The sequence below is a fragment of the Sminthopsis crassicaudata genome, chromosome X (assembly GCF_048593235.1).
Source record: "Sminthopsis crassicaudata isolate SCR6 chromosome X, ASM4859323v1, whole genome shotgun sequence".
Taxonomy (NCBI): Eukaryota; Metazoa; Chordata; class Mammalia; order Dasyuromorphia; family Dasyuridae; genus Sminthopsis; species Sminthopsis crassicaudata.
Genome location: NC_133623.1, coordinates 34,361,382 through 34,505,560, shown reverse-complemented (window position 1 = coordinate 34,505,560; position 144,179 = coordinate 34,361,382). Strand labels below are relative to the sequence as shown.

General features: G+C 36.4%; 1 long non-coding RNA gene across 5 annotated transcripts; it reads left to right on the top strand.

Annotated features, from left to right (window-relative positions):
- The first annotated feature begins 59,064 nt into the window (after positions 1 to 59,064).
- On the top strand, positions 59,065 to 107,033 carry LOC141548375 (uncharacterized). Of its 5 annotated transcripts, none has more exons than XR_012483919.1 (6): positions 59,065 to 59,175; positions 59,789 to 59,938; positions 63,607 to 63,721; positions 79,586 to 79,765; positions 95,063 to 95,261; positions 104,787 to 107,033. It is a non-coding gene; the product is annotated as an uncharacterized LOC141548375 (long non-coding RNA). The 5 variants fall into 5 exon arrangements; XR_012483920.1 differs by lacking the exon at positions 59,065 to 59,175 and adding an exon at positions 71,055 to 71,178 and having other exon boundaries at positions 59,182 to 59,938; XR_012483918.1 differs by lacking the exon at positions 59,065 to 59,175 and having other exon boundaries at positions 59,182 to 59,938; positions 79,586 to 79,752.
- The last annotated feature ends 37,146 nt before the right edge of the window (positions 107,034 to 144,179 follow it).

The following is a 144,179-nucleotide window of genomic DNA, read 5'->3' as shown; positions in this document are numbered from 1 at the left end:
AATTCTCACTTCTTGCCACTTCAGAAATGTTTAGAGATTATTACAGAGACACAAAATCTGTTCAGAATTATGATAACTTTCAGCAGTTTTCAGTTATTCTGAAGATAAATATTCATGCAGAGGCACTATTTTCCTGAGAAAGGAGGTTTACTGATCAATATGAATTTAATTTTGAATTTATTTTGAAATTAATGAACTTAATTTAGGTCAACAAATTTAATTCAATTCAAGCTACATTTATTAAACACCAACTATATGCAAGGGAGGGTCAGAGGCACATAGTTACTACTGTTCATATTCACAGACTGATTTCATATTATCCCCCCCTTCTACACCCTGCACTCTGACTACCCTATACTGTTTGCTATTCCCACACACTGCAGTTCATTTCATATCTCCCTGTCTTGGCCCAGGCTTTTTCCCATGGTTGGAATGTTCTTTTACTTCACCACCAAGCCTCTAGCTCTTTTCAAAACACAAGCCTACATCAGATCTTCCCTGATCTCCTTTCCCTTCTTCTCCTCCAGCCCATACCCAGTTGTTAGCATTCAGCTACCCTCTTGAAATTATCTTGCATTCACTTTGTATATATTTACCTATGTACAAAATCTCTGGGAGGTACTTGTTTTGATCATCCCCATTTTATAAGGAAGGAAACTGAGGCTGAGAGAGGTTTAAGTGAGTTCCCCAGCATTACATGTGTAGTACATGGTCACATTTGAAACATGTATTCTTGATTTGAAATTTAACATGCTACCCATTATGATAGCTCTTCCTTAAAAGTAGCATGTTTCATTAAAAAAAGACAGAAAACCATTTTCCCTTAATAATTTAAATATTTCTCTATGTATAGGTAGATGACTAAACTGAATGACTTCTTAAAGTCAGTTCCAGCTCCAGAATTCTATGATCACATAGATATGACACACATGGGTAACCACATGACACATATAGGTAACCAGTCATTTGAAGAAGTTTCAAGGAGAACTAGACAAGAGAGTGTAGATGACTGTAAACTCTTCACTTTTGGAAGCACATGTCAAAGAACATGAGTTTTTTGTTAATTCAATTTTATTTTTCTAACAGTTCCAAATTCTTCCCCTTGCCCTCCTTTCTCACTCATTGAGAAGGCAAGAAAAATTAAAAAAAAAACCATAAATATATATACAATTCAAATTTCCACATTAGCCATGTTATAATTTTTAAAAAGTAAGAAAAATAAAGAAATAAAAGACATGCTTCAATCTGTATACTCAATCCATCAGTTCTGTTGCTGGAGATGGATAAGCAAGGTACACACCTTAACAGGTGAGTAAAATCATTTGGGTAGAAAACCAAACAGCTCAGGTCTGAGGGATGATCTTGAGAAATCATTTACCACCTTCTTACATCTGCCTTTCCTCCTTCTTCTTGACTGTCAGCTTCTCTATAATAAGTCTGACTCTAGCAACTACTTTGTTGAAGACAGCAGGATCTATATGGCATGCTGTTCTCAAGTGAAGATTGTTGAGAGCCAAATATTTGCTCAACACACTAATTGGTTTTTAAATTAATCACTTCATTCCAAAAATATTCATGGTGATGGAGAAAAAAAACATTTACCATGCTGGGAAGACCCTCAGCATGATGACAGCATTCACTACTACTAATTAGTCAATGAATTGGCCAAGATCATAGATCCAGAGTCTTTAAATGTGATTGACATCCTTCCAGTGGAAGGAATAACAATGTCATGTGTCATTTAAAAAACTGAAGAAAATTATGGACAATTAAAAAAGAAAGGAAGAAAAATAAAGCCAAAGCAAGTCAATTTGGGGAAACCTTAGAGGATCATAGGTTTCGACCTGCAAAGGAACTTAAAAGATCATTGAGTTCAGTCCCCTCATATAGACTTGCTCAGGGTCAAACAGCTAGATTGCATTTAAACTCAGTTCTTCCTGATTCATATTTCTTTTTCTTGGAACATGGCTAATAGAGAAATCTGTGTTGTATCCCTGTGCATATTTAGAATAAATTTTGTTTTTCTTGCCTTCCCAATGGGCAGGAAAGGATGGGGAGAGAGAAATTTAGAATTTAAAATAAAACTAATTTTAATAAGAATTGCTCCCAACAGAAAAAGACAAATTTCCATGAGGAAATGGATCAAGAGAGGCCAAATCTGGCCACAGTGAATAGCAAAAGCATTACTGGGCAAGGGTTCAACTTGTAGCAATGGACTGATAGATTGTTGCTCTAAAAGGTTAGATCTACTCACTGCATTGATCTGACTCCACATTGTAATACAACTAATTATAACAGATCATTCAATCCTTTCATGTAAATTTCCGATGGAAGTTTAGAATAAGGAGGAAGAAAAGAACACTTCAAACGCAGTGTGAAGACAAAAAACGGGTGAAGTGGAAACACGCAAATTCCATACAAGATGAAGAAAGAATTGTATTTTAATAGGTTTAACCAAACTAGTGTTTCCAAAGGCCAGATTCCAGTGCAAGGAACAGGCTTACAGACTGTCTTTAATTATTATTATTATTATTGTAACTTGATTAAAGCAGAAGGAAGGAAAGTATATTTCCTTTGTTAAGAAAAAAATATTTCTGTTCAGCAAAAGAGAAAAGAACAAAGTTTTTGTTAGTACATTATTCTTGACCCTTGTTTTCCTACCTCATTGAAATGATTTCTACACTAACAGTTGGAAATTAAGTTTCAGTAGCAGATTAATCTTTAGCTGTAAAGAATGTCATTAATACAAAAATACTAATAATGGTTTGTTATCAGAATAATAATTCCATTAACAGCTTTTTAATAAGGTTGAGCTAAAATATAAGTATGATTCTAATACAAATTTTTCTTCTCATTTAATTTCTCTCTACATTTAATAAAAAGTCACAACCTCAGTCTATAACTTCTGGTTTAAAAATAATAATAAAAATCCTCTTCTGTGATTTTCCACATCTATTTGTTGCAACAGAAGTAGAAGTAGCTCTGTTAATATTTGTGGAAGAAAAGGTCAAGAAAAGGTTCTGCTCCATAAAGCCTGGGTTTTAAGATGGTGCTTTCAGAATCCAATACCTGTTTCTAATCATTTATTACCTTATTCTTTGGCTCAAAGTGTGATGAGAAAAATTAAGACTGAAAATGTTTGGAGTCCCCACAAAACAAAGGAACTCAATCTGAGATCTCATTACTGTGACCATTTCCTCCATCAGGCCAAAGCATTCTCATCCTGCATCCTTTTTATTCAAGTCGTTCCATGAAGCCTTCACAGAGGTTTTCCTTAAAATGCTGGGGGCCCTCCTCTGGATGGACACCCTTCTGATGCATTTGCATTTTGTGAGCAACAATGGGCCACTCAGGCTGATCATTTGTTATCCCTCCCTCTGCCTCTGGACTAGGCTACCTCTTAGAATGTTAGTTAGAATGTAAGCTCCTTGTGGACAAGGGTTGGTTTTGCTTAAGTCTCCAATACTTGGCACATTCTAAGTCCTTAAGAACACTTTCTGATTGATTGATTTTCTGAATGTCACTTCCTTAATGAAATCAACCATCAGTTTTATATATAGTATAGAGTATATATATATATATATATATATATATATATATATATATATATATAATATGTATATATATGTATACATACATATACATGTATATATACATGTATATGTATACATACATATATATCTGTGTGTGCATGTATGTATATATATTGTAGCTTACTTAAAAATTGCAATGTATCTCTCAACTACCATATGTCTCACTAGCAACTGTTAAACTTATTTCTTAGAGACTGGAATTCTCAGATTCATAGCCATATAAGATCTCTTGTACCAAATACACACACACACACATTCATTATAAATCTCATTCATTCTCTCTCTCTCTCTCTCTCTCTCTCTCTCTCTCTCTCTCTCTCTCTCTCTCTCTCTCGTCTGGCCATCTAATTGCATCCCATAGATAATTTCATCCATTTATTTTTCTTCTTAATATGGATTCTTAGGCAAAAAACTAACACATAATCATGGGCCCTCAGGCAGAAGACTTGACAATGTTCTGGGCTTGATGCAATCAGCACAATATAATCCACATCCAGGAGCAACTGGAGAACCTCATTATCTCAAGGGAATCTTTCTTCCACTTCACCCTTGTGAAAGACATTCTCTAGGATAATACAACTCAATGGCACAATGAATAGAGTGCCTGGCCAGGAGTTAGGAAGACTAATATTTCTGAATTCTAATCTGGCCTTGGATACTTAATAGTTGACTTTGGATAAGTCACTTAACCTTGATGAGGTTTCCTCATCTGTAAAATGAATTGGAAAGGGAAATGACCCCCAAATGGGGTCACAAAGAGTTGGACAGAACTGAAAAACAACTGAAGAAAATAAAAACTCAGGAAAATAAAATGACAACAAGTATTCCTCCATATATTCAGAGGAACATTCTTCCCTAGGTTAGCACACATAGAAAATAAATGAGTTCCAGGATAAAGGCATGGGGGAGACACACTTGCAGGGAACATACATGCCTGGGAGAAATCCCCAGTAGGTGTTATTCTTCTGTTATTGCTGTTTTTTGCCCTGCTAAGATGCCAATATCATGCCATGTGAACTGCTTTCTCTACTGCCCTGGAGTTCAACATTCAGTTCCTTTTGCCACACCATTCTCTGCCCTCATTACCACTGAGTGGTCATCTAATTAACTACTATTGGTCTATGGTATTTTCCCCTATAGTAGAAGAGAATCAATCAGCTCTTTTAAATTAGAGAAGCAAGGAATATTTAGCTCTTTTGTGAGTTCTAGCCATTCAGCTGTACCTAGTCAGCTGCCTAGAGATATTTGTGGGTATTTAAGTGGTTACTGAAGTCTCTCTTTTAAAATGAACTCCTTGGTTGCTACTAATATTCCCTTATTCTAAATTCTTATCTAAATTATGGTCATAGTGTTCTTTTTCACTTATATCATATTCTGGTGTCTCCAAAAATATCCCAGAAATTTCAAAATTGCTAAAACTTGAGTTGTGGGCAGAGCCAAGAAGGCAGAGAGGACACATGCTTCTTTCTTATCTTCTCCCATGGACCCTCAACTAATTAGCAAATTCAGCCTCTGAATTAGTTCTGGACTGGCAGAATCCACAAACATTGGGAATCCAGCAAATTGCCGGCAAAAGATAATTTCAAAGATTTTCAGAAAAGGTCTGTTTTGGTTGGGCACAGAGGAAGGTAGTCAGGGACAGGCACACAGAGCACTGATGCCAGTGGAAACTGTGCAGACACAGACTAAAGGAGAAGTTAAGAGAGCTGCAAGAAGAAACAGATAGCAAAAGTATAACAGTGGGAGATTTCAACCTAGCTCTCTCAGAACTACATAAATCAAACCACAAAACAAATAAGAAAGAAGTTAAAGAGGTAAATAGAATACTAGAAAAGTTAAATATGATAGATCTTTGGAGAAAATTGAATGAAGACAGAAAGGAGTACACTTTTTTTCTCAGCAGTTCATGGAACCTATACAAAAATTGACCATATATTAGGAAATAAAGACCTCAAAATCAAATGCAGAAAGGCAGAAATAGTAAATGCATTTTTTTCAGATCATGATGCAATGAAAATTACATTCAATAAAAAGCTAGGGAAAATAGATCAAAAAGTAATTGGAAACTAAATAATCTCATCCTAAAGAATGAATGGGTGAAAGAACAAATAGACACAATTAATAATTTCATCCAAGAGTGTAAGGGTTAAAAAGCCTCTAGAAGCAAGGAATGCAGTTCAAGGCATGTGGGAGGACCTGAGTGATGAGAGGTTCTGAGGCACAGGTGAGTCCTACGTGGAGGTGGGGCATAGCCCCAAGAGGCGGTATCGGACTCCAGGTACCATGCCTCCCTCCTTAGTGCTCTCAAAGCCTAGCATGCCTCCCTCCTTCTTTTCGGGCCAATCCCATTATGCTAGGTTCCTAGAGGACTTCCCCCTTCCCCCATATCATCAGTGGGGTATAAATATGTGCTATCTCAGAATAAAGTTCTCTTTTGCTTCACCCCTACCTAATGGTGGTCTGTCTCTATGGGATCCGGGTTGGTGCCCGAAGATGGGTAAGTGTGACCTAGCCATGCTGGCAATGGCTGGGCATTAAGAGTAGCTCTAAGGGGAGCTACCAGGTTAGAGTAGTCCCTAGGGGTGTAACACAAGAGAACCACAATAATGAGACAACATACCAAAATTTGTGGGATGCAGCCAAAGCAGTAATAAAGGAAAGTTTTGTATCTTTAGGTGCTTACTTCCACAAAATATAGAAAAAGAACATCAATGAATTGTGCTTGCAACTAAAAAAGCTAGAAACAGAGTAAATTTTTTTTAAAAACCCAAATATCAAACTTGAAATTTTAAAAATAAAAGGAGAGATCAATAAAATTGAAAATAAAAAAACCTAGTGAATTAATAAATAAAATTAAGAGTTGGTTTTATGAAAAAACCAACAAAATAGATAAACCTTTAGTAAATTTGATTAGAAAAAGGAAAGAGAAAAATCAAACTGTTAGTCTTAAAACTGAAAAGGGAGACCTTTCCACCAATGAAGAGGACATTAGAGTAATAATTAGGAGTTACTTTGCCCAACTTTATGCCAATAAATTTGATAACCTAAGTGAAATGGAGGAATATCTACAAAAATATAGATTGCCCAGATTAACAGAGGAGGAAGTAAACTGCTTAAATAGTCCCATTTTAGAAAAAGAAATAGAACAAGCTATTAATTTACTCCCTAAGAAAAAATCCCCAAGACCAGATGGATTTACAGGTGAATTCTACCAAACATTTAAAAGATAATTAACTCCAATTCTATATAAATTCTTTGAAAACATGGGAATGAAGGACTCCTACCAAATTATTTTTTATGATACAGATATGGTACTGATACCTAAATCAGGTAGGATGAAACCAGAGAAAGAAAATTATAGAGCAAACTCCCTAATGAATATTAATGCAAAAATATTAAATAAAATATTAGCAAAGAGATTACAAGAAATCATTCCCCAGATAATACACTATGACCAAGTAGGAGTTATACCAGGGATACAGGGCTGATTCAATATTAGGAAAACTATTAGCATAATTTCACTATATCAATAACCAAATTAGTAAAAATCATATGATCATCTCAATAGATGTAGAAAAAGCATTTGATAAAATCCAACTCCCATTCCTGTTAAAAACATGAGAGAGTATAGGAACAAATGAACTTTTTCTTAAAATAGTCAGTAGCATCTACTTAAAACCATCAGTAAGCATCATACGTAATGGGGATAAATTGGAAATATTCAAAATAAGATCAGAGGTGAAACAAAAACAAGGTTGCCCACTATCACCATAACTATTCAATAGTGGATTAGAAATGCTAGCTTTGGCAATAAGTGGTGATAAAGAGATTAAAGGAATTAAACAAGGTAATGAGGAAACCAAATTATAACTCTTTGCAGATGATATGATGGTATACTTAAGAGAACCCCAGAGAATCAACTAAAGAGCTATTAGAAATAATCCACAACTTTAGCAAAGTTGCAGGATACAAAATAAATCCATATAAATCATCAGTATTTTTGTACATCACTAACAAAATACAACAGCAAGAGATACAAAGAGAAATTCCATTTAAAATAACTGTTGATAGCATAAAATATTGGGAATCTATCTGCCCAAGGGAAAAATATCAAGTACTCTTTGATAGGTCCAGCAAATATAATAAAGATGACAATACTGCTTAAACTAATCTATTTATTTAGTGCTCTACTAATCAAACTCCCAAGAAACTGTTTTAATGACCTAGAAAAAAACAACAAAATTAAGACAACTGGGAACTGAGTGTGGACCACAACATAGCATTTTCACTTTTTCTGTTATTGTTTACTTGCATTTTGCTTTGCTTTTAAGGTTATTTTTACCTTATTTCTAAATCTGGTTTTTCTTGTGCAGCAAGATAACTATATATGCATACATATATTGGATTTCACATATATTTTAACATATTTAACATGTATTGGACTACCTGCAATCTAGGGGAGGGATGGAGGAAAGGATGGGGAAAATTTGGAAAAGAGGGTTCTGCAAGAGTCAATGATGAAAAATTACCCATGCATATGTTTTGTAAATTTAAAAAAACTATAATAAAAAAGAGAAACTTGAGTTGTGATGATATTTATTTCAGTTATCATCATGTTCCTGCCTGGTTTGCAAATGATCTTGGCTATAAAGAATTGGAAGGCACTAACAACCTTGACTTCCCTTGCCTTCCAGTCTCCAATAAGTACTTTGAAAAGGTATAGAATGACATATGTATAACCATTATGGACATATTTTTTGCCTGATCATTTGTTACAAGAATTTTGTTTTCTTTTCCCCCTCAGTGTTAGGGGAGATAGAAGGGGTAGAAAATCAGTGCTTGTTAAATAAGAATAATGAAATTTCACTGAAAAAGAATAGAAATAAGAATCATTTAAACTGATGCGAAGTAAAGTGAGCAGAACCAGGAATAACAGGAACAGCAATATTGTACAATGTAGTAGTGGGAATGAGTTTTTTTCAGCTATTTTCAGTAATACAGTGATCCAAGACGATTCCTAAATTCTCATGATGAAAAATACTATCCACCTCCACTGAAAGAACTGACAGACTCTAAATGTAAATCAAATAATACTTTTTCAGTTTTCTTTTTCTTTTTTTTTTTTTTCTTGTTTGGTCTGTTCTTTTGCAACATCGTTAATATGGAAATCTATATTTGCATGATTGCATATGTATAACCTATATCAAATTGCTTGTTTTTTTGAGAGAGGAAAGAGGGAAGGGAAGGAAAAAGTGAATTTTAAAATCAAATTTTAAAAATGAATGTTACCAATTATTTACATGTAATTGAAAAAAATAAAATTAAAAAAGAAAAAGAATGGAAAAGTATATTAAAGTGTTAATATTAATAAAAAGAAGTCAAAGACGTGTATTCTAGTCCCATGAACTATGATGTGAAGCAAGTCTCTCTCTCTGTATCTCAGTTTCTCTTCCAAAAAACAAAGAGGCAGAGCCAAGAGCAATGAATGGCAGGTGGAAAAGGGAAAAATTAGAATAAAAGTCAGGAAAGGCATTCTAAAAAGTTCCAACATGAAATGGGATGGCTTTAGAAGCCTCCCTCCTCACTGGAGAGAGAGACAAGAAGCTGTCAAAGCAGCACCATCCCAACCACCATCTCTCCTTAGATCTGATGGAAAACCCAGGACCCTGAACTCAAAAGCCTTGACAATAAAAGTGGCCCCAACTTCAAGCCTAGCTTTCACAGCCATTTTAGAAAGAGGAAATCAGTATGGAGAAGGGGCGCCCCTTCTTTACCAATGGCAGGAATAAATACTAACTGCCTGAAGAAAGCAAAGAGGCACAGGAGCCCTGAGAATGGCAGTACTCCATTCCCCATCCCTAATCTGATTTCTATTTCATTCTTTGAGTCATTATCTAGGAAGTAATATCTAATGAAGAAAGGATCTAATTATCTAAAGACAAGAGGCTTAGGAATAGCCATGTTTTCAGCCCCGTATCCTAGGTCACCATCTCGGAAAGCAACCCCTGCAGATACACTCTTGCAAGTGCTACAGTCATCATTATTGAAGACCCATAAAGGAACGTTCTTGTCAATGAAGTCTTTGGCACTGTGAAATAGAAGGGGCATCATCATCTGCTTTGCCCCTGTACCTAAAGGTCCATGGGACCTTTCCATCTCATTTACAATTGATACTAATACTACTAATCAATACTTCTTTCTGTTCTTTTCTTTTTCTTTACTTTCTTCCCTTCTTCTCCCTCCCAGACTTTTCTTCTTCTCTCTCTTCTTTCCTCTCCCTTCTCCCCTTTCTTCTCTTTTCTTCTCCCTCATCACTTCTGTTAAAGCAGAGCTACCTTTCTAGCACAATTTGCTCCAACAGATGTCTGAGGCCCTTTCCAACTCTCAGATTTGGGGATTTTGTGCAAACATTGTAGTTGATAACTTCAAAGATCCCTTCCAACTGTAAAGTTTTATGATTCCACGTAAAGAAGAATATAAAACAACAGACCAGAAACAAATTGCTTCCAAAGCTAATAACAGTGTCTTCTCTACATTATTTCCAATCAAAGGAAACAAAAATTTAAAAGATTGCAATTCACTTACTCAAGAAATTACCTGAGAAATTATAAGTGAAAACTGAGCTGGGAACACAAGGGGCCTTAGTTTCTAGACACAGGTAGATACTGTTATGCTAACTGCCATGGTCAAGTGTAAACTGCTGTCTTCTGAAAGCAGGTGCCAGTAACATGACTGAGGGTGACTGGTTTACAATTGGGGATTATTCAAAACCCAGAACGAGAAAACTCCATACATTCCTCAGCCTTTTGGGAACTGAAATGTTGATACTACTACAAATTGAGCCCTTTCAGGAGGAGGATGCTTTCATAACAACTTTTCTTATGGCAGCTATACTCAAGGGGGCAGTTTCAATATTCTTCCTGACAAACTTCAAAGATGAAAGTTCTTCTTTCTCTTCCTTCTGGCAGAGAGAGTGGAGTAGGGCATGAGGGTGGTAAAAACATTTCACCTATTTGTAGCCAGGCTGTCCCACTCCTTTTGCTGTTTTCTCTCATCACCATATAATTTGCATTGTCTTCCATCATACTGAAGACAGTGATGGTGTTTTTAACCTTTCTTTGTGCAATATCCTTCAGGTTTAGCACAGTGCCTTGCCCACTACTAAAAGCTTGTTGACTGACTCCTGCACATGTTCAGTCCAAGCCCTGCAGAACAGACCCCTTTTGACACTTGTAGCACGAGGATGGCTATGGTGGGCAGCATGAAGCTATTCTAAGTGGTTCCCAGTAGTTTAGCCCTGATGCACACTTCTGGGGGATGTCCAGAGTTTTTTTTTCTGTTTCTAAACTCCAAGGACTCTTGACAGTTACTGTATTTCTTGAGAATAAAAAACTTGCTAAGAAATTTGCTAGACACAGCCAGGTGACACAGTGGGTAGAGTTCTGGGCCAGAAGTCAGAAGGGCCTGAGTCCAAATCTAACCTCAAACACTTTCTACCTATGTGACTTCACCATACCTAGCAAGTCACTTCACCATACTTGCCTCAGTTTCCTCATCTGTAAAATGAATTGGAGAAAGAAATGGCAGATCACTCCAATATCTCTCCCAAGAAAATCCCAAATAGGCTCACAAAGAGTTGGACATAGCTAACTGACTAAACAACAACCACTCCATCCTAAAATCAAGTTAAACTAATCAAGGTTAAAATTTAAAACCAATAAATGTGTCCTTGAATCCCCAAGGATATGTATCTATTCCCCAGCTTCTGGCTTCTATTACTTCTCCTGCAGGTTAACCCTTTAGTTACCATAATACTAGTCTCCATGCCACACTTGACCCAAATAAAAGCAAATTGAAAAGAGGTAAAATGAGGCTTGCTGTTAGGAAAATCTTTCTAAAAATTAGAACTATTTTAAAGTAGAAGGGACTATCATGGAAGGTAGTGACATGCCACTCATTGGAAACTGCCAATCAGAGTCTCAGTAACCATCTGTTGGAAACAACATAAATAGGCCATGTGTTCAGATAAGGCCCCATTCCAGTTGTTAGCAATTCCTCATGCTGTGCTTTCATGACATCTATTGTTTGTTAACTCTTCATGTGATAGTCTTATTTCCTTAACTCAATTCTGAGCTTTTTTTTTGTTTCCCCTTTATTCTTCCTCATCCCCTTTTTGTGCAGAGTAGAAGCTCAACAAATATTTGTTTTAAGAATGAATGACTCAATGTCACAACCATTGAGAAAAGATGGGTTATACTTTCCTTAAAGCATGTTTTAGAAATATGTCAAGACATTTTTTTAAATCCAAATAACATCTTTCCTGCCATAACTGAAGGGCATTTCCTATAATTTTAGCCATCTATTGTCATGGAGAACAGCCAATATATGGATCCTTCATAAAATTAGAGAGTGCTGTATGGTATAATAGGAAAAGTACTACTTGGATTGGGATCCCAGCTCCGCTACTTACCACCTATACGACTTGAAGCAGATCACTTACCCAGCATGGGCCTGGTTGAACTAGATCAGGAGTAGGGAACACTCAGCCTGTAGAAGGCCCCTGACATCATTTACTAAGGTAACTATAAGCGATGATGAGCTCAAAGCAAGGCATAACAACTTTCCACTGCTTGAGGTCATAATTTTGCATGGCCGTCAATGATGTTATAAATATCCAAATGACCCTTGGCAGGAAAAAGTTTCCCATCCCTAAAGTAGATGGTGCCTTGGAGTCTTTTCACCTTTAAATACTATGATCCTAGCTGGAATTATCTTTCAGGATTCATCTTCTAACTAGGTATTCTACCATGTAGTAGCAGGAAAGTTCAATAAGAGCACATTATTCTACCTTAGGAGTAATACAATTGTAAACAGATTTAACATCTGAAGGTTCTGTCACCTCCCCATCAGTTGGCACTTCTCATCTCAAATGGAGCAGCTTTGAATTCCATGGTGAAAATGTTGGATGTTTGGAACACCAAATGATCTGGCTCACAATAACACTCTGGGCTATCAGTTAGGCATGCAGAAATTAAAAAAAAGAAATTTAGTCACCTTATTATGATGATCAGGGGAGATGTTGCTTGCATTTCATTCTTAGATCTCTGAAGAACCAAAAGACTTGCGGGCTCACTTTTCTTTCTCACTGGATTGACTGCCATTTGTTACATTTGCAGATGCTGGATCACAATGTACTCTTGAGCCTAAATAGAGAAGATTAATAAGGTGGATTATAGATCATATCTATATTTTATTATTTATTCAATTTTAACTTATTATATTGACCCTATTTTTGTAAATGAGGCATTGTCCTGTTATTATCATTGTCCTGTGGCATCATCTGATTGATACATTAATCTTAATTGTGTGCCACCTCCTCTATTCAAAAACATTCAATGGCTCCACATTACCTCTAAAGACAATACATATTCTTTTTTTTTAAATACACATTTCTTTATGAATCATGTTGGGAGAGAAAAATTAGAACAAAAGGGAATAAAAGGGGAAAACCACAGAAAAAAAGAAAACAGAAAAAAGAAGTGAGCACAGCCTTTTGCCTTTAGTCTATATTTGTTTCTGTGTGTCAAATGCCTTTCTTGTAAACAACATATTTTAAGATTATATTTTTTAAAGTCACCCTGTGATTCACTTCAGTTTTATGGAAAAGTTCAGCCAATTCATATTAAGTTATGATGACAAGCTCTGTATTTCCCTCCATGCTATTTTCTCCCCAGTATACACTTCTATACTCTCTTTCCACCCAGTCCTTAGTAATGTTTCATTTTTTCTGACCCATCCCACCAACATCTTATCTTCCAACACTCTTCCCCCTTCTCTTTGTATTGTTTGTAATCCACCCCAACCATTACCTCATTTTCTATCACCCTCCCCCTTCTATTACCATTTTTCCCTAGCGTTTCTGCCCTTCTATCTATCCTGACCCTTCTTTTTCTTTCTGCTTTCTTTATAGAGCTAGATAAATTTCTAAACCCAACTGAATGATTTATTCCCTCTTAGAGCCAAAATAGCTGAGATCAAGCTTCAGGAAATGCTCATCTCCCTCCCTTCTTTCCCTTGATTATAACAGGTCTTTTGGGGGCAGCTAGGTGGCACAGTGGATAGAGCACCAGCCCTGAATTCAGGAGGACCCAAGTTCAAATCTGATCTCAGACACTTAACACTTCCTAGCTGTGTGACCCTGGGCAAGTCACTTAACCCCAGCCTCAGGGGAAAAAAAAGGAAATAAAGATTATAACAGGTCTTTTGTACCTCATCATGTAATCTAATTTGTCCCATTATACCTCCCTCTCATTTTGATATTATTCTATCAGAGTCCATTCACAGCCACACTCTCTGCCCACATGATTCCTCCCCAGTCTGTTCCAGTGGCAAGGGTTCTCAAGAGTTCCAGACATCATTTTTCCATCTAGGGATGTAAACAGTTTCACCTTTAAATTTTATTTATATATATATATATATAGATAGATATATAGATAGATATATATATATATATATTTCTCCCAGTGACCTTTATGCTTTTTTTGAGGCTTGTGTTTATAAATTAAATTTTCTGTTTAGTTCTGTTTTTTTTTTTTCAAAAGAAATGTTTGAAAATCTCTTACTTTGTTAAAGATTTATCGCCTCCCCTGAAAGATGATGCTGAATCCTGATGGGTTGCTAATTCTCTGTTGTAAAGCCAAGACCTTTGCCTTCCAGGATATAGTATACCAATCCTTTATTGTAGAAGTTGCCAGATCTTGAGTAATCCTCACTGTTATTCCTTAAATATTTGTATTGGTTTTGTCTGGCAGTTTGCAGCACTTTTTCCTTTGGAGTTTCACAATAATGTTCCTTGGAGTTTTCATTGTGGGAACTCTTTCCAAAGGCGATCTATGGATTCTTTCAATGAGTATTTCCCCCTCTATTTCTCTAGTATCAGGGTAGATTCCCTTGATGATCTCTTGAAAAATGCTGTCCAGGTTCTTCTTTTGGTCATGGCCTCCAGGAAGACCAATAATTTTTAAATTGTCTTTTTTAAATCTATTTTCCAGGTCGGCTATTTTTCTAATGAGATGTTTCACATTTTCTTCCATTTTTTTCATTCTTTTTAGTTTGATTGTTCACATCTCATAGTCATTAGCTTCTATTTGGCCTGTTCTTGTTTTTAATGTGTGATTTTCTTCACTTAGCTTTTACATCTCTTTTTTTATTTGACTAATTCTACTTTTCAAGGTGGTGTTTTCTTCAGTGGATTTTTTTTTTTTTTTTGCTTTTGGCCAACTGTATTTTTTAAGTAATTGTTTGGGCTTGAGACCAATTCATATCACTCTGAGATTTCCTCTGTGGACATTTTGTCCTCGTCTGAATTTGTGCTTTGGTTTGCTACAGTCAAGGTTCTTTTCTGTTTCTTGTTTTCTTTTCCTTTTTTTTTTCATTTGGCATTTCCTCTTTTTTTACTTTTATGACTGAGGTTTGCCCCTGGGGCAAATTTGGTCCTTTCCCAAGCTTCTTCCTCAGCTCTGAGCTTTGGCTTTGAGCACAGGGTTCCCTGGTGTTTGCAGGGGATAGCTTTGACTGCCCCTTTCAGGAAACAGCCTAGTTTCCCAGAGTTTGCCTTTTGAACTGGGACTGGAGTCTGCCCTACAGATCTGCTTTCCTGCTGATCTAGGATAGGGTTTCTCAGTTGCTGATTTGCTGTGATTAAGATCCTTTCACCAGCTTTTTGTCTGAGCTGGGCTGAACACCCTTTTCACCTAAGTGAGACTGCCATTTCTTGAAGTTTTTCCAATCTATAACTGAAGAGTGGTTTCATTCCATCAGACTGTGTTCAAAGGCTTAGTTGCATGTGGTTTAAGAGGGAAACTGGGAGAGCTAAGTAGTTTCTTGGCTTCACTCCGTCCCTGGAACTATTTAACAATACAAATTCTTTGGCCTCTTATGAAAGATTCTTCTCAAGTAGACTGTGGCCTCCCTTTCATTATTTCTGCCTTTAGGAACAACTAGCTCCTTTCTAAGCAAGGCTCAACTGCCTCCCCATGGAGAAACCTTTTCTGATTTTCCCAGATGCTACTGCATACCCGCATTTAAACTCCTCAGATAACTTATTGCTTTTTGTATATATCCTGCATTTATTCACCTATCAACATTTTACATCTGTCTAAAGAATATAAGCTACATGAGGACAAGAATAGTCTCATTCTTTTATTTATGTCCTTGAAATAGGACCTGACACATAGTTTGTACATAGTTCCACTCATTTCATTGATTTCCAGGCTTATTTCATACTAGTAACCCTTTTGGAGGAGAAAGGTGGTATCATGGAAAGTGTCAGCTTTCATTGCATTTCCTCATTTGTAAACAAGGGATAACATTGCATTGCATACTTCAAAGTGGCATTGAAATGTGAATTACTAGATGATACCCTCTACCTTCACTCCATTGCCTGTTGTTCTCTTCTCCCATTCAGTCTTCTCCTCTACTTAAAATGGATTCCTACTCTATTTTTTCTTACCGATATCCTTTACTTTCTCTAGGACACAGCTTATGTTTTATACCTTCCTTGATCCCTTCAGCTTCCCAAACTTGCTTAGATCACTATGATTTGATGATTTTGTACCTTGCACTGAAGAAATATTTGTATATTTTCTCCATTCCTTACCTTTTCCACACCCACCATAGATCATAAGCTCACAGAGGATATTTTCATCTTGGAATTCCCAGATCCTAGCAAGTACATGGCATGTGTTTGTTTATTGCATTAAATTCTTGGTTTTGTAATAAAGGAAAACAGACAGGTTTTCTGGAGAAGCAAGCTAATCCTTGGTCCAGAATTAAAAGAGAAATTGACTATATGGGTAATGAGATAAAGACATTGCCTAACATCATGAACCTCTTCAGCTATGCTTTGCAAAAAAGAAACAGCCAGGTTCAAATGGACATTTCTGATAAAAATGAACTTTCTATAGTAGTTTTATGCTCATAAAAGATAAATACAGATGGGAAAATATATGGATATTGTTTTTAAAAAGGAAACAAGAAGGTTCATTGGTTGATAAACTTTTTTCAGACTGAAAAAAACAGTTACAGGTATTTAAGCTGCTGGTATAGAGATGTACTTAGATGACCACAATCCCTGTAATTCACAAGAAAATGGAAAGGGGCTTTTTCATCAAAAGTATTTTAAACCAACTGTTAATATGGATTTTCTTGTCTGCCAAGATCCTTTCCTTACCAAGAGATTTGAAAAGCAGTCAGATAAAAAAATACTTTTGATGTCAAGATGCCCTGAAGCTTCAGGACCCAAGATGTTTAAAGAATTTTTGATTCTATACTGAAAGCTAGATTCTCATACATGATTAGAATAAATTGATAATAGTTAAGGATAGGGAAAAGGATAGCAATTTTTTGAGATGCTGTTTTTCTCTTTTTAAATCATTATTTAGAACAAGTACCATGGCACAGTGAGATGATACCTGGGGTCTAGAGTCAGAGGCTTTTAATTACTTGTCTTTGTCGTAGGCAATTGATATTTAGTTTTTCATCCATAAAATAAGGAGATTAGACAGAATTATCTCTATGGAGCTGTCCTTCTCTAAGTCATATGACCTGCTAAACTAGTTAATGTTTTAATAATGAGTTTTATTTTATGAGAAAGCAAGAGCATTACAATCCAGCCTCCTGCCTGATGGCAATCGATGCTAGTTGAAAGCAAAGTACTGAAGGGGAAATAAATAAAAAAAACATGCTGAGTGGTAAAATTCTGGACCCATTCTAGGATCTTTGATGATATCAATGCTCTATTCTCCAACTATTCTGGATAACATGGAATTTACTAGATCAGTTTTTCTGAAAGTAGGACATATCCGTACAGCAATGTTCAAAACATCCCTGGCTTAAAAGACTAAGCATTCACAAGAGTCTAGCTAAGTGAAAGCAGCTCTTATTATAGATGACAAGGGCAAAGTTATTGCCCTGGGCCATATCTGCCAATATATAGATTTTCTACAAAGCAACAGCAAGTCTCTTAAGATCTCACTGTCCTTGTGCTCTAAGAGCAATTGTAGAAATATCCTAATAATGGCTAGAGTAACCTGAAAGAGTCAAGAAAAGGGGAATCACTTAAACCTTCCAGTTAGTGGATAGACACCAAAATACAGCAATTGGCAGTGAGATATAAGTTAGAGACAACCAGAAGAATTAGAAAATGTCTCTTCTCCATGGTGTGGCAGCAGAGCCTTGCTCTGAAGGGATTTGGGTGTTCCCACAGGCAAAAGCAATAAAAAGAGGGTTACAGTTAAATGGAGGAGGAGCTTGCATTTCAGGCTAAAGGATCTGTATTATCTTCAGAGGCCATTTGGAGCCACTGCAAGTTTCTGAACAAGGAGAAGGTACCAGTGCATAAGGCAGATGACTCCGGCATCCATGGGAATGATGTATTGTAGAAGAGAGGAGCTAAAGACCCTTGAGACAATAACATAACACATTCCCCCTTCTGTCTTCGTAGCCAGGAATCTCAAAACTAAAGTCCAACCACAGTAATTAACTCATCTCAATAATCTCTATCTCTCGATTCTTAGATGTTTCCTATTCAGTTTTATTTTTTATTACACCTTTAAAGATTGTGTTTAATTTTTAAAACTGCCTCAAATCCTACTTGGATTTGTAGGTGGGGATACAGATATTTCTACTTCATCAATTTCATAATATACATAAGCACAGGCAGGTCTTCAACTATGTAACAACAATAACAGTATAATGAGTATATAATTCAGCAATTCTTCCAATAGTGGAAATGGAAGCCAAATCACACCTTCTTATCCTGTATGACTCTTCATGTCCTTCCAGAGGTCTTCCCAGGAGGGCTATCTTATATGCTGTCAAATCTCCGTCTTTATCTCTTCACACTGTGTGGATACCAATGATGCCCATGAGGTATCCATCTGTTTTCTCTCATTCTCACTACATGATTGACTGGCCCACTTCCTTTTCTGGCCATTAATCTCTTTGATGATGCATTTTATATGACTTTGCACACATACTGCCTTACTGTTAAGTACAATATTTTAAAGCTTAGTCATGCCTACCTACTATATGGCTCTCTGAAAACATACATTAACAAAATTTTAAACAAATTCATGATGAACTGAATATGCAACTTAAAGATTGGAAAATCAACAAATAATTCCAAGATAAGCAGGAAAGAGTTACAATTAGAAGAAAAATAGAATAAGTTGTAGTATATGAATATTATGGAATATTATTGTTCTGTAAGAAATGAGCAATAGGATGATTTAAGAGAGGTCTGGAGAGACTTACATCAACTGATGCTGAGTGAAATGAGTAGAATCAGAAGATCATTGTACACAGCAACAACAAGACTACATGATGATCAATTCTGATGGACGTGGCTCTTTTCAATAATGAGATGATTCAGACCAGTTTCAATTGTTCAGTGATGAAGAGACCATCTACACCCAGAGAGAAGCCTGGGGAATTGAAGATGGATCACAACATAGCATTCTCACTCTTTCTGTTATTGTTTGCTTGCATTTCTGTTTGTCTTCTTTTCTTTTCCTTTCTAGATCCGATTTTTCTTGTGCAACAAGTTAACTGTATAAATATGTATACATATACTGGATTTAACATATATTTTAACATATTTAACATGTAATGGACTACCTGCAATCTAGGGGAGAGGGTGGGGGGAGGAGGGGAAAAGTTAGAACAGAAGGTTTTGCAAGGGTCAATGTTGAAAAAATTACCCATGCATATGTTTTGTAAATAAAAAGCTATAATTAAAAAAAGAAAGAAATTGGAGGGATTTCAGGCATGGGGGACAGGTGACAAAAGTGTCCATATTTGGAAGATGGCATGTCTTATGTGAGAAACAGAAAGGAGGCTAGTGTTACTGGATTGCATAGTACAAGGTAGGGTCAGGGTTGGGGGGAAAGAAAAAAGGAAGCATATCTGAGAGATGTTACAAGGGCAAAAATAGACAAATTGGATGGAGGGGGAGAGAGTGAGAATGACAAGTTGAGAAAGACATCTAGGTTGGGAATCTGGGTAACTGGGAGGATAGTGCTTCCCTATGCTTTTCCCATCTTCTTTTTCCTATAATGCCATTTGTACTTCATCAAGTAACACAGGAAATATTGTGATAGAATCAAAATGTGATAGTTCCAACATCATTGGTGAAAAAAAATTGCTCCAGAAATGGTGAGAAGTCTTTGCTATTTTGTTGACCTCTTTTTATTTTCAGATGTTTTTATAATTATTCAGCTTAAAATTGGATCTTGTTTCCAGATTTCTCTAAACCTGCTTTCCTTTCTAGTATTTCTTGACATGTTTGAGTTAATACTAAAGATACATCACAGCAAAATAGACAGAGAAAGATACTTTCAGACAGAAAGACTGGGTTCAAGTCGTGTCTTTGAAAAATATTGGCTATTTAACCATGCCCTAACATTAAACTATAGAAGCCCTTAGACAACTCTTTACAGAAGAGATATAAGCACACGTTGATAAGGGAGTTTCCTCACCAATATAAAACTGAATCAATGGAGCCAGCAGTTAACACTGTAACAGATGTAGTACTGGACTTCAAGTCAAGAAAATCAAAGTTCATATGCCCCAAAAGTTATAAAACTGGTGTTAAGTGAAGGTAGCAGAATCAAGAGAACATTGTACACAGCAACAACAAAATTATACGATGATCAACTGTAATGAACATGACTCTTTTCAACAACGAGGTAATTCAGGACAATTCCAATAGACTTGAGATGGAGAGAGCCATCTATAACCAGAGAGAGGCCTGTGGGGACTCAGTATGGATCAAAAAATAATATTTTCACCTTCTTGTAGTCGTTTGCTTTTTTCTTTTCTTGTGTTTTCCACCTTTTGATCTGATTTTTTTTTGTATAGCATGACGAATACAGAAATATGTTTAGAAGAATTGCACATGTTTAACCTATATTGGATTGTTTGCTGTCTTGGGGAGGTGGAAAATGGAGAAAGATTTGGAACACAAAGCTTTTCAAAGGTGAATGTTGAAAATTATCTTTGCATGTATATAGAAAAAATTAAATACTATTAATTTTTAAAAGAATGTAATCCCCTTAAAAAAATCAGAGTTCAAATATGGCCTTAAAAGCTTAGTACCTGTGTGCTCCTGGGCAGGTCACTTAAATTCTGTCTGCTTCAGTTTCCTCATCCATAAAATGGAGATAATAAAAGCACCTAATTCCTAGGGTTGTGAGGATCAAATACTTTGTAAATCCTAAAGGGTTGTATGAATGCTAACTGCTATTATTAAATCATCAGTATTATCCAAAAAATGGAGAATCATGAGACTTAAAACATCAAGATCAATCATTTTCTGATCAATCAAATGTAGCATGCTTCATCTTTTATAAAGTTATGATAGTATCTATGGCTCTACATGGGGAGGGAATAAATATTTATTAAGCTCTTACCAACTGCAGCAGTATGATAAGCAGTTAATAATTATCATCTCTTTTGATCCTCACAGCAACCCAGAGAGACTGATGCTATAATTCTTTCTTTTTACAGATGAGGAAACTGAGGTAAATAAGTTAAGTGACTTGTCCAGAGTCATATGGCTACTGAATGTTTAAGGCTAGATTTGAGCTCTGCTGTTCCTGACTCCAGACCTACCTTGCCATACACTGTATCTCCTCCTTGCTGCACACACACACATATACATGCATACAAACACATGAATATGTATATATGTGTGCATATCACGAAATAGCATATGATATCCATAAAGCACTTCAAGATTTACAAGTTACTTTAAGTACAGTATATCATTTGATCTTCATGACAAGCCTCCTAAATAGCTGATACTGTTACTCTCATTTTATATATGAGAAAACTGAGGCTAAAACAGATTTTTTAGGGATCACATTACTACTAAGTATTTGAGGGAGAAACTGAACCCATCCTGCCCTGTCCTCTATTTGCTCTGCCACACTACCTCCAGTGATATTAAATTTCCACATAGCACAATCTTTAATTCTATAGCTCTTTACAGGGTAGCTGCATATTACTTTTTGAATTAAATCAGCTTTTAAAATCTAAATTATTAAGCATTTATTTTTCTCCCTTCCCTCACCCAGGGCAAAACAAAACAAAACAAAAAACCTTGTAACAAATATGCATGGTCAATTGATAATGTCCCAAGATGTGTAACTCATTGTTTATATTTGGTCCATTACCTCTTTGTCAGGAGGTAGGGAATATTCTTCCTCATCATCATCTGGAATCATGGTCAACCACAGTGTCAATCAGATGAAGCAACATATTTTTATTGCTCCAAATACTATATAAAGACTCTGAAGTAGTTTTAAATTAAGTAATCTCATTTACATAAATAATCATAGCCATGAATTCACAAGCATATAAATCAGAGGCACCTTAGAAATGAGCATACATTATTTTTCTAAATAAAGAAAGTGCTTTAGCCCCTCTGTATAAACAGAGGTGATAAGATTCTCTCTGCCTTACAATATCTTCCAAGAAGACTAGCCCTGGCTGAAGGAGAAAATCCTAAGACAGTCCCTGTAATTCAATATGGTACTTTGATGAAGCAATTATTCCAATAATGAAATGTGTTGGTCCCACATTTAAGTACTGAACTTATATTTGATTTTGAACTCAAATGAGAGAGAGAGACTACTAATAACTGAGGGGGGGGTGGAAATCAGGGAAAACTTCACGGTGCAGATGGCACCTGAGCTTAGCTTTGAAATGAACAGATTCTGAAAGATCAGGGGATTTTCCTAAATTTCAAGAAAGAATTTTCCCTCATACTATTCTAGTAAAAAATCAGACACCTGTGAACTAGATGATAAGACAACTAGATTCAAGAACTAAAAGAAAAACACAAAAGATTTTTCCACCAAAATACTTTCTTCTTCAATGACAGCAGAGCCAACATATCTGGATTCTAACCTCACAGAGTCCTTGAGGCATCAAATGAAGAAAATGAAATGCCGATGAAGAAAAAAAGAGGAGAAACTGAACCACATCAAGTATACCAGAAGGAGGTCTGTCTTGTGGTAACACAATTTTGAGGCCATAGTAAATAAAATAAAGTAAGAATTAATGATTAATACAAGGATTACTAGAAAAGGCTACATACTTATAGAGAGATACCAATAACACCACAAAGATGGTGTCATTTGTTTCCAAGTCATGCAAATATTTAATAGTTATCTGAAAGACAATGATAACAATTCTTTGAGATAATGAAATTGTTTTACATTGGTTAAACTTTTGTAGGAAATGGCCATAGTTTGTGTCAATTTCTCTTCCTGTATCCATCTCTCAATATTATCATAAGGGATAAGGAGTGATCCTGTGATTTCATCAGTTAAGGGAACTCCATGATGAGGAAATTCCCTCGAAATTCCCTCTGTTATTGTGAATCAGTACCTACTCTGCAACTTACTATCTGAAAGAGTTGCACAGACCAGGACTTCTTAAGCTTTTTCCACTCATGACCCCTTTTCATCTGAGAAATTTTTATATGACCCTGGATATACAGATATACAGATATAAAATATATATAAATCAAATATTTACTGATAATAAAACATAATTTCACACTCCCCCACATTCAGTTATCAGAGCCCAAACGGGGATAGGGACCCACCATTTAAGCACTTGGGGCCTAGAACATCAAGATAATGTTACTTATCCAGGATTAAACATGTTAGGTATACCCAGGGATCCATAATGATAAAGGTGAGACAATAGTCAAAATAGATGGATGCAGCTAATGGAGTCCTCAAGAGAAACTCTGAAAACATACATTAAAATTTTAAACAAATTCATGATGAACTGAATATGCAACTTAAAGATTGGAAAATCAACAAATAATTCCAAGATAAGCAAGAAAGAGGAAAGAGTTACAATTAGAAGAAAAATAGATACATTAGAAAACAAAAAGAATAGAAATGAGAAATCTAAAGACAGTTTCTTTAAAAAAACAACAATAACAACAAAAATCTATACAAAATTTAGCTAATCTGATTAAAGATAAAATGGAAATAAGTCAAATTACCAAAATAAAAAAAAATTGGACAAAGAGAAACTACAATAAAGAAAAAAATAAAAAGAATTGTCAGAATTTACTAGACACAATTCTATACCCACAAGAAACCCATGGACCTTCAGTCCATAATGATCTGATGATATGGAAAGCAGTCTAGGGTGTACTTAAAAAATGAAAAGGATAAAAATGAATATTGATGGGATGTAATAATATTTGGGGATTACATGTTTGGTATTGGATGATTTTGAAAAAAGGGATGATAATATAACAGGCTATTAGTACTTGAGCACAAAAAAAGACATTATCACAAAGAAACCAGCCTGTCTTGTAGAGAAACACACTGAAAAACTGGACACTGTCAACTTATGGTTAAAGACAAAACATTCCCTTCAAAGTAGAACGGGAGTACCAACATGTCCTCCTGGAGGGCTTTCCTGATGATTCCTCGTATTGTGAGAAATACTCATTTTTTTTTCTAGAATCTCCAGTAATAAGACTAGTGTGGATAGAGAATCTCTGCCCTTTGTCCCCATAAATATGGCGGGCTCAAGATTTATCTCTTATTATCTCCAAACACAGCATACCCTCTGGCCTTTTTCTCCCATTCCTCACCTATCCTGCCATGTTGGGTGCCAAAAAAGTTCCTGCAGTACACCAACCCATTAGGATTCTGGGGGTAATCCTGAGGGACTGTGGCTTCTAATACTATCATTCATGAGCTCCATCAAGTGTGTTTTCCTCACAATCCACTATGTGATACCAACTTTCCTAGATGGATAATTACTAGAGGGATATTTCCCAGCCATTGGGGGAATATACCTGGCAGTTCTCCCTCCCCTTGCCCAGTGGGTCACAGGTGCCTTCCTCACTAGGAGGCTGAGAGAGCATTAGTTTGAACCCTTTGTATGCACACTCAGTTCTAGTTCAGCCTCTACAGAATCGTCACTCTTTTGCCTTCTTGGCTAACCAGAAGACTTCTCATCACAGAGTAGCAACCCTGCATTAGAATGGCTGAAAGCAGCTTCTGAAGCTCCATGTACTCATAGGGCAGCAAGCAAGAAATGGGGTATCTAGTCTGTGGGTTATATATAACCCAGCAAGAAAGGCAAATCTAGCACACTCCAAGAACTGGACCCGCACTGGCCAATGGCAGTTCTTCCTCTTCCATGCCCCATCCCTTACTACAAAAGACAATTAAAAGGTCAGAGAGCTAGTAAGTATCAGAGCATGAACTCAAACTAAAGTTTTCTGAATCTACAGCTAGGGCTCTTTCCATTAGACACGCGTCAAAACTGGAAGGTTGACTGCATGCAAAAAAAAAGTGATTCCAAAAGACATAGTGTCTTTTGTTCACCTGCCTTGCAAGTTTTGATGACATGATCTAGAAAGTATTATTTTCCAGGATAGGGGAAAAGGAACCAGGAGCTGTGATTTCCTTGATACAGGGAACTCTCAGATGAGGAAACTTCCTCTGCCAATGCAGGTTGATAATGGGTCTGCAATTTATAGTCTCAGGGAGTTGCCTAGACCACAGAGAGGCCATATAAATTGCCCAGGGTCACACAGCCAGGACTTGAACCCACCTCTTCCTTCTTCCAAGGCCAGGTCCCTAAGCACCCCACAAGGTTGCCTCTCTTATTTTCCAACACCAACTTAAAATTCTCTACAGCATGAAAGAGATATCTAGCTCCCCAAAGAGAGAGCAACTTCTAGTTGTAACATAAGAAGACAAGATGATGGTACCCAATGCAGCAGAAGCTGGATTGGACTGGAGTCAAGTCCTGAAGGAAGTTTGTGCTTCACACACAATGGGAACTAAAGAAATCTGCCAGGTGTATCATCCCCCCCCCCCCCCCCCCAGCGTTCCATCCCACTCTCTCGGATCTCGAATAAGCAATGGTTGTTTTAATGACTCAATTAATCTCTTACCCATTTGGAGCAAACAGAGACTTTAACAGGAGAACCACCTGCCTTTTGACATGAGAATAAAAGCTTCTCCAAAGCTCCTGCTGCTTCTATTTCAGGCTCTAACAACCTGAGGAATGAGAAGGTCCGACCCTTTCAGTATGTGATTTGAGACCGTTAAGGCGTAAGCTTTCAACTAGGAAGCAAAGCTCAAGCTTTCTTGATGTTCAGACTAAATTACCACAAAGACCCTCCCCTACAGGGAGAGAGAGGGGGCGCATTTCTATGGGAACTGAATGCAGGAGGAAGAAACTTGTTCACTTCTGAACCATACCTCCCCTCCCTGCACGCCCCATATAATCACATTGTCACTCAGAGAACACCCGCTACTCAGCCTTTTCATGTGACTTCAGAACAATTTCTGCCCTTGGTGCGTTTTCTTTTTTTCCAGCATGTCATTAATACCTTTCACAGGGGTGATGGCGAGAGTGGGAAGGAATATTACAAGCAGACTTCCAGAAATTATAGACCTTGAGCACCAGGCCAATCAGTTTAAGTTTTTCATCCCAATATAACAATGTGTTTTTGTTCCTCCATGCTTTACTGCTCTTATCTAGTTTATAGCTACTCTAGGGATTTCTGTGGGGTGCTCTGACCCTTGCTGCCTTTATGGTAAAAAAAACAAGTGCCTAGCAAAATGCCTGGCATACAGTAGGAGTTTACTAAATACCTGTTGATTCCTAGAACTGGAAAGGGCTTTACATATCACAAAGAAGAGGAGTTCTTAATCTGGGGGTGCATGAACTTGTTTTTAAAATACTTTGATAATTGTGTTCCAGTAGAATTGGTTTCCTTTGATATTCTCTATATTTTATTTTATGCATTAAACAGATAATTCTGAGAAAGGCTCCACTGACTTCAGGACAGAGATAATAATGGGAAGGGCATGGCTCCTGATCTAGTAGAATAATCGCCATTCAAGTACTAAAAGAACTAGTTATTCCCTGCTTGAGGACAGAAAGAATCCAGAAAGAACAGACAGTCAACAAATTCCAAAGATACAGAGAGATTCAGAATGGAAAGGACACTGGATTTAACCAATAAAGGATCACTGATAACCATGGAATAATAGTAATAATAATAGCTAACATTTAGATAGTGCTTCCTAGGTGCCAGGCACTGTGTAATCCTCACAACAACCCTGGGAGGAATGTGCTATTATCAGCCTCATTTTCTGAATTTTGCCTTCATTTGGCTTCAGGGGAACATATTCTTGGAACACACTAAAAAAAAAAAAAAAAAAAATATATATATATATATATATATATATATATATATATAATATTGTTTGTCCATCTCAAAGGTTCTTAATCTGAAGTCCATGAACATAAAACACATATAACTATTTTAATAATATTGATTTCCTTTGTAATACTATCTATTTTATTTTATACATTTACAAACATTTCTCTAGGGCAGTGAGATGAAATAGTGTATAGAGCACTTGGAGTCATGAGGACCTGAGTTCAAATCCAGCTCAGACATTTACTAGTTGTGTGACTCTGGGCAAGTCACTTAACCCCATTGCCTCACAAACAAACAAACAAACAACAACAACAACAATTTCTCTGAGAAGTCTATAGGCTTCACCCTGCTGTCCAAGGGATACAGGACACTAAAAAAAAAGTTCCCTTTAGCAGAAAAGGGAAAATCTGAACTTGCCCTATTCATTTTTATTTTTTGAATCTCAGAGGGCAGATATGAGTCTCATTTGTCATGAATAGAATAGAATATGTTCTTTCTAATTCCCACAATCTGTAAGATGGTCATCCTCTTCCCACATCACAACCAATTAATTCTAAAAAAGAGACTATGCAATAACTGAAAACTTTTCACCGCAGTTAACCATCTGCAGAGAAAATTTAGATTAAAGGCTTTGCTAGTACTTAAAAGTAGAGCATTATGAATAGAAAAACAAAAGATGTTTTCCATGAAAACCCATTAAACAATTCTACTTTTTTGAAGGGTAGCAGTAACATACTTTTAGTGGAAAAATTAATGAAAAACATTATAAAGAAGTAATGTCATAATGTATTGTTTTCTTTCAACTAAGTCATTAGTGGTAACTCAGAAAACACTCTTAAGCCTGTTTCAACGTTCTTGGTGAGACCATTTTGAAAAATGCAAAGGATATTGATCCAGCAGTATCTCTACTGGGTCTGTATCCCAAAAAAAGATAATAAAAGGGGGAACAGGACCCACATATGCAAACACATTTGTGGCAGCTCTTTTTGTAGCGGCAAGGTACTGGAAACTGAGTGGATGCCTCAGTTGGAGAATATGGTACATGAAAATTATGGAAATATTAATGTTCTATAAGAAACTATCAGTGGGATGATTTTCAGAAAGGCCTGAAGAGACTTATAAGAACTGATGCTGAGTGAAGCCAGCAGATCCAAGAGTACATTGTACAATTCTGATGGACGGGGCTCTTTTCACCACCGAGGTGATTCAGGCCAACTGCAATAGACTTGTCATGGAGAGAGCCGTCTACACCCAAAGAGAGGACAGTGGGGACTGAATGTGGATCACAATATAACATTTTCATCTTTTTCTGTTGTTACTGTTTGCTTGTTTGTTTTCTCTTTCTCATTTTCCCCTTATGATCTGATTTTTCTCATGCACAATGATAAATGTGGAAATCAGTTTAGCAGAGTTGCACATGCTTAACCTATACTGGATTATTTGCTGTCTAAGGGAGAGGAGAGAGGGGAGGGAGAGAGAAAAATTTGAAACACAAGGTTTTGCAAGGGTGAATATTGAAAACTATCTTTACATGTATTTTGAAAAATAAAAAGCTATTATTTCAAAAAATAAGTTAAAAAAAGAAAAAGAAAAATCAAAAGGTTAAAAAAAAAACATCTTGGGAAGCTTTTTATAAGAAAAAAGCTCTCATAATATGGGCTATCAGTATCATTCCATTTTAAACACACATTTCTTAACTGTATCGTGAAAGCTTCTGCTTTTTATGCATGTGTGACCAACCACAGATAATCTGAATATTCTGGGAAGTGGGGGCTAGAGGAAGGGGGCATTTAAAGGCAGAGACATAGCTAGGGAGGGGTAGCCTTGGCTTAGTTCCAGGATGCCAACATACAGGAGGTATGCTTCCTCTGGGCTCTGGAAGGCTGAAGAATGCTATCAGTTTTTCTTTCAGTGTCACACTGATCCACACTTTACTATAACTTTACTTAGGTTGGCATCCCCCAGGCCCTTCCTTGAGGGCTTGCCTCTGGTTCAGCAGGGAGTAGATTCCCTCTTGTCAGAGGCCTTCAAACCAATTGCTGGTTAACTATATATTTGGGAATTTATAATGGTGTTTCCTTTCATGTATGGTTGGACTACATGGCCACTGCAGTTGCTTTCAGGTCTCAAATTCAGTAATTTTTTTTCCTCAGGCAATTGAAGTTAAGTGACTTGCTCAGGGTCACACAGCTAGGAGATTCTGTAAATTTATGATTCCCTTCAATCTCTGCTCTTAGGGTGATAACCCAGTCTCTTTTCCAAGACTGTATCCAGAGCTGGACTGCCTTCTGCATTACTGCTATAAACCTTCCATCCCATCAAATACAAAAATGTTTTTATCCCAGGTTAAAAAAAATTCCAAGTCACAGTTTTGCTAAAAGGTTAAACTTTGATTTGAATTATAAATGGACTCAGTCTCCTTGAGTAAATTATAACTAGGCCTTCATCTTTCTGGTATTTATACTTCTATTCAATGAGACACTAAGCTTTTGGACACTGTATTTGTCTGATTTCTTAGAATCTACACAGCACCTTCACAGGGTACTTCAAAAAACCTTCTCCTCCATGCCAATCCCATTACTCTCAACAGTTGTTCTAGAAGTGCATTGAAGGTGGGAAGGAAGAAGACCAGAACTAAGCATGTCTGCTTATACTAAGAGTTCTCATACAGCCTTCTCTGCCAGCCAGTTGTTTAAGTTTCCATTCCATCAACAGAAGCTGTTACTGAGCAATTCCCTGTCTATGACGTTGTACTTTTGCCACCTTGTGGAAGGGAAACGAGCTGATGGCATTTTCCTAAAGCTACCCATATTTCATCAGTCAGCTAGGGAGATTCCCATATAAATACCACAGAGTATCCAAATGACAATGGAATAGCAAATGTGGAATCAAGAGAGCCCTTGACCTGTGTGCCTTTGTGTGGCAGTGCTATCCTGGCATAGCATACTCAATAAATATGTACTTAGGTTGCTCCATTTTCCACATTAGGATCTTCACAGGCAGAGACAGGCCATTGATTTTACAGCTTGTGCTGAAGAGAAGTATCATAAATCTAGAGCTTGAAGGGACCTCTGAAGGTCATCTGACACAACTAACTTCCTCACTGTCCCGTTAATAGGGCTAAAATCAGATGATCTGCCTTAAGTTATACAGGTCAGATCTTCTAACTTCACATCTAGCATGCTTTCCCATTCACCCCAAATGCTGAATAAGGACAGCAAGAAAAGAAGACATTTGCATTTGCAAAGCAATTCATATAGAGTCAGTCATTTTGTGCTTTGCAATAACCCTGGGAAGTAGGTATGAAAGGTGTTATGATCCTCATTTTCCAGATTAGGAAACTGAGACAGAGAGAACTGAAGTACCTTAACAATAGCCATACAAGTGCTAAGAGTATAAACTAAGATTTTAATCCAAGGCTTTCTGATTCTACTAATCATTATTCTATCAGTGGATAGAATAATCCACTCTTGCAGGCAGTCAATCCAGAAGAATTCACTTGCATAGGCTGAAAATCACCATGAGCCAGAGGGAGATCTCCCAAGGTCAGACAGTGAGACCAGAACAGATTTCATGTTCAAACCCAGACCCCCTTACCTTCACTCCATTACATTTTCCATTAACCTACCTAATGGAGTAATAGGTACATAAATAGAACAGCTTTGTGAACACTTAGCATTCACTACAAAAATAACTCAAATTCTGGATGAAGTAAAGCAATGTCAGAATATATAAAACCGTAATTGTGTAAAATCAGTTTGAGGAGGGTAGGTGAAAGGCAAGGCAGGTGGGGCCAACTGGACATCTCTATTCCTTTTGTCTCTGGGGAGACTTCATCTGATTCATTTTGAACCTGAAAATATGGGAATCATATACTTGAAACCCTGTGTGGTCATATGCTCTTCTGAGGGGATCTGAGAACTCCTTTTAGTCTTATAATGTTATTTATAGCGTTTCTTTTCTGTAGAGATGCCTTACAGAGAGAAGTACAAAGGCTTCTTTCTCTTATTACAAATGCAGCATCTCTGTGGCTATTCTCTAAAGGCCAGGAGCCACACAACCAACTGCTTTGTTTCTTTTCCAAACAATCTGAGTTTCATTCTATGTTTTATATAGATATGTTAGATATAGACATTCTAACAAAGTGGTATGTCATAAAAGAACTTTAAGGAAGGGTATTCAACCAAAAGTTTTCCTTTTTTCACATAAAAGTTACCATATCTCAAATTAAGACTACAGCAATAATATATTTTCCTTAGTGAAGTTATTGTTGAAAATGAAAGATCATTTAAGATAAACTTTCATTTACCTCTTTTCAAGTAATACTTCCAACTCTCACAAAGCCCTTACTATAATCAATTACTATTAATTAGTACTAAGAAACTACTACTCTCTAATTTGGTTCATTTTATTCAAGAAGAGACAGTTCAAACAACACCAATGGAGATATCAAAGTATGTTAAAATATGATATCATAATGATTCAAAATAGAGTACAAGGCAATACTGAAGGGAAAAAGGGAAAGCAGCAGCTTGTTTATGCTCATCAATAACCGCAAAGTAGATGTAATATCAGGAAAAGTTTGCTAGAAATGAGGCCTAGATTTGAATCTCATCAGCGTGACTTGACTTTGGAGTCAGAGGAAAAAGGCTCCAATCCCAACTCTACTGTAATTTACTGTCTCAATTTGAGCAGGGAAATTAATCTGTCTGGGACTTAGCTTTGTCTGTTGTAAAATTGGGATAGGAGGCTAGACTAGATGGCTTCTAGTATTAAGTCTAGGAAGGAAAAACATACTAGCTGCTGTGGAATCACAGATATGTACTCTAAAGTTTTCTAAGTCTCATGTGATGTTGTATGTCATAGAAAGGTGAAGGGAGCTCCCATACCCACATCATCTTAGATCCCTGAGGCAACATCTGAGTCACAGAGTAGTTAGTGGAGGATCCAAGGAGATCATGGAGATGAAAATGCTTGGCATCATTGAAACTGTAAATATCAGCAAGTATTGAAGAAATGTCAATTGATCCAAGCAAGATTTATTGAGAGTCTGCTTCATGTAAACACTAGATTAGACTTTGAAGGATAGAAATGAAAATCATTCTTTTTGTCAAAAAGCATATATTTTTGTTAGAGAGATGAGACATACAGCTGAACAGCTTAAATAAAAATTAGACTAAGGGAAGTACCTCAAAGTAACAAAATGGGTTAAAATGGTTCAGAGAAAGGAGATGGAACTTTGAGCTCAGTGATTAATTGAAGGTTTCATTAACAAACTGGACATACCAAAACAAATAGGTTTTTCATCAACCATCAGAGGTGAGGGATGGCATACTAGGCATACTGTATGGGACAGAGACCATGAAAAAAGGCTCAGAGGTGACAACCAATAGGACATGCCTAGGAAATAATAAAAACTATTTGGTTTGGCCAGTGCACAAAGTATATCAAAGTGTGAAGCAGGTGTTAACGGCTGAGAATGTGGTGGGCAGACATAGTAGGGGGCACGGTAAGAAAAGTGGCTGAACCAAAAAGTTTCTCATGAGAACCCGAACTTAGCCTCACACACTAGATCAAAGTGACAAGCATGACCATAGAGTGATCTTGCCTATTTCTGTTCTTCTGCTCACCTGGGCATCACACTTGTGAGGTGCTTCTACAAATAATATCAGTTATCATTCCCCCCAAAAACGGACCCTGGAAGGTCCTTCTAAGCCCATTCCTATCATGGTATGGATCTTGTAACTCCCACTATTATATACATCCTAAACCCATTCCCATCATTATGTGCATCAGGTTATTACTGCATTCTTTTTGCTTCTGTATCACCTGCTTGCTTTGATATATAAACGCTGTTCCCCTGTCACTTTGGACCAAATGCTTTTTGAACATGAGTTCGATTTGGTCGGTTAACCTAAACTCTCCACAATTAAAAGATTAAAAACCAATCTCTGCCTTGCCTCAGTTTCTCTGGCATTGCATTACTTAGTAGGCAATCTAGAATTAGTGAATATTTCTGAATGGCAGCATGTACCTCATTTATTCAGGAAGATTAATCTGGCAACACCATACAGGAGATATTGGAGAAGGTAGGGAAGAGAGTAGGGAATAAAAGTCCAGGATCCTAGTACCATAATTTAAAAGAGGTATCAAGTACCTAGATTAGGATGGTAATGAAGAGAGTGCAAAGGAGGTAACAGACAAAACTACCTCCATTTCACATAGAAATCAGGAAACCAAATGTGAAAAATCTCAACATGCAAAAGGCTAATTATTTCATTTGTACCCTAACCATGTATAATTGTGCTGCCACTCTCCTAATCAGCTACCACATTCCAGATTTAACTTTGTAATGAGCTCTTATCAAAAATCAACATCTAACCCAAGATTTGTAAACTGCCCTCAAATTGCATTTAAGAATGCTAAGTAGAAACTCCTCTAAGGTTTTCAACATTGTGTAAATGCTTTAAAGATGCCAAATCTATAACTAGCAGAATGCAAAGAAAAGGATTGGGAGGCTTTCAAAGAAGAGATTCACTGCCTATATCCCGTACCATTCCCTCCACATACATACACACACACACACACACACACAAACACAGAGAGAGAGAGAGAGGGGGGGGGGCATTGTTGTTCATTAATATAGAAAGGCATCTGATGTGACTGAAAAGATGAAGGAATGGACATTTTCTCTAGTCCCACCAATTCTCAAAAAGAAAAAAAAAACAACTAAAGGATTTTATGAAATATAGTAGTTACAGCTGAATCTTAGGAAATTATAAAAAAATATACTAACAAGGTAAAATTTTTATGGATAAACTCTTTACAGCCCTCTTTCTGCCAATCAGCAGTCACTGAGTATCCATTAAACTCCTATGTGACAGCTAGCCAACTATGTGGCTCAGTGGCTTGAGTGCTGGGTCTAGTCAGGAAGATTCATGTTCCTCAACTACTGATAAGCTGTATGACCCTGGGAAAGTCACCTCACCCTGTCTGCTTCTGTGTGCTCATCTGTAAAATGAGCTAGAGAAAGAAATGGCAAATCACTGCATTAACTCTACCAAGAAAACTCTAGACGTTTGGCCAAGATGGTGGCCTGGAGGCAGACAGCTGCTTGAGCTCTGCATTTTCTCTCAGGACTTACTTCATGACAAGCCTTGGAGTTAATGCTTGACTGGAAAAGAAACCCACAAATAATCATTAACAGAAGATATCCTTGAAATTCTCCAGAAAAGGTCTGCGTTTGCTCAGGGGAGTGTCAAACAGACTGGGCACAGACTGAGGGCAGGCAGCCAGAACGAGACAGGCAGCTCACACAGCTAAGACCAGAGGGGGGAGGGGTACAATCTCTTCCGTTTCTGTGAAAAGACTTTTACCCCAGAGTGGATACTCCGTCTTGGCAGCAAGCCAGGAGCAGCAGAGAAGATGTAGTTACTGGAGGTGAAGAATAAAACCCTGGAAAGCTAGTGTCTCTCAGGACCCAGCCACCCCCACCCCCACCTGGAGTGACTCAGCATGTTCTTAGAGCCTCAGAACGCAGACACAGTGTAACCATCACTGTCCTGTTAGTGCCTCGCTGCTGTCTCCCTCAGTCTGTAGAGACAGCCTGGTAATACTATCCAGCCCCATCCCCCCCAGAAACAGACCAATTGTTTCTCTTGTCAATGTGTTTTCTTTGATTCTGATTACAGCTCTGACTAAATGAACAAAAAATTCAAAAGGGCTCTAACCACTGACAGCTTCTGTGTGGAGAGAGAGCAGACTTCAAATACTGAGGGCATTAAAAGCAGATTGTCTCCAGAGGAATCCCCTAAGGGGGATATGAGCTGCTCCTCAATACAAAAGAATCTCATAGAGGAAATCAAAAAGGCTCTCACAAGAGAGCTAGAAATGGGAAAAGGAAAGGGAAACCTGATGAGAGAGCCTGGAGAAATCATTCCATGCATTTAAAGACAGAGTGGATAAAGAAAACAAATCATTGAGAAATAAAATTAGTGAATTAGACAAGGTAAACAACTCCAAGGAAAACAGGATTAGTGAGCCCGAAAAAGAAAACAGCTCTCTAAAAAATAAAATGGATGAAATGGAAAAAAATTCCATAGAAGAAAAAACTCACTTAAAAACTCAATTGGACAATTACAAAAAGATATAAAAAAAAGTGAGTGAAGAAAATGCATCATTGAAAATTAGACTGGAACAAGTAGAAATGAATGACTCAAGGAGAAACCAAGAGGTAGTCAAGCAAAACCAGAGAAATGAAACAATTGAAAAGAATGTCAAGTACCTTACCAGAAAGACAACAGACCTGGAAAACAGATCCAGGAGAGACAATTTGAGAATAATCAGACTCCCTGAAAAGTGTGAGGAAAAAAAGAGCCTGGACACCATTTTCGAGGAAATTATCAAAGAGAACTGCCCAGACATTTTTGAAACAGAGGGTAAAATAGACATTGAAAAAATTCATCAATCACCTACTGAAAGGGACCCTAAAATCAAACCACCAAGAAATATACTGGCCAAGTTCAAGAACCATCAGATGAAGGAAAAAATACTGGAAGCTGCTAGAAAAAAGCAATTCAGTTATGGAGGAGCCACAATAAGAATAACCCAGGATCTAGCAGCGTCCACATTAAAAGAACGAAGGGCCTGGAACATGATATTCTGAAAGGCTAAGGAACCTGGAATGCAGCCAAGAATAACTTACCCAGCAAAAATGAGCATCATTTTCCAGGGAAGAAGATGGACATTTAACAAAATAAATGAATTCCATCTATTCTTGATGAAAAAATCAGACCTACACAAAATGTTTGATCTTCAAATACAGAATTCAAGAGATTTCTAAAAAGGTAAAAAGAAATCTTGAGAACTATATTTCTGCCATAAAGATACATAAAGAACACATGTATAATTTGTCCTTAGAAACTAGATGTGGAAAGGAAATTATATCATAAAAAAGGGTAAAGTGGTGGTACCATATCTCATGAAGAGGCAAAGGTAATCTATTATATCTGAGAGAAATAAAGAAGGTAGATGAACATAGTGTGCATCAATAGACATATTCGATTTGTGGTGAAACTTCTACTTCATTGAGAGGGAAGGAGTAAGCTTAAGGGGAAGGCAATACAGAAATTGTGAGAAAAAGGGGTAAAATAGGAAGAGGAACTTTAAGGTGGGGGAGGGATACTAAAAATGGAGGGCTGTGAAAAGCAAGCCATGTTCGCAAGTTTAATACTGGGTAGGGGGGAATTAGGGAAGGAAAGGAGGAAAGCATAAATAGGGGTTAACAGGATGAAGTAATATAGAATTAGTCATTCTAATTATAAATGTGAATGGGGTAAACTCCCTCATAAAGAGGAAGCAGTTAGCTGACTGGATTAAAAGTCAGAATCCTACTGTATGTTGTTTACAGGAAATACACCTGAAACAGGGTGATACATTCAAAACAAAAGTAAAAGGGTGGAGCAGAATATACTATGCTTCAGGCAAAGCCAAAAAAGCAGGGGTAGCCATCCTCATCTCAGATCAAGCAAAAACAAAAATTGATCTAATCAAAAGAGATAAGGAAGGGCATTATATCCTGCTAAAGGGTAGCATAGATAATGAAGTAGTATCAATATTAAACATATGTGCACCAAATGGTGCAGCATCTAAATTCTTAAAAGAGAAATTAAGAGAGAAGCAAGAAGAAATAGACAGCAAAACTATAATAGTGGGAGATCTCAACCTTGCACTCTCAGAATTAGATAAATCAAACCACAAATAAATAAGAAAGAAGTCAAAGAGGTAAATAGAATACTAGAAAAGTTTGATATGATAGATCTTTGCGAAAGCTAAATAGAGACAGAAAGGAGTATACTTTCTTCTCAGCAGTTCATGGAATCTATACAAAAATTGATCATATACTAGGATATAAAAACCTCAAAATCCAATGCAGTAAGGCAGAAATAGTAAATGCATCCTTTTCAGACCACAATGCAATTAAAATTACATTTAATAAAAAAATTATTATTTAATAAAATAGACCAAAAATAATAGGAAACTAAATAATCTTATACTAAAGAATGATTGGGTAAAATAGCAAATTATAGACATAATTAATAACTTCACTCAAGAAAATGACAATAATGAGACATCATACCAAAATGTGTGGGATACAGGCAAAGCAGTAATAAGGGGAAGTTTTATATCTCTAGAGGCCTACTTGCATAAAATAGAGAAAGAGAGGGTCAACGAATTGAGCTTACAACTAAAATTGCTAGAAAAGGACCAACACGAAACTTGAAATTCTAAAAATAAAAAGTGAGATTAATAAAATTGAAAGTAAAAAAAAAAAACTATTGAATTAATTAATAAAACTAAGAGTTGGTTCTATGAAAAAACCAACAAAATAGACAAACCCTTAGTAAATATGATTGAAAAAAGGAAAGAGAAAAAGCAAATTGTTAGTCTTGAAAATGAAAAGGGAGAACTCACCACTAATGAAGAGGAAATCAGAACAATAGTTGGGAGCTACTTTGCTCAACTTTATGCCAATAAATTCGATAACTTAAATGAAATGGAAGAATACCTTCAAAAATATAGCTTGCCAAGATTAACAGAGGAAGAAATAAGTAGTCTAAATAGTCCCATTTCAGAAAAAGAAATAGAACAAACTATTAACCACTTCCCTAAGAAAAATCCCCAAGAAAACTCTAAATGGGATTGTAAAGAGTTGGATATTACTGAAAACAATTGAACAACAACTATCTGTGACACTCATTGTGCTAGGCACTGAGGAGACAAGGGCAAAGGATAAAGCAATCACTACTCAAAATGAACTTGAATTCTAATAGGGAAGATAACAAGCATTATCAAGATATCTACTGAATAAATGGGAGGCTAATACATACACATACACACCAAGTTTAATACAAGTAAGCTAGGGAGGAAATGACTTTTGTAGAAGATGAGGCCTGAAATACAGGTTAAAAGGATAGTGGGACTCTGGGAGGTACAGGTAAGGAGACAGTGCAAAGCAGGCATGGGGCACAGCCAGGGCAAAGGCTTAGAGATAGTAGAGGCTGTATAAATATAGTATGGCAAAAAGAATAGTTTGCTTGGATTGCAAAGTGTAAGATGGAGGAAATGACTTTGGCAAAAGTAAAGAGAAAACTATCCCTATTTGCTGAAGATTTACTTAGAAAATCTTAGGAAATTAGAAAAGCAACCAATTGCTAAGATTAATAACTTCAATAAAGTTTCAGTTTACAAAATAAAATCACGAAAATCAACAGCATTTCTATATGGTAATAATAAAATACAGAAGGCAATAATAGAAAGGGAAGTCCCATTAAAAATAACCACATGCTTATAATAAAACTACAATATACATAAAATATCCAGGAGTCAATCTACCAAAGCACACTCGACAATATATATGTATCTATGTAGATAATCAATATCTACATAGATATGATTATAAAATTTTCCTTAAGGAATGGGGAAAAGCAACAAATAGCTGGAGGGATTTTCAGTTCTCACAGTTGGGCTGGATCAATGCAATGAAACTGATAATATTAACAAAGTTAATTTACAGATTTTCTGCTGTAACTAATCAAACTACCAATGGGATCTTTTGCAGTACTGGATAAAAATAAGATCAAAATCCATTTGAAAGAATAAAACAATTAGAATATCAAGGGAAATGATAAAAACAAAAGGCAGGAATGGAAGAGGAATGGTATTTCCAGACATCAAACTGTGTATAAAAGCTCCAATCAAAACTATATGCTACTGTTTTATACATAGAAAAATAGAGCAATAGAATAGACTATACAAGGAAGAATAAGAAATAATTGAACTTAATAATCTAGAGTTTGATAAACCCCCAACTATAAATTACTTAGGAAATTACCCACCTTTGACAAGAGCTGTTTGAAAAAAACAGGAAAATGTTTGAAGAAAAAGAAGTTTAGACCAATATGTTTCAAATAAAATGAATATATGACCTGAATATTAAATACCATGCCACAAATTTTTTTAGAAAACAAGTCAAAGAAACATTTTAAGGTTGTGAAGATAGAGTGAATGCTTCATCAACAAAAGGATAGCGATTATTAGAAAAGATAACATAAATAATTTTAATTACATAAAATTTGAAAGTCTTTGCATTAACAATTAATGTGTCTAGAAAGAGGAAGGAAATGGTCAACTAGAAAAAAATCCATTGTATTGAATATCTCAGAAAAGATATTGAATATATTGAAGATATAAAGATAGTTAACAGGAACATACAGAGAAAAAATCATTCCCTAATAGATAAGTGGCCAGAAGTTATGAATGGTCCTCAAAAGACTATAAACTATTAATAATCATATGAAAGAATATACCAAATTACTAATTATAAGAGAAAGGCAAATCAAAACAATGTTGATTTCATTTTTTTTCTTTTTCATTTCATTTCATTAACAATAAGAAAGGACCTACATCCACTAAGATATTTACAACAGCAGTTTTTGTGCTAACCAAATAGATGATTATCAAATAGGAAATGGCTAAGTAAACGATACTTAAAAGTATGGAATATTTATCAATTGGAGAATGGCTTGATTTCATATAATTAGAGTCAATTCTTTATATATTTTGGAAATGGGGCCTTTATCAGAACCTCTGATGTAAAAATGTTTTCCTAGTTTATTGTCTCCTTTCTAATCTTGTCTGCATTAGTTTTGATGTCTGCATTACAAAAACTTTTCAATTTTATAAAATCAAAATTTCCTATTTTGTGATCAATAATGATCTCTAGTTTTTCTTTGGTCACAAATTCCTCCCTCCTCCACAGGTCTGAGAGGTAAACTATCCTATGTTCTTCTAATTTATTTATAATTTCATTCTTTTTGCCTGGATCATGAACCCGTTTTGACCTTATCTTGGTGTACGGTGTTAAGAAGTGTGGGTCAATGCCTAGTTTCTGCCATACTAATTTCCAGTTTTCCCAGAAGTTTTTGTCAAATAGTGAAATCTTATCCCAAAGCTGGGGTCTTTGGGTTTGTCAAACACTATATTATTAAAGTTATTGACTATTTTATCCTGTGAGCCTAACCTATTCCACTGAACATATGTTAATTAATTTCACTAAAATTTTTTCTTCCTTTCTTTGAGTTCTTTTTTATATAGGATAGTATACCCTCTAGGGTAGCAGTGGGTAGGGACACCCCAGAGGGAAAGGTAGATGATATAAAAACAAGTTATCAAGAGAAATAGCAAAATATCAAGAGCAATAGAAGAACAATGCAGAGGGAGGCTCAAGGACACTTTTTCTCTGAGCAAAATTAGTTACAAAATTGTTAAATGGGCTAGATTCATTTGATCTCACCACTGACTCCAAAAGGGTGGAGAATGAATTCTGAGAATTAGTTGGGCAGAATCACTACAAAAGACAGTATGTGTCTCTTCGTTATTCTCATCTATGATCTCTGAAATTTCAGTCTTCCAATGCTTCAGTTGGTTAGGAAAAATTAGTCAATTATAAAAAAGCAAAGAGAAAACAATTTTCTATCACAAGAAAAGCTGACTTACTATTTTAGGAAGAATTTTACTCTGCCATTCTCCAAATTAAAAAAAATATCATTTTTTGGTATCTATTTTTAAAAGGCAGGAAAACATTGCTCACTCATCAGAATGGGAAATTGCCTTAAATATTCTCAGGGACTGCATAGCGAACAACGGGGAAGGAAACTGAAGTTGAAACCACAAAAAGATTTAAAATCATAGCTTAGAAAAATTATACCCTCAAGAAATAACCAAGGGAAACTTTCTGAACAAAATATCAAAGAAAATATCAAATACCATCCCCAAACCCCACCCAGTGCTAGAACTATCTCACTCTAGCAGTAAATTTTACTGTGTGTTAACTTCAAAAACAACAACCCCCCCCACAAACTCTAATTTCCACTAAAGACTTTGATAGTACAGGAAAAGGTAAGAAAAACAATCTTTGGTGAAAAGACAGTGAAGAATCCCAAAAGGCCTTCATATTTGGCTTGTAAGAGATACTATATAAACCTTAAAAGATGAGATGTATTGCATGCACATAGACAGATGGTTTTCAAAGACCAGGGAGCTGCAAATCCCTAGTCCCTAGAACATAGGAGGTACTTTAATGCTCATTAATTGGCCTCAGAAGGCAGCCCTGGGACCAAACTGGTGAATCCAAGAGGGTGGCAGATTTTTTCAAAATAATATCCCTCAAACAATGGAATGGACTGCCTTGTGAAGGCAATAGTGCCCTATTGTTAGATATGCAAAAGCACAAGTTGCCACTTAGAAAGAAGTCACTTAGAGGATCACATGACTTAGGACTGGAAATAGCCTTAGCAATCATTTAGTTAAATACTTTGACAGATCACAAATTTGAAGGTCTAATTACTGTTCCTTCTAAGCCACTGTTTGTTCCAACAATCACTCAATTGGTCAATCAATAAACAAGCATATATTAAGTACCCTCTCTGTGCCAAGCACTGTGTACTCCCATGCAGGATTCTTTCAATGCACCCCCAGAGAAATAGCAGGATGCCTGCTTGTGTCCTCATCCCAGGCTTAGTTTAAAAATGCTACTTCAGGAAGTTTGCACATCCTCCAAATATGCACCAAGACTACAACTAGGCCCCAAATAAAGGCTCTGCTGACATCATTCAAGTGATTCCACAGCTGTTCCATCCCTAGACAGCTGCCTGTTGCATTTGGAATGTAGCAATTACAGATGAGGAGAGAAATACTGTCAAAACTTGACATCTGCATTTTCTCAGACAATGATATGGATACAATAATCTGTCCGAGGCTAAATCTTCAGGATTTCACTAAGATGACCTATTCATTTTGGTTGTTTTTTTTCCTCCAGGGAATTCAACCATTATGTATTTCCTCAGAAATGTACTTTCAAATCATGATGACAGTTTATCTTGAGGTGCTATAGTTGAATCACTGACAGGTCATTAAAAGTTCAAACATTGGGGATTCGTGGTTACAAAGGATAAATGAAGCTTGGCATGAAAATCAACTATTTTAGAACTGGTATTTATGACCTAAAGGGCCATAGATTTATAATTTGATCACTTATTTTTAATAGATTGCCTAATCTTTTATTGTTTAAAGCATTTATATTCTTCATTACATAGAGATACTATAAATATGAATGAGGGATATGAATTCATAAGACTATGAACTTATTTATTCAACCATTTATTCATTCAAAAACCATTTTCTACCACAAAAGGCACTTTGATAGGTGCAAAGATCTGTGCCCCTCAAAAAGTTTACATTCTACTGGGGTGTTAGGATTACTAGGTGAGAACTCAGGTTGTCTGGACAGTTACAAGGTGAGAACTCAGGTTGACTTGACAGTTCTCTGGCTCAGACCTTTGGTTTGGGCCTTTAAAGGGAGTTTACACCTTAGGAATTCTAAGAAGAGCAAGCTCATTGGTTGGAGTACTTCTTCCCAGAAGCCCTTGCATTATCCCACGCCCATTCTCTGGGAGGATAAAAGAGGACAGCACTCCAGAGATAGGAGAAGTCTGCACTACATCAGGCTTGACGGGGCTCTCTGCAGGAAGGGAAGTCACTTCTCTGGATAAGAGTTAAGGGCAACTGCCTGGAGACAACGGTTCTCTATAGGAAGAAGAATCTGTCTGAGAGATTTGAGTTGACACAGCAGATCTCTTCCCAGAGAGCGATCGGCAGCTTCTGGAGACGACAGCGCGCTACACTGGGGGAGGGGTAATACATGTGCACAGATAATTAAAAGCAAGATTTTATGAAGTGGAAGAAGTATCAACAACTTGAGATAGATGAAAAAAGGCTTTATGGAGGAAATGGCATGTGAATTAGACCTTGTTGGAATATAAAGCTTGAGAGAGGGAGAGATAAGGAAAAATACATTTCATGTACTATAAAATAAATGCATGTAAATAGGATAAATGCAAAGTTCAAGCAAAAGTTAATAGGTCATTGTACTTGGGATATGGAATAAAAAAAGGAAGAGAAATGAAATAAGTTTGTAAAGGCAAAGTAAAGCCAGCTTATAGAAGGTGTTAAATGCCTGTAATGCTGATTATTATTATTTTTTATCTTAGATGCAATAGAGAGCTACTAATTATTCAGGGACAGAGGAGAGAGATGGCTGGATCTGTTCCTTCATAAAATAATTTGGGGAGCTATATGAAAGATGGAAAGGTGGAGCCAAGATGTCAATAGACAGGTATTTATCTGAACTCTTCCTGGCAACCCTCCAATCAACAACAGATCAAGCCTCTGAATGGGTTTTGGAGTGACAGAATCCACAAATATTTAAATTTAAATATTTAAATTTCCAGCAAAAGATATTTTAGAAGAACATCAGAAAAAGTCTGTTTCAATTGGGCACAGGGGAGGTGGCTGAGCACAGGCATAGTGCAGCAATCAATGCTCATTCCCTATAGGGAAATAGGAAAAGGAACAGGAAAGGAGAGGCTAATAGAAAGGAGAACAGGAGTAGAAGGGGAAAGGGATAAGAAAGGAGGAAGAACTATAAAAAGGGAAGACTGAGGAAGGGAGTGGTTAGAAGCAAAAGACTGGGGAGAAGGAAAAGGGGGAAAGGAAAGAGAAAAGTATAACCTGGAGAAAACAAGATGTCGGGAAATACAGAGTTTGTAATTTAAACTGTGAATATGAATGGGATGAACTCTTCCATAAAACACAAGTGGATAGCAAACTGTATTAAAAGCCAGAATCCTACAACATGTTCTTTACAAGAAACACATTTAAAGCAGAATGATACATTTAGAGTAAAGGTAAAAGGCTGAAGCAGAATCTATTATAATTCAGATGAAGTTAAAAAAAAAAGTAGGGGTAGTGATCCTCATCTCAGATATAGCGAAAGCAAAAATAATTAAAAGAGATAAGGAAGAAATCTACATCTTGCTAAAGAGTACCATAGATAATGAAGTGCTGTCAATACTAAACATACAGTGACCAAGTGGTATAGCATCCAAATCACTAGAGGAGAACTTAAGAGAGCTGCAAGAATTAGAAAGTAAAACTCTATTAGTGGGGGATCTCAACCTTGCCCTTTCAGGTCTAGATAAATTGAACCACAAAATAAATAAGAAACAAGTTAAGAAGGTAAAGTGAATTCTAAAAAAGTTAAGTATGGTACCTTTGGAGAAAACTGAATGGAGACAAAAAGAATATGCGTTTTTCTTGGTGGTACATGGAACCTATACGAAAATTGACCATGTATTATAGCATAAAAACCTCAAAATCAAATGCAGAAAGTCAGAAATAGTAAATGCATTATTTTCAGATTGTGATGCAATAAAATTTACATTAAATAAAAAGTCAGGAGAAAATAGATCTTGTAAACTAAATAATCTAATCCTAAAGAATGAGTGGGTGAAACAACAAATCATAGATACAATAAATTTCAGCCAACAGAATGACAATCATGAGACAACATACCAAACTTATGGGATCCAGCCAAAGCAGTTCTTAGGGGATGTTTTATATCTCTAAAGATTTACTTGCATAAAATAGAAAAAGAGAAGATCAACGAATTGGGCATGCAACTAAAAATAACTAGAAAAATAATAAATTAAAACCTCCAATTAAATACCAAATTTTAAATTCTAAAAATAAAAGGGGAGATTAATAAAATTGAAAGAAAATTATTGAATTAATAAACAAAACTAAGAGATGGTTTTATGAAAAAAACTGGAGTTATTTTGACAAACTATATGTCAATAAATATGATAATCTAAGTGAAATGGAGGAATACTGACAAAAATATAGATTGCCCAGATTAAAAGAAGAGGAAATAGACTACTTAAATAGTCCCATCTTAGAAAAAGAAATCAAACAAGGTGTTAATCAACTGCCTAAGAAAAAATCTCCAGAGCCAGATGGATTTACATGTGAATTCTATCAAATATTAAAAGAACAATTAATTTCAATATTATGCAAACTATTTGGGGAAAAAAAGGGAAAGAAGGAGTCCTACCAAATTCCTTTCATGACACAGATATGGTGCTAATACCTAAACCAGATAGGGTCAAAACAGAGAAATAATATTATAGATCAATTTCCCTAATGAATATTGATGCAAAAATCTTTTTAAAATTAGCCAAAGAGATTAAGGCAAGTTATCCCCAAGACAATATCCCATGATCAAGTAGGATCTATAACAGGAATGTAATACCGATTTAATGTTAGGAAAACTATCAGTATAATTGACTGTCAATAATCAAACTAACAAAAAGCATATGATTATCTCAATAGATATAGAAAAAGCATTTGATAAAATCCAACACCCATACCTATTAAAAACACTAGAGAATATAGGAATAAGTGAAGTTTTGCTTAAAATGACCAGTAGCATTTATTTAAAACCATCAGCAAGCATCATTTGAAATGAGGATAAACTAGAACTATTTCCAATAAGATTAAGGTTGAAACAAGGTTGCCCACTATCACCATTATTATTCAATATTGTATTAGAAATGTTAGTATTGTCAATAAGAGAAGAAAAAGAGATTAAAGGAATTATAATAGGTAATGGGGAAAACAAATTATCACTCTTTTCAGATGATATTAAAGGGAGCTACTGCCCGCATCATTTGACAGTATACATAGAGAATCTTAGACAATCAACTAAAAAACTACTTTCACAACTTTAGCAAAATTTCAGGATACAAAAAAAAAACATTTTTTATATTACCAACAAACTGCTGTCAGGTCCAGGCTGGATCTAATTGGTAGCCACTGAGGTTCCTTCCAACTTGGAGATTTTATAGATATTAATTTTATTAATTACTTAAGATGTACCAAGCATTATGCTAAGTGTCTGGGGGTACAAATTAAAGATAGATAGTCCCTGCCCTCAAGGGGTTTACAACCTAATGGGGAAACCGAAAGAGGGAGGGAGTAATAAGAGGGTACAGTGATACTAAGAGGAATAAACTTCAATATGGTGGGATAAGAAAATGATGATTGCCAAGGGTTAATGGATCTCAGTCTTTTTATGTTTGCAAATTAAGTTGGAAGGGAAACTAGACCTATGATTTCATAGATATAGGGAATTCACAGGTGAGGATCCCAAGACCATTTTAATCCAACCTTGAGCTCATATAGAAAGCTATCCTATGACTTCAACAACAAGCCTCTATTTCAACAACTCCAATGAGGGACAGCTCAACTGCAAAAAACAAAATGGGATGTTTTCAGACAATTATATAGTTAGGAAATTGTTACTTATATTGAGATGAACTCAGTCTCCCCATAACTTACAAATATTAATATAAGTTCTTCCCTCTAAAGACATGGAAAGGGGTTGAGGCAGGGAACCAGAATGGATTTGGAGTAAGAAGAAACCTGATTTTTGAATCCCAATTCCATTACTTACTACTTATGTGGCTTGTTAACTTCTTTTATGAAACAGAAAAAAGGAAGGATTTCTAGGTCCCTTCTAGTTCTAAAACCTATTAGGCCAAGTCAAACCTTTCTTTCACATATTCTCTCAAATCTTAAAAAAAAGCTATTGTATTTTTCTGCATCACCATGCTTTTTCACCTCCATCTTCTTTCCTTTAGATCACTCAATCAACATTCAGTTATTAAGAGCCTACTATGTTCCAGGCACTGTTAGGCACTGATGATGCTGCAAGACAAATGAAATGGTCCTTGATCTCAAGGAGCTTTTATTCAATCCAGGATCTTCCATTCCCTCATTTCTTATACTGGGATTTCATTTTTCATATGGTAATTTTGAGCCCTCTCATCATCCTTGTCACCTTCCTCCAGACACATAAGCACTTGCCAATGATCATCATAAAGTTTGGTATCCAAAACCAAAATGAGGTAATGCAGTGATTCTGGTATGGCTGTAACCATGAAGAAATGACAAACTGTGCTTCCTTCTCCTTAGCTTTATTTTTCCTTCCTGAATTAAAATGTGAGTGTACAGAAACATCTTGAATACATTTGTGATAATAACTACTGAGTTGCCTAGACTCTGGCTTCTGTTGCTAGGTACAGTCTTGTGAATCTGTGATGAGAAGGGTGTTTGGCATGTAGGATGTGGGCCAAGTCAATATGGAATTGTAATTCATTTGTATACTGTAGAAATGTAGTTTATTTCCAGATTTGTTTTAAATCAAATATATTTTTTGGAAATGTCTTCAGCATGTTATTCTTAATAAGCAGCTTGGTCTTATTTTCCTTCTTTCCTCAGCTGCTCACTCTCTGGCCATGAATTCCAAGAAGAAAAATAGCTTTAACAAGGGGGCAAAAAAAAGAAAATGAGTCACAATATTATATCTATTCACTAAAAGCATTCTGGGTACTTTGCTCCAATATAAATGCACATTTAAAAACATACATGACAAATTAAGAGACTGCAGTGGAAACACAGATTTAATAAAATATAAAAAATCTGCACATGCACTGAGGGGAAAACTTAAAAGGAAAATTTATAGAGGCTCATGAATCACAGGCTCACACAAGAATTCCAGGCCTACAAAGGATACAGAGGAGCATACTGGTAGAGTATGAACTAAAATTAAGTCCAATTTCATCTTTAAAGAAATCAGTTAAATTCTCATTGGCCAGGCCTGCTCAGGGCCAGGTAAGGAATAAGCATAGTCAGCTTCCACAAGACCCTTGAATATGTCAAATGGCACAGGGTTCTTCCTAATAACATTTGATGCCTGGTCTACCTCAAATATCCTATAGAGGAAGGAAGGAAATTTGGAGAAAGCACTACTCAGAAAACCTAGAGAAAAGAAAGTGATTGACATTGTTGCAGGTTGCATAGTGATTAAAAAAGATGAAGATCAAGAAAAGGGTCTATGTGACTAGTACCTATATTATTTTACTTCTTCAAGGCCCTATGAAATGAATTCTCAAAGGAATTGATTTCTAGAGCTAGAAAAAAAAATAATATTCATCTGGAGGAATCAAAAGCCCCAAGGAAAACAATGAAAAAAGTGGCAAAGAAACCTAACATCACCAGATCTCAGACTATTAGTGCAAAACATACAGAAGCAGACAAAACTAGTAGTATAGTGGTGAATAAATCTACAGATCCCAGACTTTGAGGTAAGAAATCACCATTCAACAAAAACTGCTGGGAAAACTTGAAAGCAACATGAGAAAAATTAGGTTGGATCAGCATCTCACACCATATACCAAAACAGTCTTTATGTTTACAGTATAGTCATTAAGGATAATACAAATAACTTAGAGGAGCAGGACAGAAATTGTTTCAGATATGTGGATAGGGGATGAAATTGTCACCAAACAAGAGATAAAGATGATCACAAAAGTGAAAGTGGGTAATTTTGATAACAAAAATATTTTTACACAAATAAAACTAAAATACCTGAAATTAGAAGGAAAGCAATTTTCACTGATAAGGATCTTATTTCCATAAAGTGTGAGGAATTGATTCAAAAGTACATAAATAAGAACAATTCCCCAATTGATGGATAGTCAAAGGATATGGACACACTTTCAGAGAAAAGAATCCAAGCTATTAGCCATATCAAAGCCTGCTCCAAATCACTAATAATCTGAGAAATGAAATAATAAAAGAACTCAAGAGAATGACCTCATATTCAGCGGACTGACAAAATAGACCCCCCAAAAGGAAAACAATAATTAGTAGAGAGACTGTGAAAGTAGTTCCAATGGAGCTGAGAATCGGTCTAACAATCTGGAAAACAACGTGAAACTATATCCAAAAAGTTATTGAAATGTACATGCCCATGGTATAGGTATGCCTATACCCCAAAGAGGTCAAAGGAAAAGAAAGAACCCATACATACAAAAAAATTATAGCATTTTTTTTCAGAGCAGCAAAAAAAAATGGAATCTAACAATTGAGACATGGCTGAGCAAGTTATGATATATAAATGTGATATAATACTGTTATTGTACAGTTGTTGTTTTTCCTTTATTCTTAAAGAAGACCACAACATCAGGGAGGTGATGCAGATAAGGTGATGTAGATATTTTTGACTAGGTAAAAGAGGCCATCCACTGCCTCATTTTTTTACCTAGCCTTAGTCAAAGTGAGACTGGTTAAAGAGCTCAGCTTAAAAAGGCCAAGGTCTCCCATTGCAACCATAACCATCTCCGAGCATCCTGATCTACATCTGTCCACCGGCCCGACGTAGCTCTGGAAGGGAAAATGAGGCAGATGACCTTGCCCGGCCTCCATCACTTTAATCCAATTCACTCCCATGTCATGGCATCACCTCCTTGATAGCATGGTCCTCTTCCAGAACGAAGGACAAACAACAACCTCTGTGAGGAGAAGTAGGAGTTGCACCACTAGGGACCTAACTGGAACTGGCTAGCTGGACAACACAGCTTTTTTTCTTTACTTTCTTCTCTTTATCCACATTGTACAGTGAAAAAGGATGAAATATATAGTTTTAGTGAAATCTGAGAAGACCTATATGAATTGATGCATAATGAAGTAAGTGGAACTAGATTAATTTATAAAATAAAACAATACTTTAAAAACAACTTCCAAAGACTTAAGAATTTTAATTGATGAAATGATCAATTATGATTTCAGAGAATCAATGCCAAAGAAAAAATACTAATCACCTCCTTTTGAGTGGAAAAAGACTTGGGACACAGAATGAGACCTTTTTTTGGACATAGTCAATGGAGAAATTTGTTTTGTTTGAATAAACTTATGTGTTACACAAGTTTTGTTTTTCTTTTTTCATTCAATCATGAGTAGGGAACACAAATGTGTGGAAAGGGAGAAAATATAATTTTAGTTACAAAATAAAATTTATTTTAAAATAAAGACATTAGGAAACAACAATGACTTCTTCTATTCCAGAACTACACCACAGTCACCTAGAAGCCCATTAGGTATGAGATAGAGAGACACCAGAAAAGACAGTATTTATGTAGGCAAACAAGTTTGCAGTCTCCACAAACCCAAAATACCTTCAGTCTTCAAGGATATGTATCTGGAGACAGAGAGAATGGAAGGCTACCTTTGAAAGATCATGTTGGAAATCCAGTAGGAGCAGCAATAACTTCTGAGGTCCAATGGTACTCAGATCCAGGATACCCCAGAGCTCCAAAGTCCCTAGGACTCTGTCTTGAGATAGCACAGTTGGACCAGAAGGTCCAACACTTTGAAACTCAAAGGTCCTAATCATGGGAGGAAAAAGTCAATATGAGAATCAGGAAAACTAAACTATCACAGCATTCAGAAAAACAATGAGAAGCAAAGCCTAACCCTGAAATAAAACCCCAATTTCACAACTAAGACTAGAGAGATGAGTAAACCAAAAGAGATACCAACCACCAGAAAGAATTATTATAGATCTCCCAATGCCCCCAAACTCAAACTAGAAAAGGAAAGTAATGCCTAATAATTTGCATCCAGAGACTCAAGAGGGGAAAATATTTTCTACAAGTACCACATGAATGTCTAGGAGAAATGAAGCAAGGAACAAAAAATGATGGGAAAACTCTGGAGGGGAAAATTAGATGGAGAATAAATAATAAACCAGAAAGCAATAGACTTTACTCAAGTCAGAGACTCCATGAAAGAGCAAAAAATATTGTCACTGTTGTTGAGTCATTTTAATTGTGTCCTATTCTTCAAGATCCCATTTGGGGTTTTCCTAGCAAAGATACTGGAATACTTTGCTTTTCTTTTTCTCCAGCGTATTTTACAGATGTGGAAAATAAGGCAAAAAGGGTTAACTTGCCCAGAATCACACAACTAGTAAGTCACATTTGAATTCAATTCTTCCCAATTTGGCCCTGTAATTTCTACCAGCAAAAAATATTTTCAAAAACCAAAAGAATGAAAAAATAGGAGAAATTGTAAGGTATCTTGATATAAAAATAACTGAATTTGTAAAAATTCATGACGAGATAATTTAAGAATATTCGGATTTCCTAAAAATCAGGCTCTAAAACAAATCTAAATACTATGGAGTTTTACACTTCAATCAGTATAATGTTGTACCAAGGCTTTGGGGACACCCTGCATTTCAAGGTATCACAAATGATAATTCCCAGACAGATCAGAACCAGAGGGCAAAGGGAAGAGAGAAAAATCCATCCATCACCTTGGAAAAGAAAACCCAAAAGGAAAAGTTCCAGCAACATCATAGCCAAAATCCACAACTCCCATGACAGAGAAAAAAAATACTGCAAACATCCACAAAGAACCAGTTCAAATAACATGAAAGTACAAGTCAGGATCACAAAAGACCTGGCAGAGTCTACTATAAATGAGAGGAAATCTGATGAAAATACCAGAGCTGAGAAGGGACTTTGAAATACAAACACAAGACTTCAGAGATACCTAGAAAGGTAAATTCATTGGAGCAGTAAGAAGGAGATGTATAACCACACAATACTAAACATTCTAGTGAGGCAGGGAAACAATGGTTCCTTTGGGACCTTAATGTCATCAAAGGGTACTGAGGGAGTTAAATTAAAACAGAGGTTGTACAGATGGAGGTGTCTGCTCTGAGTTTTTGAGAAGGAGAAAGAGAAGAGAGGTTAAAAAGAACAACACACTAGTAATGAGGTCCTGGGTGAATAGGTTGGGTTGGCTGAGAGAACCTGAAGTACTGATAAAATTACTTCCCAAGCAAGGAAAATCACTGATGGGGATCAGTTCAATATTATAATCCCACCCTCTATAGAGGACATGGGTAGCTCCACCTTGCTGTGACCAGTCCGAAATCCAAATTATGCCAACTCCTGAGGTTAAATTTCCCCTACAAATCTGTCCATGTCCCATGCCTTCTTTGCTGAATCCCTTTTGGGTCAGTCCACCACAGCATTCTGACTCTTGGTGTCTTTCCCCTTCCTTCTCCCCCATATCACGTGTTATTCTTTCCTTTCATTCCCCTACTGCTCTTTATGGTATCTTTCTCCTCCTTATAGCTAACCAGCTCTTTTAGGGTGCTAAACTCCTCTATGGATTGAGTCTGTCAGCTAAGGGCATCATGAAGTGTACCCTTTTCTTGGTTAAGTGTGAGTTCCACTAGGGAACTTCTCTTTTCCATCATTAACTGCTAAAAATCACTTTGCTGAATATATGCTCTTCCAAACCTATTTCATATTTGTCAGTTGTGGTGCCTAGTATAGCTCGCTATTTTCTTTGTAATTTCTTCTCCTAAATAAACTTACCTTTTGCCAAAAACAATGGTCACTGTGAATTTTTCACACGGCCAAACTCCAACATGTGATGTCTGAACATCCATCATTTCATGAATAAACTTCACACACATCACTAGTTTGTAAAGGAAGAAGAGGATGGCTTGCTAATTCTCACAATCTGGATGTGTAAAAAGATTATGTAAACATGAAAGAAGGGGTGGGGACAGTAGGTAGCAGATGACCCTCACTCTTGTCTGAAAAGGACAGGAGCGTTTGTACACATATACATATTCATACGTCCAAATGCATTAACAATGTGGTGAAGAAATACAAACTTAACTGGGGAACAGGCAGAGATTTTAAAATGGTGGGGGGAGGGAGGTTTAAAAGGAGACTAATACTGGAGCGAAAATAAGTCAAAGCAAAACACACTTATGATTGATAAGAGAAGATTAAGATGAATAAAAAGCAAAGAAATAGAATTCAAGTGGGGGAGGCATCAGTTAGGGAATGGCTGAGCAAATTGTGGGATATGAATGTGATAGAACAATATAAGAAATTATTATTCCAGGGATTCCTGTAAAGTGTATACTGATGCAGAGTCGAGTGAACAGAACCAGGAGAACAATTTATACCACAACATTGTAAGAAAAATGATTTTGAAATACTTAAGAGCTCTGATCATTGAGCAATAAGGTATCAAGAAGACTGAGGAAAAGCAGATTCATGATGCAGAAAGAGGCATACATATTGCATACAGCCATTATGTAAATTTATTTTGCTTGACAGTACTTATTTGCTTTAGAGATTTAATTTTTCTTTTCTTGGTTTTTAACTGTATGAAGAAGGAATGTTAATAATAGAGATCCTCTAAAATGGGCAATTTAACAGTTTTAAAATTCACAGAGAAAACAAAAATTCAGGAGAAGGCACAATCAGGACAGTATCATATGAAATATCCACAGTTTTATATACAATCCTCTTTTTATATTCTGATATCTTATGCAAATGCTCAGTTGGTTTCTTTTGGCAAGTTCAGAGTAAAAATTAATTTAACAAAAAAGCCAAGGAAAGTATTTTGTATTTTTAATAGGCAATAGAAAACTACTGGAGTTGATTGAGCAAAGGAGTGATGGACAAAGTGAGACAGGGAGATGAGAAAAAGCAAACAAACTTGCCAAATTTTTTTCTAGGACCAGCTTTGGGCTTATTAACAACCACATGCAATCTCTCATCACTTCAGCCTCTGAGAATCTCAAGCTTACTTTAATTACCATGTGGTCAGTAAAAAAGCATTTATTAAGCTTCTATTTAAAGCCAGGCACTATGTTAGATGATGGGGATACAAATACAAAGATAGGCTCTACCATCAAAAATTTACATCCTATTAGGGGACACAAATATATACAAAACAAATACAAGATAATTTGGAAGGAAGAACAGATTTAGGTTTGAAACAATGGGAAAAATTATAAAAATCACAGCTATTTCAAAGTACAATGGGTGGCTAGATGGTGTGGTGGATAGAGTCTGGAGTCAGGACCATTCCTCTTCCTGAGTTCAAATCCAGTTTCAGATACTTCCTAGCTGTGTGACTCTGTGCAAGTCACTTTTCCCTGTGTGCCTCAATTTCCACATCTATAAAATAAGTGGGAGGAGGCCATGGAAAACCATTCCAGTTTCTTTGCCAAGAAAACCCCAAATGGGGTCACAAAGAGCTGGACACAGCTGAAGAACAACAAAAATAAAATAAGCTGTCAGAAGAAAGTGACATCTCTCCTTCCTAGAGATCTTCAATCAATCAAAGGGGAGATAGGCAAACTACACCTCCATTCGGCAACCTTGGTACATATATTTTGCAAGGAGGCAAAAAGGGTAAGGAGGGAGGGAATGTGGCAGGCTATTTGCTACCTATTATACCCTACACAGTACATGTGACAGTCTGAGAACACAATAGGAAATGAAAAATCTTTACATGCGCAATACTTTCATTACAGATATATTCAAGCATAATATTAATTCAAAATACAGGCTGCTGTGACATTTAAAAGGCTTATATTGCTATAAGGTTAGGGTGAGAAATGATTGCTAAGCAACAGATTATCCACAGTTCCTTTAAAAATAAACGTCCATGTCAAAGTGAAAATTCATCTGAAGTGTCTTTTAATAAGAAGCATACAACCTGAAGAGGTAAAAGGTAGTATCTAAAAACATTACATTTTCCTTGATTTTACTTAATGAAAGAAAAATCATGTTACCATTTTGAGAGCAGACATAGCGATGTAAAACAATGCATTTCCATTTTTCAATATTATTAAATGTCTTTTAAAAATGTTTTCATATCTGGCTGTCTTACAACTTAAAGTTTACAAGGTAAAATAAAGAATGTTACCTCCTTTAGCAACCAGTGTTTCACTCAGAAAAAAAGAGATTCTACTATAACAAAAAAAAGATACAACAAGGACTGGCTTTTTTTTGTTATTTTTCTATCTGTATGATTCCTTGTGTGGCCTTGCCCTTCTCCCCTATTGTAACTTAGTGTCAGTATCTGAATACTAGAAGCCTCAATTTTTTTGCAACAGCCCAATTCCAACCCCAATTAATGATGAGGTTTATGAAGACCAGGACAAAAAAATGTAGCTCCATAATGCTGCTCACAATACTCTATACATTAGCATGTATAACTCACAATGATGAGTGAAGAGTAGAAACTGGCAGCCACCCAAACTAAAACGGAAAGAACATTTTGTCCAGTCTTCTGGCGAGATCACATGATAGACAAAGAGCTCAGACTGAGGTGGCAGATGTACTGGGGTAAAGAAATGCTGGTTGAGTCTTATGGCAGGAATGAGAAAATAAATTAACCTTCCAGGTTAAAGACTCACTGCCACAAAACCACAAATAGCAGAAAACGAAGCCAAAAACTTACTGGAATGAGCCAGTGGTCTGGCTATTCAGATAGAGCTGGAAAATATGAGCACATTATCTGCCATTCTAGTATCCAGGGGATCTATATTGAGCAATGGCCCAAATAAAGGAGTCTAGAAAATGGGCAGATGTTACAGGACACCTGCCATAGCTAATAACCATCAATGCCCAACTAATAAATCAGTGGTACCTCTGCTGACATTTCTAACCAGAACTCAATGGTAGCTTCTATCCTTACTGTGGTTTAACAGAGTCTTTCCCCCATGAAAAGGAATTGTATTAATAAAGATTTTTGCGCAGTTCCCAGGTAGTTTTTCTCTTGAGGAATCACTGCTTCCAAGTCACATATGGTGAAGAATTTTTGAAGATCAGTATTTTCATTAAAGCCTGTGTGGAAAATATTTGTTTCCAAAGAAAGAGAAAATATTAAAGAAGAAGGAATGTGAAGTTCTTGAATAGTTACAGACAGTTCAGGGATCTGGCAGAGTTACTTTTGGTTGGGTCACAAAGCCAGATGATGAGAAGGAAACAAACAAATCCATCATTTCCACAGTTTACTATTACTTTAGCTTCATAAAAGACAACTACCTCCCTCTAGGTGGATATGATATAATATAATCACTACAATAATGTAATAATAATCACTAGTGTTCATGTAGCACTTATTGATTGTCAACTTATCAACATTGAAGGAAATCAAGGCACAGCAAAATTAAGTGATTTATTCTGGATCTAACAGCTACAGTAAGTACAATAAGTAATATAGTCAGCTACAGAATAATATACAGAAAAGTACATAGAATGAAAGAATAAATACAGAAAAGTACAATAAGAAACCAAACCAAGGTTTGCTTCCTTCCAATAAAATGTTTTTCACTCTATACCACAGTTGCCCCTTATATTAGTGCATATACACAGCTGCCCCCCAAAACACATGAATAGGTCAAGCAAACTTATCTTATTTCCTTGTTTGAAAGGATTTCATCAAGTATTTGACAAAAACTTGTATGATACTCTTGTGGATAAGATATGTAGATATAAGTTAGATGACAGTCAATTTAAGCAGAAGCAGAATGAGTTGAAAGACCAAATCCAAAGCACTGTCCTTAGTGGTTTGAATGGGAAAAGATGTCACTAGTTGGCTCTGCCAGGGATCTGTCTTTGACCCTGTGCTTTTTAACACTTTTGTCAATGATGTGATTGAAAGCAAAAATGGCATTTTAAAAAAAATATGAAATTAGAATTTTCTATCAGGATGGTAGCATCAAATTAATTGCAGAGCCCACTTATTCCACACACATTTAAACAATTATGTAAAAAAAAGAGCTAGATAAAATAGTGATCAAGAAATCCACAGAGAAATATCAGAAAGTCCCTTCATCAAACCTGAAATGAACAGAAAGATAGCAGTCAAAACAATTAGATGATAGAGGGCCAGGAGTGGGGAAAAGAGAATGTAGACCTACTAAAAGGCCCCAAGCATGAACAGCCTACTGGAGAATTCAGAAAAGGGACAGTAAAACCTCTAGCATTCCGAATGTAGACATATCATGAAAGATAGAAACCAGTGTCTGGAGGCGAAACATCAAGGTCAGGACCAAATACTCATCCAAGAGTGTGGAAAGTTGCAAAGCCTACTCTTGATACAAAACCCCAGATCAAGGACTGAAGTTAGTGATATAGATAAATAAAAGAACACAGTGAATCCTATGAAACTGTTATGGTCAAGAGACGCCCAAGAAGTAAATCTAGACTAACAAAGAAAATTAAAAATAACAACAAGCACAGCCTCAAAGGAAAATAGAATAAAGAAAAACGTTTTTAAAATGGAATTACAACTGAAATGTCCCTAGAGATGGAAATGGAAGGAGAATAAATAGTTTGGAATGGAAGGTGAAAATCCCTACCCACATAGCAGACTCCATGAAAATTAGAAAAGACCAAACACAACTCAGTAACTACATGAGACAAGAAGAAATCAGGATAAAATTAAATACATAAAGATAGAAGAAAATATAAGGTATCTACTATCAAAAACAACTGACCTAGAAAACAGGTCTGAAAAGCATGGCAATAAAAAAGCCTAGGTAGCATATTTTAAGAAGTACTAAATTAAAACTGCTCAGATTTACTAGAATAAGAAACCAAGACAAATATAGAAAGAATACACAAGTCACTTCCTTAAAGAAAGCCTAAAAATGAAATTCCCAGGAATATCATAGGCAGAATCCACAGCTACGAGATTAAAGAAAAAATATTTCAAGCAGCCAAAATGAAAGAATATGAGTATCAAATAACTACATTCAAGATGAAACAATATTTGGTAGCAATTAGTAATAAGGAAAGAAAAATTTAGAATACAATACTCTATATATAAATGCTTAATATCAAAAAATAATTTGACATACAAGACAGAGTAGAAGAATTTGACAGGAAAAATGATAGACTTGTGATGGAACAGAGGATTTTTAAGCGCTCCTGATGAAGAGACCAAACCTGAGGAGAAACTTGAATTATAAAGGAGTCAAGAAAAACCTAGTGAAGTAAAAATCAAACAATATCACAATGTGAACATGCATAGTAAGTAGGTACTTAATAAATACTCAGTGACCAGTTAATAAAGTGTGCTATCTTTCAAATACTGAAATCTGTAGTAGGGACAAGTTCATAGGGAAGGACATGAAGTTCCAGTTTGAACATATTGAGTTTGAGATGCCTGTGGGATACCCAAACAGAAATTTCCATAAGGAAATAACAAAGAGGAAAAAAAGAGTTGAGGAAAGAGATTGGAGCAAACATATAGATTTCTGAGTCTCCACTTTAGAGAGGACAACTGAACTCCTTGGGGTTGATGAGCTTACAATGGGAGTGAATACGGAAAGAAAAGAGAAAACTTACAACAGAACCTTTAGAGATACTGGTACTTGACTGAAAAAGCTAAAGGATGAGGTAGCAATAGATATGAATGTAGCACTTACCCTAGAGCTATTATCTTGACTCCCAATTACACTGACCACCTAGTCCCCCATAGGAATGATACAATATACCCTTAGGGTTCCAGTGGAAAGCATGAGGAGCTGTAGATGTCTTTTCTAATCTATATGATTCATGAGTTCCCATCAGCTTACTTTACCTCATGATTAGCAGTTCATATCAATTAGCTTTTAGAAAGAATTATTTACTAAGGCAATATAGTAAGAGCAATTGGTATAAATATTCCTCCCTTCTCCAAAAAAAATTAGTGACACATAATCCCATTAATCCAGTCAGACTCCAGGGGAAAATAGGTTCAGGTTTAGAATAGATATTGCAAAGGGCTTCTCTTGGAACAGCTCTGGGTGTCTCAAAGTCCTTTTGTGAGAATCGTCATCATGTGTCTTCTAAGTATGATATAGATTTTCTATTGAATTCTTTATATGGTCTTAAATGGGCTTTCCTCATCTCTCCCAGTCTGGAGTTAGATGCACATTATTATGACCAGGTATTCTGGTCATATCTCTAGAATGTCTGTGGAAAAATGGGAGATTCAAAATCCTCTCCATGCTTTAAAGGTTATAAAATTTTGCAGTGAAGGCTGGAGGGGACTAATTGATTCAATGGAGAAGTGTTCCCACTTGGGTATGGTAACACTGATTTATTAAACAGTGTTATATCTTGACACTTTAAATGAGATGGGATCATTTGATTACCTTAATTAATTGACAACTCCCTCTTCACACACACTTTTCCATTTAGACCTTAGAGACCAGGAGGAAGTTATGTTCTGGGTATTTAAAAAAAGTATGCAGGAGGAATGAAAGGTAAACAGTGTAAAAACTTCAGAAAGGTCAAAAGGACTGAGAATTAAGAAAGGATCATTACACTTCTCAATTTAAAACATCACTGATAACCTCTGACAGAACAGTTTCAGTTGAAAGTTAGGACCATAAACCACATTATAAGAAGTTGAGAATTAAGACAGAGACAAGGAAAAAGAGGCTGCAAAGGTAGTTGGGTTGGGGGCAGGGAGAGTGTAGTATCTTAGCAAGCATATCTCAGGACATGTGCATGAGTCTGCTGTTTAATGTGTAGTCACCAGTGAATTATGAGTTAATTTGGTGGATGATTTGCTTTTCCTTTATTTAGCAAGCTGCCAAGTGCAAAGGACCTTGAAAAAGAAACTTATCGGACTTTTGATTCATCGTACACAAAGGGAAGGGAGGAGGTAACAACTTCAGTGAGAGAGAAATTCTAGACCAGTGGGATTGTGGTCAGAGATTTTGTTATTTTATTCATTAGAATTTTTTATGGGAGGATAAGTTAGCAAAAGTTAATCCTATTTTTTGTGTTTTGGCCTTCAGGAAATTTTTTACAGACCCAATTTTGTGAAATATGGATTTTGTACCAATTATAATGGGATAAAAATTGGGGTCAAGATAAGATTTTAATTGGACCTCTTATCAACAGAAATTAAATGGCATATTAGATGAACTGCCATCAACAGGGAAAGGGAACATTCCCGATCTAAGGGTGCTTTTATGTACCATACTTTTTTTTTTCTGAGCTTGGTCTCTAGATTCATCTTTGACCATTGATAGCTAAATTTCAGATCAAGACACAAAGTACTTTGGAAATTTGCACCCAGATTACGTTCCTGATTTTCCCTTCTCATTCTCTCCTGAAAGTGGTTATGGCAGAAGGAGATTGGATATGGCCTCTTGTTTCCAGTTTTTTCTCTTTCTTATTGCTACTTCTTGTCTTAGAGAAAATGATTTTATATTTTTTTGTTTTTATTTTTACTTTTATTTTTGTGTTTTCTCTTTCTCTTTGGCTTGGAGGGGAGCGTGGAGAGCACTAATCCCTACCCTTCCTTCTCTCTTCCTGGGAGCTCTTTTCCTCTTTCTGAGAGCTGAGAGGTTAAGAGACTCAAGTTCTTTCTAACAAACCAGGAGTTCCAAGCAAGAACGGACTGACAGGATCCTGAAAAGGTATTTTATTGCTATGTCCTATTTTCCTGAATGTGTTTTCATTTAAAATTGAGGCTCCATGTCTGCCTGGTAAACTATCAGAGTGAGTGCGTGTGTGTGTGTGTGTGTGTGTGTGTGTGTGTGTGTGTGCTTGTGCCTGTCCCTGTGTGTATGTGTATGTATGCTTCTCCTTCCCTTTTATTCTTGTTTCTCAGTCTTTTCTGCTTGACTGTTACTTATGTGATTTATTGTTTAAAGTTCCTCAAATAGGTAGTCTGAATAACCTTTCATTTTGATGAACAATGATTTGCATATTTATCTCTGTGTCAAATCTCTCCAATTTGATCAATGAATATCATAATTTTGTATCCTTAGCGAATTTACATTCTTGTATTATTCAGAGATATTTATGAAGATTTAAGTTAATGGGTTTAATATTCAAAGATGGACTATTACTAGGGTAAAAGATTTCAAATTTCTGAAATTTTTGGTGTCTGGGTAAAGGGTATACAGGTCCATACAGGCAAAGGTGGGCATGGATAAGATTGTATGTTTGATAGACAATGGCAACAAAGGCCCAGTCTTGATTATATGTGATCCAGCCATTCATTTCTGTCAGTGGAGATTCTATACTTGCTTGTGGGAACAGGAAACAAAATGTGAATGATACATTTGGCTACTAAAATTACTAAAATGCCTAAAAAACAAACAATTCTAAGATGTTTACCTCCAGTCCCGGCACTTTCTGTGTTAATGAAATGAATCATCCTAAGATTTGAAAGTATTACTACTAATCTTTGTGAAGAGAAGAAAAGGAGAATTTAATTCGACCTTTGTGATATCTTATCCTGCCCCAATAGTACTGTATCTGCCTCCTCCTCTGACTGTTCTAAGATGGATTTTCACCAGACCCAAGCAGTTCCAGGAAGTTGCTGGTTGATCAGAAGCTGTGATAGCCCTGGTCTTCAAATCTTTGTGCTTAGATTTTGACCCAGAGAAATAGGAAGGCTCCCTAACTTTCTTCCTATTCCTCTTCAGCCTTCACAGCTTGTTTCCCCATTATGGCAATTTTTCATCCTCAAAGACATGACACATGGGACACAATAATCCCCTTTCCACATTAGCTGAAAAGGCGAGACTCTTTTTCATATGAATTGATTTTGGAAAGTAGGGATCAAAGACTTCCCAAAATGCAGGAGTGCCAGTCTTTAAGAAAATAGTTTCATCAATGAGAATTTATCAATGGAAGAAAAGAACAAAGAGTCTGCCTCCCTGATCTTGGTCTCTATAATCTTATGGTATTAGAGCATTTACTTTGATGCCCAGTAAGGCACTGGAAAGAATGACATAACAGAATTACATGTGAAAATTACTAGGAACTAGGAGGAGTTGTGGAATGAGAATCAGAAGAGACTTGCTCTGTCCAGCCTTCTCTTCTATACTTGTGGGCTGTAGGATTTAGGGCAGGACATCAGACCTCTCTGATCCTTGGTTATAATTTGCAATGCCTATGGCACCGGGTTGTTGTGAGTACTGAAAGCCATTATGGGTAGAGTGCTTTGTAAATGTCAAAGTACTATGCCACTATGAACTATTATTGTTAGATTTTGGTTTGATTTCTTTTCCCTGCTTGAAGATACAGCTAAAATCTATATCCTTAAGCACAAGTGATACTCCAATTGAGTACAGATACCAAATAGTTCTAAGATGAGATGGGGTGAGGGTGCTCCAGGCAGGGTAAGAGGAGAGCACCAACAGAGGAACATAAAATCAAAAGATTTCCACAGTGACACCAGCACCAAAAATGAAATGTGGCAAGAGAAACATGTCCTGCTTTGTGATTTCTCAAACTAGAAGAATATAACTGAACCATAGACCAAGATATGAGCTATGCTGTATGTTGGGAGGAATCCTAGAAAACTGAACATGGAGTGGACAACAAATGGCTAGACTTATTTGTAGGCTGTACAATAGGGCTCACAGATGTGATCCATTGAAAGGTCCCAGTCAGCAATTTAGGACAAGGTTTTTTTTTTTTTTTTTGCTCTTCTATGTATTCTATATTGGCGCATCATATAGTGCTATTGCTTTACTCTCTCTGATAACAGTTTGTCACAATGATGCAAGGTTCAGATTTACTACAATGACTATATGGTATTTTATATGTGAATGGGATGCTGGGGAGAGGGTAAAAACAGGTGGGAGCGTTGGAGGGACTTAGGAAGATTTTTACAAACACAAGGGATGAATAATTGACTGTTAGATGCTACGGTACAGGCACAAACAAAATGGTAGGAGATAGAATAGTAAGAGCAGAATATTGATGAAAATAACTTAATAGGCCTTGTAATGACTGAACAATGAATTTGTGACAAATGTTTACAAAGCCAGGAATGAACTAGAAAGAGAAATTCCAAAACCAAGGCAATACTTTGACCTGATGGTGATTATACCTCTAATCTATGCAATTACTGTCTCAAACAACCAAATGTATATTTATTTGGTGACAGTGTATAGCAGAGGTGACAAACAGGAAGAAAGCCTGCAAAACCAACAACTTTAGCTTGAACCAAAATGTAACTGAGAAATACTTAACAAGATAAAAGTACAATAGACAATATTACATTTTAAAACTAAGTCAATAATACATGGCCCACAGGGATGGTTTAGTAGTCCATGTTTCTCTTTGAATTTGACCCTACTGGTATATAGAATACCCACATGTATCTCTTCCTTGCTATTCATTTTTGTATCATGTAAGCCTCATCACCAGATAGGCAATTCCTTCTCCAAAACGAGTTAATTTTCTAATTTTCTACTTTGTTGGCACATAGTAGGAAACCTTCTCTCTCTGTTTCTTGCTCTAAAATATGCTTCCTGTTGACCCAGTCCTAGAAATAAGAACCCCATTGCTTCCCTTCCATATGTATTTATATTTGGAGAAACAAATTTGGTACATGAATGCAATAGAATATTACAGCACCATAAGAAATAACAGATGTGATGAAATATAGAGAAGCATGGAAAGATCTGTATGAAGGGATATTATATGAGATGGCTGTCTGGCAGGTGGGAAGGGATATAAGGAGCATAGGCTGAGGCTGGTAGACCATAGAGTTTGGAACTTCTAAGCTGTAATAGGTTAGACAATCAGATATCTGTCCTTGGTTCTGTGTCAGTATGATGAGTGGTAGGAAATAGGGCCCAACAGGCTGTCTAAGGAGAAGCAAACCAGCCCAGGGCAGAAAATGAGTCAGTCAAAGCCCCTGTGCTGATCAATAATGGAATTAGATTTGTGAGTGGTGACCATTCTTCTAGCCTAGGAAACATAAGGAAATCTACTCTTTCCTCTGACAAAAAATTTAATTAAAATTACTTTTGAAAAAGATATATTATTTTCTAACTGGTAAAATAAAGAAGTATTTGCAAAAGTGTGTAACACAGGATTTCTACCAATCAGCAAGCATATATTAAACACTTATGTACAACGATCCTGTGATAAACTCTGGGGATTCAAAGACAAAAACTGAAAAATTTCCTGCTCAAATAGCTTATACCCTGTTGGGGGAAACATCATATATACATACAAGTATATACATAATATGTAAATGTGCTTGAACCCCAGGTTGCAAGAATAAGACTTCTCATTGGTAGGAATTGACTACTTCATGTTGTTATGCCTTTGTTAGGGATAGTGTTGGAGAGAACATGGAAGAGGAGAGATCCTGATTATTTTGTCTTCCAGTTTCAAGAAAGATCACACACATTCCAGATTCTTTTCAGGGAGAGATATCTCACCAGAAGGTAAGAAAGATTCGGGGAAGACAATAAAATATACATGAGTCAGAATCCTGATCTTGACCCTACCTTACATTTACTACTTTGTGGAATATCAATGTAATGGAATATTCCTTACTATAAGAAAAAAGTAATATGATGAATACAAAGAAGATTTATAAACAGATACAAAATGGAGTAAAGAGAGCTAGGAAGACAACATATACAATGATTACAATAATGCAAATGGAAAAAAAAACACTAAACAATAAAAACTGAACCTTGCTAAATTATAATGATCAAACTTGACCTCAAAGAAGAGATGAGAAAGCACTGTATATGTCAGATTTTTTTTGAAGCCATTTTGCTGAACTATCCCCCCTTTTTAAAAAATTCTGCATTATAATGAATATCTTTAAGTCTTAGAGGGAGGAGGGTATACAGTGGGAAACATATAATATTTTTAAAGACATAAATAAAAATTTATTTTAAAAATAAAAGAATTATAAAGAGAGGACTAAGGAGGGACAACATTTTAGTCTTCAAGTATTTGAATTTCTGTGATATAGAAAGATGTGATTAGACTTATTCCATTTGATAACAGAGAACAGAAGTAGGTGTTATAGGTAGCAAGTTCAGAGATGAAGATTCTCAGCTTCATGCCTGGAAAAACCTTCCTAATCATGAGAGCTGTCCCCAAGTAGAATCGGCTGCCTCAGGATGTAGCTAGGATGCCCCCTGGTGGGAATGAATTCTCACTCAAAGGCTAGATAAACACTTGTCAGGAAGGGAGCAAGGGAGCTTCCTAGTCAGTACCAGGTGACCTCTGAGGTACCTTCCTTAGCTGAAATTTCATCATCCTATGAAAAGTATACATTAGGGTCTCTAACATACTCTATAGCACCACGCAGTCAGAAATCATGCCCTTTCAAGCTCTGCATTTCTCATTGTGCAGCCCACACTGTTCTGATTTGGCAAATGCACATTTTGGTTCATTATATATCTAATTGACCTCAACCAGGCTTCACATTCCATCTTCAACATCTTGCAATACTTCATGCCTCCTGTTGTACCCGCCAAACTGCCAGATTTTGCCATCTGTCTTGGTACTTATCTGCTAGACCACCAGAAGCCATGAACTGGGGGATTTAAGCTCTACAACCCTGAGGGTCACATCGTCCTGCTGGCTACCTCAGACAGCTCCTATGTAGCCAGCCTGCAGTCATGCAGCACATTCTCAACTCACAATTTTCTTACTATCAATCTACCTCTGTACATATAACCTCTCTTCCTTCCCCATTCCCCTCCTTTCCCTTTCTATCTCACCTCTCTCCTGCCTCAGTTTTCAGCTTTAGACCCACAATCAACAAAATGCAGCTACAGAAACTAGAAGAGACATGTCAATCAATTCTTCTGGGGCTCTTCTCATCTTCTTTGTGACTTCTCAAATCTAGTTACGCTTTCCATGCCACCACTTCTATATGTGTTCTTTCCTTTTATTAGAATACAAAATGCTAGGAAACAGGGGGTGTCTCACTTTAGTATCTATGATCTTAGTGTGATATTTGGCACATGGTAAGCAGTTAATCAACATTTATTCATTCATTCATTTTCCATGATCAATGTAGCCACACAGGAAGTTCTCTGATAAGCTGAAATCAGAAAATAACAACAACCTTTGGAGGAAGGGCATATCAGTAATGAAGGATAAAGATGACTAGCATAAATCTTTGAGAATATCATCAGTGAAACCGGAGAACTGAGATATGTAGAAAATGTGAAGCAAAATAAAACTATATTTTTAAGGTACAGTTAGAGAAAAATAACAAAAAAGGGCTTATAGCTTGTGGGCAGATAGTATAATGTTAAGAGACTAGAGAAAGTACAACTTTGCAAATTCAATATTCTTTTCCATCTTATTTAAGAAGTATTAACTTCAGATAAAAAGGGGTCAAACAAAAAGTGTTTACTAGGATTTGAAGTCCAACATTGATGAGAAGAAAAAAAATGCAGCCCTAAGACAGGTACCTTCTCCAGTTAGAAGAAATATCTCAGCCTTTATTTTAGAAAGTTTTTCTATTATAAAGAAAAATTGAATTCTTACTGCTGAGACTTTTTTCCTCCTTCTTAGCAGGAATTTTTAAAATAAAATCCAACTCAGCCGCAATTCATCCGTGATGGCTGTTCCCCTGGGAGCCTCATTACAATAAGGTATTAGGCTCCCAAATCTATCTAGGTGCATGTGATTTAAAATCAGTTCACTAATTAATATTTTCCTGACTGCGTGCTAATGGAGGCTCCATGGTAGAAGGTAGTCAGATTTCCTTTTGAAATCTGACTGGTCCAGGCAAAAACCAGAGGCTACTTCTGAGATGGCAACATGATTATCCCCAACAAACTTAAGCATCCTGAAATGTTCTACCTTCCCTGTCACCTCTTCTTAAACCTAAAGGTTGTAAAAATGTAATCAAATGGAAAGGTTACACTCCCTTGGGTTAACTAACAGATACATCTCATACTTTCCTTTTTTTCTTTTAAGGTACATTTCCCAAACTGTCACAAATGAACACATTTCAACAAGCTTTGGCAGAATTACCCAGTGCAAATCAAGATTTAGCATGGATTTGATTTGTTGGTGCCATTTGGAAATAGAATTTTTCTTTCCTTGCCTTTCAACAGCCTTTTAGCCATAAATAAAATAGTAATCCCTGGTGACATATGCAATGATAACAAGTGACTACCTTTTCTTGCCAGCTCTTTCTTTCTTAAAATGCTGACTTTAATTAGCTCTACAATATTCAAGGGAGCAAGCAGGTCACTTTTAAGTGAGATCTCCAGGAGTCATTTTTTTTATAGTTTTCTTAGCACTTTCTTTTGTCCCTAGTGCTACAAATAAGGTCATTGGTACTAGGTATCTTTCACAAAAACACACTGGCAAACTGATGTTGAGGAAACAAACCAGATCATGAGTTTTACTGTGTGGGACAGGGAAGCTAGGTGGCACTGCAGTAAATAGAGCACTGACCTTGGAGTGAGGAGGATCTGAATTCAAATATGGCCTCAAGCACTTCTTAGCTGTGTGACCCTGGGCAAGTCACTTCACCCTGTTTCCCTCTGTTTTCTCATTTGTGAAATGAGCTGGAGAAGGAAATGGCAAACCACTCCAGTATTTTCCTTTGCTCAAAAAAAATCCAAATTTTGTTGCGAAAAACTAGACAACACTGAAACATCACCACCACTGTGGGTGGACAAGAACATCACTTTAAAATGTGATGTTAAAATATTCTTAGAGAACTCATAATTCCAAGACGTTCTTTCCAAATAAAAGTTCTCCCGCTCTTCATTTCTCATAAATATACATAACACAAGTATACTTAAGGATTAGGTCACTAAGATTTCAAATAAAGGGTCCTAAAAGTGACTTCTTCCACTTCTTTTTCTGTTGGCCTTTAATCCTGACTTTAAAAGCTCCTTTAGAAATACAACTGGAAAATTAAAAATTCCATCCCAACGCTCCACCATAAACTCAGTATTACAAGGAATAGTCATACAATTCTGACTGAGATATATTAGTGAACTCACCAATGTAGGTACCATTAACTCCTCCTAGACTCCTTCTTTTCCACATAACTCTTCCCAAAAAGTACCACCAATAGCTTCAACACTTTCCTTTGGTTCTTTCAATATGAGTGCTCAGACTTTCTATCCATTGTGTTAGTCTCAGCAATCTATTCTTCTGGTCATATATGCCCATAACATCTCTGATAACATTCTTTACACACAAATCAACACCTAAATATGCTGTGGTCTACTTACACCCACCATACATCTTTACATCACCCTGTGAGTCTGTAGTTTTGATTCTTCAGAGACAATAATGTCCCACAATTCACAACCACAAGCAGCAGGACAACAATGTAAGTCTTAAAAAAGATGGGATTTTGCTGCAGTGGGACAAGCAAGTTGAAAATTCTGGAAGGCACTACATAGTTTACCAAATACAATCTTGTTTCCTCACCTTCCTCTTCAGTTCTGACACCCAGGTCACTGTCCATCTATAGCATGTGGACAATTGTGTATCTGTATATATACTACCCATTGTGATAAGTTCCCACAGATGACAATTTTCTTGTTTCAGTGGAGCATTCTGCATTTTCCTCAGTGCTATCTTTACCCATTACCCTCAAAGGTGTTAAGACTCTATGTCATTATGGCTATATCCCTATTCTAATGGAAATTCTTCCTACTGCTTTAGAACCAATTATTAAAATTCAATTGGACTTTATATTACGAGCAAAAGCAAAACTTGACTCACTAAAACCACAATAATAGAAGTAATAATAGCCGACTATATAACAAACTCAATTCCAGCACTACCCTCCCCCAACCCCCTCCCCCAAGAGAGGCCTAATTGCTCCACTTCCTCTCCTAGGCCTCTTGAGCTACAAGGATAATATTTGATTAATGCAATATTCTCATTGCTGGACACACCAGGAAGTTCAGATGAGGGTGTCAACAGTACTACTTGAGCATATTTTAGAAGTCCTGGTGATTGGCCTAGGAAGCAGCTCCTGGTAGAACATTTCCTTAGGATTACCCTACTCTAATTCATATCCCCATGGTTAAGCAACTACTACGTACAATACAATCCTCAAAAAATTCTTCCTAGAATGGATATTCAAATCTTTCAACACAGAGGAAAAAGCATCTGAAAGAACTGCTAGAGGACAGAGGAATAAGGAAAATAGGATTCTAAATGTCAAATTAAAGCCAAAGAAGACATAAAAAGGAGAATTCTCTTTGCAACATGCAATGCATATTTAGGGTCACCTTCATATTATTTTTCCAATTTAATTTTCACTTGTATACTAATCTCCTTTGTCCCTTATGCCTGACCAATCAATCCAGACCATAGAAGAGTTCTACTAAACAGCAATTAATGGCTCAGACACTGAGACATTTAGTTGTATCCATTGAGATATTTCTTATTAATGAACAAGCTCAATGAAGTTCTCGTGTAGCTATATGTCATTTTCTGGTTAATATGAAGGTTTTGGGGGTCCACCATCCATATTGTAGATGACTAAACAGACATCTTTCAAATTATTATGGATTTCACTGAGCATATTTTAGGACACTTGCCAATCTTGACCCCCATATCCTTGTTTTATGCTTTAAATTTTTTCCCAATTTTACATCAATACAATTTTAACATTCATTATTACAAGATTTGAGATGTAAACTTCTCTCTTCCTCCCCCTCCCCTTTTCCTAAAGTAGTAGACAATTTGATATATTATTTGATAGGTTATGCATATGCTGCCATGTAAAACAGATCTACATATTAGTCACAGTTGTTAAAGAAGAAACAAATAAAAAATTAAAAAACATGAAAAAACAAAGTTTTAAAAGTTTATTTCTATCTGCATTCAGAGTCCATCAGTTCTTTCCCTGTATATGGATAGCATTTTTCTTTGTGAGTCCTTTGTGCTTGCCGTGCATCATTGTGTTGATGAAAAGACATACGTCATACATAGTTGATCGTCACACAATGTTGCTGACACCATCAGTTTGTACAAGTCTTTCCAGACCACAACATTTTTAGAAGCAAAGCTGTGGAGCAGCAGAGTCAAAAAAAAGTCAGGATGAGACATTTTTTCCTACCTAAGAAAATTTTAGAGATCAGTGAAAGGCTATGATATTAGGGTGGAAATCTGTCAAGAGTCCACACACATAGTGACAACAACAGTGATCCAAACAGCAGCAGCTTCAGGAACTCTAAGCCCAAAACCACTAAAAATATCAACAGGTCAGAAAGAGACTAAAGGAACCCTTTGCTAGCACTGAGCATAGCTGGGACTGACTGGCAATTCTTTTGCTCATACATAGTTCTAGGTTGCAGTTCGAGGGTAAAGATTTGTGCTGGTGTCAGACACAAGCGATCAGGGGCCCTAATCATAGTTCCAAGGCAAAAAGGAGCACTACCACTTGTGGCTAAAAGGAACCAGGAGTCGTACCTACCAGAGTGTAGATAATGAAAGCAATGATTATACTTTTCTCAGGATTCCACCACCTTGGTAGCATCAAAAACTTGGAAACTACAAGAACTAGCTTTGAAAAAAGCAGTGTGAAGAAGCCTAAAGCTTAGGCACTCCAGAGGAACAGAGCCCAACTTTAACACAAAATCCAAAGTTAAGAAATAGGCTGGAAAAATGAGCCAATAACAACAAAAAAAAATCTGACTATAAAATGCTACTACAATGCAGGGAAGACCCACACATGAACTCAAAAGAAACAACCAATGTGAAAACAATTACAAAAATATTCAAAGAAAAATGCAAATTGGATCCCAATCCAACAAGAAGGAATTTTTTTTTTTTTTTTTTTTTTTGCTGAGGCAATTGGGGTTAAGTGACTTGTCCACAGTCACACAGCTAGGAAGTGTTAAATGTCTGAGGCCAGATTTGAACTTAGGTCTTCCTGACTTCAGGGCTGGTGCTCTATCCACTGCACTAACTGGCTGCCCCAACTTTGGAAAGAATTAAAGAAAAAGATCAATAAAAATGAACAAAAAATGTTGAAGAAAACATCATCTTTTAAAAAAAACAGAACTGGCCTAATGATAAAAGAGGCACAAAAATCCACTGAAGAAAATAGTTCCTTAAAAAGCCAAATTAGCCAAATGGGAAAGAAAAGTTTTTTAAAAATCTCACTGAGGAAAATAATTCCTTAAAAATTATAATAGGGCAAGTAGAAGCTAATTCTCTAGAAGACATCAAGAAACAAGAAAATAAAGTCAAAAATTTAAAAATAGAAGAAAATGTGAAATATCTCACAAGGAAAACAACAGATCTAGAAAATAGATGGCAGAGAAATAATTTAAGAATTATTGGCCATAATCAAAGAAGGAGCCTAGACATTATGTTTCAGGAAACTATCAAGTAAAACTGTCCTGATATCTTAGATCCAGAGGGTAAAGTAGAAATGGAAAGAATCCACCAATCACCACATGAAAGAGATCCAAAACAGGAGCCCCATAATCCCATTTTTTGGTAAACCACCTACCCCACAACTAGTAAAACAGCATCATGCTTTCGGCCTGGTGTGTAGGAAAGACTTCCAGTATTATAAATGGCAATTTCATTAAGAGGTTTAAAAAATTAAATTAAAGGAATGGCAGCTTCATTAAGAGGCAAGAATGGCAATTTCATTAAGATATTTAAAAGATTATTTTAAAATGATTTAACCATGACCATTATGAATCAATACATTGACAAGTGTTTGTTAGCGCCTACTATGCATGAAGGACATTGAGGAAAGAGAGATAATAATGAAAAAGTCCTTATCTTCCTTATCTTCAGAAGGTTACTTCTATCAGAAGAAATAACCTAAACAAAAGGGGACAAGAATTGGACAAGTGATTTGATTGGCATATTGGCATATCTGGCATTCTCCCAGAGAAGAAAACTCCTACTGTTAATGCAGGTAGGTTGCTTCTCTGAAACCTATAGTCTCAGAGAATTGCCAAGAGCACTGAGAGGTTAAGATTCTTGTCCAAGGTCTCATAAGTCAGTATATATGGTTCTGAGGTGGTGGTGGTTGAACCCAGTTTTTGTTGGCTCTTTCTACTTCATTGAGTTAACTCTCAATATACATATACATGTATAAATTCATAATAAAGATATATATATAAAACATTAAATAATACAAGGACGTTAGTGAAGGAAGATACTAGAAATTGGGGAGATAAAGAAAGGCTTTGTATAGAAGGTGGCGCTTGCTTTGTGTCTGGAAAGAAGAGAAAATTCTATAAGGCAGAGTTGAGGAGGAAGGGCATTCCAGGCATAGAGGAATGTGCAAGGTACAGTGATGGGACATGAAATATTATGAGAGATGAAGAGAGAGAAGGCCAGTTTGGCTGAACTCTACAGAGTACAGGAACAAGAGTTATGGGACCAGAACACACATCTATTTTAAAATTCCAGGAAAGCAGCAGCATGCTTAGATACCGTTTGCCAACTTGGGTGTACCTATGTAGTTTCTTGCATTCCTAAGACCATCGATCAAAATAGAGTAAAAAAATAACCAACAACTGGAAAGTACATAGGTTGGGGCAAATGAATGGTAGCTCACATAAGCAGTATGAATAGACCTTTTCATATAGCAGTTCATAGCCACAGTCACACAGCTGGAAAAAGTAAAAATGAGGCAAGCTTCCTGATTTTGTACTGTTCTATGTCTAATACACCTCTTCCTTCCTAACCTCAGCTACCACAAAATCCCGTTCTCTCACTTTCCTTTAACCCTCCATGGCCCCAGAAACACATACAAACGTATTAAATAGAGGAGGTCATGTAAACTTCCAGCAAGGATGTGACCAAGGGCATGCCAAGATTTATCAGGTTGGAACCTCTTTCCAATAGAGATATCAATTTTTGTATTTTGCCCCAAGGCTACATCTGTCCCCAAGGTTTTATAGAGTTGAGCTTCCTCTGAGGATAATTTGATATTGGCCTCACAGGCCTGGGAGGGAACACTAGTTTCTTTTATTTTCCAAGGTTTGGGAAAGAGAGCAAGATAGAAGCAAGAGAAGGCATCTGTAGATAAGCATTCCTCAAAGCTCTACCAACAAAGGGGATGGAAGAGAAATTTGCCTGTACTGCACAATAATAATAGCAATAATGATGGGCCATTGATAAAAACAAAGTGTTTTCATATAGTAGAACTGGATAAAGAGGAAAAAAGAGCCACACAGTCAATTCATCCACCAACCTCACATTTGTGAATAATGTAAAGAAATTGAGACAGACTAGAATGCGCTAATAATAATACTAAATACTAATATTTACATAAAGAACTACTATGTACCTCAATTCTAACATACTGATATCATTTTGGGCCTCTGAGAGGGAAGGACAACAACCATGTGCCAGTCATTGTATGAAACCCTTTATAAATATTATTTCACCTGATACTCACACCAACCCTGCAAGATAGGTCCTATTATTATTTCCATTTTACAGCTGAGGAAACTGGGCTGCCCTGAGATTAAGAGATTACTGCTCAGGGTCACACAGCTAGTAACTATCTGAAGCTAGGTTTGAACTGAGGTCTCCCTGACTCCAGGCCCCAGTGCTTTATCCACTGGGCCATTAGGATTTTTATAAGAACACAGTCAGGAATCCTCAAACACAGAATGAGTTTAGCCTGTAAATTAATGCTTGGGGCAACAAAAAACATCCTTTAAACCATCTTACTGAAAGAGGAGAATCAAAAAAATAAATTGACTACTACTAAGTATGAATAGAATGATGACAAAAGATACAGGTGACAAGACAGAACTATTCAGATTTTTGCTGTTGGATTTTTCTTCCAAGCAGAGTGAAGCTTAGATTAGGAAGAAGAGAACAAAAACAGTTAACAAGAAATTAAACCCATAAATAAATGAGATGATAAGGGAGCATCTACTTGTCCCCAACAATTTCAGTTCATCACGCCCAAATGAGTGATATTTTGGAGTACTAAAGAACTGGCTACTAAAAGATACTGTAGCATAAAGAGGTGTCTCAATATTAAAGAAAGGAAAAGGTCTTCAGTTAGATAGATAGATAGATAGATAGATAGATAGATAGATAGATAGATAGATAGATATCTCAAGAGTGTCAAGTATGCAAATTGTTGGTCAGTGAATCTGACTTTTCTCTCAAGAAAATTTCTTTTCTTTTTTTTTTTTTTTTAAATTATAGCTTTGTATTTACAAGATCTATGCATGGGTAATTTTCCAGCACTGACAATTGCAAAGCCTTTTGTTCCAATTTTCCCCTTCCTTCACCCCACTCCTTCCCCCAGATGGCAGGTTGACCAATACATGTTAAATATGTTAAAGTATAAGTTAAATACTATATATATACACACACATACACACATGTCTATACAGTTATTTTGCTGTACAAAAAGAATTGGACTTTGAAATAGTGTACAATTAGCCTGTGAAGGAAATCAAAAATACAGGTGGACAAAAATAGAGGGATTGGGAATTCTATGTAGTGGTTCATAGTCAACTCCCAGAGTTCTTTTGCTGGGTGTAGCTGGTTCAATTCATTACTGCTCTTCTTATAAATTCTCTATATATTTTCTCCAACAAATTTCTAAAACATTATTAAAGTGATAGTTTTTGAACATTTAGAAAGAAAAACAGTAATCACTAAAAGCCAGCATGACTAATTAAATTTCTTCACATATTTATGTCCTTTGATGGCAAGATAATTAGACTGAGACATCAGGGAATTCTGCATATGACGTCTAACTAGATAACAGTAAATTATTTGATATACCATCCCTAAGGACACGATGAAAATATTTGGGCTAATTGTGAGTGCCATTAGGTAAATTTAGAACTTGCTGCAGAATAAAAATAACACCAGATGTTTATATAGTACTTTAAGGTATAGAAAATGCTTTTATATTCATGCTCTCCCTTGAATCCCACAATAACCCTAAAAGATAAATATGTGTTCTACAGTCATTATTCTCCCCATTTTACAGATGAGGAAAGCTCAGAGGGGTGACCTTCCCATAATCATACAGCTAGTAGGTAATAGAAGTGAGATTCAAATTGATGTCTCTATCAATTCCAAGTGCAGAAGGGGAAAATAGTATTCATTCAAATTCAAAGAGTAATCATTAAAAGATCAATATTAATTTGAAAAGCTAAAAGAATCTCAAATTTGGAAGTGAGCTCAGGGACCATGTTATCAAACCCATACCTAGACAAAAATAGCCTTTCCAAGCCACCTAAGAAATAACCAAATGTATTTACTTATGTGTTTATTCCCACATTAGATTGTGAGCTCCATTAGGGAAGGGACTATCTTTTGCCTTTCTTTAGATCTCTATGCTTAACACTGTGCCCGGTATATGGTCAGCACCTAAATTTCAGTTGATTGGAAGATGGAATAAAAACTTCCAGTGAGGAAGTCTCTAATGTAGTACAAATGGGATCAATCTTTCATCCTAAGCTATTTTAACAGTTTTGTCAGTAATTTAAAGTATGAATGGCAAGCTTATCAAAGTCACAAATGCCTGGAATGGCCAAAGAGGATATTGGGTAACACGGCTACAAAAATAATCTGTGGTCTAGAATAGGATGAATCTAAATGTAGAATAGGCTGAATCTAAAAGGCTTAAATTGACTGAGAATGCATGTGAAGTTTTATATAGATTCAAAAGACTAATATCCCAACTATAGAATTGTGGAAACATGATAAGACAATAATTCCTGTGATAATAATCAGGACGTTTTTGTTTTGTTAAAGAAAAACAGATGTGATATCCAGAATAAGGTAACTGACAATCCTTCTGTGGAACTGTATTCAGCAAGGAATTCTAGCAAGTATTTCATAAAGAAGATTCCCAAATCATAAAGATTATTCCCAAAACTAAGAGGTCAAATATTGATGAAATGAACCAACTGCTCTTAAAAGGAGGATGGAAAACTATGCATAATAATATGAAAGATTGCTTTAAATCACGAATATTAAGAGAAATGGAAGGAATCTGGAAAGATGGCATTGTAGGTCAGAAAACTTTTGGCTTTCCAAATTTCCTCCACAAAAAAAGGCAGAATATCACCTCAAAGCAGCAGAATTAAATGTGGGGAAAAGCAGTTGTCCTCAATCCTAAAATAATTGGAGAAGACCCCACAAAAGACCCAATCACCAAGGGGCTAAGGGCAAGAGGCACATAGAGGAATACAGGATAGTTTACCTCTCAGACTTGCGGAGGAGGAAGGAAGGAATTTGTGACAAAAGGAGAATTAGAGATCATTATTGATCACAAAATAGAAAATTTTTATTACATCAAATTAAAAAGTTTTTGTACAAATGAAACTAATGCAAACAAGATTAGAAGGGAAGTAACAAATTGGGAAAATATTTTTACACTTAAAGGTTCTAATAAAGGCCTCATTTCCAAAATATATAGATAACTGACTCTAATTTATAAGAATTTATAATTTATAAGAAATCAAACCATTCTCCAATTGATAAATGGTCAAAGGATATGAACAGACAATTTTCAGATGATGAAATTGAAACTATTTCCACTCATATGAAAGAGTGTTCCAAATCACTATTGGTCAGATAAATGCAAATTAAGACAACTCTGAGATACCACTACACACCTGTCAGATTAACTAAGATGAGAGGAACAAATAATGATGAATGTTGGAGGGGCTGTGGGAAAACTAGGACACTGATGCATTGTTGGTGGAGTTGTGAAAGAATCCAACCATTCTGGAGAGCAATTTGGAACTATGCCCAAAAAGTTATCAAACTGTGCATACCCTTTGATCCAGCCGTGTTACTACTGGGCTTATATCCCAAGGAAAGGAACCTGTATGTGCCAAAATGTTTGTGGCAGCCCTCTTTGTAGTGGCTAAAAACTGGAAAATGAGTGGATGCCCATCAATTGGAGAATGGTTGGGTAAATTGTGGTATATGAATGTTATGGAATATTATTGCTCTGTAAAAAATAACCAGCAGGAGGAATACAGAGAAGCTTGGAGAGACTTACATGAACTGATGCTGAGTGAAATGAGCAGAACCAGGAGATCATTATACACTTCAACAACGATACTGTATGAAGATGTATTCTTACTGTGCAACAAGAAATTCGGTTTTACACACATATATTGTATCTAGGATATACTGTAACACATTTACCATGTATGGGATTGCCTGTCATCTAGAGGAGAGGGTAGAGGGAGAGAAGGGAAAATTCAGAAAAGAAGTGACTACAAGGGATAATGTTGTAAAAAAAAGTTACCCATGCATATGTAGTCAAAAATTATAATTATAAAATTAATTTTAATTAATTAATTAAAAAAAGAAAAAAGAAATGACCAGCAGGTTGAATACAGAGAGGCTTGGAGAGACTTAAATGAGTTAATGCGGAGTGAAATGAGCAGAACTAGGAGAACATTATACACTTCAACAACGATACTGTATGAGGATGTATTCTGATGGAAGTAGATATCTTCAAAAAAAAAGAAGATCTAATTGAGTTCCAATTGATCAGTGATGGACAGAATCAGCTACACCCAGAGAAGGAACACTGAGAAATGAGTGTAAACTGTTTGCATTTTTGTCTTTCTTCCCAGGTTATTTTTACCTTCTGAATCCAATTCTTCCTGTGCAACAACAACAAAAAAAATTCGGTTCTGCACACATATATTGTATCTAGGATATACTATAACATAATTAACATGTATAAGACTGCTTGCCATCTAGGGGAGGGAGTAGAGGGAGGGAAGGTAAAAGTTGGAACAGAAGTGAGTGCAAGGGATAATGTTGTAAAAACTTACCCAGGCATATGTTGTCAAAAAAAAAAAGTTATAATTATAAAAGAAAAAAAAGAAGAAAAAAAGGTAACTATTGTTATTGTGTTGTTTTCCCCCAGTAGGGCATAACAAACTCTCTGAGGACACAGAAAAAAAAAAATATATGTGTGTGTGTGTATATATATATTTCAGGCAACATTTTAAAAATGAGAGATACACACAAAGATAAAATAAAGGGCAGAAATAGAATTTATTATGTAAGAAAAGCAGGGATAGTAATCAATAAATAGTTAATAATCAATAGTAAAGTTAAAATAGATCTTATCAAAAGTAAAAATATGCAAACTACACTATATCAGCAATATTCTTCAATACTTTTTATACCATTTAAATTCATATATAATATAAAATATCTGAGCATATACCTGCCAAAACAGACATAAACATAAAACTTTTTTCTGTAAAAAGAAACTCAGATCTAAATAACTAAAGTAATATTTATTGTTCGTGGGTAGGTAAATCCAATATTATTTTTAAATTACATTTTACCTTGCTAATCTATTTATTCCATTTCAACCAAATTAAATTAATCAAAATTATTTCACTGTACTAGAAATAAATAATAAAGATCACCTGGAAAAACTAAAGACCAGGAACTTAAAAATAAAAAGCCAAGGAACAAAGATGTAAAGGAAGTAGATCCAGCAGTATCAGACATAAGCTATGTTATAAGGGAGAGCATTGTTGAAATATAAAAAGGATAATTTTGAACATGAATCTTCTTGTATAAATAAAACCTACATAGCCAAGAATAGCACAGAAAACTGGGGGAGGATTTCATAAACAATCTTTCAGATAGAATATGATTGGGTTGGAATACTGCTGTGGTGTTGACAATGATTAGTTGATCAATTTAGAAAAACGTCAGACTTGGGCTTATGAAGGAAGATGCTATCTACCGTCAGAGAAATAGATGACAGGAGAAAATAAAAATAGTGCTGCCTTAAATATATATGTATTAGTGTATGTGTATGTTTATATCTCTGTGTGTGTGTGTGTGTGTGTGTGTGTGTGTGTGTGTGTGTGTGTGTGTGTGTGTGTGTAGAAAGATAGATATCCATGGTTAATTGTAGCCTTTGCAAGGGAGTGATAAAATTAAAAAGTACAAAGCAGAGAACAAAAGAAAATAAACAAGGAAGCAAAGAATAATTGGGCAGATTTTAAAACAGTATGTATTGTTTATTATAGATTTTTCTTGAAAAGGAAATTTATTATTGTACATTGAATCCTCTATTGTGGTCAGCTGTATACATGAAAATGTGTTTTTTTTTAATTTTCTTATTTTATGCTTAAGTTTAAAATTTTTAAAATTATTTTTCTTTAAAAAGAAAAGGGTATATAATATCCTATTATAATTATTAGTTTGTTTTGTGCCTGGCATCTCCTAAGATTCACATGGTTCCCTCCTCTACTGCTTTGAGAGTTTATAGTAAATGAAGCGTTAGTAGTGAAGTCACAATCACCCCAGTCTAGGAAAATTCCTAACATTTAGGCAGAGGTTTGGCTCTCTTCCATAACTTACATTTATATTTATCTTGTACTAATGCTTGACCTCTTTATGGTTGAGGCAAATATCAGATGACTGGAAAATTAGGGTACAGAAGTAGCAGAGTACAGTATCTGTCAATAGACCATCATCAGGAAGGAAAGTTAAAGAAAAAGAAGACCTTTTCATAGACTTCCCATAGTCCCTGAAGAAAGGGGTGATTATGGGGGTAGTGGCCCTCTTCATTCTCTTCCCTCTCAGCCAAAACTTTCTTACCTTCTCTTCCTCATTTTGTTGACTGCCTGCAGATTTCCAATTCTTCTTCATTCAGCCTGTAATGTCCTCCTTCCCTCCTCTCTATTGCTAGACCCTCAAAATCTCTTAGTCCTAAACTGGCTTGATATTTTCATTAGATAACCCACTGGACATAACCATGTTTCCTCAGTAAATATGAAAAAACTAATTAATTTCATATCATTTCTTCTATGGATCTTTTGCATTTGTCTATAGTTCTGAAATTTATGATTGTTTCCCTGTTCACATCTACAATTTGAGCAATCCAATCAAGATACGGACTTAGTACCATATCTGGCACAAAGCATAATAAACACATACATGTTTATTCCTTTATTCTATTCTTTCCTGATAAATCTAACAAGATTTAAAATCTAATTACTGCCTTTAAGTGGGTTAAATGGTTTATTCACCTCTCACCTTTCAAGTTTCACCTTATGCCCTGGAAACTGGTAAATATGGAAAGAGTCAAGTTGGAGGGGCTATGGGAAAATAGGAAGACATACTGTTGACAGAACTGTGAATTGATCTAACCATTCTGGAAAAATAATTTGCAATTATGGGAAAATTAATCAAAATGTCCATACTCCTTGACCCGGAGACTCACTACTGAAAGGCCTCTGACAACATGATAAATGCTATATAAACAGAAGCACATGTAAATATTTAAGTCATCTAACTATAAGTACATACTGGCTATCATATTTTTCCAGGGTGAAAAGTTAGATTCTGAAATATATTGAAGAATAATCTGAAATACATTGGAGCTTTATGCAATCAGCACAAAGACATCCATAATAAGAGCATCTGCAGGGCCTCACTATCCCAAGGGAATCCTTCTTCTATTTGGCATTTGTAGTGAACATTGTCCAGTGCAATGGTGAGTGCCTTTGGTGAGTATACTTCTTATTTCAATGACTCTAAGCTTCTTCCTTAAACAAAAGCCCATCTTTTAATATTTGTTTCATAAATATTTTACTGACATCATTTTTTTCATCCCTTACATTTCCCCACATCTCTCTCTCCCTCTCTTTCAGACATACATCCCTTGCAAAAGCAGATCATCAAAACTAATTAAGATATTGGAAAAAAGTCAGCCATGTAGCTTGAGTCTGGAACAGTTATCAGAATCAGGGAGATGGTTCAAATTCTACCTCAGACTTTTACTAGCTGTGTGATCTTAGGCAAGTCACTTAAGCAATCAAAGTCTCGGTTTCCTTTACTATATAATGAGAGACCTGGCATCGACAATCTCTGAATTTCCTTCCAGTTCTGAATCAATGATCCTATTATATGCATCTTCTTACGCCCATTCCCCCTTCCACACACTTCTTCAAGCTCATAATTCCACCTTATGGTTTTAATTGTTTTGTGTGGTTGTTCTTTACATTTATATTGTTGTAACCATAGTATATATTACTTTCCTCATTCTGTTTCAGTTCATTTGTCACCCCCTGCTTCTATTTGTCATATTCATGTTTCTTACAGAATAATATTATTGCATTACATTTATACACAATGTGATTATCCATTTACCAGTCAATGGGAATCTACTTTGTTTCCAATTCTTTGCTACCACAAAAGATGTTACTATAAATATTTTTGGTTTTGCCCTGCTGGTATAGATCCTAGCAGTGGATTCCTACCAGTGGAATCTCAGGATCAAAGACCATCATGCAATATGCTACAATAAACTCAAAATGAATGTGATCTCAATATTAAAGGTCATGCCATAAAAATATTAGAAAAGAACTAGATTAGATAACTTTCACAGCTCTGATTGAAGGGTGCATTTTTAACCAAGAAACAAACAGATGCAAAAGGTAAAACAGAAAATTTTGATTACAGTAAATTGAAAAGCTTTTGTACAAACAAAATCAATGGAAAGAGGATAAGAAAGTAGCTAATTATAAGAAAATTTTATATCAAATAATCTTTGAAAAGGGTCTGAGGAGTAAGATATATCGGCAAAACTGAAACATTTGACCAAAAGCCAAAAAAAGTAAATTCTCAAAAGATATGAACAAAGACTTCTCAAAAGAAGAATTGCAAATTGTTAGCAGCTATATGAGAAACCATCCCAAACTGCCAATAATAAGAAAAATGCAAATCAAAACAGCTCAAAAATTTCTCTTCAAACCTGTCTTTTCTTTTTTTATTATTATTTTTTAATTTCTTTTTTTTATTAATTTTATAATTATAACATTTTTTGACAGTACATATGCATAGGTAATTTTTTTACAACATTATCTCTTATACTCCCTTCTGTTCTGAATTTTTCCCCTCCTTCCCTCCACCCTCTCCCCAGATGGCAGGCATTCCCATACATATTAAATATCTTATAGTATATCCTAGGTACAATATATATGTGCAGAACCAAATTTTGTTGTTATTGTTGTTGCAAAGGAAGAATTGTATTCGGAAGGTAAAAATAATCTGGGAAGAAAAACAAAAAACAATGCTCTCAGTTTACACTCATTTCCTAGTGTTCCTTTTCTGGGTGTAGATGATTCTGTCCATCATTGATCAGTTGGAATTGGATTAGCTCTTCTCTATGTTGAAGATATCCAATTCCATCAGAATACATCCTCATACAGTATCATTGTTGAAGTGTATAATGATGTCCTAGTTCTGCTCATTTCACTCAGCATCAGTTGATGTAAGTCTCTCCAAGCTTCTCTATATTCCTCCTGTTGGTCATTTCTTACAGAACAATAATATTCCATAACATTCATATACCATAATTTACCCAACCATTCTCCAATTGATGGACATCCACTCATTTTCCAGTTTCTAGCCACTACGAAAAGGGCTGCCACAAACATTTTGGCACATACAGGTCACTTTCCCTTCTTTAGTATTTCCTTTGGATATAAGCCCAGTAGTAGCACTGCTGGGTCAAAGGGTATGCACATTTTGATAACTTTTTGGGCATAATTCCAGATTGCTCTCCAGGATGGTTGGATTCTTTCACAACTCCACCAACAATGCATCAGTGTCCCAGTTTTCCCACAGCCCCTCCAACATTCATCGTTATTTGTTCCTGTCATCTTAGCCAATCTGACAGGTGTGTAGTGGTATCTCAGAGTTGTCTTAATTTGCATTTCTCTGATCAATAGTGATTTGGAACACTCATATGAGTGGAAATAGTTTTAATTTCATCATCTGAAAATTGTCTGTTCATATCCTTTGACCATTTATCAATTGGAGAATGGCTTGATTTCTTATAAATTAAAGTCAATTCTCTGTATATTTTGGAGATAAGGCCTTTATCAGAACCTTTAATTGTAAAAATGTTTTACCAATTTGTTACTTCCCTTCTAATCTTGTTTGCATTAGTTTTGTTAGAACAAAAGCTTTTTAATTTGATGTAATCAAAATTTTCTATTTTGTGATCAATAATGGTCTCTAGTTCTCCTTTGGAAACAAATTCCTTCCTCCTCCACAAGTCTGAGAGGTAGACTATCCCATGTTCCTCCAATTTATTTATGATTTCGTTCTTTTTGCCTAAATCTTGGACCCATTTTGAGCTTATCTTAGTATGTGGTGTTAAATGTGGGTCCATGCCTAGTTTCTGCCATACTAATTTCCAGTTTTCCCAGCAGTTTTTGTCAAATAATGAATTCTTATCCCAAAAGTTGGGATGTTTGGGTTTGTCAAACACTAGATTGCTATTTTTATTCACTATCTTGCCCTGTGAACCTAACCTATGCCACTGATTACCTAGTCTATTTCTTAGCCAATACCAAATGGTTTTGGTGACTGTTGCTTTATAATATAGTTCTAGATCAGGTACAGCTAGACCACCTTCATTTAATTTTTTTTTCATTACTTCCCTTGAAATTCTCGACCTTTTGTTGTTCCATATGAATTCTGTTGTTATTTTTTCTAGGTTACTAAAATAGTTTCTTGGGAGTCTGATTGGTATAGCACTAAATAAATAGATTAGTTTAGGGAGTATTGTCATCTTAATTATATTCGCTTGGCCTATCCAAGAGCACTCAATGTCTTTCCAATTATTTAAATCTGACTTTATTTTTGTGGCAAGTGTTTCATAATTTTGCTCATATAATTCCTGACTTTTCTTTGGTAGATATATTCCCAAATATTTTATACTATCGACAGTTATTTTGAATGGAATTTCTCTTTGTATCTCTTGCTGTTGGATTGTGTTGGTAATGTATAAAAATGCTGAGGATTTATGTGGATTTATTTTGTATCCTGCAACTTTGCTAAAGTTCTGAATTATTTCTAATAGCTTTTTAGCAGAGTCTTTGGGGTTCTCTAAGTAGACCATCATGTCATCTGCAAAGAGTGATAGTTTGATTTCCTCATTTCCTACTCTAATTCCTTGAATAATCTCTTTCTCGGCTCTTATTGCCGAGCCTAGCATTTCTAGTACTATATTGAATAGTAATGGTGATAGTGGGCAACCTTGTTTCACTCCTGATCTTACAGGGAAAGGTTCCAGTTTATCACCATTACATATGATGTTTACTGACGGTTTTAAATATATGCTCCTTATTGTTTTAAGGAATAGTCCATTTATTCCTATACTCTCAAGCGTTTTTAGTAGGAATGGATGTTGGATTTTATCAAATGCTTTTTCTGCATCTATTGAGATGATCATATGGTTTTTATTAATCTGATTATTAATATGGTCAATTATACTAATAGTTTTCCTAATATTAAACCAGCCCTGAATTCCTAGTATAAATCCTATTTGATCATAGTGTATTATCCTGGGGATGATTTTCTGAAGTCTTTTTGCTAATATCTTATTTAAAATTTTAGTATCAATATTCATTAAGGAGATTGGTCTATAGTTTTCTTTCTCAGTTTTCAATCTACCTGGTTTAGGTATCAGTACCATGTCTGTGTCATAAAAGGAATTTGGTAAGACTCCTTCAATCCCTATTTTTCAAATAGTTTATATAGCACTGGAGTTAGTTGTTCTTTAAATGTTTGGTAGAATTCACATGTAACAAACCTGTCTTTTCAAAAACAGTATGTCTGATGTACAGTTGAGAGCTGGGGAATTCTAGTTTCCAAAGAATTAAAGTTAAGGTCACCCAGAAGACAATAGTCATGTGGTAGATGCCAGCAGGCTGCCACACAATATCAACCAAGAACTATACCAAAGAAACAATGTGAAAGATATAAGTAGAGAGATTCCCAAACAGTCATACAGTGAAAGGTTGTAGTAACTATTAGATATCCCATTTGCCTCACTGGTCTCAAAGCAATGCCATAAATACTAGAGGAATGCCCACAATAGGTTGAGTGGGTCCCAGGAGAAGGGTCAGTGGGCATGCATCAACAAAGATCATATAGGCTGGACAGGCATGAATGCTTTGTGATTTGTATCACTGAAGAGAGTACTCAAATTAATGAGATCATAAATCCATCAACTTGATAAATATCTCTGATGAATATATTGGTGCTATTTAAAGTATAATCTCAATTCTGACTCATTTCTTTCAACTGAGAAATTCATATTTATTGACGTGGACAAAGTACATTTTCCAAGTTACCCCCAAAAAAGTCAAATGGGTAGAAATGTAATAACATTCAAGGTTTGTACATGATATTTTTCTATTATCATATATCAGGAAAAATATGTTATACTTGTCCTTTTCATTAGAATGAGGGAGGTCTATTTTTTTCCAAGGGAGCTTCCTCTAACTTCCAGATAACCTTGTAATGACTTTTTATAGTTGGAGATAAATGATCATCAAAAACTATTCACTCTTTACTCAGTCTGAGCTGGCTTACAACAAATGAGCTACTAATCTTTATCTTCCCATTTTTTAGGCTCATCTATAAATTTCAACCTATAGAAACAAGATTTCTCACCCAAGGCTGCCAGGCTATGTGCAAAGGATGAGTCTCAGAGAATTTAAGACCTAACAAAATATATTGTTAGAATGAGTCACTTAACAACCCTTTAATTTATAATGTAAGCAACTAGAATTATAATATGACATACTGGAAAGGTCTCTATATTTTTCTCTGTAGACAATAGTACTGTCTTTACATATATTCTTTATATAGTGTACATCACTGAAATACTAAAAAGTTGATATCCTGGTATTCATTTGTTCATGTATTGAATATTATGTGCCAATCGCTGCACTATATGTTAATGGAGACACAAAGTTTATATACGATAATATACTATACGATACAGTTCCTTCCTAGGTATTAAGATATATCATTTCTGTGCTGCTGCTGATCTACAAATGTTAAAAGTGCCTTTTAAATTTAGCACCCATAAGTAAAACCCAAGTTACCCCACCCTAATTATTTGTTTTGTGCCAAGACAGCTCTTGCCACCTCCTTTTGACCATCCTCAATATTACTCAATAACTAGGATGACTAAATTTTTTTTTTCATTTTGGTATCTTAAAGACAATGCCTCAGGAATTCATACTAAAATGATCTATACTGGTTCTAATACTCTTCATTTATGAGAACCCCTCCTTCAATTTGAGCTTTAAAATTTTCATTAAAAGATCAATAAAGGGGAGCAGCTAGGTGGCACAGTGGATAGAGCACCAGCCCTGAAGTCGGGAGGACCTGAGTTCAAATTTGTTCTCAGACACTTAACACTTAACCCCAATTTCCTCAGCAAAAAAAAAAAAAAGAAAAAAGAAAAAAAGAAAAAAGAAGTCAGTAAAGGGAGAGAAAGCCAGCAGAAGACTAAAGCAGAAGGGAGAAAGCAGGAAAATGCCTATGCAAAGGAAAATCCTTTTCAAATAAAGTTCAGAATATCTGAAGGAAATTATTTCCAGAAAGAAAGGGTGTTGAATTATGTAAAAGAGAGTTTATGCACTTGAATGCTTCATCAAATTATTTACTTCTTTAGCATCTTGTGAATTCATAAAGAATTACCATAAAAGGAATAAAAAAATAGTGATTTCCATTAAAGGACCCTAGTTTGTATGATTCTCTTTAAAGTAGTAGTCATATAGACTCCTTTTTTTTCCAGATACATTTCTCCAAGATATACATGTAGATGACTTGGTCAACAGCTGTTCATACATATCTGGGCAATATTCATTTTTCATCCACCTTGTTTAACCAACTTGAATGGTTAGAATACCATATATTTTTAAGCTTTTTAAATTTATTTTTAAACATTGTTTTAAATTTCTACTATGTACAAAGGGCTATCAAACTGCATACCTTTTGATCTTTAGAATGAAGTAGATTTTTTTCCCAAAGGAGCTTCCTCCAACTTCGAGACAGCCTTGTAATGACAAAAAAACCCAAGAAAATAAAGTGAGAAAATTATATTTCAATTTGCATTCAGAATTCATCAGTTCTCTCTCTGTAGGTGGATAGCATTTTTTCAAAATGAGTTCTTTGGAATTGTCTTGGAACACTTATTGATCAAAGTAGCCAAGTCTTTCTCAGTTGATCATCATTACAACATTATGGTAACTGCAAAAGAAGTTACTATGCACAAAGATCTCCCCATTCTTTTCACTTAACTGTGTATCAGTTTATGTAGCTTTTGTCATCTTTTTTTGGAAATCACTCCCCTAATCATTTCTCACAGCACAAAAGTATTCCATTACAATCACATGCCATGATTTGTTCAGCCATTCCCCAATTGATGTTTCCCCTCAATTTTTTGCCACCACAAAAAGAATTGCTATAAATATTGTTGGATATATAGGTAATTTTCCCTTTTCTTTGACCTCTTTGGGATACAGACCTAGTAGTGGTATTAGTTGTGTCAAATGATATGCACATATTTATATCCCTTTGGATATAATTCTAAATAATTTTCCAAAAAGGGTGGAATACTTCACTACTCTGCCAACAGTTCATTAATGTAACTATTTTTCCATCACCCCCTATATATATGTGTGTGTGTATATACATATATATATCAATATATATATACATATATACATATATATCAATATATATACATATATACATATATATATATCATTAGATATTTCTGACAGATCTGAGGTGGTGCCTCAAATGTTTTAATGTACATTTCTCTAATCACTAGTAGATTTAGAACACTTTTTAATATGACCAAATAGTTTTGCTTTCTTTTCAAAACTGCCTGTTTATGCCCTTTGACCATTTATCAATTGGGGAACAGCTCAGATTTTATTAAATTTGACTCTCCATACTTATCTTTTATAAATTTGTTCCATGCTCAGTATATATCTGAGAAATGAAAACACTGTAAAAATTTTGATATCATTTTGCTATCTATTGTATTTTTAGCATAATATGGTTACCCTAATTATTTCGTTTAATTAGGTCTATTTTTGTTTTTGTTTTGTCTGAGATCAGGATTGCTACCTTTGCCTTTTAAACTTCAGCTAAAGCATATTAGAGTCTGCTGCAATAATTTATTTTAACTCTGTATGTATCTTTCTGTTTCAAATGTGTCTTTTGTAAAAAACATATTGCTGGATTCTAGTCTATAAACCATTCTGCTATCTGTTTCCGTTTTATGAGTGAGCTGATGCCATTCATACTCATAGGTATGATTATTAACTGCATGTTTCCTTTCATCCAATTATCTTGTTTCTTGTTCTCTCTCTTTTCATCCTGTCCCTCCTTAAAAGTTTATTTTGCTTCTGACCACTGCCACCTTTAATCCATCCTCCCTTTTTTCATCATACCACTGATCCTTTCCCCTCCTTTTCCTTATTAGGTAAGTTGTATTTCTGTACTCAACAGTGTATGCATATTTCCCTTTTTGAACCAATTTTCATAAGAATGAGATCCAAGCATTGCCTACCATTTCCATTTTCACTTTCTTGTAGAAGCTGATCCTTATAAGCCTCTTGCAAAATTTTTTCTCATTGTACCTCTTCCTTCCTCCACCTAAAACATTCCTCTTTCTCACTCCTTCATTTTTTGGATATCATTTCAACATAATTGACTCACATACATATCCTCTGTCTATGAAAACTACTTTTAACTGCCTAATAATGATAAAGTTCTTAGGAGTTAGATGTATTTTATTCTCATAACTTTATTGAGATTGTTGAGACGACCACTCACAAATTTTCCTATCAACCTCAAGTTTTCTTAGGCTGGAAAAATGCCGGACTTTTTGTTGGGTCTGCCACTCCAAAGTATGACTTGAGTTACTATTTTAAATATGTTTGAAAGGGGCTTTTGAGACAATTCAGTCAGGCTACCTCAAATCTGGAAACTTTTTATCTATTAAAATAAGTTTTTGTTGTTATCTTTTTTTCCTATACGACCATAATTTTCCCTGGTAGCTCTCTCCTAATCATATAGCAAACTATTTAAGAAAAAAACAGAAAGAAAAAGGAGAGGAAAATTAATATAGCCTATTGATACCTTGAGAAAAATAGAAAAAAAAAACAGGCAATGCATAACACCTCTAAACCTTCCCCTTCCATGAAAAGGGGTGTGTGTATATATGTGTACACATACTACATACTATAGTGTGTAGGGGTGTTCTCTCTTATCTCTTCTTTTGAGTAGTACTTGATCTTTGTAATTTGGTTACATTCATTTTTTATTTTTATATATGTAGTTGTTCTTTTCATTTGCACTGCTATAATTACGGTATGTAGTACTTTCTTTACTTTGCCTACTTCACTCTGCATCAAGTCAAGCACCTCTCTCTATGCTTCTCTGTATTCATTGCAAGTGTCATTTCTTACTATACAGCAATATTCCATAGCTTTAATGTATCTCAGTTTGTTTAGCCACTCTCCAATCTATGGGCAGATATTTTGTTTCTAATTTTTGCTAACATTAAAAAGATATGACTATACATATTTTGATATCTATGACAACTTTTTTATTAATGCCTTCCTTGGGGAATAAGTTATGAGTCTCTAGGTCAAAGGCTATGGAAATTTTAATCACTTTATTTTCATAATTCCAAATTGTTTTTGAATACATAGTACCAATTCACAGCTACAGTGTATTAGTGTGTCAGTGATCCCACAACCCCTCCAACATTGATTGTTGACATTTTTGATTGTTACTTGACTGCTTCATTAATCTCACCAAAATTTTTAACTAATATCAATAGTTTTGATGATTGCTGCTTTATTCTATAGTTTGAAATCTGGAATTGCTGTTCCCTCTCTGCCCCTACTGCTTTTCATCATTTTCCTTGATATATTAGATCTTTTGTTAGACTACTTTTTTTTAATTACTGTGGATTGCACCAGGAAACTTTTACTATTTTCTGGAGCACAATATATAGGGTTATTTGTAAATAGAATCTTTTAGAGAACCTCAATATCAAGAAGGAATCCTTTTATTTGGGTTTTGTATTAAAAAAAACCCTTCAAGACAATGGCTTCATCAATGCTTAGCACATCATTGGACAAATTTGTCTTTGTAATTGTTTCTACTATTGAGATTTTTAAAAATGTATACACGGGAGAAACTGGCGTAAAAGAGATGTCAAGAAATTTTTCTCTACTGAGTCAAACATTTTTCAAAAGTCAACAAACAATAAGACATAACTTCTAATAGTTCATATTCTTTATACTATTCAGTCCGTATGTGACTGCTCTTTTTTATAATAGTTTTTATTTGCCAGATATATGCATGGGTAATTTTACAACATTGACAATTGCCAAACTCTTTGTTCCAATTTTCCCCTCCTTCCCTCCTCCTCCAGATGGTAGGTTGACCAATACATGTTCAATATTTTGAAGTATAAATTAAATTATGTGACTACTCTTAAAAATTCTGCAAACCCTGCCAATTCCCTTCTCATGTTTGTATTAAATATAGCTTTCATGCATGTGTAGACAATTCTCATGAAGTATATACACAGGTGAGAAGACAGTCTCCTAAGCTGGAAGTTGCTGATTTCTTTTCCGCTGTCAAAAATGCTTTCTGATATTTTTTCCCTTCTGAGGCAATCTTCGCATCCTCAAGATTCTGAAAATCAGTTCCCAAGTGCCTTTAAAATCATGTTGCTTCTGGCACGAAAATCCTTCAGTAGATATATTTGATGCAACGCAGCCATATTAACCCTTTTTTCTGTCCTAATGCTAAATTTTAAAGTTAAATTGCCAGTAAAAGGGTTAGTTTAGAATCATTACATAGCTAACAAAGACCAAAATTCTTGTGTAATTAAGCCGCTAGTAAACCAATAATAATTTTAAAAATAGCTAACATCTATAAAGCACTTATACAGTGCCAGGTACTGTGTCATTCACTTTACAATTATTATTTCATTTGCTCCTCACCACAACCCAGGGAGGTGAAGGATAATAACAGCACCTAACTCCCAGACTTGTCACACAGCTATTAAGTGTCTAAGACCAAACTAGAAATCAGGTCTTCTTGACTTCAGGCTACTGGGCCTCTATCCACTGAGCAACAGAACTTGAAATAATGTGTAATGGATTAAAGCATACTTTCTTATATTTTGAAAACTTAGAATGAATTTTAGAAAGAATTTTTATCAAAAGACAATGATCATTGCAATTGGCCAGACTTTGGAAAGTAAGGTCATACTCATTCTAGCTTGTATGTGTCCATTATGAGACCAACTTTTTCAACCACAAAAGCATATGATATTTCAGTCATCCATAACAGGGGATTCTATGTGATGAAAATCACAGTGTGACTTGGAATCCATTTGGAATGACAAAAGCACTGAGTTTCTACATCATCAATCTCTAAAAATCAACAGTTTTTATCATTACCCCAAGAGTAATATTTATAACAGAAGGATCAAATAATACTGATGCTGTCAAGTGGGTAGAAAAGGAAAAACACATATGTGTGGTATGCGTGTGTACATATGCACACCACACACACATCTAATATATTTTGGGTCCATCCACCATGAAAAATGATACTTTCACTTCGGCACATAAATAATAGAGGCTGTGTTTAGTAAAACAACTTTTAAAAACTTATGATCACACAAATTAGGTAACAGATCAACTCCTCAATGGTAAAACGGCATTTTGCCTCAGTCTGGCTGATTACTTGGGTAGATTTTTGAAACCCAAAGGCATGACCTTAACATAATAAGAAATGCAGACTTGACCAAGAGGCTAAACAACTAACTCCAAGAATAATGATTTTTAACACTAATGAAGTTACTAACTCTGTATCTCTGATACAATTTCTCTGGTTTCCTTCTCTGCCTCAGTTTCTGTAACTGTGAAAATATCCACTCTTTCCCTACATGCTGAAGGCAAGCTAGTCAGAGCCAAGTGAAGGGATTAGTCACTGTCTTAGCAGCTGAAGAAAATAACTCTCATGAGTGACAGACCTATGTCCATCTATCATATTAGTCAGTTGACAAAAATTATTAAGCTTTCACTATATGCCGGGCACTGTTTAAGTGCTAGGGATACGAGAATAAACAAAAATAAAGGCATTACCTGCCCTCAAAAAATAAACTCTCATAGAGAAAAACAGCATGCAAATAAAGGCTGAAATTCAAAGAAGTGAGTGAAGAAGAAGGGCAGATACCTGGCACAAGGGAAGGGTTTGAAGTCTGGAAGCCAGGGATGATGGCATCAGAAGAGGAATGAGTACCAACTTGCCCCTACATATACAGAAAATGGAGAGTTCTACAGGAACTCCCCAAGAGACAATAGGGTATGCCTTATAAATAAACTTTTTTCAGTTTATGAAAGCACAAGAAACGGTTGTATATTTCACGTTAAAGAGGCCCCAGACACTGGGGGGAAGTTCTACAAGGAGACAGGATGGTTCAGACAACTGGGAAACGGGAACAAAGCCAGGAGGAGAAGGACAACATAAAAATAAAGATGTATATGTGAATAACATAAATATAGTATAAATGGAAGATAACCTCAGAAGGAAAGTATCAACGAAGAGGAGATGGGGTGGGAGAATGGACAGGGAAAGGTCTTTTCTTACGATGGGATTTAGCAAGAATCCTGAAGGAAGCCTTGGAGGTCACAAGGTAAAGAGGTAAAGAGGAGGAGTAGCTGGCTCCCAATTCAGTAATGGGAGACAGCCAGAGTCAGGAGATTCAATGTTGTGTAAAAGAACTGTAAGAAGGTCTGCATGGCCAGATCCTGGTGGATATGGAAGGGAGAAGAATTTAAGATTGGGTTGCAAAGGGCTTTAAATGTCAAAGAGAGATTATTGGGGCCAAAGTGGAATGAGGGAGAGATGTAAAGGAGGGAGACAAAGAAAAGGATGGGTATATGAGGTGATGAAGTCATTAACTGGCATGGTAGCTATATATGAGTGGAGATAAGAGGATATGCACGTGCGACAATATATAAGAGAGATGCAGCACTTAAGTCTGCTTAGCTGAGGCATCTAGATGTCTTCTGCAAATCGCTGTGATTCTACACATCAGAGAACCAGAAACAAGCAGCAGCTGCCTCTATGGATCATTTTTGGTTGAAAGCAGAAGAGAGATGCTCAAGAAATCGTAGGCATCTTATTCCATAATATCTAGAACTTACATAGCCCAGTGGGTACCTGACATTAAGGATACTGAGATGAAAAGCATAAAGGAGGATGGAGGAAGAAGAAAATGGAGGAGAGGAGAACAACAAGAGCAAAAAAGAAGAAAATGGAGGGGGTTTTAAGAGGCCACAAGGACATTTATTCAGTGCCCTAGTAGATGTAATTTCATAAAAGCCCTCTCTAGTGGCTTAAAGCAACTCCCCTCCTTCCCCTCCCCAAGGGAGCAGTTACCAATGTACTTACTTACTGAGTGAAAGAATTTTCTTAAAGGAAAGACAACTTGGTTCCCAAGTGCCAGCACCTAAGGAGCATGCTTCCTGAGAGGGCATGCGCCTTCCTTCCCAAATCTGACGCCAAAGGCTCCACCTACTATGCATTATTGATGGAAAAGGGTTCAAGGCCTGCCATCCCTTTTTCCCCAATCCCATGGGTTCCGAGGATGGATCACTCCCTCTTCCCGACATAAATGCAGCCATCAATCAGACTATCTACTTCATAGTTATACTACCTGTCCAAACTGTTCTTGCCCTAGGTGAAAAAAATTCCTAGCTATGCCTCTGCTTGTTTCATCTGAACCAAAGCAGACTCTATAAACCAGCTATAATTTTCTGCTTAACTCCTCCCTGCATGGGGGAGAAAACTTCCTTACCCATTCCCTCCCATATTCACACCACCCCTGGGGCAATTTCCATCCAGGTCAGGAAGAGAACACAAGGAGACTCACTTCAAACTTATGGGAAACAGATAAAAATCATATTCCTTAGTGGCTTCCCTAGGAAAATTTATGCAAGTGCTGTCTTCAGACCAGCAAGTTTAAGAACTAAGTTCATTGTACTGTGTAAATCATTAATGGCAATCATTTCTGCACCCCAGGAATCATACTTTCTGCACATTAAATAACTATTTTAAGAAATTTCATGTCTGCATTTAGTTTAGATAAATGAATCATAATTCAAATGTTTATGTGAAATTGATGTAACCCCCAGTGGTTGAGACTTTACTTCCTCAAATCAAACAACTAAATTTTCCAACAGATTTAAATATCAAGCAAGAGTGTTGCTAATTCTTGCTGTTGGAGGCCATCTTTAGAAACGCTGGTGCCCAATTAACTCTTTCTTATTTATGCACATGACATTTTGCCTTTGTTTAAGCCACAGTGCCAATCTGGCACTTAAATATGGGAACTCTGAGTTTTGTTTAGCCAAAATTTTGGCTGCACTGATTGAAAAAAGTGACTATGAAAGGGTAAAAAATATTCTTCATAAAGTGTTAGGAGAGAATCAAGACACATGTACATTTCCATATGGTTTTCAGCTTTTTGGCAAACACCTTCTTTGGATAGGAACAGGCCATGTGACAGATTACACATCTATGTGCCAAGTTTTGTTCATGAAGAAATATGACTACACTCCTTGATTTCAATAGGAGTTTGCAGCACAGAATCAGTGGCAACATATAGTTCTTTTTTCCACTTTCATTAAAAATACAGTGTATTCTGACTGTCATAGAACCAGGAAAAAACAAGTATATGAAAGCTTCAAAGAATGGGAAGCATATGTGTAGTATATCACCTCCTGTTCCAAGTCTGGTTCAACTGGGGCTAGAACAAAAACTGTCATCTGACGGAAGTAGTTCAGATGAAATGTTCTTGTTTAAAGGTGTCAGATACCATCTCAGTGTGGGAAGTACAGACTTCCCTAGTACTTTTCTACTATTACCCCTTTTCTCTCTCTGAATCCTCCCAGTGTTTCCCCCAGTGTCTCCAATTAAGTCATGAGGCTACTACAGAGCCATGTCAATTAAGAGGTCTTAAGCTGTTTTTAGCATTGTCATTCATGTTTAAGCTCTGATAGATATTTAAACTATTAAACACTGTTACAGAAAATAAGAGAGAGAAGCCATTCAAAGTTAGGAAACATGTTCTTTTTTCCTAGCAAGATAATTAATTTGGAAATTAGGTGTTCTTTCAAAAAAAAAAAAAAAAGGGTTTACAAAAGGTCTCATTTCTCTTTAAAAGTGCTCTCCTGAAAGCAGAATAAAACAAACAGAAGATCACAAAACTGAATTAGTTCTCCACTGGAACTGGGACTGAGGGTATTGGGAGAGTGTAAATAAAAAAGCCTGACCTCAAGGAGCCAAAGGAATACCATGGAGATGGAAGATGTACTTAGGGTCTGGGAAATACCTAGAATGAGGACAAAAAGGTTGTGCTTAGGGCATCACACCAGACCGTATTCAGAATTGGGGCATACACATAAGGCAGTGGATCAAATCAAGGTAAATTATAAACAGCAGTAAGATTCTTGACACTATGAAATCTGATACCCAACTAGAATATCCTGTTCTGTATCACCCAATTCAACATCGCCATATATCCTTTACAATTCCATCTGGATTGGTCTCCACAGCTGCAGATGGAAAGTGTCTTAAACTCATCATATGTCCTTGTCCAAGCCAATCCCTTGTATAGGCATCCTTGGTACTTGTATACTCACATTTCTTCAATCATCTTGGTTCTATATACATCAGAATCATTCTGAATTCTTTCCTCTCACTCTATACCTTAATTATCAAATCCCATTTACTCTACCTCTATGATATTTCTCACACACATTATTCTCTCCTATTCCAGTCCCATTACATGGTCTCTTACTAATCCTCTCTTGGATTTTTTCAGTAAGTTTTCTATCTGGTTTCCCTACCTCCATTCATTGATTGAAAATATTTTTCTTCAGATCTTCATTACTGGAATTCTTTGAAGAATAAAGAATTGCCATTATTTTGAGAAAATGTCTAAAGCCACTGAAGTCTATGTCAGACATTGTGATAGATAAGGAGGATACAAAGACTACAAGGGAGACAACAGAGACAACAACAGTAGTTTCCCCTCAAGGACTTGACAATCCACTGTATCGAACAACTGTATGCAAATAAGTAAGTACCTATTATATATAAGGGAAATACAAAATAATTGAGAGGGCAGAAATGAAAATTAGGGAAGAAGGGATAGGGAAGGCCTCATGTAGAAATTGACCCTTTCCGGGAATCTTATGAGGAGGGAGTATATATACCTGGCAATGAGGACAGCTTGGGCAAAGACAGGGAGGGGGATCAAATGCCATGTAACAGCCAAGTGAACAAGAAACAGCTTGGCTAAAATGTTGAGTGTATGAAGTAGTCTCTTAATCTGTAAAATGAACTAGAAGATCTTCAAGGTTCCTTCTAACTCTAAATCTATGATCCACTTATCTAACCAAGGAAACCAGTCAGAACACATTTTAAACCCTATTCCAATCTGCTGGTACAAAAACATCATATGCTGTTGGATAGCTCTCACTGACACATGGAGGCACCTTTCAGGCCTCATCTCCACTTGCCACCCATCACCATTTCTTTTCTATCACTTTTTCTCTTCTAAGTACTCTGCCTCCCAATCTTACTTGACATTTCATAGGATCCTGACTCACTCCACAGAGGAGGAAATGCAGGTCAAGGGAGATGAAGAGACTCATCCAGTGTCACAAGGTCATACATGCCAATGATGGGAGACCTAGGTCTCCCATCTCCAAAGTCAATACTCATTGTACCATATTTTTCCCTTCTCACCTTCTCATCACCTGTGCCTCCCCATAAGCAGGCAGAAGTCAGATCCTATTCTCTCTACGATGGGGACAAGTGGGCTTTCTAACCAATTAACAAGTACCATTTATCTCTATGATACATTTAATATTTGACTTCCTTTATAAATACATTCTCAGCCATATACTTTATACCAACTAGAACTTTGGGTACTAGACATCATAGTGAAAATTCTAAGTGAATTCTCTCTTCTACCAAAAAACATGCATACAATCTCAACTTGTTTTTGGATAATAGCACACTTTCTTACATTTCTCAGAGATGGATGTGTATAAGACATTCATTAACATTTTTAGACCATAAAATTTCTAATATAATTTCTACTTTTCAAGTGTAAGATCTGGATAAGATCCTATTTATCTCATATCTCCCCTAGTACCTATCTGGCACAAGGCCTTGTATGTAGTAAATGTTTGCTGAATTGAATTGAGTCCTACTTGATTCTCCCAAATGTCTAGGAATTTCTCGGGAAATCACCATTTTGGTTAAAAATTAAGAATAATGGAATGAAGTAAAGTTTGGGGAACTTACTTCTAATTTTATAGGATTTTTTATATATAATTTATATAATTTTATAAGATTATAAGATTAAATACTTAAGGGAAGAAAGCTGTCAAAAGACCCAGGTTCCAGGCCCAGCTTTGCAACTCACTGTGTGACCTCAGGGATACCAGTTCCTTTTTTTGTAAATAAGAGAAGTGAACTATATAATCTCCAAAGTCCTTTCTGCCTCTAAATCAATGAACTTACAAATTGGAGGATTTATTCTGATACTAAATAATGCTAATGCTCCATATGTCAAATGGCTTAATTCACAACACTATGAGTAATATATTTATTTATATATTTTAAAGAATATTATCACTACATCCTCTCTCTTTTGAGAATGCAAAAACATAAATGAATTTGCTTCCAGTTTCAAGTGTCAGTCTTCAGGTTTCTCCACCAAAGACTACTACATTGCAGGCTTTTTGACACAAGGCAGACCTTGTCCAGTTCAATGTCCACCCCCCTCCTTTTTTAAAAACATCTTTTCTCTAAAAGTAAAATGGAGAAAAAAATGAAACATATGGCTTGCCCAATGTGTCTACTCTCAGACACCATAGAAAATTTAGAAATAGTAAAAGAACATTTCAGTTTCATTTGCTCTTTTTAAAGTTGAGTGATTTTGCGGAATCTCTGTATCATGGTGTCAATGAGGTATGAAATGAAAAATTTCCCATTCCCTGTGCACCAAGAGAATATACAGCATGCTTCATAACCTACATCTAGGCTCTACTGTTTACTAAAATAGGTGGAAGTAGTATTCCCTCAAGAATCTTTGGTCAGTGATTTTATATGTAATAGAGAAGCAACACAGTGATCAGGACAGTGGACAACTTCATAAAGCTAGAAAAAAATCGCAGAGGTCCTCTATTCATAGAATCATAAGTTTGGAGTCAAGAGATAGATGGAAAAACTGAGGCTGATAGTCAAGTGGTTTTATACAATTGAGGAGGATTTGAATTCATGTCTTCCTTATTAGAAATCCAGTGATTTTTAAAAGTCATTTTACAGATGAGGAAACAAATTAGGAAAGGTAAAGTGACTTTTACCTAAGGATTGAGGAGTAGCCAGTGGCAGAATAATAATTCTAACTCAGATCCTCTGCCTTCAAATCAAATGCTCCTTTCATTACTCCAGGCTATTTCTTCAAGACAATTCTGGGTCTTCCCATTGCAGAATCTTCCAACCTTTCATCTCTCTCACTATGACTAGGAGTTCCTTTCAATCTCCTGAGGTTTCCAGTCCATCATTCTTACTTTAGTGTAACTTCCTTTCTTTATAGTCTTAAGACGGAGTTAGCTACTTTGACTGGCAAGAGTCCATTTTGAATCTCTTAACTTTTTGATAGTCCCAATTCTTCCACCAGTTAATTTTAAGCTTTGTGACATGACACATCCCACTATAGTCCTCAGTCTTTCCTTCTGCAAAATAAGTGAGTTTTGATAGTTGGCTCTAACCCCCCTTTTAGCTCTAATACACTATGGTTCCAGTCTACCTAGAAGGCCATTTTCTTCTCCTTAAAAGGGGTTAGTGATATCTTACAGCAATGTGAGTGCTCTCCACTGACATATCACAATACCTCTACAACTTACCCAATGATCTTTAGAAGTTTCCATGGCTACAGATTTCATCCCCCAGGCCAGTCAGGTGATGAAACTCTCTAAACATGATACAACTGGTCCACAGACAACAACTATGCAGCTAATCTTGGGACCCCATACTGGAAGCTTCTGCTACATGGTAGGACCAACCAGAGACTGAGTTCTACTACCATGAAGTCACTTCCATCCTACAATAAGGCCTTCAATGAGATCTTAATTGAGGAGAGGCAAAAGAAATCCTTGTACATTTGAGTCAATGCCTTCATGTAAACAGAAACAGGTCCATTAGTCCAAGAAACATAAAAAAGTTATAAGAAGTCTGCACCACAGAGGGTTTAGTTCGAGGTGTTCATAGCAACCGACAAAAATACTCCATTCAATCCAGGAATGATTGGTTTGCCATTAAATAAAAAGCAGGTGGTCTTTTAAACTGCAAAGGAGGAAACACTTCACCTCAGAAATATTGAGCACCTATACTAACAATTTTACTAAATGACATTTGGAGCTACATTTGTTGTCTTTAATTCTGGAATGATTTCAAGGTAAATTATAAGTGATGGATGCTAAGAAGCTTAATTCTTTCCACAAATGCTGTTAGGAGTTCAGCTTGGCAAACAACTGCAGTGGCTTCTGTACCATCTTCTATTTATGTTCTTTGGAGTTCAAAATGAATTTTATATTTTTCATGTTTCAGGGTAACTAAGCCAGGTCCTTCCTCCAGTTGTTTTCTGTGTCTAGAAATTTGACTTCTACCTAAGGGGCTATGAAGGACATGAAACTTAGGTGATGACTAATCATCTCTCTCATCTTGCTTTAAAAGAAAGAATAATAGAATGAATGAGAGAGAATGGAAAAAGAAAGAGAAAAAAGAGAGAGGAGAGAAGGAAGTAAAGAGAGGAGAAAGCAACAAAGAGAAAAAGGAAGAAAAAAGATGGAAAAAGAAAGAGAGAATGGAAGAAAAAAGACAGAGAAAAGAAGAAAAAAGAATGGAAGAAAGAAAGAGGAATAAGGGAACAAAAAAGCTGAGAGGAAGGAAGGAAGGAAGGAAGGGAGGAAGGGAGGAAGGAAGGAAGGAAGGAAGGAAGGAAGGAAGGAAGGAAGGAAGGAAGGAAGGAAGGAAGGAAGGAAGGAAGGAAGGAAGGAAGGAAGGAAGGAAGGAAAGGAGGGAGGGAGGGAGGGAGGGAGAGAAGTTTCCTTTAACTTATTTAAAACCTGAATAGCTTACTTTTAATGAAGACCTTGAAATGGAAGAAATGGTTAGCATCCTGGAAAACTGCTCTCTGCAGAGGGATAGAGAAAGTATTAATTTCTGTAGCATCTGGAGTCTTTTTCAAAGAAGGTTTTTTTTTTTAAGTATCTAAAATGTGCTTTTTCTCCCACTCGCTCAGTTTTAGACTTTCTGCAGATTTGGTTGTTCCAAAGAATGACTGAAAATACCTGTGGTTTATTTTATCGGGGAACAGTTGCATGTTTTGCATTTTTGTCTTTGTAGCTATATACTTAATAGGTGATTGCTGGATTAGAGTGGTTTTCCTAAAGGTATACAATGCTTGCCTTTCTAAGCAGTCTGTGGTTAAGCATCATATCATCACAGGTCTTCTCTTGGACTTGAAAGGAGAGCAGCCCACACTTTCAGTTTTGTGTCACAAAACTGTCCTTGATTAATCTGAATGAATGCATGAAGCCTTTTTAAAGCTGTTATTTTGTGCAAAGCATTGTGCTAAATACTGGAGATACAAAGAAAAAGGATATCATCCCTGTTTTAAGGAACTCACATTCTAATAGGACATTCAAATAGCCAGTAGCTATTTAGGAGCACTTTAGGAATAGGGCTTGGGGACAGGGAAGTATACACAAGGGATTTCATCATTATTGGGAATTCCTAGTGTACACCATGGCTGTACGAATTCAGATCAGTAAATTCTCTGTAACTTGCAGTCTTAAAAAGCAGTCCAGGGCACTAAAATGTGAAGTAATTTATTAGAGCCATATAGCTAGTATAAAAATTAGTGCTCAGGTCTTCTGCCTCTAAGAATTGGCCTCACACCAGTGGTGTCATTTTCAAATAGAAATGAGGGCCACTAGTCCATCCATTAGGCAACTAGGCCTGAATTCAGGAAGATCCGAGTTCAAATTCAACTTCAGATATTCATTAGCTGTGTGATCCTGATTAAACCACTTAATTTCTATGTACTTTAATCCATTGTAGAAGGAAACAGCTACCCATTCTAGTATTTATGCCAACAAAATGCCATCAACAGCACTGGCATGATCCATGGCGTCATGAAGAGTCAGATACTACTAAACAAGTCAGTATATTATGAGCTCTGCAAACAACATATTGCTTTTTTTTTTTTTTGGAGGCAAACAGGATAAAGCAACTTGCCCAGGATCACACAGCTAGTGAGTATGTGAGATCAAATTTGAATTCAGGTCCTCCTGCCTGCAGGGCCAGTGTTCTACCCATTTCAGCACCTAGTTACCCCTTGACTTCATTTTAAAACATGTTGTCTATGTCTTACTTATACTTCTAATATTCATATTAAAGTATTTTATTCATGTTAAATATGATAGGTAATATAATCAATAGTATATAATAATATAATATAATATAAATATAATACAGATTATATTATTATATTTCTACTTTTCTTTATTTTGATAAATTTTCCCAAATATATATTTTATCTGGTTCAAGGGCATTGGGCAGTGATGCCAGTGCCTGTCTGACTCCTCTACACTATACCATTGGATTTCTCTTATTTTGAGGAATATATAATTTGTTGGGAAAAAACTCCATAAAGATCCTATGTCTATAGCACCAAAACAACAGGTAGAAAAAATTGGGGGAAGCAGTCAGATCAGGTATTTTTTTTTTAATATAATATTGCCCTTTCCTCAATAGGATGGTCAGATAAAACCCAAGTTTGGGTTTGGATTGTGTGGAATAAAGAGGTAAGGTGAAGAACTTACAGGAATATATGAATTCTTTTTTCTGTATTTTATTTTCACTATTTCTGTGTTTCCCTTATGACCTATATAATATGTGCAGGCCTATATTTACTTGAACCTTGGTCAGCTATAAACATATTTACTTAACCTGAGCTGAAGACATTTATCAGTATTTGACATTTATCGATATTTAGTATATTAGCTTGACCACTATCTGCTTGATTAAGCTTGAAGGCCTGATTTTCTGTTTTCTAGAAATCAGGAGATTTGGGGAAAACAGAAACCTTCCATTCCAATCTCTCCAAATAACAACATCCAATTAGATGCCTTCCCCTCCCTTTCTCAATGCTCTCTTACTTGTGATGTAATCTCTTGTATAAAAACTATGTATCTTTACTAATTCTTTTGCCCTCCTACCAAGAGTTTTCTCTTTCTTATCTTGTGATGGGATGGCTCATCCTCTGGAGGTTTTTAATAAACAACTTTTCTGCTTTGTACTGAATGATCTCTGAGTAGTCATTTTGGGTAAGGGTCTTTTACATCCTTCACAGTTGGGGGCTCATCCAGGATGGGGTCTTTGGGGGAGATGGCTGTGTGCAACCCAAACAGGGACAGGCGCCCAAGGAGTAGTTTTCTCCATGGTCTCTGGCTCTGGATGAGCAGCCTCCCTCCCCTCTTAGACAATGACCCACAGCAGGGATACTCAGTGGAAAGCAGAATTGAAGATTGAAGGAAGTAGAGTCCTGATGGCCAACATTTGCAGCTTGAAAGATGTGTCTACATGTAAACTGGAGGTAACACTCTCCGGGGTCTGGGTGTCCATTGGCTGGGTCGAGGGAGACCCCGAGGGATTAGTCCTCCTAAATTTGTTTTTGGTATGGACTGCTGTCAACCTCAATGATAAAGGACTTTCCCTGAGGAGGCTCTAGGGTGGCTCCAGGGGGGGGCGTGAGTGTAACAAAGGACCTCCACCAAACACCTGGACTGAGTCCAAGGTGGTAAAATGGGATAGAAGCAGTCGAAGAATTTGTATCAGGACGTTAGCTAGGGAATTTAAGACTGGGATGAACTTCCTAGATATAAAAGGGAAGAAAACTGGGAGGATGTTCCCAGGACTATTTTGGTATATCAGAATCTGTATCTGCATGTAAAAGATGAAAATAGAGTTTTGTACGTGTGTCTGTATGTCTATATCAGCTTTGCATTTTGTTCTGTGTTAAAAGTTAGCAAGCTTATAAGAGAAAAGAATTCAGCCTCTGTGTTACAGGCTTAGAAAAATACCAGGCTGAATTGTGGGAATTGAAAATAGTAATTCTTTCAGAGTGGCTCAGAATGTATTGGTCTTAGAATATGGGAACTAGTTTTGGTCTTCTCAAGAAAAGAAAACCTTTTTTTTCTTTCTCTCCCTCTGCCTCTGGCAGCAGCTTTGCAGGATTGGGGGGGGGGGGCTGGAGAAGGGGGGGAAAAGTTTGGAAAGTTTTGAGAAAATAGAAGAACAGTGGTAAACAAGGAGCCTGTTATCAGAACTCAGCCAGAGAAAAAATTTTAAGATAAAGCAAAGAGTGGTGCTTAACTCTTTTCCTGGCTTAGTAAAGAAAAGAAGTTTAAATGGAATATCTAGGTAGATCTTAGTAAATTTCACAAACTAAAGTACTAGTTAATTTTAAAATAACTAAGTTGGTATGTATGTTAAGATTGGGAATAAGAAATTGCAGATATTGGAAGGAAGGAATAAAAATAGAATAAGAGGTAAATAGCTGAACAGAGGGGCTCTCTGACCTATTGGACCTATGGGAAAACTAGGCATGTTTCTAAAAATTGTCCCAGGAGAAGAAAGAAAAATCATTATTAGCAAGTTTGCTTTTATGGAATTAGAGAACAGAAAGTTTAAGAAGGCTAAAATGGGTAATTATTTGTCTGCAACATTTGATTAAGAGTTTTTGGAAACTTATTATAATTTAAAGAGGTACTATAATTTTGAAATTGAAATGAAATTGAAATAATTTTACTGTTGCCTTGCACATATTAGATTTATTCTGAGTATAAAATCTTAAGAATTGTTTGAATATTGTGGACTTTACAAATGAAGAGAAAAACTTTTCTTTTTTTATTATTTGGTTGGACTTCAAATTCAAATATAGGTTATTAAACAAAATGCCAGTAGCTTACCTTAGGGGAGGTAGTGCTTGTATCTTCCTACTTAAATGGTATGTTGCTTTTTTAAAGTATTGGGTTATTTGTAAACTATAAGCTTTATGAAATTTGGTTCAAAATTAATTGTGAATCTTGAAGTTTAAAGTTTTTTTTAAAAAGGTGATTTAAAGACAAGGTAAAAGAGAGATTGATTTACAAAAGCAATTAATAGTTTAAATGGAGCATCTAGCAGAAGGGTTCTTGGTTTGGAGGTGTTTGAAGTATGTTGGAGAAGATTTGAGCAAGTAGGCATTGGGAGGAGAGAGAGACAGAGAGATGGGACAGCAGAATGAAGATGATTTAAGAAGAATTGATTAGTAGGAAAAAAATGATTTCAAGAAGAAATCAGTAGGAAAAAGAAGGAACTGGTTGGAAAGGATAGTCACAGAGAGACGGCTATGAGACTGGATCCTTTTTTTGCAGGGGGAGAGCAGCAAAGCAACAGTGGAAAGCTGTAGCCACTTTTGGCTAAAGAAAACAAACTTATTTAAAGGGATAGGCTGCTCTTACAAGATGTTAATTGATTGAATATTTGTTTCTTTAGATACATAATGGTTATCAATATTAAAGAATATGATCAGAAATGTGATATATAGTATGAAAGGGTTATTTCAAAAAGTTTAATTGATGTTTTCAAGAACTTTTCAGATTCTTTTATGTGAAAATAAGAAGTTTTAATTAACTGTATTGATGCCAATTATTCGAAAGGTACTCCAAAAATAATAGTTTTTGCCTTCTTCCTTTTGAAAATGTTTTTGTTGCAAACAATGTGTAATTTGGGATTTTTCTGTCTATTGGGTATTTTAAAAGAAAAATGATTGTATAATATTCAAGTTATTCAAGATTCAACATCTACTTGGGTATGTAAGAATTGTGTGAATTTTGTGGGATACATTTCTTACTGTTACTGATATAAGGGCATGGTAAATAACTGTTTGGGATTTATCTGAAACTTCAGAGATAAACTCTCTTGGGCTTATAGTTAATAGTATTTGGGAGTTTTAAAGCTACACTCTCTTACGTGCTGAAGGTTGAGTTTTAACTACTTATGTTATGTTATAGTTATGTTCTTGCATTTTTTCTTCCTGTGACTGATTTATATGATCAGAGCAATGGTCAATAGAAACCATTAATGCAATTCAATTATGTCATACCTTGCTGTTTCCAATCTGGTTATATGTAATCATTATATCATAAATTCTTAGGCAAATGAGTATTTACCTTGGTCATCTATCTGTTATTGGATATTTGTATCTATGGATATTTAGGTTTTTAAAAAATGTTTCTAAATAATGAGAGGACAAGTAGCACAGTGGTCTGTGAAACCTAACTGCTATTTATTGGGACTATAGCAGTTTGCCTGTCCTGTGAAGCAAACTTGTTCCGTCACATAGGAACTGCTGGCCAATCTATACTGGCCTCCCCACATTTTGTAGCAGTTCCAGACTGTTCTAATCTTTATCTGTTAGATTTGTTTTTTGTTTTTTGTTTTGTTTTTTTGTTTTGTTTTGTTTTTTTTCTGTTCCAGATTTTGGTCACATTACAGCTATATTGACCTGCTTTTGGAACTTGGATCAGCCCACTGATCGTTATCAGCACACCCTACCCATCCCCCTGCTTGGACTGAGAGCCAATTCTCCACCCCTTATCATCAAGAAGCAGTTTTTGAATGAGAGACCATCGCCCATGCTCCTGATGTAATTTGGACTGATATGAGGGACTTGCGATTTGTCATCTATTACCATGTGTTTAAGATTTGGGATGGAAATTGTTAAAATTGGTAACTGTTGCTGTTAAGGAAGTTATAATATCTTTATAATATCTATGTTCACTTCAGAATATGTAATTGTTTGAGGGATTTTTTTTAGGAAGCTCCTATATTATTCTGTTTTGTATAGGAATTTTAATTCACTTTTGGGATTTATATGTGGGATGGTTATTTGACTATTTACTTTTTTTTGGATGATTCCTTTCCATGAGAAAAAAAAAAGGAAAGGAAGAGATAGGGAACTAGGGAAACTGGTGGATTTTTATCAAAATATCTAAAAGAGTGGGAACCTTTAGTTTTCTGTTCACTTTGCCTTAGGTACTTCTGCCTCACCCCCCTATCTCACCAGTTCAGATTGAATTGGAAGTCCTTAAGCATGCCTTTTTTGTTTTTACTATGCTTCAGCTTTGAAACCCCTTATTCTGTGGAATTGCCCTGGCAGACTCAGTTTTTGGGACTGTTTTTTTTTTTTTTTTTTAGGAATAACCAAAAATCACACATCTTGGGACTGGCAGTCTCTAGCCCTGTAACCCCAATTTCTTAATTGGTATCTCAGCATTTTCAAAGGACATTGCAGTTTTGAAATCAAGCCTCTAAAGTTCGGGGTTTGCCTGCCTTCATGGTCTAACTGAGCATATTCTGCTCAGAAATACTTTCTGGATCCTAGTAGCAGCTTCTGTTCTAATCAGAGGGGACAGGTGGAACTACTCCAGGCCCCGCTCTTTCCCTCCTTTGGAATCCCTGACAGACTTGGAGTACCCCTCCTAGCATGGGCAGCATGACTGTCTTGAGCACTTCTACTCCCTATATAAGCAGAAGCTGAGTTAAGTGCACAAATGACTGAAAACCACTTAACAGTGAACTGTCCATCTCAAACTGGATTCTCTGGCTGAGATGAGGGCCTTTGTACTGCTGATAACTCTGGGGTTGTCAGGAAAAGACTTGCCTTTGCCATAAGTCCTTGCATTTTCTAGTTTCATTTTGATTTACTTATGTCACATTTGGGTTGACCAAAATTATGGTGCTGAGACCTCCCAGGTATCTAGGGGAGGTAATTCAATAATTCAAATAGTCACAAGGAGAGTATGTAATGTTGTGCCTCAGTTTCCCTAGATTATCATCTTTGTTAATTGATCTTTGTATTTTTATGTCTGCCAAATGCCAATCTGTTCTGTGATAACTGTTTCCCAGACAGTTGACGAAAGCAATTTTTATAGTATGAACTTATTGTAATCAGTGGTATTATCCTATTGCCACTATATCTACCCTGTATAATTACATTAGTAACCAGAATAGTTCAATGGTCCCTATCAAAATATTGCATACAGAAGATGCTACTAAAATGATGAACCTTCAGAGAAAAGGCTGGAATGTATTAGAGAGGGATGATCTTGATGGTGAACTTGATAAACAATGTATAGATATGTTAACTGATTTTGAACAGTGTGTCAGTTCTTCATAGAAATAGGATAAAAATCATTTACATATTACAAGGGGGGAATTGTGTGGAATAGAGAGATAAGGTGAAGAACTTACAGGAATATATGAATTCTTTTTCTATATTTTATTTTCACTATCTCTGTGTTTCCCTCATGACCTGTATAATATGTGTAGGCCATATTTACTTGAGCCTTGGCCAGCTATAACCATATTTACTTAACATGAGCTGATGACATTTATCATTATTTGACATATATCGATATTTAGTCTATTAGCTTGACCACTATCTGCTTAAGCCTGAAAGCCTGGTTTTCTGTTTCCTAGAAATCAGGAGATTTTGGGGAAACAGAAACCTTCCATTCCAATGTCTCTGAATAACAACATCCAATTAGATGTCTTCCCCTCCCCTTCTCAATGGTCTCTTACTTGTGATTTAATCTCTTGTATAAAAACTATGCATCTTTACTACTTCTTTAGCCCTCCTACTAAGAGCTTTCTCTTTCTTATCTTGCAATGGGGATGGCTCATCTTCTGGAGGTTTTTAATAAACAACTTTTCTGCCTTCTACTGAATGATCTCTGAGTAGTCATTTTGGGTAAGGGTTTTCTACATCCCTCACAGGATGGTGGTGATTAGTTTGGTATTTTTGCTTTGTTTGTCAGATGTTACTGAAATTCCTTCCTTGCAGAATGGTTAAAGTCCCAACTAGAATTCTTTGGCCTAGGAGACAGAAAGACCCAAGTTCAGATATTGGTTCTGACACTCACAAGCTCTATGACCTTACGGAAGTCATCTTACACATATATGTCACAGACAATTCCCTGAGATTTACTGAATAAAGAAACCCTAGACAGACTGTGACCTTCACTAGTGGAGAGAGCTGCCACCTTGGCAGTTCCCCACATTGATGAAATCACAGCTTCATTATAAATCCCATAAGTAAGAAGTACCATCAAAATAGGTGGGGTTTCAAAAACTATCTATTGAAACCATATATTGCCTAAAAATAATACATCATCGCATTTATAAGCCACAAGTGCTCTGGGGGGTAGATTCATTTAACAAGTGAGGACGCCAAGACTAATGTGGCCATCAAGCATATAAAGCAGGGTTCGCACTTGGTGCTTCCTGCCTCCAAATCCAGGACTGCATCCACTGCACTGCACAGTTGGCCACTAAAGGCCAGAGGGGTCTGGAAGAAAAAGAGCACACATCTCTTTGGGAGATTCAGTCCTCTAAGACTTAACCAAATTCCTGCAGAATCAAACCCAGAATAACATACTAAGAAAATCAGTAACCAGTCACTCTCAACATGGAGCAGAGAGTCCACAGCCAAGAAGACATGGGTTTAAGTTCCCATCTCTATCTGCATAGTCAAACTAAGAGAAATAAGTACCTACTTTGTCTTATCTAGATAACAATGATATAAACACTGATTTCATCAGGAATGCTATTCCCTGCAAATTGCAAGCCCTCTATGTCTCAGTAGAAAGTCATTGATAGTTGCTGTTTCTGAAAAACATATGGCCAAGCTGGCAATGCATACCTCTAATCTCAGTGTGGCTGGTCCTCAGCCAAGAGATAGTCCATTAGATAAGCCATAACCTCTCTTGATTGGTAGGAACTGCCAAAGTTTGCCCTTGACTACCATAATCTTTTTGAACCCAAGGGCTCCTCTATAATACAATGAAGATTTTGGTAAAGGTTATACATCTGTTCGATATTTCTGTGAACGACCTGCAACTCCACTTAATCTTAGATTCATTTTTATTTGCTTTCCTACCTATGTGGTTTTTCCTGATAAATTCATCATAAAGAGCCACAAGTAATTCCATTGGCTGAGCCAACAGTTGTGTTCCTTGCTTCTCCAGATGGTTTTGGCTTGTCTTCCACACTGTCTTGTTCTATTTCTTTCTCTAAGATGCCTGGTGCTCCTTAACCAGATGTGGATTTTCACTGACTTGCCATGATTTATACATTTAAACTGAGTGTACCACACCCTGATAATTCTTGGCCTACTGCTGGAGCCTAGCTAATCAATCACAAAGGAATAGATGCCAATCAGTAAAATCTCCAAATATACTATGTACATATTGTCCTCAGGCCCCCCTTTATCTTTAAAATCCTGAAATAAGTCCCAAGATTCATTATCTATTAGAGCGACTAGTCACTCAAAAGTAGTAGTTCTGAGTCTGCACTGTCATTCTTTTTTTTAAAGACAATATTGATATTTATCATGGCTGCAAGTTATCATGAAAACCCAAATAACTTTCTTAAAGTAAAAGAATCATGTTAGCAAAAAAAATACCAAGTGAAAAATAGTCTCCAATACATCAAACATAGCACCAAGCCAAAGCATATTTCCCATGTGTATCTTGCTAAAAGTGAAGAAGCACTGATCTTAGCACAGAATCACAAGCTCAAAGTGTTCACCAGCAATAAATGATCCTATTTGGGGATTTCTTGGCAACGATACTGGAGTGATCTGCCATTTCCTTCTCTAGCTCACTTTACTGATGAGGAATTGATGCACCTACTTTGTTTATAATTCGTTATTACAACAAAACATGTTGCTATAAACATTTTAGGGAATATGGGGTCTTTCATTTTATCACTGATTTTCTAAAGGGTTATGCCAATGAAATCTCTGGGTCAAAGAGTGGGGATATTGTAGTCACCCTCATAAAATAGTTCCAAATTACTTTTCAAAATGGTTGAACTAATTCACAACTCCACAAACATTATATTTACTCACCTGTCCATATCCAACCACTCAACCACTTACAATTTCCATTTTTGTCATCTTTGTTAATTTGCTGGGTGTAAGCTAAAATCTGAGTGAGTTTGATTTGCATTTTTCTTAACAGTGATTTAGCGTATTGGGAGAAAAATAGTGTTTAATATTTTGCAATCATTCTTTTGAGAACTAGTCATTTCTTTGATCAGTCATCTATTGGGAAATATTTTGGTTATATGTATTTATGTTGTTGTTTATATAGCATGCATTTGTATGTATAGATATTAACATCTAGAAAAACATACACAAATTTTTTCCAAGGATACATGCCACAAAGACTTTTCCGCAATTAAGCATTTCTTCTTTGGCATGTGGAGTAGTGAGGATCTGTTTTTTTGGAAAATGAATAGCCTAGAACTGACATTCTTAACTATTTTTGTGAGCTCTCTGACCATTAGGGGAAAGCTATGACCTCTTCTCCAAATGATGTTTTTAAATGCATCAAATAAAATACATAGGATTAAAAGGAAATCAATTACAATGAAATACAGTTATTGAATTTTATTTTAATTCATGGACCCTCTGAAGTGTATTCACAGTCTGAGAATCACAGTTTACAAACTTTTAGACAAGAAAGTTACTCAGGTTACGTTGAATCTTGATATTCTGGCATTCTACTTCATCAAAATACTATTAAAAGAAGGTGGAAGTATATAGGAACTATAGCACTTTCTAGCAAACTGGTCTAGAAGGTTAAATTACTTATTTATTAATAAGGGTTTGGTACTGGAAGCTTGGAGTATTCCAATGCTTTGAGTTAGAAGGAGGGTCTTACAGGAGTCTTGTTTTCTTTTTTAATGTCTTCTACTTAAATCCTAGAGTTTGGGGAGTTGCTGAAAATCTCAACTAAATCCAACAATTTACATTTTGCATGTGCCTAGAGCTACCTCTAATTGTCCTATTTTATAGTAATGAGGCAGTAGTAGGGAAGGAGGTTTATCGGTTGGTTTTATATTTCTTTAAATGTTTGTACATTAAGCCTTCAATCCTCAGGCATTCACATTTATTCCTATCTCCTCTCACAAAATTCACTATTCTTGTTCCTCAGGGTGAAGCTTATTGTTTGCCTTGATAGGAACTGGTAAGCTAATAGAAATTGCTGAAAAGTACATATTTCTGAGGATTAATTTGAATACAATCTCCCAATAAACCTGCACCACTTTTCAAATACCATGACATCATCCCAACTGCAACTCAGCCTGCTTCCCTTCATTAAAACCCACCCACTGAATGAACTGAACAAACTTTCTACCTTTGATCATGCTCTTCCCTAGAATTGGGGGATACTCTTGTCTGTACATGCACACAAGAGTCTGTGCATGTACACACACCATTTCTACCACTTTCACTGGTCAACTGCCATTCTACCCATCTTTCAAGCTCAGCTTACATGTTATCTCCATGAAGCCCTCCCCTTATCTTCATGGAAAAGTGTTCTTTCTCTGCAATATCTCACAGTATGTACAACACTCTACCCTTTACTCCACTCTTTTGTATGTCTGTCCTGCTATCCTAAATTGTAAATTTCTAGTCTTCTGCACCTATGTAAAATTCCTTGATATGCAGCATGTATATGTTTATATCCATATATGTATATACCTTGTACAGAGTAGATTTTTTTTCTTTTTTGTAGAGTCAATTTTTAATAAATGTTGCTTGAACGAATGAATTGTAAGGATAATAGTCCTTGAGAAATTTGATGAGTTCATCAACCTCAGGAGATTAGCTAGCATGGTCTCCTAGCTTTATTAACCACCACTGAGTTGGAGAGTGTGAGCACCTGCTCCCAGCAGTCCCAGAGCCAAACATAGACTTCCACCAAGTTAGGGGGAAGAGGATACCAATGCCTGTTTTATCTCTCCCAAAGCCTCACTCTGTAACGTGCTCTCCTGGCAGTTACAATTACTAGTCTGTCCTAGACCCACCAGAGTACCTTTGACCACTGTCCTTTGCAGTGTGAGCTCTACCCGGCTCGCCTCCTCTGAGGCCTTCTAAGGTCTCTGGCCACAATCTCTTGAATCTATAGCTTAGTAACCGGTAGCGCACTCAAGAACAACCACATGTAATCTTAAAAGCCTTTATTATACCTACTCACATAATGCCCTAACTGATGCCCTGACTTGTTGGTTCCCTAGTGAACACCTGGTCAGAAGACCCATGTGTTCACTACCAAAACCCTTACCTCTTTCGGCTATCCATCTTGGCTTGGCCACCCAGGCTAGGAGCCAGGGTGAACAGCACGAGGTTAAAGAGGGCGGTTGCTGCCTGCAGTGGGCTTATATAGGGCCTGTGAGGTCACACACACAGCCAATCAGCGAGAGAGTCACCCATTACAAAACTATCTCAATATGGCCAGGATCCCGCCCAAGGGCAGTCCTAATATCCACAGAAATTACTTCTGGGCCTCAATCCCGATGCACTGTGTCCGCCCATTTAAAGGGCCCTTACATCACTCTCCTTCACCGATCATCCAAGTGAAAGAACAGTCAGGCCTTGCAATACCCTTGGAGAGATAGGAAGCTTTCCTCCCCAGGCACACTCAATTACCCCATCCCTGTAATAATGAATTAATGACAAGGGGAAAGTTGTTCCTCAACCTCATCCTCTTCAAATTGACCCCAACCATGCCCATTTTTCTCACTGTGCTCCCCGGAATTTCTCCTGCACAGCGAACTCCCTTCTGCCCTGGACTTCTTTCTCTCCTAGTCTTTCTATCTATGAGACCTGACAAATACTTCATTGCCAGCCATTCCATCTGTTACTGATTGTGCTTTCTGTCATTCCTTCTGACACAACTATTTTAACTCTATACTGCTTTCTGATCTTGAATCCCTTTATGATTATCCTATTGTTGTTCATCTCTTGCCAAATTTCAGCCGTGTGTGTGTGTGTGTGTGTGTGTGTGTCACACAATGTGACACATTGCGTCCATCCCTAACCACCTTCTTATTTGCTTTTCCTCACAGCCACCAAACCAGCTGCAGGAAGTCTCACAACTCGGGGGAATGGGTAAATGAGAAATACTTGTTCTCCAATTTCAACTGTGCTCTCAGCGCACAGTGTACTTTTATTTTTCCCTGTCCTCAGAAAAGCTATTCCAACCTTCTTTTCCTTCTTCGAATCCTCCACATCTAGTGAACCCCTTACTTGTTGCTTATTCTATGGGAAAACATAAGGTCCTTTGATATGAATTCTTTCCTCTTCTATTCTCCTATTCTCAAATTCTCTCAAGATCATCTCCTATTCTTTCCTCCTTTCTCCCTTTCTCCCATCCTCTTTATCTTTCTCTGTCTTCTCTTTCTCTCTGCTCCTCAGAAGCCAGACCCTGGCCCATCATAGTAGACTTGAGTTCTCAAAGGTAGGGAGAATTTATGCCCCATATGGTTTACTTTCTCCAAGAGCAGTTGATAGTAACTTGCAGCATAGAGCAGTATGGTGGCCAAAAGCTCTATCTCCTTAATTGTTTATATAGAGGACTGAGTGTTGGATGTAGAGGCCCAGAACCTGCATTCACATTCTAAATCAGTTCCTTAGATTCCATGGGAAGCCATTTCATGTTTCTGGGCCTTCTCTGTAAACCAGTAGGACCAGACCAGAAGAAGAGCTCTAGAATTTCTTCCAACTCTGAAACTATCCTCAAACTTGTCTTGGATATTATCTGTGATGTATCTATATTCTATCTCCTTCCCTCCCGCAGAATATAAGTCCCATTGAGAGCCTGAACTGCTACCAATTTTGTCTTTATATCCCTAGTACGCAGGGTTGTTTGTCCTTCATTCTTCATGACATCAGAGAGGGGACACCAAGACATGAAAGCAAATTGAATTGAAGTGAAGGAGGGCTGGGCAAAAGCACCTGCCCCTCTTTCCCCTCCTGAGCCATCTGGGTTCAATAGCCAGATAGAGATCAAAATGACTGGAAGTGGCCCTAGATGTATTGAGGAGACCCTGGCCTTTTTGAGATAAGGTCTTTAATAGGTCTCAGTTGACTGAGGCCACACTTATTCAGTGATCAAAGCTAGCTAGTAATTGTCTAAAATCTAAATAAATAAATAAATGGATTTGGGAGGGGAAGACTCTTAGGGTTTCTGGCCAAAGCAGAAATGACTACTATTGACATTCAATCTGAGTCAGTCAGGATCCAAACAATGACAGAATGGGGCTTGGGCTAGGACAGTTGAAGTATTTGAAGTTGGAGTAATTGTACTTGTTCAGGTTGTCCCCAGACAGTAGAACACAACAAATTTGCAAAAGGGGTGCTAGGTTCACAGAGTACCTTGAACATAATCGATGTATAATAAAGCATTCCTGTGGAAATGAATATGTGACTAGGGCAATGGCATTTAACTTCTTTAGGTGTCTGTTTCTTCTTCTGTCAAGCTGGAACTTTGAAAAGCTCTGTAAGAGCTGCTCTCTAAAGTCCTCCTCAGCTTTATGACACCATGAATATATTAAACGGTGCAATAGCACCAGGCCTGGAAGTTTTGATGGAAAAAGCACTGGATTTGGAGTTAGAGGACTGAGGTTTAAACCCAAATTCTGTCACTCATTAACTGTGGGACTATGAGTCAGTCACTCTATCTTTTGGATCCTCAGTTTCCTCATCTGTAAAATGAGGAAATAGAAGAAATGGCTTTAAGTTCCTCTCCAGATTTAAATGTATGCATATGTTATTCAATGGACAGCTGAGAACAAGTCTTCCAAGGACAGAGGAGGTCAAAGTAATGAGCTTAACACTTGTCCCAAATTTTCCTCTCATATTTTTGTTTTACATCACAGATTCACCCACTCACCAGCTGCCTACTTAAATGTGTGCCACATCAAGCCCAGTATTGCTGAGGAGACAGAGGCAGCAGAGAAATGTTACTATCATAAATTCATGCAACTTTTGAAATGGTTCTGGGAAAGACAAGTTGTGACAGAGTTTAATCACTTGTGTTTGAAATAAAGATAATGGATTTTAGGCCAAAGTCTTGATACTCTATCTCATTCTCAGCTAACAAAATGCATTCAAGTTCTGGTTGTCTTTTTTACCACTCAGTACTCAGTGAAAAGACTTGAAAGGCTGACTGTGATGGAATTCTGCTTGGATTGGGGAAGACACAGTAAGCAGGTTCCAAAAGCAATGATTCAAATGTGACCTCCAGTGCTAAGAGACAAAAGGAAAATGTAGAAATGATATGTGAAGGTATTTCTTCCACTGGTGTTTGGGAAGAGAAGTATGCAGGTAGTCTCCAAATAGGACAGTCAGAGCCAGAATATTCATAAGGCCATTCTCACATTAATCCATTCCTAATGTTGCCTTCAAAAGTTTGAAAGGTTATTGTGAAAGAGAGAGATGTCTAATCTGGTTGGCCTCAGGACAGAGCATGAGAGTGAAAGGTGAAAGCTGCAAAGAAACTAATTTAGGATAAACTTCCTAAATGTGAGAATTATCTAAAAGAAGAATAATCTGTTTCAGGAGGGAATGGAGACCTCCTTACTGGTATGGCTAGCATCTGCTTTACATAGACTATGGGGCTGTTTTTTTCCTTTGAAAGGTCAAAGAGGCCATTCCTGTGATTTGATTGGCCTGGGAGACTAGGGCTTCAATCGCTGGCATGGCTTTATGACCACATAAGGAATAAAAAGCCCAGAATGTGAGAAGTGCAAGCTTCTCACATTTGATTGAATCCCCATTGCCAGAAGAGTCAATACACTTCTTTAATTGAGCATTGCTGCCATAAGAGATATAGAGCAGAGGTGAGTCATGTCCATCTGAATCAATGTGGCATTCCATTTTGCTGTTGAGTAAACATTTTTTGGTCAAAGATTACATGTCCCATGAGTATCTCATTACATCCTAATCCCAAACCTGGATCACAATACTAGTCTGAATTTTGAGTTAGGTCCCGCCCAGAGCACTCTTGCTTAAGTATGACCTTTGGGTCCCTTCCAAGTCTGAGAATGTAATTTTTTGGCTCTGACCAGAAAAACTTCACATATGTAAAACCAGGAGGTTGATCAAGAAAGAGGATCTCCATAGCCCCCTCCAGCTTTAAAATTCCACAATTCTTATACAGGACAGGCTAATGAGATTGGCCTATATATTTCAGTCAAATGTAAAATTTCAATTCAATTCTATGGAACCAGGCAGAGCAAAGGTGGTATAATAATTGTAAACAACTTGCCCAGGAATGGACTATTCCCCCATTAAAAAGCCATTGTCTTTCTTGAAAATCCAGCTTAACATTTTTCAATCTGTTGCCTGTAAAGCCACAACCTCGATGCTGTCCTTGGTGTATACTTTTTCATCCACTCCATATTTTTCTACCATCTCTTAAGGAAGCTAAGAATATAATCAAAGTATCTTGTTTCCTCAGTTATAAAAGTTTCATGAAAGGAAAATGTGCCTTTCCTTGAGCCAAGAAGCAAGGAAAATGTTATGAATCATTTGAAAGGCCAGTTGAGAATCCTGGCTGTATCAGGTTTCATACATCCAATATAGATGAGCAAGATTTCTATAGTTTCAAAAATGCAGATATATGATACTTTATAAGTTCGCCAAACACCATAAGCCTATTTTTGATAAATCAAATCTATTTTAAATGTATTTAAGAGAGCACAGTATTTAAATGGTTCTTCCAGTATTTCCTATAATACAACTTCAAGTTGTATTCCATTCAAGTTCCACATTTTCCCTATCTGGTTACCTTAAAACAAGGCACTCCAGAAGTAGCTTTTTCTTATTCTTCTTATAACTGAGTGGCAGTTATTTCCAAATCAGCTGTCTGCATACAGTCATAGCATCAACTATTTAGAACATTCAAATCATCATCAAACAGGAAGATAAAAAACATCAGCTCCAACACAATCTAGAACAAATTGAAAATGAAGGCAAAAGACACAGTTATATATTCCTGGTCTGTTATTTCTTGAATGACTATGAACAAGTTGCTTCCCCACTGGAGCACCGCTTTATAATGAGAAGACTGGGTGGTTTGTTCTAAAAGGATTGTTCCAAAATAGAAGTAGTATTAACATATGATGAGGACATTCCGAGGGCTATGGTGTAAAGCCATGGACTTCTAGATAGCTAATTACATAAGGGAATCAGAACAAAACTAGGGCAACCAGAGGTATGGAGATGCCCCAGAAGTCAGGCAGAAGCTGAAAATAAAGACTAATACTAATGATACCAATAGTTGAGTCCACCCTCCAGTCTGAAGTCCAGAATTAAGATCCCAGGTTAAGGCAGTGAAAGAGGACAGGGCCGGGCTCCAGATAATTGCCTGTCTAGGGCTAAAAGGTAGCAGCTTATGAACTGCAAGAAGACAAAACCTGGACTCCTCTACAACATCACCTTATAATAGGACAATGATGGGAAACAGGGCCTTGACCCAACTAGCCTATTCAACAATGTAGAAGAAACAGTACCTAGACTTAATATAAAGTCCAAAACTAAAAATTAAAACTTTAGACACAATCAAAGAGAAGAAAACTCCTCTCTACCATGAATAAATATTATAAGTTAAAAGAATACTGAGATGAAATCCCAGAGGATGGAAATAACTCCAAAATAATCACAAGTATAACTTAGATAAAAGTGAATTGGATACAAGAATTCCTAGAAGGATAGAAAAAATGAAAAAAAGAATTAAAACAAGATATAACATATGAAATTAGTGCACTTAGAAAAAAATAAAAACGACTCAGAAAAGAAAGTGGACATTACCCAAGTAGTTAATACCCTGAAAAACAGAACAAAGCAAACATAATTCAACATGGCAACAAGAAGCATTAGAACAAACTCAGAGGCAGCTAGGTGGCACCATGGGTAGAGGACTAATCCTCAAGTCAGGAGAATCTGAATTCAAATTCAGTCTCAAACACTTACTAAATGAGTGACCTTTGTCAAGTTACTTTAGCCCCAGTGCCTTAAAAAAAGAAAAGAAATTTAAAAGGCTAGAAAAATTAAAATTTTGAGTGAAATGGCTACTGTCAAAAACAAATGGAAAACAGAAAGCAGAATGAGGAAAGATAATTTAAGAATCACTGAATTCCCTGAAAAACATGATCCAATAATCTCTCACCTGGATATTGTATTTCAAGAAATTGATGTATAGATATCAGTACATTGGAAAGCTTTACATAATTTGAGATAAACAAAGGGAAAAGAAATTATGCTTGATGGTATAGTCCCTCTTTTGATAAGAAACACAATCTAAATACTTTCTCACTCTCAAAAGCAGAAAGAAATGACTCAGTGGCTTTCCAAATAATTGTCTAGCCATGAAGTAATTAATCCAACCTCACCAAAATGATGCTGATGTGAAATTTAGTCTAATGATTCTCAAGGCATCATCTAGGGACCCCTTCAAGGTGATCTTCAAGGTTAAATTAGTTTTATAATACTATTAAGCTGTTTTGATGTCTAATGTGGCTAATATCTATAGACATAACACACCTAAAATAAATTTGTGGGGGGTAATAATTTCTAAAGGTAATAAATGAGACCAAAAAAGTTTGAGAACTGCTAGCCTAGTTAAAATATACAGCATAATTAACAATCTTTTTACTATAATTATGCCTCTGAAATATATCTGGATCCATTTCTGTCCCTATAGCTTTTATAAATTAATTCGTACATGGTCAGGCATAGCAAAATGTGTAAATTCAGAGTCTGAAGAGAGTTGAAAGGCCATTTAGTCTGATCTCTATATTTAATAGATGAGGAAACCAATGGACGGAGGAGTAATGGGATCTGTTTAAGGGCACAGAAGTAGTAAGTGGCAGAGCCAAGATTTGGACCTAGGTTATTTGACTTTTTTAGAATGCCATCCATTACATCATAACTGTAGAGTTTATTAACAACTAATGGAAAACACACAAAGAAAGATAAAAGGAAACTTTTGTATCCACTCACCATCACCCTTGGGTTCCCAATTTCAGACTGGTCCTCAGAAAGGAAGTTCTACATGCAGCCAGAACCTAGTGATCATCTCTTTAGACTATAATGGCCAATTCAGCATGGGCTGGCTTGGGGTTTTATAATAGGCTAGACAATAGAAACAGGGACCTTTTACAAATGTATTGATCTAAGATGAACAGTCTCTTGGAACCCATGAAGAAAGCATGTGAGAGGAGGCCAGGTAGGACTACTTGGGCTAATAGAATACCTTTGCTATTTTTCAGAGTCATCCTTATGGATTCATCAGTTATCCTATCCATTTCTATTTTTCTTCCCTACCACCTTGGGGGAAGGAGACAAATTCAAAGAAAGGGCCTGAGGAAAAAGAAAAAAAAAATGAAGGAGGAAGGGAAAGGCCAAGGCCAAGACAAGGCAAGATAAGGATCATGGGAGAAGGTAGAAGGAGAGAAGAGGAAGGAGAAAGAGGAAGGGGGGAAGGGGGAAGCTAATACCCCGAATTGTAGCCATCTTGACTGGATGGGTTAGATGTATACCTTATATCCAGGTTATCTTTTCCTAATGAAATGGGGGGAAGGAATGGGGTAATGAATGCTATATTTCCTACTTTAATAGGCTCCCTATATGAAAATACAAGTTCTAAGCAAACATAATTTTAAGTGAACAAGAGACTAAAATAACTAGAGAAATATTGTGACAGATGGTGTCCCTCATGCTGCTTTAGTATTTTGGCATGTTCCACCTAATATGTCTCTCATGTTCCCAATTCAGAGCAAAAAATCCAATTAATTTAAGTGCAGCATAGTGCTCTTGACAACTTCATTTTGCTACACTTTAGCTGATGGAGTTGGCCAATATAGTGTCCAGTTATTGTGAGGAATGGAAAGGTTGAGAGGTGGTACATACCGAGTAGACAAAAATGAAAATTTCCTTGGTGTTCTAGGAACAACTGATGAATGGGGAACGGAGACAGCAGCACTTTGAGTCTCAGTGCTGGTTCAGCTTTATTCCTCTGGAGAAAAGACTGTGAATTTACCATGAGGGAAAAGTCAATCCATGATTCATACTTCCAGGAAGTAGGAAATGGACATTTTCTGTAGTTCGCCTTTCTGAAGCCCAATCAAGAGTTTCTCAATGACTTGCCTTGGAAACAAGAACAAGAAATTGTCTACTCTAAGCTTAAGATTACAAAGTATAGTTTGGGATGATGTCCAAAAGGGCCGCCAAATGTTTTGACTACTTTGGCTTAATCAACCACTTAATGGACTAGTAAGTCAAAGAATTACAGACATTGAACTAATTAAAAATGGATGGCTCAGCAAGCCACCTATTCTCATGCCTGATAAAGAATCTCTGATGTGTGATCATCTACCTTCTGCTTGAAGACTTCCAATAATGGGGCATGGACACACTATTTTGGGGGGCAGATTATAGAGAACTCTAAAAGTTATGAAATTTTAATCTTCCATTTCTCTATTTACAGCTTCTACCTAATTCTCCTATTCTCCCCTCTAGGACCAAGCATAACAAAATTAATGTCTCTTTCTCATGCTTACTTCAAGAGAAATCCCTCTGAGTATTCAATTTTCCAGGCTAAACTTCCCCATTTTCTTCAACCAATTCTACAGCATGAACTCAAAATTCTTAATCATCCTATTTTCCTCTTCTGGATTCTTGTCAATTTAACACTGTCCTTAGTTAACAGCCAAATCAATGAAAGACATCACAGAATTTTCAAGTTGGAAGGAACAACAATGGCCATCTACACCATCCCATATCAGAAAGAGAAGTTCTACACTAAAGCAGTAGATCATCCTCTACTCAAAAACCTCCAGTAAGGAGGAACCTACTACTCCCAAGGTAGCCCATCATACTTTGCTTCAACTGTTAGCACGTTTTCATTTAAGTAAGCCTAAATTTGCTTTATAATTCTCACCTATTGATTCTAGTTCTGCCCTCTAGACCTAAATAAACAAATCAAATCCCTCTTCCACAGGCAATATTTCAAATACTTGAACAAAGCTATCACATCCTTCTGGAGCCTTTTTGATTCCAGGTTAAACATCTCCATCTCTTTCAAATGATTTTCATATGAATGGCCTCAAAGACCTTCACTATTCTTGGCCATGGCTTTCTATACATCCTTCCTAAAATATGATAGCCAGAAGTGACCAGTACTCCAGATGTAGTCTGAATGGGGAAGAGTATAGTTTTATCTCTTATTAAAAGAAAAGGCAACACAAACAGATAATATGTATCACCATTAGGTCCAACAATGAGGTCAAGTTACAAGTAGTTGATGAGGAGCTGGGTGGGGCATTGGTTGTCTTATCACAAAACAATGGATGCAATGGCCATCAGAGATAACTCTCGGCCACTTCTGTCCCAAACAGGGATGCACAGGGAAAAATATTTAAATAGGGGAGATTCTGAAGAACTGCACTAGTAAATTCCTTAAACTTACCCGTTACTCTTACCCTTAGTAGCTTACTAAGAAAAGAGTACATGAGATAAAGGCCAGAAAAGTAGTGACAGAGGCATAGTGGTTTAGGGTCCCTGGGTATTTCTGTTCCATCTCTGTATCTGTGTTGGATTTCTTGTGTGGGCCCATCGACATATATAGTCGTATGTCCTAGATTTCATAAATACTCAACAATTAAAAGGGAAAACCTAAGCACAGAGGAGTGGAGCCCCAAATTCAGCCTTGGGTTTTTCTCAGCATTCACAGCTAAGCTCAATACTCCATCCCTAGAGAGAAATGGTCAGTCACATGTGCCAAATGTGACAAAAGCAGAAAGCAGGGCTGAGGGCAAACCAAGCAACATTAGACCTGGTCAAAATGAAGCCAGAGATCTGGGAGTCTGTTTCCTCATTTTGCTGAGGGTAAAAACATTATAAGTGAGGAGAAGACAATGGTCAGAAACCAGGTATATGGAGAGAAACTAGAGATTCTCTCCTTATTTAATCTGACACTATATCCCAACCTTGTATACTTCAGAACCACTGATTCTAAGGAACTTAGAATACCCAGAAATGTCCCCTCCACCCGGACACATGCACCCACATGAACATACCCGCCCCCACACATACCTCCCCACACCTCCCCACACATGCTACTCTATATATTTACTTCTGATCTAAGATCCTAGAGTCTAAGTATCATTTCCTCTTCCCATTTACAATTCAGTAGCACTGGCCTTCTCGCTTTTCCTCACATGTGACACGCATTTCATTTCTAACCTGCATGTCTTTTCATTGGCTCTCCATTTCACTTCATCCCCATTGTCTTTCTAATTTCCCTAAAGTAGAGTTGGAAACCCCTTTCCTGTGGGACTAAACACTAGTTGCCCAGAGACTGTCAAAGAGCCACAACTGATGTCCAATTTACTCCCAGTAAAGGATAATGCATACCTAGTATGGTGTCTCCCTGTGGGTATGCATCCATACAAAGTGATAGATACCATCAATTGAATTAATAGGAAGGATAAAAGAAGAAACAGAAAGGCAAAAATAGCCTGGGAGTAGGCATACCCATGCAGTTTGGAGACTTTGAGAGATATCTTCTCCCTTCCATTCAAAGTTCAATAGTGATTACTGTTGTAGCTGTATTGATAAAACACCAGTCTCATTTAAAGCTTCCAATGATAACTACAATGATACAACATAACTAAAAGTGGTCTTCCAGTCCCCTGGGAAGCCATTACTTCCTGTGCAGATGCAACATTCCTATGGAGTATCAAGACTTTCAGCTCATGAAGATTACAAAGTTTCAATGGGAATGAGCAAGTGCTACCTCCATTTTTTTCTAGATTGAGAGTTGCTTAATAACTGGAGTCAGACCCCTAACCAGCAGACTGCAGACTGATAGTATTCCAATCATTTGGGCCTATGTATAGGTTGGAGAGAAGAACCTGGCTTAGGAAAGTAATTGTGCCTGCTGACATTTACACTATATATGCCTATTGTTCCTTGATATTAGCATGATATTTTTGTCATCCAATTAAACTGTTTTTCTTCACCACAATTTAAGGTCTATGGAGTTATTAACAGTTGGATTTAAGAAGATGTTTCCATCTATAGGGGCTCAGCCAATAGAGAGTATCATAAATCTGGGTCCCAAGTAGGACTGGGGAGTAACAGAAAAAAAGAGATTTGCCATAGATCCCTAAAGAACTTGTTAACATTCACATTAGGCAGAGAGTTGGTTCAGGCAAATTAATGGGCACAGCAATGATACATGCTAGATGATCTGCAGGGTCCCTTGCAGCTTAAAGCTATAACTATCTGGTTTTGCCAGCCATTTATCCCAGCTGAAAGTTTTCCAAGAATATTCTGTCCCTTCCATCAATGAAGACTTATTCTCTACGATGCCAGAAATGAAGTAGATACAGAATATGAATCCTTGGCCCCACTTTCCAGGGACACAGTGAATACTACAAAACACAATTCTTGTGTAGCACTTTACTAAGATAGCAGTTCTCCCATCTTCCCAAAGCAGCACTTTTTTCTGCAACAAATCTAAAATCACATTTACATTTTTTTTAAAAAGACAGAGAAAATGTGGTATTTTCCTGATTTCCTCTAGCCCAAGGGAATTTCTCTCACATTCTGTAAGCATGGGCATCTGTCACTGTCACCTAAGAATGGAACAGAACAACTCGCCTTCTCTTTGCGCTGACCTTCGGGAGCACCTCATTTATCTCCCCTGGCAGCAGGTGCTATTGCATCTAGGTACTCCAAGGTCCTTTGTGTGCTTCTAGAGTAGTACTCTGGACCCTAGAGGGCTGGTAGAAAGTTCCTCCCTGTGGACTTGGGAGTCGATAAATCATTCAACAAGTATTAAACACCTACTATGCACAAGGCACTGTGCTAAGTGCAGGGGATACAAATAAAAGGCAAAAAACATGGTCCCTATCCAAAAGATCACATTTTAGTGGGAGAGAGAAACAATATACAAAGAACTATGTACATGCAAAAGACATACAATTTAAATGGGAAGCAATCTAAGAGGAAAGGTCCTTAATCGGCAGATAAGAGACCAATAGGAAAGACCTTTTTCAGAATGTGATGTTATTACTGAGTTTTGAATGAAGCCAAGGAAGTCAGAAAATAGAGGTCAGAAAGGAAAACATTCTTGGCATGGAGGAGAGCCAGTGAAAAGACATGCAGGTAAGAAATGAAATGCGTGTCACATGTGAGGAAAAGCGAGAAGGCCAGTGCTGCTGAATTGTAAATTATCTCACTGGCCACAAAGGCGTTCAGTATGAAGTTGGTACACATACCTACCAGTGCACAAAATGAATGAATGTTGAATGAATGAGTAAAGCATTTATCAAGCACTTATTGAATACAAAGCTCTGAAGATTCAAACAGAAAAGTCAGATAGTCTTTGCTCTCAAGGAGCTTACATTCTAATGGGGGACAAAATATATAAAGGAATTTTTATCTACATATCAGTTGTAGATGCCCCATGGTTCTTAGCAGCAAAGCAGATGGTAATGCTTCTTTCATGTCATTTTTACTGCTAAAATCATATCCATAAATGAGGTTGACTCAATGTACAAAAACAAAGATTTTGGTGCAAGAACTTACTTTTCTGGAAGCTCTAGCTGAGGCTATAAGCCCTGCAAGAGCTGTTGCCAGGCTGCATTTCCACAGAGGACTCCTCCCTAAATGAGGACTGGGGGAACCAGCCAGGAAGCATTATTCTTCCCGAGACTCCTGGGCTAAGGGTCCTGGGATCTCTCCATCAGTACCTATAGAAAGATGGTGGTAAAGGTAATGATAGTTTGATTTAACTGGCCTCTTGTCTGGCCCTCAGGGTGGCTTGCCTATCTTGTGGGTAGCAGATATTTGGCAGTTGGTGAGGATGACTTCTTTACAGATATTGTTTCTCTAGAGCATGGCTGTGAGAGTGAACTGAAGCAAGATCAATGTTCGGGGAAGCAGGGTTCTACCACTGACTGTTGGTGGTAGTTGGTCTTGGTGGTGGTGGTACAGAAGGAGGCTTCCCTTTCCACAAAAATTTCTCCTTTCAGTGATGACTGATGAGGTTACATTGGAAAAGAGGGGTGATATATAGTGGACTCTACTATTTACAAAGCTCTTAGACCCTGAGGTCCTGAGCTATCTCCATCAGGGTTCCAGGGGTGATGCTAGTCAAGTTAGGAGTGGTGGTTTCACTTCCTTGGTACATGATATCTCCTGTCTCTTCCTTGGAGTGCCTTGCTGTTTCAGTGCAAGATGATGCCATAACGAGCTGCATTTCCTAAGAAATAGATGGTTCCTAGGATTCATAAGAGACTCCTAGATAAAATTTCTTACTGAAATATCATCACAGTAGAGGTAGAGTCATGTAGAAAAGGCCTTGACTTTAGAGCCATGCCTCTGCCACTAACAAACTTCTTTTCTTCTCCGGAGCTCAGCTTCCTCCTCTGTAAAATGGGGAAGCTGGACTCAGTGACCTCCAAAGTCCCGTCCAGCTCAAAGGTGACATGATTCTAAAGTGTAAGTAACTGCTATCAGAGCAAACGTAGTTGGCAAAAGCCAAAATGCCCAGTGCCTTGCACCTGATAAAGCCCTTTACCACACTCAGAAAAGATAAGAACATTTAGAAAGGCACTGTGCAGTGACTGAGCAGCCACAACCAAAACAGAGCAAAGTGGCCACAAGGAATAGCTTTCCAGGGGGGGGGGGGAAGGGGGGTGGTTGGGGAAACATTAAGAGAAACGTTACTGTTTAGAGTATCCTATCAACATTATCAAATTGCTTTGTTTTCTTCAGATAAATGAATCCTATATGTTTTGAGTCACTTGCTCTCCTCAGAATCTGGAGACAAAAGCCAGATACAATACACTGACTTATTTTATTTCTCCCACAACTATTGCTTTTGACAATTAATATAAGATGGTTTGTTTCTTTCCTAACGTCCATTGTGAAGGCCTTTGAGATTCTACCATGTAAGAAATGAGGAAAAAGTTCAGAATGGATAGCTTCCCAAATATGGTAACTGACTCCCCAAAAATATTTTCCATCCCCTGCAAATTGCCCCAGGAGGATATCCTTGTGCAATATGGCCTACCTTACTGAAGTCCAATGCTATCTCAAGGGTCAGGCAGCAAAGCAACTTCATAAAACATCCCGTTGGAGTCAACACCCCAAAACATTTGTGGCTTTCTTTCAGATTGTAGAAAAATTGAGTTTGTTTGACCTTCCTAAAAAAAACTAATTATTTGTAGGGGAAAAAAAAGACAGTACACCAGAGCACTGGGAATATTGCCTAATGCAATCAATGACAGGGATAACATCACAAATTCTCCTCATTAAGCCAATATAAAGACTATTCCTGTACAAAGAGCTCTAGACCTCTGATCTGGATTTAGCCACCTAACTGCAGTAATTCAAGCTACATCAAAATTCAGACTTTTGGTTTACTGCTATGTGCACATATGCCATATAGAAATAAAGCCTTTTTCGATATAAACTTGGTAAAGAAGAAATCAAACTTTTAAGAAGAAAGTCAACTAGAAAAATAGATTGGCATGTAATATGGTTTCCACCCTTGCACACAGGTTAGCAACACTACTGGTATAGATATAACTGAGCATTACAGAAACCATCTACAGTAAAGGGTGGTAGAAAGAACCACTAGGAGCCCCACATGAGTCTTCAAAAGCCAACAATGAAAATTCAAGTGGAGTCACTGGGCAAGTCACTGAACCTTCTATTTACCTGTTTTATCAATCATTGTAGCAGTCCCATTTCATATATTCCTTGTGCACAGAAAAGAAGCCATTCCCCATAATCCTTGTGAAGCATTCTCTCTGATCACAGTCTGAGGCCTGCCAGCCAGACTCACATTATAGGTTATTGATGGAATGGACCTTAGAGATTGACTAATCCAATCTCCCTTCATTTTATAGATGGGGAATCTGAGTTCCAAGGAGGTGAAATGACTTGCACTATATTATCCAAGTAGTATTAGAACTGGGATTGTAACCTGAGTTTTCCAACTCAAATCAAGCACACATTCTGCTGTTCCAAGCAACCAGATGATGTTTAGACTTTGTGCCATGGCTGACTATACACTACACCTCACATTGCACAGCTGCATATCACTTGTAGCACAGAGATTGGAGCAGCATAAATTTAGAGATGGAAAAGACTTCCACAAAATGAGGGAATATAAATATCCTCATGCACAGGACCTATCATATTCAATAGCCTCTAATAGGCAAATCTTGGAGAAATATGATTTTTCCAGGCTAGCTAATATTCAACTCGCTGAGAGGCATGTACCATCACCATAGGAGAAAGGAATATCCTTGACCTTATTTTTCAGAGTAACCGTTCCCCAACTAGGTTCAAGCCCTTCCACATGCTCATTCGAAGCTTCTCCCTAAGTATTTCTTATCAACAAAAAACAACATTTGAGGGTACATTTTTGTTTGGTAGATAAAACTCCCCATATACTGTCAGATTGTAAATCTTCCAAAATGAATATAATTTAGATTGAAGCATTAGCTTTACAACCATTGGTAAGAAGAGAAAAGCAAAGAAAAGAAATCTGCTTTCATTCTAGCACTCCAGGTATTGATACAATATCATTTTAGATTTAACAATGTCAGATTGTTAATAGGTTTTGTTAGCTTCTTAGTAACTAAAAAAGTAGTATGGTACAGAGGAAACTGTGACAGATTTGAGATCAAAGAACAAAGATTCAAATCCCAATTTCACTCTTGAATCACTTTAAGGTCCTCTATTTCCACCTCTATAAAATTCAGGGATTGAATTTGATAGCTTTTAACTAAGGTCCCTTTCAGTTCTAGACCTATGAATCCATTAACTTAAAAGAGTCTTTGGAAAACTTTGAGGTGATCTAAGTCAAGAAAATGTCTCTTTTAAAAATACTAAAATTATCAATAAAAGTATTCCTGGGTCTCCAATATGCAGTAAGTTCGAAAACTCACATTAAGTCCTGAATTTGACAGTTCAGATACACACAAAAGAGGGAGAGGAGGAGAGATTGTGTCTATGTGTAATAGGGCTTAATTATTACTACTTCAGCAAATTTTGCACCTAAATGCTGTCAGTCATCTATGGCTTATTATCAGGTGAATTTCAGAGTTTAGAAGATTCAAGGATGGCCTTGGGAACATATATAATCTATAAGAACCATAGCAATGGTTTCTCAGAGAGACAGAGAATATCAGAAGTGGGATTTTGACCCAAGTTCTCTGACATTCATTAGCTAAATGACCAGGGGTACATTTTTACAAGTTACCTCATCTGCTAAAATGATAGTAGAAAACTTCCAAGGTTACTTTTGGAGAGAGTAAGATGAGATGGTATAGGTAAGGTGCTTTGCAACTTTAAAGTACAACTGAATACATTAAATTAATGTTGACAATTTCTTGTGTGTCATGCAGGACTCTTTGGGCTATGGCTATGGAATGGAAACAGCCTCAGGGGGTATGCGAGTACCAGCATACAGATCACATCTTCTGAGGTGTTAAAATCTTGGAGAATTTATTGTTCTTAGGTTTGCTTCTTGCAGTGATTTTGGTTATGAAGGACATTAAGCATATTGCACTAATTCAGCATTAGATCACAGAATAACAAAAATGAAAAATAACATATAACATACTGCCTTTCATTACCTGACCTTTTTCTTGTTTTGGATGATGGCAGTGACTTTTCTCAGTAGTCATTAATTCTATTTTTACCCAGTAGAATTTCTTTTGGTTCTCTCTCCTAATTACTCTATGTCTGAGACAGAGCTGCATCAATAACATTCAGATATGAAATCGCCCCTCATTTCACAGAGTTCAAAAAGATTTCCTAGCAAACAAAAACTAATTACAGTGCGTTTGCAAGAGGGTCTCCATCTTCGTTAGAGCTGCCACTATGATTATTTCCCCAGTTACTTTCTAATTGCATTCGTTTTTATTGTTGACAAATTCAGGAGCGGGCAGCTCAATTATGGAGACGGTTTATTGATTGCGCTAGTGTCTTTATTATAAAGAATTAGCCAAACTGTCAGGTTTGCCTCAGCTCCTCTTAAGAAGTATTCACTGCAAGATTCAGACCTCCCAGTATCAAATAAATTGTTCCTTTTCAATGCATTACCTTAAAATGGTTCTTGGGTTATCTACAGGAAATATTCTGATATAATGGACTACAGCTACAGCCCTCCATGCATTTGGGTTTTTTTTTCTAGACACCATCTGCCACTGTGAAACAATTCAGTAAGATGCTTTACTATAACACAAAAGTAATTAATCAATTAAACTCGGTTTAAAAATGCCGGTCCAGAAAGTCTTTTTATTCTGCAGGTGAATGCATTCTGAAAAATACTTGATTGAAGGAAGAAGAAGAGGCCTGAGATTGATAGAAAAATCCACCTGAAGATCAAAATGGAAAAGGGTTCCAATCCCAACTCTACTCTTAATTGCCTGTGTAACTTTATATAATCACTCTTCCTCTCTGGGTCTCAGTTTCTCTTTATATAAAATAAGGGGGCTAGACAACAATCTCCAAAGCTCCTTTCAGCTATAAATATATATTTGTAGAGAAGAGTTTCCCAATTTGCAAAATAATATTGTTGGGATTATGATATGATAGAAAGTGTTCTATTTGGAGCTAGATGACTAGATTTTGAATCTTGATATTTGGCATTTGTTACCTATGTGTCGTGAAGCTTATCCAGGGTCACAAAGCTACTATGTATCTGAGGCTAGATTTGAATTCAGCACTAACTTCCCGAAATGAGCTCCATCCATTGTAGTGCCATCTAGCTGCCCTTAATTAAATATCACTGGCTCCATATAATTTTTAGGATAAAAATCAACATCTTCTGCTTAGCGTTTAAAGTCTTTGCTGGATGCTATCCACATCCAGAGAAAGAACTATAGAGTCTGAATGCAAATTAAAGCAGATTATTTTCACCTTTTTTGGTAGTTTTTCAAGGTTTTTCTTTAACCATATAACTAATGCAGAATTATATTTAATATGATTGTACATATATAACCTATATTAGATTATTTGCCATCTTGAAGGAGGGAGGAGAGGGAGGAGAGAGAGGGAGGGAGGGAGAAAAAATGGAAATCAAAATATTATAAATGTTAAAAAAATAAAAAATAAAGCCTCTGACTCTGGTTGCAACCTACCTTCCAAGATATACTTTACATCATTTCCCTTTCCAACACTTCTTAGCCCAGCCAAAATGGTCTTCTTGCTCTTCTTCACACATGACATTCTACCTTCTGTTTCTGGGTCTTGGCAATGATTATACTCATGCCTGGAATGTTCTTTTTTACCTCTTTTTTTTTTAGACTCAGTCACTCTCAAAGTTCAGCTCAGGCATCACCTCCTACATGAATCCTTGCTGATTCCCCCAGTGGCCAGTGCCCACTTCTCCCCCCAAAATTGCTTCATATTGACTTGATATATGTTTTGTGTAAACAATATTTATATTAAGCATCTCTCTGATAAAACATAAGTTCCTTCGGGACAGAAATTTTTATTTTTGTCTTTATATTCCCTATACCTAGCCCAGTGCCTGGGACATAATGGACACAATAAATGCTTGTTGCTTGGCTGATTATTCTTGGACAAATTGTTTTAAACCTTAGTGCCACAGTTTTCTCATCTGTAAAATGAAGAAATAGACTAAATGATTTCTGCGTTCCCTTATAACTCTAAATTTATAACCCTATAAATTTATCTCGATCTCTTGATCTTGATATCTCCCTTTCCTCTCCTCTCCTCTCCCACTCCTTTCAACTTGCAATCTTCTTGAAATACACCCTATATTTCTATTATTTCTAGATGTTACAAAATGGCTTTTATACCCCATCATTCTGCTATAACTGCTCTCTGCTAATTGCCAAATCCAATGACTCCTCCTTCCCCCACTTTAACTTTCTTTACCTTTTCCTCTATTTGACACTATCACCTCCTATTATTCTGTCTCTGTTTCTCTCTGTCTTTCTCCCTCTCCCCATTTTCGCTCAAAGCTCAATATCATTCATGACTTAAACCATCAGTCTAGAGAAATAACCCTCAAATCCTTACATTTAGGTCTCTCTAAGTTCCAGAAACATATCACCAACTGTCAATACAAAATAGAACTAAACTTGGAGTCAGAAGAGCTAGGTTTGAGTTCCAGCTTTGCCACTATTAGCTATGGGCCTTAGTTTTTCTTTTTAATAGCTTTTTATTTTTCCAAATAAATGTGAAGATTTTAAAGTCAAAGAGATGGAAGAAAAAGTATCATGTGTGAAGACTGGCAAGTTGGCAAGTAACGTTGGATCACCAAGTCAATACAGAGATATAATTCAAAGTTCTCCAAAATCTAGCCCCAGTACATTTTTCCTGACATCATCTCTTAATGTTCTCCTACAGTCTTAGCACATAGTCCAACCAAACTGTACAGCTCAGTATTTCCCAAACTGGAATTTCCTACACCTCAAGATATTAGTCTAATCAATTCCTTTTTCCCTCAGATACTTGCCATCCTTTCATGCCCAACTTCAACAAAACTTTCTCCATCTCTAATCCCCTTAGCTAAACATTATTTCTTCCTCTGATTAACTCCTGTTGTATTATGGGTACTGGCAAGGGTACATTCCTCTTCAGGGCAAATTATAAATGAAACAGGGAAATTGTAATTTTTTTAATAGGATCATAAAGCTTTAGCCCTGAAAGGGACCTTAGAGAAAGATCATCCAGTTGAACCCACTTATTTTATAGTTGATAAAGCCCAGAGAGGAAAGACAATTTGCTCAGGGGGGCACAGTAATTAGATAGCAGAGCCAGTATTGGAACTCACTGTTTCTGTCACCAAGGCTTTTTTCTATTATACTGGGCTGCTCTTTAATTACTGAGTGTAAATTAAGGAAACACATTGATGAGTACTAATTACATGTATTTTTGTAGCTTTTCTCCAAAATAAAATTTTCTAAGTTTAATTGAAATTATGAATTTTGTACTATAGCCCTATAAAGTAACTTGAATAATTTTATTAAAGATCATCTAAGTGATTTGGTAGAGTTAACTAACAGGATTCAATCAGTGGAACATATGAGGCATATAACAAAGAAACAAACAAACAGAATAGAAGAGTGTTGGATAAATCCCCCAAAATGCATCTATTAGGGTAAGGACTCACTATTTGAAAACAGCTACTGGGAAAAATAGAAAGCTGTTCGACAGAAATTAGGTATAAATAGACCAATATCTCACATCATATTCCAAAATAAACTACAAATGGATACATGACATGATTAAATCAAATAAGAGACATCATTTTAAAAAATGAGAGGAGCAAAAAAGAAATTACATTTCAGATTTCTTGATCTCATGATCAAACAAATGAGAGAGAGAAGATCACAGAAAATAAAAAAGATAATTCTAAACATATTAAATTTAAAAGGTTTTGCACAAATCAAACTAATACAGTTAAAATTAGAAGGAGAACAAGTGATTGGGAAAAATTTTGTCAGCAAATTTCTCTAATTAAAGTCTTACATCTAAAATATATAAGGGACTGATTCAAATGCATAAAACTAAAAGTTGGGCTCCAACAGATAAAGGATATGAACTTTTAATTTTCAAAGGAAAAGAGCCAAGTTATCAATGAAAATATAAAGAAAATACTCTAAATCATTAATAATTAAAGAACTGGAAATTAAAACTCAGATTCTAACACCCATTAGACTGGCTGATGACAAAAAAAAATACAGGAAAATGACAATTATTGGAGGGTTTTAGATCTTGGTGAGACTATGAATTTGTTCAGTCATTCTAGATAGAAATTTGAGTCTATGCCCTCCTCCAAAAATCACTGGATTTAGCATATCTTTTGACTTAACAAAAGTATTTACTAGACCAATACCCCAAAGAGATCAAAGAAAAAGCAAAAGGACTAAAAAGTACAAAAATATCATAGAAGCTCTTTTTTAGTAGCCCCAAACTAAAAACTAAGGGGAATACCTAATTAGATTACCACATATGAATGTTCTAGAGTATTATTTATTGTTCCGTAAGAAGCAAAGAAATCGACAGTTTCAAAGGAAACTGGAAAGAAATTTTTTGACTGGAGTAAAGTAAGCATAACTAGGAAAAGAATTTCTATAATGATAACATTCTAAAAAAATAAATTTGAAAGACTATAACTCTGATAAATACAGTGATAAATGTGAGTTCAGAGGAATAAAAAATGAAATTTACTACCCACCTCTTGTCAGAAAAGTGACTGACTTAAGAACAAGATGAGAGATATAATTTGAGATATAGCCAATGTGGAAATTAATTTTGCTGGATAATATATATTTGTTTGGAAAATTGTTTTTTTTCTTTGTTAAATTGGTGCAAGGGTAGGGGTAGGGAGAGATAATAAATGCTTATAAAACAAATAAATGAGTATCTCTTAAAATAGATACATTAGCTGCTATGTAAAAATATCTATAATTGCATGATATCTTTAGTTTTTTAAGTCTTACAACTGAAAAGCTAGACCCAAATGGGTCTGGGTGCTGCCCAAAATGAAAATGTCTGTCATCTCATAACAGTGTACTTAAAAATACAAACACATGGTCTAGAGAGACTGAAGAGGATCTCATAGAATGAATATTAGAGTTGAAATGGACATTATTTACATATGAAAAAATTGAAGGTTGGACAGTTTAGCAAATGTCACAGCTTAGAAATCTATTCTGACTTACAGGTTTGAAAGCACAAAGACAAACAGTATGAGAGTCAAGAGAACAGAAGACTTGAAATCAGGAAGAACTGGATCCATGTACTACCTCTGATATTCACTAGTAGCATAATCATACGCAAATAATCAAACTTTTCTAACCTCAATGTCCTAAGCTACAAAATGGCAGTAATGCCTGTAGTACTGATTTCAGAGAATTACTGGGAAGCTTTATGGGATAATATACAGAGAAGGTGTCCTAAAAGCTTTAAGCTTTAAGCTTAAAGAGCTTAAACTGTATTATACTAAGACATCTGGGATACCCTATATATGTAAAGTCCTCTATAAACATTATAGCACTATAGAGATGTCAGCTATCATTATTATATGCTCTCCCTTTGTGCTGATCCAATCATTCCATCTGCTATAATTAGCTACAATTAGTGAATCTCATTGTTTACCTTTTCAAGCTTTCACCCTGAAAAGCTAAGAAAAAGACCCAGGGCCAGGGAAGGGCCCTGGGAGTGAGAGGATAAAAGCCTTTCTTAGGAAAGACAAAAATGAGAATGTTATTCTTTTTCAGGTGAAATAGTAGAGCAGCAGGATTGATGGCTTTTCATTTGGTCCAGAATGAAATTGACAGGCATTCTTCCATTTAGATTTCTCAAATGAGACTATGTGTGTCTAAACCCCATCCTAGTCTGTTAAAAGGTTTATTCAGCACCTTTTCTAAAAACCCAATGCATTGTCAACACATTAGGCCAGATAATGAGGTGCTCACATCAGGACTATTTTACCCTAATTCTGCTTTTTTTTTAATGGATTTAAAAAAAAAAAAACCTTTGCCTTTCTAATTAAGTCAGTTCCTTGAGACAGAAAAGAAAGATTATAATAACTTAGTGAGATGTTACAAAAAAAAAATTTAGGGCTCTAAGTAATGTCCACCAATAAGATAACATCATTTTGCTAAGACACTTAAGACAATAAATTTTTCAACCTTTCAAAAATTCTGTTTCCTGAAATTTTCTTCCCTAGTGAATTTGAATTATATATGAAAGCAGATAAATTTATTTCTTTCTATCCTAAAAAAATTATAGTAAATACTTAGCTTGTTATCTTTAAAACGGTTTATCTTGCTTGGTATAAAACAATATAAGCTCTCGGAAAAGCAGATTAACAACTATTTAGCTACTGAAGGCTAGTTCTTTCTCATAAACTTCAAGCAGTTAAGATTTTATTCACACGGATCCTTCTTCTATTGACAGAGATGACAACATCCCTGTGACTTGGTGGGTGGTTTTTGTGGAGCTGTTATTGTCAAACAATTGGTCACTGTGGCTGAATCTTAGAGCAAGTTTAGTCCAGGGATAATACATTTAAAATGTATCCCTGGGCCTCTAAGAAGCAAAACTAGGGAAAAACATGTGGCAATTACAAACACATTTAGATTTGATGTCAGGAAAACTGTGCTGCATCCACAGGTCATGGGTTCCTTTTCACTAAAGTTCTTCAAACAAAAGCTGGATGACCACTTGATTGGCATTCTTTTGTGAATATTAAGTGAACTAAATAACTACTCTGGTCCCTTGCAACTGTAAGATTCTGTGATTATGGACCCAAACTCAGAGCCTCTCCTTGCTAGACTCAGCCAGAGTATGTACTTCTCTGATCTAGGCTTAGAAAACGCAGGCTCACATTATACCATGACAAAGTGTCAAATGGGACCTTTAGGGGGAATGTGTCATATTACCTTTGGAAAGCAAGACTTTGGCTTTGTCACTCTGAAAATACACAAAAACTCACAGGAGATAACTAGACCAAAAATACTTTAGTATCAGTGCAGAAGGCATTACGTGGAAGAAGCTGATCCCACAACCCCATACTAGGACTTAGTTTACCTATGCAGACCACTAGGTCGCACAGTGGCTACAGTGCTAGGCTTGAAGGCAGGACTTCAAATCCAGCCTTGGACTCTTACTACCTAAGGGACCTCTGTTTGCCTCAATTTCCTCCTCTGTAAAATATGGATAATAACAGTACCAACTTGCAGGATTACTATGATGATTAAATACTTGTAAAGTGTTTAGTCCAATGCTCTGCATTTAATAGATGACATATAAATATTTATTCTCTTTACCCAATTCTGCTCCAAACAATCTTGAGCCTTAACTTCACCAAAGTAGCATTTCTCTTTAAGGGAATTTCAAAAGCTTAATTAATGTCTCTTATTGAAAGAAGACCAAGACCAAGAACTACAGCTTGTCTCCTCCTAGATTCTGTACATGCCTAATCAAACAAGGAGAAAGCCCTGGGAGTGAGGTAAAAGATGCACGTTGGAATGCTTCTCTCAGTTTATTCCTATTCTAAGGCCAAAGTCACCAATAACTTGCCTAGCTACTTTTGCAGGGAATACACTTTGAAAGCACTCCTTGAGCTTTGTAAAGAACTTTAGAAATGTGAGAACAAGGAGAAAGAAAATCTTTACCATTAATTTGCCTTTTACCTCCCAAAGTTGCCTGATTCACCTTTGAAACTAAAAGCACTTTTCCCCTGCCCAACCCTGCAGCCGGGAGAAACAAGTTCAGTTCACTCTTCTTTGGGTACAATGGCTACCCGTGGTTCAACACTACTGCTACAGACAAAGGCCCAGTGAAACAACCACTGGATCTCCTAAAATCACTTTTAAATGCCAGCCAAAGATCCAGAAAATGAAAGTTTAAATTTAGGATTTCCTAAACCAATAAAATGTCTTAATCTATATCTAAAATCTTTTGAACAAAATATTTCTTGGAGAGCTTAATATATTCAGGATGTCCTGGAACCCGGCTTGCAAAATGCAGTATAACCTTTTGTAAAGCCACAGTTGGTAGAAAAACTAAGTTAGGATCATGGAGAGGGGCTGAAAGTATGGCACTAGCTTGGAATGGCAGAGTAATAAGTAGGGAGCAAGTGGATGCAATTGCAAAAGAAAATAGGCCTGTAACTGCTACATCAGAAGAGTTTTTTGGTCACAGAGAGAAGTAACAAGGATGTCCACAGAGCTAACATCTTCAGTTCAATTCAACCAATGTTCAACTAGCACTTTCTATATGAAAAGGCACTGTGCTAGGTACTTGGGACACAAAACCAAATCATGACCTTAAAATCTAGTGAGGGGAAAAGGGAATTGTAGGATCTGGAATTCCTCAACCAAGGAAATCCCAAACAAGGGGTAAGGTAATTGTACCAAAAAAGAGGCGGGGGCTCCATTATGATTATATAAGTGGTTTAATAATCATAATGGATTAAGTACAGAGAGACTACCTAGGGTGGCTGCCAGATAACTCATTGGATCTCTGGTCCCCACCATACAGTCAGAGAAGGCAGTTAGACTATTCAAGGGAGTATCACAAAAGACCCTTTAAAAGTCTCTTAGTAATTATAGAAATCAGACAAAAGGAGGAGGATTCCCACTACAAAGCATCACTACATATGTCACTGGGAATTGCATTATAATTATCAAGCACTTCTAATTCTAGGCCTGCATCTCAGGGCTCAGGTATCATACCAGTACCTTTGGGTGAATGCCCAGACACCCAAAGTTATGTGGTAGATATAATAAAGATTATGTTCTGGTCATAATGTCCATGTAATAGCTTTCACCCCCTCTTTGGGATGGCTTTCACCACAAGCACATATACAAATAATTATGATATACAGAAGACTGTGAAAAGCACAAATATATCTGGAATCACATGCATAGATAATAGCTGAATTGATGGGTGATGATAAAAATCACAAAAATTCAGGGAACTTTCAAACAAGTAGGAAGAAAACTAGGAGAAGACAGTAGCATGAAACCGCAGAGAAAAGAGAATATGAAGGAGCATTCAAAGATGGCAGAGAAGTCAAGAAGGATTAAGACTGACTAAAGTCTATGGTAATTGGCAAGTAAGACATCACTGGTGTGGTTGGAGAGAGCAGTTTCATCCGAAAAATGAATTCAGAAGTCATGCTGCAGTAAACCACCTTTAAATTCAGTAGACGGATAAGGCTAACTTGGGAAGCCAGAAACACTCTGGCTTAAGAGACAGCAACGGTTATAAAGCACCTGTGACAGCACCTACAGCCACAGACCTCTTCTTGTTTGTTAGAGCCCCTGAAACTATTCTATAGCCTCCCAACACAACATGTCACCCACTCTGGCCTGTTAACCAGCTTCCTTGATCATATTCTGTCTTGTTCACTGTGCTTAAAGCTGGAATTGGACACTGTATCACCATTAGCTGCTGCACTGGCCTAGTACTCAGAGCCTTACTTTAGTTGATTTAGTTAGATTCTGGAGAGAAATTTGGAAGTATAATCAAAGGGTTATCAAACTTTGTATACTCTTTGATCCAGCAGTGTCTCTACTGGGCCTGTATCCCAAAGAGATCATAAAAAAGAAAAAAGACCCATGTGTGCAAAAATGTGGCAGCCCCTTTTGTAGAGGCAAGGAGCTGGAAACTGAGTGGATGCCCATCAGTTGGAGAATGGTTGAATAAGTTATGGTATATGAAGGTAATGGAATATTGTTGTTCTATAAGAAATAATCAGCAGGATGATTTTAGAGAGACCTGGGGAGACTTATGTGAACAGATGCTAAGTGAAATAAACAGAATCAGGAGATCATTGTACACAGCAACAATAAGATTATCTGATGATGTGATGGACGTGGCTCTTTCCAACAATGATGTTATTCAGGCCAATTCCAATAGACTTGTGATGGAGAGAGCAATCTACACCCAGAGAGAGACTATGAGGACTGAATGTAGATCACAACATAGTATCTTCACCTTTTTTGTTGTCATTTACTTTTTTCTTTCTTAGTTTTTTTCCTTTTTGATCTGATTTTGCTTGTGCAGCATGATAAATATAGAAATACGTATAGAAGAACTGCACATGGTTAACACATATTGGATTACTTGCTGTCTAGGGGAGGGAATGGGGGAAGGGAGAGAGAAAAATTTGGAACACAAGGTTTTCCAATGGTGAATGCTGAAAACTATCTTTGCATATATTTTGAAAATAAAAAAGCTATTATTTTTTAAAAGCTGTTATTTCTTTACTGGGATCCAAGCACAACAAACAAAAATAGCAGCTGCTGCATTTTGCTACTGTGCTGCTAATGGCTGATTAATGGCAATTTAGAGATGATCAGAATCAAGCCTACCAACCCACCCTCATCCGCAGCCACATCTGGAAGATAACATAGCAACTCTATGAACAATACTTTGAAAGTCCAAGAAACAGCATGCCTATCCCCCCAATGAAAGCTTCCTTTAATTAGTAAAGAGCATATAGTTAGCCTTTTCTTCATTAATAATTTAAGACAACCAATGTAGAAAAGGCATCCTATCTATCAAATCCCTTTCCCTGGCAATTTCATCCAAGTCCCTAGACAACAACTTCCGATGAGTGATAAGTTTACAAAGTTCCTAATGGAAAACAATAGTTCGGAATGTTATTCTGACAAAAATCACTGGCTTCGAATATGTTGGAAGTTTAAGCAGGAATCATTACAAACACTTCCCTCCCCCACTTTTCATTTTAGCCATACTTTCAAGTTTGGTAACTGCATAGATTTGTGAAGGAATAAAGCTATTAGAATATAGCCCCAGAAGCTTAACCCAAATTGGCAACAAGATGATATACATTCTCATGCTATGTGGTTAAATGAAGAGCACACTCTCCTGAATGTCAGGGGACCTGAGTTCAAATTCCAAACCTATCACTAATTTACTTTATGTCCTTGGGCTACTTCCTTTCCTTCTCTGAAACTCAAGTTTTCTCCTTTGTGAAACAGTAGAGTAATTCTGTGACTAGGTTCTAGTCAGCTCATCAGTAGTTCTTGATTTTTTGCAATATTGCAAAATGAGTTGTTGTTAGAAGCAATATATTAGGCTGGTGCTGTATTTGAGGATCACTAGTGAACATGGATAGATAGATTTTTTCCTCAGCAAGCTAAAGCAGAGAGCTATACCATCATATCAATTTAAGGGGGAAAAGAACAATTTAGGGCTATATATCTAGGGTAAGAACTAGAGGATCACATGATACCTCAGCGGTAGTGAGGAGAATCAATCCCTGGCCTATAGCTAACAATTGTGGATTGCCTAGTTTTAACTCTGGGGAAACTTTACTTCTCAATAGAGGAAGTAGTCTTCCCATTTTCATGACTGTTAGCTCATCAGCCCAACCTAGAATCCTGGAGAAAGTTGATAATTACAATTGTTAAAGTTCAAAATCAAAGAAGTTCTAAGAATAAAGAAAAAAAACTTGTTTGTTTTTTTTTTAATTTTCCAATGTTACAAACATTAGTAAGGTATAGGATGGGTCGTTTATTCTTGTACAGTAAAGGGAATACTAACCATAAAAGAATCATAGTATGAATTACAGAATTATTAGAACAGAAATCAATGCCTTAATTTATTAGTATTAGTACAATCAGCCTGGAGGCTAATATTCAGTCCCTGTTGGAACATAAAAATTTTTGCAAGACTGATAATGAACCACATTGTATTTCACTTCTATTGCCATTGTCTGAACAAGCAGCTGAGTTTGATCTTTTTGGTAACCCAAAGGTTACCAAAGCCTGTCCTTTCTGTGACATTAGCCCATCCCTGCCATTGCTTAGGCACTTTCTCCCTATGTCACCCATTTCCCAGGTATCAGGGAAGGGGAAGACACCAGTTGCCATTACTATAAACCTTTTAATACTTGTCAAGTTCTTGACAAAGGAAGGAAAAAAAAACCAGCCAGGAACCTGGTCTAAGCCCAGCTAGTTGATTCTGTACTCCTAGAGTATACCTTAAGACCTTATAACCACCATGTCAGGGTAGAAAAAGGAAGTTTTTCTCTATCCCTAACTAAGATCACGTAATTTCATATGGTGAGCTGCATTTAAGAAGGAGCAACTCAGGAACTACCTCTCCTTTTATCAAATGCAGCCCCCTTCCCACTATTGTCAGATATGGAGAGGAGTTAGGGGAGGGGGAGAAATAGGACCAAAGGACCATTTATGGTCTATCAATCACTTGATTCTAAAGTGTCAAAAAGCCTAGCACTATGAGATTTCAAACTATTCTACAAACAGTAATCATAAAAACAGTGTGGTACTGGTTAAGAAATAGGGCAGCTAAGGGATTCAGTGGATAGAGTTCCAGGCCTAAAGACAGGAAGACTCACCTTTCTGAATTCAAATACATCTTCAGACTCTTATTAGCTGTGTGACTCTTGGTATGGCATGTTCATCTGTTTGCCTCAGTTTCCTCACCTGTAAAATGAGTTGGAGAAGAAAATGGCAAATCACTCCAATATCATTGCCAAGAAAACCCCAAATGGGCTCATAAAGAGTTGGACAAGACTGAAATAACTGAACAAGAAATAGGGAGGTCAATCCATGGACCAGATTAGGTACAAGAAGCAAAATATTAGGTAAAGAAGCAAAGATGCACAGTGGCCTAGTGTTTCATAAACCCACAGATTCCACTATTGAAAAAAACTGATGGGAAAACTAGAAATCAGTCTGGAAAAAAACTAGGCATAAACAAGCATTTCATACAATATAGCAAGATAATATCCAAAGGGGTACATAAATAACTTAGAAGAGATAGAAAGAAATTACCTGTCAGGTCTCTCAATAGAGGAAGAGTTCAAAGGACAGAGGATCACCAAAGAAAAAATGCGCAATTCTGATTAAATAAAACTAAAAAAATTTGATAAAAAAATAAATAATGAAGCTAAAGAGAAGCAGGTAAATGAGCAGAAAAAAATTTGCACCTACTTTCTCTGACAAAATCCTCATTCCAAAGATATATAGGGAACTGATTCAAATATGGGAGAACAACAACTACTTCCAATTAAAAAATGGTCAAAGTATATGAACAGGCAAGTTTTCAAAGCCATATTTTCATATATGTTTTCATGTTTTCATATGTTTTCAATAGCCACAAGAAAAAATGCTTCAAATCACTGATTAGAGAAATGAAAAGTTAAAACAGTTCTGAGGTTCTACCATATACCCATCAGAATGAAAAGTTGATGAAAACAAAGGAAAACATAAAAGCTAAAGAGTTCAGGGATGGGGATGGAGACAAAAAAAATCAATTAGGCTTTAAACTAATGAGAACATTCTGGAATGCAATTTCTGTGATCCCAAAAGTTCCTAAACTGTCCATGTTGTTTGACATAACTGATACCCAAAGAGATCAAAGAAGAAAAGGACACACATATACCAAAAAATATTTACAGCAGTTCTTTTTGTGGTGGCAAAGAATTGGAAACTAAGGTAATACCCATCAATCAGAGAATGGCTGAACAAGTTATGATATATAAATGTGATAGAACAGTACTACACTTTAAGAAATGATAAAGGAGATGATTTCATAGAAATCTAGGAAGACTTGTATGAACCTATACAAAGTGAAAAGATTAGAACCAAGAGAACAATAACAGTTCAATAATAGTAATGTTACTATAGTCAATAACAACATTATAAAAACAAAAAACTTTGAAACATTTAAGAACTCTTATCAAGGTAAAAAGATAAGTCATAATTTTGGAGGTTTCATGATGAACCATGTTATACATCTTCTTACAGAGAAGCCAAGGACTCAGAGTACACATTTGAGACATTTTCTAGATATGACCAATGCAGAAGGTATTTTGTCCTTTTCCTTTGACTTTTCTACATGTGACCAAACCAGACTTTTTTCTCTCACCTTTCAGGAACTTGTGTCTATCTTAGACTATAAACCCTAGTCTAAATCTTCTACATCCTACTTAATAAAGCTAAAGACTAGAAAAGTATCTTTATTCATGCTAATTCTAAAACCCTTAAAGGTCCCTCAAAAATCAGACAAGATCAACTGCTTACTGCTTTTATTTTAATTTAGAAGATTAAAAAATAATTTTATTTTCTTTCCTCATCCAATACCAAAAAAAGAAGGGCTCTTGAGCTGCTTTTTTTTTTCTTTTAGTATTTTAAGATCCTTATGAAAATTTGTTTTGTTTCACGCTTCCTATTTCTTCTTACAAGGGTTTTATTTTTCCTTCTTTTTCAACTGGAAGAACAGAAGGAAGATGAGATGGGAAAAAAAAGAATTTCAGTTAAATAAGAAAAATTTAATGAAATGAGGAAAATAAGACTTTCCTAATTTACTATCAATTTACATAGCAATCAGGTAGACCAAATGAGATAATGTATGAGAAAGTGCTTTGTAAACTATAAACAAAAAGTATCAATCTCAATGTGACCAAAACATTCTCTCATTCTAATCACACCACCCCCACCAATTCTCACCCTTCTGCCCTATTACTATTGAGGACACCTCTATCCTCAGTCATCCAGGTTCACAATCATAGTGCCATTCTTGACTTTTCCCACTTACTCTTCCCACATATCCAACCAATTGCCAAATCTCTTTATTTCCATCTCTATGACATCCTTTGAATGAGTCCCCTTCTCTCCATTTACAAGACATTATTTCTCAACTGGACTATTGCAATAGCCTCCAAACTAATCTCCCTACTCCAAGTCTCTCTTCCCTTTAATTCAACCATTACTACACTGCCAAAGTGGGTTTTTCTCCCTAAGGCAGTGACCTAATCATGGCACTCCACTCCTCAACAAACTCCAAGAGATCCGCAATAACTTCTGTTTGACTTGTATAGCTCTTTACAATCTGGCTCCACACAGCCTAGACGCAAGATGCTCCACCTCCCATCTCTCTACCTTTGTAAACTGACTGTTCCCCATGCCTGGAATGCCCCTCTCTTTAGCTACACCTTTTACTCTTCCTTAAAGACTGAGCCCAACTGCCACATTCTGTAGGAGGCATTTTCCAAAGGCCCTCGATACAAGTGCCTTCACTTCAAAGGGTGTCCTATATCTGCTCTGCTAGCATTTTGTATATATCCATATAGGTCTAAGTCTCCCTCAGTAGAATATAAACTTCTTGAGGGCAGGGACTTTTTTTTTCTTTGTGCCCTTATCACATAACACTAGATCGATCAAATAGTATTGATTGGAGTGACTGATTGGTAGAGTCTAAAGAACCCTTAGAAGCCATCCTAGTGTCATCCCCTTATTTCACAGAAGAAAAACACAGAGATTGTACAAAGTAACACAGTTAATAAGTAGGAAAATCTGGCATTTCAATCCAAGTTCTTCAGAACCAATGCACTTTTTGTTATAATACAACCAGATTCTTATTTAGGGTGAGGAAAACAATTTTGTTCCATGGCACCAAAATTCAAAGACCTCGGATGGAAACCTCAGTCCTTCCACAGCCAGAAGCAATCTGACTTAAGTATCTAGCAAGAAGTAATAAGCTAAAACCTCCTACCCAATGAAAGAGTTTTGGGGTTTTGTCTAGCCCATTCCCATGCCAACTGAATTTGCTTTAAAAAGTTGATTTAAGAATGTATTTTGCATCACTTTCCCAAATTTGTTCATTATAGTTCTGAGCATAATCCCTCTACTGCAACACTAACATTACAAAGCAAAAAGATGTGATTCTATTTTCCTGGCAAAGGGAAAACACCTTTGATTCTTCTCCATGTGAAAATAGGCCTTCTGCACTGACTACTACAGCACATTCAACATGAGGACTTGGCACAGCTCTGTTGCAGGATACAGGCTGTTTTCTATATAAGGGTTATTACTGCAAACACAAGAAAAATAAATTAAAATGCCAAATAAAGGAAGATATTAAAACCTCTGTGGAGCCATCTTTAAGAAATTCAATATTCTAAGATATTTTAGTTCCCCTGTATCATTTATAATCCAGACAAAGCAATATTCAGGAAACATCAGAAGTATAATTTGTATGCTAATTATCTTATAGATATTCAAGGCTTTATCATGTTTATTTTTATCCTATTTCTTGAGGGCTACATTTTAATTCTTCTCCCCAAAATGGGATCAAAACACAAGTAGCCTTAAAAAGTTTTCCCAGGTTTTCCAAAAGCACAAAATCAGGGAAACAAATCTTCTCATTATTCTTATCTGGGCAAGTCCCCTCCCCTCTATGGGCCTCAGTGATCTCATTCACAAAAGTAAGGAATTAGATTAGAAAATCCCTTTCAGCTCTGTTCTATGATGTGTGTATGGGTGTGTGTGTGTGTATGTGTATATGTATGTATGTGTTTGTATATCTATATATAACTATATATATATATATCTATATATAACTATATATAGATATATATATATATAACTATATATAGATATATATATAAATCTAAAATCTAAAATTCAACTCCTTGAAAGTAGAGACAGTTTCTT